We start from the raw sequence: 144,179 nt of genomic DNA on the forward strand, positions 1-144,179 counted from the left end.
ATTGTGACACACCTCTCTCCTCCACCCCCTCCTGTTCTTCTTCCTCCATGGCCTCTTCCTGTGCTTTGTCCTCAGAACCAGCAGTGCTCCATAGCCGTTCAAGGGGCTACGCAAGTACGCAGGCCAAAAGATGCCATGCGGTGCTTGAGCTGGTGTGCTTGGGGTGGGGGACAGGAGCCACACTGGGGCAGAGGTTCTGTCAGCTCTGCAGGGGCAGGTTCAGAGGTGGTTGATGCCACGCCAACTTAAAGCAGGAATTGGCGACAATGGCACCAACCTCCTCTCCGCCCTCCGACAGGGACAACTGACCCATGTGCCCTGTTTGGCTCACATCCTTAACTTGGTGGTGCAGCAGTTCTTGGGCAGGTACCCGGGCTTACAGGATGTCCTGAGGCAGGCCAGGAAAGTCTCTGTGCATTTCCGCCAGTCATGTAATGCCAGTACCCGGCTGGCAGACCTCCAAAAGGAATTTAACCTGCCCAAGAAACGCCTAATCTGTGGCATGCCCACCAGGTGGAACTCAACGTTGGCCATGCTGGAGCAGCTGCACACGCAGCAGAGGGCCATCAATGAGTACCTGTGTAACTATGGCACCAGGACGGGGTCAGGGGAGCTTGGTTTTTTTCCCCATGCCAGTGGGCCATGATCAGGGATGCATGCACTGTCCTGTCACCATTTGAGGAGGCCACGAGGATGGTGAGCAGTGACAGTGCATGCATCAGTGACACTGTCCCCCTTGTCCACCTGTTGGAGCACACGCTGCGTGGAATAATGGACAGGGCACTTGAGGCAGAACAGAGGTATGAAGAGGAGGACTTCCTTAGTTCTCAAGGCCCCCTTTATCCAGACAGTGTTCCTGCGTGCCCGCAGATCACACAGGAAGAGGAGGAGGAGGAGGATTGTGTCAGTATGGAGGTGGAGCCTGGCACTCAGCATCAGCAGCAGTCTTTAAGGGATCATTTAGAGTCCCAAGAAACACATGGACTTGTACGTGGCTGGGAGGAGGTGGCTGCGGATCATGTCATCCTTAGTGACCCAGAGGACTCCGGACCGAATGCCTCAGCAAACCTACGCTGCATGGCCTCCCTGATCCTGCAAAGCCTGCGGAAGGATCCACATATTCGTGGTATCAAGGAGAAGGACCAATACTGGCTGGCAACCTTCCTTGATCCACGTTACAAGGGTAAGGTTGTGGACCGTATCTTGCCGTCGCAGAGGGAGTAGAGGATGAAACATCTTCGGGAGGCCTTGCAAAAAGGTCTGTGCAACGCGTTCCCAGAGACTGGGAGGTTACAAACTCCTGTTTCTGGACGTGTTGCTGAGGCTTCGGTCAGTCAAAGAAGGAGCGGTGGAGAAGGTGGCCGTCTGACCGATGCGTTCAGACAATTTTTTAGTCCACAGCCCCAAGGTATGATCGGTTCTAGCAACCATCGCCAGCGTCTGTTTTACATGGTGCAGGAATACCTAGGGGCAAGATCTGACTTGGACACCTTTCCCACCGAAAATCCTCTGGGTTACTGGGTCTTAAGGATGGATCACTGGCCAGAGCTTGCCCAGTATGCAATTGAGCTACTGGCCTGTCCTGCATCCAGCGTTCTTTCGGAACGCACATTCAGTGCTGCTGGAGGCTTTGTAACCAATCACAGGGTGCATCTGTCCACCGACTCGGTCGATCGACTGACCTTCATAAAAATTAATCAGTCTTGGATCACCACCAAATACCAAGCACCTGATGCTGATGTAACCGAATAATTTTTTTTGGAAATGTCAGATCCCTTCAAAGACTGCCTATGCTGATGCTGAGTGACTATCCTGTTATGCTGAGTAATTATCCTCTTCCTCCTCAATGATCATGCTGATAGCTTGTAAGGACAATTTTGGTTCTGGGTGCTGCCACCAATGCCTAAGGCCCAATTTTTAAGCCCCTGTTTAACAGGGGCGTGTAATTACAATTTTTGATGCAATACTTTGCAGCAGGGCTCGTTCCTGCATTCCAACTAGAGTATCTGTGAGGGGTTGCAGTGTTGTGGCAACAGCACCAGTGCCTAAGGCCCAATTTTTCTGGCCCTGTTCAACAGGGGCATGTAATTACAATTCTTGATCTAATATTTCACAGCAGGGCCCGTTTCTGTGCCCACCAAGAGTAACTGTGAGGACTTACAGTGTTGTGCCACCAGCACCACCACCACCACCAAAGGCCCAATTTTTTTGGCCCTGTTCAACAGGGGCATGTAATTACAATTCTTGATCTAATATTTCACAGCAGGGCCCGTTTCTGCGCCCAAGTGTAACTGTGAAGATTTACAGTGTTGTGGCACCAGCACCACCATCACCAAAGGCCAAATTTTTCTGACCCTGTTCAACAGGGGCATGTAATTACAATTCTTGATCTAATATTTTCACAGCAGGGCCCTGTGAGGGCTTACAGTGTTGTGGCCACAACACCACCTAAGGCCCAAATTTCTGCTGAGTATATAGGGCAGGCCCCTACTTTCAAACACCCAACTTACAAACGACTCCTACTTGCAAACGGAAGGAGACAACAGGAAGTGAGATGAAATCTACCCCATAGGAAGGGAAATTCTCTCCTGTAAGATTTATTATGGGAAAAAATTTTCTCCTTTACACTGATGCTTTATCACCAATCCTTGTTTCACTAAAAACCCAAAATTTTCAATAAACATTTGTCATTGGGACAAAAAGTGAGGTGAAATCTTCTGAAGAGGAGCACAGACAGCAAATCAAATGTCACAGGGGTGATAACCCTTCCCTATGTTTTCCAAAAGCTTAAAAACAGATTTTTTGGCTTGAGCTACACTTTGAAAATGTACCAGTTCAAAATTACAAACAGATTCTACTTAACAACAAACCTACAGTCCCTGTCTTTTTTGCACTGCCTGTGTACTGCTGTTCAGAGTATATAGGGCCTGGGAGCCCCACACCTTTTCTTTTTTAATTTGGGTGCGGGGTTCCTCTTAATATCCATACAAGACCCAAAGGGCCTTCTAATGGACTTGGGGTACCCATGCCGTTTGTCTCACTGATTTTCATCCATATTGCCAGGACACGACATTACATTAAAGCCGCAAGCAGTTTTAAATGACTATTTTTCCTTTAAAAATGACATTTTGTGCAGGGACTGTTCTAAGCATGGGAAACACGTGCCAATTTACAGGCATACTATAGACACCCCCCATGTACGATATTTAAAGGAATATTTCACTTTTTTTTTTTTTTTTTTACTTTAAGCATCATTAAAATCACTGCTCCCGAAAAAACGTCAGTTTTTAAAACTTTTTTTTTGCATTTATACATGTCCCCTGGGGCAGCACCCGGGTCCCCAAACCCTTTTTAGGACAATACCATGAAAATTAGCCTTTAAAATGAGCACTTTTGATTTCGAACGTTCGAGTCCCATAGACGTCAATGGGGTTCTAACGTTCGTGCAAATTTTCGATTAGTTCGCAGGTTCTGGTGCGAACCGAACCGGGGGGTGTTCAGCTCATCCCTAATGGCGAGCAAGGTATAATATCATTGTTCCTAACAGCACAGAACCTTGTGTTACTTTAGAGCACATCATTTGTTTCAAAACTACAGAAGCTCCATAACTACTATAATGGGTATTTCTTACGACCCCCAACGAGAGAAGACTACAATAAATGTAATGATAATAGATAGCAAGTACAATATTATGAACAATCGATTCAACACCATTGCGATAATGTACCAATCTGATTCACCATCTTCTTTAGTCTCATGAGAGATCAGTTCCTGCTGGATAGTTTGAACTTCTAACAGCAACATCTCCAAAAGTTGGTTTTCAGTTACATTATTTATATCTACGATTACAGGTGAAGCATCTTCCCTCTTATGGGCAAATCTTGGATTAATAGCGCCTACAAAGTAATAACAGTGGCACATAAACAGGTTTTTAAAAAGGTATTAGAAAACCAAGAAATATGATAACGAGCAATACTCAATACGTGTTAGACATCAACATTTGGAAACATTTGGAAATTAATATTTGTAATTTTTTTTTTTCTGGTTGTCATTTCAGCATTTGAATCTTTACAATTGTTAAAGCTGAGCTCCAGGTAAACAGCAAAGTACACAGATGAAATACATACAGTACAAAGGAGCTGATTCACCTGCGATTCTCTCTGCTGCAGTTAAAGTTCTACTCCAGTCTTACCGTCAGCCTTGCACTGTTATGCCTCGTACACACGATCGGACTTTCCGACAACAAAACCGTGGATTTTTGTTTGAAGGTTGTTGGCTCCAACTTGTCTTGCATACACACGCTCACACAAATGTTGGCCAACAATTATGAACGTAGTGACGTACAAGACGTACCTGATGTCTCCATTACGAACGCCAGTTTTACAAGACGGAACGCTTCCGGCTCGTACTCGTGGACTTTTGTGCAACGGACTTGCGTACACACGGTCGGAAAGTCCGACAACAAAAATTTGTTGGCGGAAAATTTGAGAACCTGCTAGCCAACATTTGTTGGTGGAAAGTCCGACAACAAATGTTCGATGGAGCATACACACAGTCGGACTTTCTGCCAACAAGCTCACATCCAACATTTGTTGTTGGAAAATCCGATCGTGTGTACGGGGCATTACACAAGTTCCCATCCAGTACTGAAATTGTGCTTCTCACAATGTGCATTAGAAGCTGAAAAAAAAATCAGATATCTCCTGCCTCATTTCCTGGCTGGATGATCAGTGGTTCAGTGTCATATAGTCCTTTCACCCCAAGCCTTACTGTCCCTGGCTCACCACTTTCATTCATTACATTTAAGTTCTTTGAACCACTTCCTTACCACGCTATAGCTGAAAGACGCCTACAGTGTGGCTCTGTTGTTCCAGGAGGGCGTCCATGGCCATCCTCACGGAAACCCACCCCCTGGGGCGTGCATTCAGGTGGCTCAGTAAACACTGTGTCCTTTGGTCACACCCGATCACAGATTGTGATATAGAGCTAATCACAGCTATTCACAGTATAAACAGACTTGCTGGTTATCGGCAGTACTTTCCTCACACGCTGTTACAGTGTAAGTAGAGGAGAGCCGTTAACCGGCAATCCGGACAGGGGACATGTACACAGATAATCAGGGCACTGATCATAATTATTAGTGCAACCCTATCAATGCTGCCCATCACTGCCCATCAATGCTCATCAATGCTGCCCATCAGTGCCTCCTCATCAGTGCCACCTATCAGTGACCATCAGTTCTGCTTATTAGTGCCAGCTACCAGTGCCGCATATCAGTGCAGCCTTATCAGTGCCACCTATTTGTGCCCATCAGTGCAGCCTATCAGTGTCCATCAGTGTAGCCTCATCAGCGCACATCAGTGAAAGAGAAAAATTATTTGCAAAATTTTAAAACAGAAATTTTAAAAAAGGTTGTATTTTTTCAACATTTTCCCTCTTTCTTCGTTTGTTTAGCAAAAAATGTAAAAGTCCAGTGGTTAATAATTACCATCAAAATAAAGCTCTGTCTAAGCTTTATAAAAATTTGGGTACAGTTTTACATGACCGAGCAATTGTCATTCAAAGTGCGACAGAGCTGAAAGTTGAGAATTGGCCTGGGCAGGAAGAAGGTGAAAGGGCCCAGTAAGCAAGTGGTTAATTATTGAGGCTCAGCATCACATGTGCATAGCTCCTAACTGTCCCTGATTTGGAGCAATGTCCCTCATTTGTCCCTCATTTTGGTCTGATCTATATAGTTGTATATAAAATGCACTTTTTATCTTTCAAAAAGTGTTTCCCAGAGCTCCAAATTCTAAATTGCTGCATTTGTAAATTTAAAAAGCCAATATAAAGTAATAGCAGTGGTTAAAAAAAAAGCCCTTGTGAATTTAATTAACCTTTCTTTGGTTAATTCTCCTTTAAGGGGGTGTGGCAGGGGGCTTTTCCCTCTGACAGTCTAAGCTCTGCTGTACAGCAAGAGGCTGATACTAAGTTAAATTCAGGCACTTACACTGCTTGTATTTAACAATTACATTTATTTATGCAAAGAGCTGTATTCATTTATTTCTTATAATTCTACCTGGAGTTCAGCTTTAAGCACCTCAGCTCTGAAAGGTTTTACCCCCTTCATGACCAGACCATTTCTTGCTATTTAGCACTGCGCTGGTAATTGCGTGGTCATGCGGCGTTGTACCTAAATTAAATTTATATAATTATTTCACACAAATAGAGCTTTCTTTTGGTGGTATTTGATCACTCACCACTGGGTTTTTTATTTTATATTATACAGTACAAAAGTGAGTACACCCCTCACATTTTTGTAAATATTTTATTCTATCTTTTCATGTGACAACACTGAAGAAATTACTCTTTGCTACAATGTAAAGTAGTGAGTGTACAGCTTGTATAACAGTGTAAATTTGCTGTCCCCTCAAAATAACTCAACACACAGCCATTAATGTCTAAACCGCTGGCAACAAAAGTGAGTACACCCCTAAGTGAAAATGTCCACATTGGGCCCAATTAGCCATTTCCCCTCCCTGATGTCATGTGACTCGTTATTGTTACAAGGTCTCAGGTGTGAATAGGGAGCAGGTGTGTTTGATTTTATCGCTCTCTCTCTCATACTGGTCACTGGAAGTTCAACATGGCACCTCATGGCAAAGAACTCTCTGAGGATCTGAACAAAAAGAATTGTTGCTCTACATAAAGATGGCCTAGGCTATAAGAAGATTGCCAAGACCCTGAAACTGAGCTGCGGCATGATGGCCAAGACCATACAGCGGTTTAACAGGACAAATTCCACTCAGAACAGGCCTCGCCATGGTCGACCAAAGAAGTTGAGTGCACGTGCTCAGTGTCATATCCAGAGGTTGTCTTTGGAAAATAGACGTATGAGTGCTGCCAGCATTGCTGTAGAGGTTGAAGGGGTGGGGGGTCAGCCTGTCAGTGCTCAGACCATACACTGTAGACTGCATCAAATTGGTCTGCATGGCTGTCATCCCAGAAGGAAGCCTCTTCTAAAGATGATGCACAAGAAAGCCCACAAACAGTTTGCTGAAGACAAGCAGACTAAGGATATGGATTACTGGAACCATGTCCTGTGGTCTGATGATAATGATAACATGATAATGACCCCAAACACACTTCCAAGACAACCACTGCCTTGCTAAAGAAGCTGAGGGTAAAGGTGATGGACTGGCCAAGCATGTCTCCAGACCTAAACCCAATTGAGCATCTGTGGGGCATCCTCAAACAGAAGGTGGAGGAGCGCAAGGTCTCTAACATCCACCAGCTCCGTGATGTCGTCATGGAGGAGTGGAAGAGGACTCCAGTGGCAACCTGTGAAGCTCTGGTGAACTCCATGCCCAAGGGGGTTAAGGCAGTGCTGGAAAATAATGGTGGCCTCACAAAATATTGACACTTTGGGCCCAATTTGGACATTTTCACTTAGGGGTGTACTCACTTTTGTTGCCAGCCGTTTAGACATTAATGGCTGTGTGTTGAGTTATTTTGAGAGGACGGCAAATGTACACTGTTATACAAGCTGTACACTCACCACTTTACATTGTAGCAAAGTGTCATTTCTTCAGTGTTGTCACATGAAAATATATAATAAAATATTTACAAAAATGTGAGGGGTGTACTCACTTTTGTGAGATACTGTATATATATACACAGTATATATTTACATTGGTCTAAGCTGGAACAATGTAACTAAGTTTAAAGTAACCATACCAGGAATTAATTTTTAAACAAATATGTGATCAGTAGACATGAAGAGGCACAGTGGCAAGAAAATGGCATTACCTATTTTAGTATTTTATATTACAGCTATGGAGGGGGGCAGTGTGACCAGATAATCACTGCACAAATATTGTCAAACAGTAAGCAATAAAAATGATCTAATGGCAACACTGGTGGGAATAAAGGTAATTAAAATGGAAGTTCAGTCAAACACTAACTACAGTGTATACTTAAATTTACTCCCACCCCATTCTAAGCCTATTCTGTCTACCATGTAAAAGAAAGATCTGCATACTTACCAATGCTGATGCTACTCCGTTTCAGTCACAAGATTGGGTCCCAGCGCCAGCTTCAGTAAAGAGAAGAGATCACAGACAATGGCTGCAGAGCCTGGGCGATGACGTCGCCCATAGGCTTACTATGGAGCATGCATGTTTGGCTGTCCCTACTCCACACTGAAGCCGGCCTTGGGACTTGATCATGTGATCTGACCAGAATAGGTAAGTATATAGTTCTTTCCTTTAACAGGGTAGATAGAATAGGCTTAGAATGGAGGTGGGAGTAGATTTAAATATAGTTAGTGTTTGACTGAACTTCCACTGTAAACATGTAAATATTTCAGACAGAAAATATGAAAAGTAATCTGCAGCTTTATTGGGTCTTTCATTTCAACGCCACTGCACAAACTCACCGTTTTCTATAACATCATCAGACGTAGAGATTTGGTCTTGTGTAGAGCAATTTATGTTGAAAAAGAGAAATCGTGCCAAGTATGTTTTGATCCAGAATTTCATCCAAGGAGGGGCTTTGGTGGAAGTCTCAGACAGGTTTACCAAGTAAAAAGTTAAGATGCAACCCATAAGACTGACAACCATAAGGGCCATGCATGTAAAGCAGAATAAACCTTAAAAAAATAAAGTCAGTATGCTTGTTAGAGATCTCAAAATAAATCATTTGTTTATGGTGGAATACTTTGAAATAAATAGTGTATGAAGATGTGAAGAAATTAACAATGTAGAAATGTATGTGCTTTTCTTGTTTTGTTTTTTTTTTATTCTGCATCTGAACTGAACTGAGAATATTCTAATATACTTCACAAAAGGTATATTATCTGCTGCATCTAACCCTTCCCACATTCCTGACTACTGCATTGTGTTACTTCACCCCACATGCACTATTATTGCACTATTATTTAGTAGACCTAGTAGATCTCCTATCATATGGGTCTAAAGAAGAAGGCAGCTGATAGGAGATGACATCATTGCATGAATCTTCTCTATTTTTATATTTTCCCTTTTAGATTTTTGGCAGTTCTTAGCAGGTATAAGCATTGATACTTATAGGCTGAACCTTGTTCAGTTACTGTGACAAACAACTGTTTGCATTACTTGGAATATTTAAGAGAGTTGACTACTTAGGGTGTGTATACATGGGCTCAAATGCTGGTCAAACACGTCAAGTTACTTTTTTTGGGAAAGAGTTCGTATTTGAGGTCAGCTTGAGTAGCTTTTAAGCAGATTCTGGAATGATTCTGACCCTGACTTGCTTCCAGGATTTTTTTTGTTTGCATTGAAATTCACGTTAATGGGGGTGGGGAAGCAATTTAGATGCAACAGTGATGGTACCATAAGAGTCAATAATCTAAAGGAATGAACAAGCGAGTCCACTCACGATTTGTGTCCCTCATTTATTCTTTTTTGTATTATTCCTAAGCCTTGGGGTAGAAATACCGGGCTGATCTTCTCCGTAATACCATACGAACTGAGACAAGCTTTTTTTTTTGTATTTTCCCTTTTAGATTTTTGTCAGTTCTTAGCAGGTATAAGCATTGATACCTAAAGGCTGAACCTTGTTCAGTTACTGTGAAGCACAACTTTCTTCATTACTTGGAATACTTAGGAGATTTGACTACTTATGGTGTAAATGGGCTCAAAAGCTGGTCAAACACATCATGTTGCTTTATTCGCAAAAGGGTTTTTGTCTGAGGTCAGCTTGACTAACTTTTAAGCTAATTCTGGAATGATTCTGACCTTCTGACTAGCTTCCAGGATTGATTTATTTTTTTTGCATTTGAATGAACTTTGATGGGGAAAAAAGCAATTTAGATGCAACAATGATGGTACCAGAGAGAGAGACAATAATCTGAAGAAATGAACATGCTAGCTCCCTCACTAAGGATGAGCTCAGGCGTGTTCGCACACTCCACGTGCCGAGCCCGCCAGGAAGTCGGCACTGCGCTGCGCTAATCACAGGCAGTGAGACATTTCCCGATCTCTGCAGCCGCGCATCGGGACAATGTCTCACTGCCTGTGATTAGCGCAGCACAGTGCCGACTTCCTGGCGGGCTTTGCACGTGGGCTGTGCGAACACGCCGGAGCTCATCCTTATCCCCCTCTATTTAAGGTCAGCCTTCCAGCATCTATCTTGTCAGTTTGTATTGTAGCTGGTTGGGGAAAGATGAGAAATCTGTATAGAGAAAGATACAGTGTTTTATAGTGGACTGCAGTGTGGTAAGCTACAGTTAGCATGATGTTTATACAGACAACCATTATAATGTCGTAGTGTGGTAGTGTTATGTTTAATTCCTATATAATGTATTTATTTCTCTTGTGGAACTTCATGGTTATGATGTAAGTTATTATTCCTGTCTCAGGGGAGTTGATTTACTAAAGGTGCAAAGTGTAAAATTTGGTGCAGTGTGCATTTTAGCCAATCAGCTTTTAACCCTTTCGCCGTTTTTGCGTTTTTTGCAGACATGTTTAAAAAACTATTTTAGGCCTGAAGATTACACAAAACCCCAAACATTTTATATTTTCTGAAAGCAGACACCCTAGAAAATAAAATAGCGGTAGTTCCAATTTTTTATTTCCCATGATATTAACGCAAAGGTCTAGGAAACCCAAAAAAAAAGGACGTCAATTTTGTTTGGGTATAGCATCGCACGACCGCGCAATTGTCAGTTAAAGCGACACAGTGCCGTATCGCAAAAAATGGCCTGGTCATTGAGTAGCCAAATCTTCCGGGGCTGAAGTGGTTAAGCTTTGACAAAAAAAAAAAAACCTGGAAGCTGATTTGTTTCTATGCAGAGCCGCACCAAATTTTGCACTCTCTGGCTTTAGTAAATCAACCCCAGTGTGTTTCTGTCGTTTTCCAATAAAACAAGAAGAGCCAAGCCATGTGTCCAGCAACATCTGGCTGGTAAGAGACAAATCTGCAGCAATTTTCCAATAGCTGCATACCCTTACTACTTTTTTAGTAGCTGTGTCTCAGCTGTAAAGCTGTAACTTTTATTGCTTTGTGTCCCTGAAAATAAATATACTCAGACCTAAAGCATTTTGTCCTGTCCCTTTTATTTTAAGGCCATTTTAAATAAGAGTTTATTCTTTTAAAACAAAATTTAATTAATTAATTAATCATATACCAAAAACAGCAGTTACAGAGTGTTTTACCACTACTATTGTTAAAGAACTTATACAAATTCTTAATTCTTCTACACAAATTTAGATGACTGTAAACTTACAGTATAGTATTCCTGAGCGAGTGGTGTCCCTCATTTATTCTTTTTTGTATTATTCCTAAGTCTGGGGTAGAATTGCCGGGCTGATCTCTTCCGTAATACCATATGAACTAAGACAAGCTTGTTTTACAAATTTGTCTGCTGCTGTATATTAGCAGACCTCTGGAAATATACTCTTCCTAATAAAAATAGGCTACTAAGATATGATGGATTTGCATAAATGAAGTATTAATTTTATGATGTCTACTTATAAAAAAAATGTTTATGCAAATGCTGAGGCATTTGCACAGCTGTTGCGACAATTCCCCATAATGTGTCCAAAATGTGTTTTTCCTATAATTGTCATCTCCATAGGCCATAATGTGTTTTTTTTTAAATCCACAATCAGGGAAATGGCCATATGGGCAATAGATGGAGCTGACAATCATAGGAAATACATACAGTATTAAGATACATTATGGGGCATTGATGTAATGGCAATAGCAATTTTTTAATACATAGACCCCCAAGTGTAATGTAACAATGTGGGCATCATGAATTGCCATAATTTGAACACTTAAGTCAATAATCTGTATCACATCTTGTTACTTCTTTTTTTCCCTAAACTTAATTAAAAAAAATAAAAATCAGTGAACACTGCCCAAAATGAAACATAACATATGGAAAAAGGGCAAAGAAAAAAAAAAAAACAACTTGTATTTGTAGACATCCTATTTATAAAACAATATATTAAAAAAAAAAAAAAAAAAATATATATATATATATATATATATATATATATATATATATATATATATATATATATATATATATATATACACAAACAGATACACTGAGCAAAATTATAAATACAACTCTTTTGTGTTTGCCCCTATTTTTCATGAGCTGAACGCAAAGATCTATGACTTTTTCTATGTACACAAAAGGCCTATTTCTCTCAAATATTGTTCACAAATCTGTCTAAATCTGTGTTAGGCAGGCCATACATGGGTCGAATTTCGAAAGAATTTTCTTCCAAAAATCTTATCTAAGAATTTTCGTTCATATTTTACACCATTAGTGGGCTGCAGCAACAGCCGATTTTTCGTGCGGCCATCGAATTTGAGTAATCTGACATGTTGGAAATTTTTTGAAAAACAAACGATTTTCTAATCAATGATGGGAGAATCGTGCGAGAAATGTAATCGAAAAAAAAAATGTGCATGTGCAAGAAAAGAAAATTACCGGAAAGAAAAGAAGATTCCCAGCCACGAAAATTCTTTTCTGTAGCAACATGAGGTGAAATTGAAGGCTTGGTTGGCCGAATTTCAAAATCAATGGTGGCACCTTTGGATCACAAAACGCACAAATTTTCTGGTTTTCAAAAGAAAATTCTTTCGAAATTCGACCATGTATGGCCAGCCTTAGTGAGCACTTCTCCTTTGCCGAGATAATCCATCCACCTCACAGGTGTGCCTTAGGCTGGCCACAATAAAAGGCCACTCTAAAATGTGCAGTTTTATCACACAGCACAATGCCACAGATGTCGCAAGTTTTGAGGGAACATGCAATTGGCATGCTGACTGCAGGAATGTCCACCAGAGCTGCAAGTTGCCCTTGAATTGAATGTTCATTTCTCTACCATAAGCTGTCCAAAGGCGTTTCAGAGAATTTGGCAGTACATCCAACCAGCCTCACAACCGCAGACCATGTGTAACCACACCAGCCCAGGACCTCCACATCCAGCATCTTCACCACCAAGATTGTCTAAAACCAGCCACCCGGACAGCTGCTGAAACATTCGATTTGCATAACCAAAGAATTTCCTCACAAACTGTCAGAAACCGTCTCAGGGAAGCTCGTCGTCCTCATCAGGGTCTCGACTTGACTGCAGTTCGTCACCAAAACCAACTTGAGTGGGTAAATGCTCACATTCGATGGCACTTGGCACATTGGAGAGGTGTTCTCTTCACAGATAAATCCCGGTTTTCACTGTACAGGGCAGATGGCAGACAGCGTGTATGGCTTTGTGTGGGTGAGCGGTTTGCTGATGTCAACATTGTGGATCGAGTGGCCCATGGTGGCGGTGGGGTTATGGTATGGGCAGGCGCATGCTATGGACAACAAACACAGGTGCATTTTATTGATGGCATTTTGAATGCACAGAGATACCGTGATGAGATCCTGAGGCCCATTGTTGTGTCATTCATCCACGACCATCACCTCATGTTGCAGCATGATAATGCACATCCTCATGTTGCAAGGATCTGTAAACAATTCCTGGAAGCTGAAAACATCCCAGTTCTTGCATGACCAGCATACTCACCGGACATGTCACCCATTGAGCATGTTTGGGATGCTCTGGATCGGCATATACAACAGCGTGTTCCAGTTCCTGCCAATATCCATCAACTTTGCACAGCCATTGAAGAGGAATGAACCAACTTTCCACAGACCACAATCAACAACCTGATCAACTCTTTGCGAAGTTGATGTGCTGAACTGCGTGAGGCAAATGGTGGTGACACCTGATACTGACTGGTTTTCAGACCCCCGACCCCCCAATACAGTAAAACTGCACATTTTAGAGTGGCCTTTTATTGTGGCCAGCCTAGGGCACACCTGTGCAATAATCATGCTGTCTAATTAGCATCTTGATATGCCACATATATATATAATATATATATATATAAAGTTATATAGTTAGATATATAGTTATATGAAACTTACATAACAATGGAGGACTGTCAGTGGTGGGAAGAATTTGGTTCAGGACAACAATCAGCACAGAGAATCCCAAAACAACCACGATTTTAAACATAATCCTATCCCCTTCCATGAAATTGATAAACATGCCAGCTACATCCAAAATGACCAAAAAGCAAATTGGAATGATAAATGCAATGATCTGAACTGTGGGGCTCCTTTTCAAAGAAATCTAAAAAATAGAACAGATGTTGTTGTATACATAATACAGCAGTCTTGCCTCCTGTCACATACATCTTACATTACATTCATAAAGCTTGTACAGTATATGAGTGTTACAAATGACTGTTCACTTTGCAAGTGAAGTTGCACTTTGCATGGCAATTATCCCCAGAGCTTAGTAAATGAAGTGAAACTCTGCTGATTTTCATCATCCAATCATGTGCAAGCAAAATTCAGTTTTGTTTTGCATGTGATTGGGTAATCTTTGCAAAGTGAAATTTCACTACAGTCACTAAGCTCTGTCTTTAGTAAATAAATCTTATTATTTCAATAAAATCAGAAAGCCACCTTTGGCTCATTTGGATATAGATAGAAAATCTACATGGAAGGACTTTAATAAAAACAGTCAAACAGGAAGCTTTTGTAAAATGAACAGATGTGAGGCAATGAAATGTGACAAACCCAATATATACAGAGAGATATACAATAAAAAATAAACAAGTATAGGGGTGGAGCTACAATTTGTGCAGTCTGTACAAGGGGCCCTCTTAAGCCCTGTACACATGGGCTGAATGTTGGGCGGCATCGGCTGGTTTAATAGAAACTGTCTGACATTCAGCCTGTGTGTACTGCAGCCAGTCCGACAGAAGCCGGCCAGCTTCTGTTGAAGGGACATGACTGAAAACGATCTGCCCACTGGCTTCCGGTCAGCGCTCTCGACCAATGGCTGAGAGCATTGACGGGAGTGTTGTGGCGGGGGACCGTTCCCCAGTCAGAACACAATAGAACAGCAAGGGAGATTGCTGTACTAACATGGGATAGTTAGCACAGCAACTCCAACCTGAGCTGTCAGTTTTTTTTCGTTCAACCAAAAAAAACTAGCAGTGTGTACTAGGCTTTAGACCACATGGCCCATTTATACTAAATGTTGGTTGGGTTGGTGCTTGGGCATCTACTGTTTTCATATAGACCTGGACAGAGCTCACTTCTACAGCGGGTGTGAGAAGCAGAAGACATCTTAAATTTTGCCCTAACTGTGCTCCAAGTTTGTAATATCCAAGTAGGTTTCCAGCCTGATGGCAGAAACACGCAGCATGCTTCTATGATTTTCTTGATTTGGCCTAAAGGGAAAATATCATTTTATGGGGTCTGTTTATAGATGGGCTATTCTCATCTGCACTTAATTATCTATCTATCTATCTATCTATCTATCTATCTATCTATCTATCTATGATCCACAATAAAAAAAAGTATTTGTACTTCAGTAGTAGCATAGCTCCCAACTGTCCCTGATTTTGAGGGACTCTCCCTGATTTGGAGCAATGTCCCTCTGTCCCTCATTCCTCCTCATTTGTCCCTCATTTTGGTCTGATCTATATAGCTGTATATAAAATGCACTTTTTATCTATCAAAAAGTGTTCCAGCGCTAAACCTTTCATCTGATTTCTAAATGGCTGCATTTGAAAATTCCAAAAGCCAATATAAAGAAATAGAAGTGGCAAAAAAGCACTTGTGGGTTTAACCAATCTTGTTTTTTGTACAATTCTCCTTTAAGGGGGCGTGGCAAGGGGTGTGTCCTATGCCTGCATGCTTTTGCCGATAGGTGTCCCTCATTCCCATTTTAAAAAGTTGGGAGGTATGGTAGTAGTTGAATTGAGGAGCCCAAAAAATGCACAGGAACTCTTTCATGACTATGCGTGTCACTGTTCAAATGTATTGCACTTAATACCTATTTTTTCCTCCACCATGTTCCCAGACAGACTACAGTTATGTTTGAAGCGTTACAGTGCTTCATACCTCCTGAACGTTTTATCACATCCAGTGCTCAATTATATTACTATATGTGACACTACTGTCATTTGCATACCACCTGTATAATGTTGGCTTGTGTGACAAGGAATACATATATTTTGTGCGTAAAATACAGTAATAGAACTTTAAAGCCCAACTCCAGGATATTAGCAACCTTCTTCCCACCCCTCCCTTCCACCCCTCTCTAACTGCTAGTATGATAAAGAAAACCTATTCATATGTCCATTTTACTTACCTGAAGCCACAATCATGTGACAATACCTCTCTCTTCTTCTGTTTACTCCTGGGGTACTTCTTCAAATGTCTACATCGCTGCCTGTATGATGTGGACATCTCCTGTTGGTGGAGACAACACTTCCAGCGGCCAGGTCCTCTCTCATAGGCTCCAAAAGGCTGAAGACCTCATGGGGGCGGTGAAGGGACAGGTGTACAAGTAGAGAATGGACAGGGAAAAAAGTCTGGTCCCCAGGGCAGGAAAATAGCTTGCTCCATAGAGGAAACTGTGACTTTGATCCAATACACTGCAGAAGGACTTAGGAAGTGGTGTTTGCAATCAAGACTGAGGAGTAAGGTAACTGATTTACAATGCACTTTTAAAATTTTGTTTTTGCCTGGTGTTGGGCTTTAACTAAAATTTGAAATACCTTTTAGGGATGCTACTGCTTTGAAGTTTGATTTTATTTAGGCATAATGATACAGTCTTACAAAACTGGCACAATCTTACCACCAAACAAGGCCAGATTGTGGGGTCAGAAATAGTTATGTGCAATATAGATATTGCTATAGAAGATACAAAAAAAAACCAAAATGTATCATGTCCCCCTAAACCTCAGTGCAATATGAAAAAATGTTAAGCCTAACTTTGATTGCTATGGGTCCTATGGCTATTCTATTGAACTGAATAAGTAGAAGAACACTGGCACACACTGTATATATGTATTACAAATTTATCACTATAAAAAATATATATCTTTTATTAATTGATACGTCAATCCAACCCCACATGCCATACCCCATAACCACTTAAAAACCAGCAGGGGTCTGCATACTGTATAACTCAATTCAGCAATAATCTAGTTTTTTCCAAGTATCTTGCCAAACTTACATAAATATATACAATATAAGCTATAGAAACTATGTCCGATAATATAATAAACACTAAGTATATAACTAAATATAAGCACCGTTATCATAAATAAATACTCATAACTTTATAAAACCAGTTCCAAAAATACAAAATGGATAGTTCACTGAATTAGAAATATTTCCAACAAAAAGATCATTGGAAAAAAAAAATGGAAAAAAAAAAAGGATCAGCTAGCATATACAATTTGGGAAGATGAGCAATTCCTTAAAAATTCTGATCATCACAAATAAAATGCTTTGATTAAAAAAATCCATCATCCCTCCTTGCAGAAATTAGGCACAAGCTCATGACTATAGGATTCGTCAACTGCGGTCTTACATTTATCTTATAACTATAATAACCACACAACGCTGCGTGACATGGGTTTTAATGGCCACAACAGCCTTTTATTAACCAAAATAAATATAACCATAAACATAACAATTCTTAACACCAGGAGGGGGTCTTTGGGGTCCCATTTTGCTCAATAACCACTGTGACCTCAGCTGTGCCCCAGCCGGCTCGAGGACATTGCGACTTTCCAAATTTCTCTTTCCCTTGGGACCTAAGTCCTGGGAGAACCACCAACAACAAACCAAGGTGGGATCCCATACCCTGTATGGGTCCCCCAAAATTTAACCAACTGTTTCAATTCTTGACCCCCCAAAGACCCCCTGACCCGCCAGCTGCTGTGACAAATTGTTCAAGAAAACCATAATATATATTCATTTTTTTTTTTTTTTTTTTTTATATTTTATTTTTTTTTTTTTTTTAAAGAAAAAACTCATAACCAAATGTAGGGCGGGAGGGAGGGAACTTCTACCAACAGGGAAAATTCTGGAATGATTTCCCAACAGCCTGTGCAACATCCCAACCCTTTCCTGCTCCACCCACACACCTGACCTGCTCCTCCAATAAGGTAAGCTGCCCTTTTTCCCCCTAACTAACTCAGTAAAAAACTTAACCCTTGCCGACCTGTTCCTCCCATAGTCATGCCGACCCTCCGTCTAGATTTTCCTCCGGGTCGCACTTGACTATAGGATTCGTCAACTGCGGTCTTACATTTATCTTATAACTATAATAACCACACAACGCTGCGTGACATGGGTTTTAATGGCCACAACAGCCTTTTATTAACCAAAATAAATATAACCATAAACATAACAATTCTTAACACCAGGAGGGGGTCTTTGGGGTCCCATTTTGCTCAATAACCACTGTGACCTCAGCTGTGCCCCAGCCGGCTCGAGGACATTGCGACTTTCCAAATTTCTCTTTCCCTTGGGACCTAAGTCCTGGGAGAACCACCAACAACAAACCAAGGTGGGATCCCATACCCTGTATGGGTCCCCCAAAATTTAACCAACTGTTTCAATTCTTGACCCCCCTGACCCGCCATGCGAGCTTGAGTGACACCTCACTAAAGCGAGTCCCTCCACACCTGCAGAGCCCTCTGCACCCCTTCCTGCAATCCTAAAAACCAAAAATCGGTTCCAACCGCATTCAGATGTACACCGTCATCCCTCCAATACCTAATAGATAGGTCTTCTAGATCCCGATGGCGAACCACCACACCCCCAAGGCGAGACACAAAACGCCCAATTTCCCTGTTGGCCTTTATCCGTGCTTTATTCAAGCGTTCAACGGAACGCGCATGTCGCCAAGTGTGTCGTGCCACTATGTCGGACCACACTATGACGACCCCAGGGAAGTCCCGCATCAGTCGCAGAATGTCAAACTTTACATCCCGAACAATGTCCCTAGCTGCCCGGACCCCCATATCATTCCCTCCCACGGAGAGCACCAATACATCAGGGGGCCTGTCCACTCTAGAGTAATAGTGGAATTCTGGAAGAACCCGTCCCCACATCATGCCTCTAACCCCCAACCATTTGCATACTGCTTCACTCCGGGAAACTCCAAGCTGTCTCCCTTCGGGCCGCGCATCTGCTCTGATCGCCCCCCAGAAGACATAAGAGTCACCCAGAATCCACACCAGGCCTTGAGGAAAACCTGTAACAGACAACCAAAGAAAACATATAGCCCAAAACATAACTCCAACAGATCAATAACATCATGAAAAAAAAAAAAAAAAAAAAAAAACATTATAGCATGTGCGGACGTACATAAATTTTAAAACGATCAGATTCCCATCTCCCTATGCGCATAACCATCTGTGGACTCAAACCGCAACGAGCTGCCTCCGTAGCTGCCCCTACCCTAAAAGAATGAGTGTTAAATTGAGCGGCTGGCATTCCAACCGTCAACAAGCAGCGCTTAAAAATTGCCACGAACTGGAAACGCGACAAGGATGCACCATCCTCGTCCTGTAAAAAAGGCCCTTGCACGCCCTTCCGAACCTGAGCGAAGCGCTGAACAGAACGTACCGGACACACTGCCTCCGGAAGCACCTTAAATAATGTCACATAAACCCCCTTGCCCAATTGATCAGTTTTAGATCTACTGATAAGGAGCTGAACGCTATCCGTATTGATCTGTACCTCCGAAAACAACAAACCCCCCACACCACGTTTATTTTTGCTCACCAGCTCCCCAATCCTCAAGGCTCCAAAGAAAGCCAAAGAAAAAGCTGCCGTAAAAAGTTGAACCTCATAAGGCGAGGAACAAACCCTGGGCAAGATTCCCACCATATCCTGTAGCAGCCCAAAGGACACTGGGCGCCTGGTATCTCTTACCACGCGTCCGCGCCGGAAACCCTTCATGGCCTGACGCACCATAAACTCCTTGGTAATATCCCGCAGGCCTTGTAGCTTATAAAGAAAAGCCAACGCAGCCAATCTCCGGTTCATTTTCGACACCGACTCTCCCTTGGAAAACTGCATCCCAATCACGTACAATAACAGTGAGAGCCTGTCCTGATCCGAAACACAACCCCCTACAGAACTTACCAGTTCGTCCCATTCCCGCCAAACCGAAGAGTAAGCCGCCCATGTTCCCGCACTCACCGAACGCTGTACCAAGCCACCAGCTATTCCAATGCCAGTCTCCACAGATGCCTGGGACAAGGAACCGACCTCTGCTCCGCCGCCGGCGCCAGCTTCCGGAACCTGTCCCACTGAAAACGAGACAAGGCATCAGCAATGGAATTCTCCACACCCGGTACATGCACAGCTTTTATAAAACAATTCAAACTCAAACAACGAAGGACCAAAAAACGTAACAAACGCACTACGGGCGGAGACGAGGCAGACAGACTAGACACAACCGCCACCACCCCCATGTTATCACAGTGAAAACAAACTCGCCGATTTTGAAAGCGAGATCCCCAGATGTCCAATGCCACCACAATCGGGAAAAGCTCCAATAGCACCAGATTACTCAAGAAGCCCGCGACACGCCACTCCTCCGGCCATGCCTCCGCACACCATGCCCCTTGACAGTACGCCCCAAAACCCAAACTGCCCGCTGCATCCGTGTACAAATCGAAATCAAAGGCCGATACCACCGGGGCCATCCACAAGGACCTCCCGTTATAGGTGGCCAGAAACTCCTCCCATACCCGCAGATCTGCCTTGTGTTCGGCAGAAAGCCGAATAAAATGATGTGGCATTCGTACCCCCGAAGTAGCGGCACTCAGGCGACGGCAAAAAATGCGCCCCATCGGCATGATGCGGCAGGCGAAATTAAGCTTCCCCAGCAAAGACTGTAATTGTTTCAGCCTAACTTTCTTCGCCTGTAGGGCCGCCCTCACCAACAATCGCAAGTCCTCCAATTTTGCCGTCGGCAAGCGACACTCCATTGCCTGTGTATCAATAATGATACCCAAGAATTGCATCTCAGTCGACGGCCCTTCTGTCTTTTCCGGCGCGAGAGGAATCCCGAAACGCCGCGCCACGCTTTCCAATGTTCGTAACAAGACCGAACAAACCGTGGATTTCGGGGGGCCAATACAAAGAAAATCATCAAGGTAGTGCAGAACCGAGCGCACTTGTGACTCTTCCCGAACCACCCATTCGACAAAGGTACTAAATGTCTCAAAGTAAGAACAAGAAATAGAACAACCCATGGGAAGACAACGGTCAACAAAAAACTGTCCACCCCAAAAACAACCCAGCAACGGCTGGCTATCCGGATGAACCGGTAATAAACGAAAAGCGGACTCAATGTCCGTCTTAGCCAATAATGCCCCCTGCCCATATCTCTGAACCCAACTAACGGCCGTATCAAACGACGTATAGGACACCGACGTCAAATCAGGCTCAATCGCATCATTTACCGAAGATCCCTTAGGATACGACAAGTGATGAATCAGCCGAAATTTATGTGGTTCCTTCTTAGGTACTACCCCCAAAGGAGACACATGCAACCCAGGTATGGGCGGGCGATCGAACGGGCCAGCCATTCTACCCATCTCCACTTCCTTAGCTAACTTATCCGTCACCACCTGAGGAAACTGAGAAGTAGATTTCAGATTCCTGGGCATAGAATCCCCAGACAAGGGTAGCGAACAGGGAATGCGAAAACCATATGCAAAGCCCTCGGCAAGAAAAATCGCCGCCTCCGTCCTGGGATACCTACTTAGGTACGGCAGCATCTCGGACAGATTTACCGGCGTCCTCCCTTTTTGAAACGGACTCACTAGATTGCAGCTTCCCCTTCTTAAAGCATTTGGCAAAACCGTGAGAGCCTCCGCATCCGGAGCACTCGTGACGGAACCGACAGGACGCGCCAAAGCGGCACGCTCCCTCGTTGAACTGCCAACAGTAGTTTTTACGTTGTGAGGCCGGCTGCCCAGTGCCTGAATCGCCGGCCCCCCCTGGAAAGGGCTGTCCTGAAGCCCGAGCCTGCACCATGAGCTTCATCCAAAGCCCAATATCCTTATGGTCCCATCTTAGCTGAGGCCTGACAGCTTTCCGCTGACGAAACTGTTCGTCATAGCGAAGCCATGCCAGTCCTCCATATACCCTATAAGCCTCCCCAATAGCGTCTAAATAGCAAAAAAGCGGAGAACAATTCTCCGGCTCCTTTTCACCTATGACGCTGGCCAATATCGCAAAGGCTTGCAGCCAGTTAGAAAATGTCCTAGGGATAAGCCGCCAACGCCGCCTCTCCTCCTCCTCCTTTTTACTCTCATCTGCCTTTCCTTTATCTATGTTAAACTTCTCTAGCGGCAAAAGGGAGAATATCTCCACGTATTCCCCCCGCCAAATCCTCTCCCTAACTTCGGGCTTGAGATGTACCCCTAACGGACCCTCGAAGCATACATAAACCTCACCGTGTGCTCTATCACCCAAACGAACCCCATCGTCCCCCGACTCCTTAGCCTTACGCGACTCCGCACCACTGACCCTCGCCGTCTGAGACGCAGACTCAACTACCGCTGAGGATAATGGGATTTCCGTATCCGCTTGTCCTTCCCACTGGGACGCCGTGCTCACCGCCGGCGGCAGCGTAGAACTACACGCAACAGGGGCATCACAGCCCAATCCATCCGACGTGGTCACGGCAGGGACCCACGCCCCCGTCGGCCCTGCTACTGGTCCTGAAGGCCCAGGCGGGGCGCAACGGTCCAACAGTTCCCGAAAACCCGCAAAAAATTCCGCCAAACCCGCCACACCAGGTTCCCTCCCCATCTGACCCGCTTGCTCCCTGCCCCGTGACCCCCCCTTTCCACCCTCCGTGAACCCAACACCTTGCCCTACAAAAGTAGCAGAATTAAAATTGGACTCACCAGGCTGCCTGCGCACCGAATCCCGAGCAGCCGCACTTCCGGATCCCAGCTGACTCTGCACGGTAGGGCGCATGGCCGGTGATCGCCCATCGCCGTCATCGCTGGACACCTCGCCGGATTCTGCTGATGACTCACGCACCGACTGTGCCGCAGGCGTCCTTCCCCTCGATTCCTCTGCTTCAGCACGCCCCGGCGTACCCTCATCTTCCTCCGCCTCCATCTGACAGCTGCGGGGTCCGCGTGCACCCCCAACTGTGGAAGGGGGTCGCCGGCCCTTTAATTGAGCTTGGCCACTCCCCCGTGCAGCTGTCACTCTATCTCTGCTTGAAGATGGCTGCAATGTCTGTGTAGAAGCAGCAGAGGGCGCCAACTGCCTTCTGCTGCCTGTTTCTCCAGCCTTCCCACGCCGAGCCGACGCTTCAGCCACAGGAGAGGGAGCTGATCCTCCAGATGACGCTGCCGACGAGCGCAGGTACCGGACCTCCTGGCTCCCACAGTCCGCTCTGCCCACCGATCCAGAAGGGACAGGGCTCCCGCCCCTCCCTGCATCCGACTGTGTCCCTCGCCGAGCCGGCCTCCTGCTAGGCACATCAGCAGGAGAGCCGGCCGTGACATCCTGAATCACTGTAGAGGGGGAGGAGGGGGGAAGAGAGCGCAGCGGCCCCCCCTCCCGCAGGTCCCGCCGATGCTGGGGATTCCTCCCAGGCCCTCTGCTGTGGCCAGAAGCTGATGGCCTAGCAGGGGACACTGAAGGGTTCCGTGTGGAGCTCCCATGCGGCCGCCGGACCCGGGGGGTATGGGAAGGGCTCAAGCGCTCAGGAGGGCGAACCCTCCTAGCGCGCTTAGATGAAGGGGGAGATCCAGGAGGAGAGGGATCAACCCCCGACCCCCCTAACATGCCTAATAATTGTTGTTGGAGCCACTGAGGACCCCGTGTAGAGGCTGCAGCCTTAACCTGGTTCCACAAGGCCTCCAAATCGCTCATCCTGCCTGTATTTCTCTCCGCAGGGGCCGACAGAACTTCTACCAACAGGGAAAATTCTGGAATGATTTCCCAACAGCCTGTGCAACATCCCAACCCTTTCCTGCTCCACCCACACACCTGACCTGCTCCTCCAATAAGGTAAGCTGCCCTTTTTCCCCCTAACTAACTCAGTAAAAAACTTAACCCTTGCCGACCTGTTCCTCCCATAGTCATGCCGACCCTCCGTCTAGATTTTCCTCCGGGTCGCACTTTAGTTGCGTATCAGCACAAAGAGGCATGCATAAGCTGGAAAATATTAATTGTCTACCCTCAAGTTGTAAAGCGCTACGTAAACTGTTGGCACTGTATAAATCCTGTATAATAATAATAATAAATTGCAGCAAAAGAAAGCAGGTTTATATCACAGACATGGAATAATTCAGTTCTACCAAAAAAAATACTTGATTGCATTTAATCATAGTAAAGCATGCATAAGCTGAAGGATATTATTGCAGCAGAGGGAAGCAATTTGTCAGGACAAGCATATAAAAGCCAGTCCAGTCAATTAGGATCCAGATAGGGTGAAGATGTAGCCAAGCTTGTAATTACATATAGGCAAACATAGCAGTAGGTTAAAGTGATAGTAAACCCTGCTTTATTTATTTTTTATACCGGTCCCAGGTGGTTGATGGCATAATAAGCTAGTATGCACTGAATATTAGCACATTATAACAGGCTTACCTGGCAAATGAAGCCCTCCAGCACTGAGCTGTCACTGCTGCCAGTGCTTGCCACGATGACATAACACTTGCAGCATGGTGCTCTCTCCATTCAGGGCATAGGGAGTGTGCCCTGAATGCAGAAGTAACTGTGCATGTGCCATCATCAGCCAAGCTGACATTGCTATTTGCTAAGGGGTGCAGCTTAGGATTGATACAGACGTACCTACAGTTAAGACCTATCATAATTGCCATGAATTCTAGAAAGTATTATTTTACTGAAAGGGTAGTTGATGCTTGGAAAAAACGTCTAGCAGAGGTAGTGAAACAGTCAACAGGCAGACTCGAACTACTCAGTCTTTTTTTCTGCCGTCACTTTGCTATGTTTCTATGTAAAACAACCATTATCATTACCTCCATTTTTCAATTACATCAGCTGTGCAGGATTTCTAGCTATGATTGTGGAGTCCAATAGGCTCCAGGGATTGGCTAGTCATACATACAGTACATTTACGTTTACATAAGCCTGCGGGAGTAACTTATGCGTTCGCATTTGCGCGTAAGCATGGGGGGACAGGGGTGCTTTACATTTTTTTTATTATTATTATTAATGTTTGTTTTATATAAACCTTTTTTTTTTTTTTTTTTTACACTTTTTTTTTGGATTAACTTTATTGCTCTCACAAGGGATGAACAACATCCCTTGGAAAGCATGGGCCCCCAAATCTCTCCTCTGTCCTCTAATGCAGCTGATCAGATGCTAACTGTCCAGTAAACAAAGAGGTGGAACCGGAAGTGATGACATAGTCATCACCCCCAGTTTCCGGGGTCACAAAGAGAGAGAAACAACGTCAGTTGTTACGTGGTGGCTGGTGCTCAATATTTTGTGGGGGGGGGCGGCAAACCAAAGCCAACACCCCCCCGGCAGGAGATGGATAGGATGGCGGTTTTCCCCCGTCCCCCCCATGGGGGCAACAGAAGGGAAGGCGGCGATCAGAGGCCTCCTTACCTTAGGAGGCAGATAGATGACAAGGATCCGGAGTAGGGCTGCTGCTCCTCGCTCCAGGTACTCCTCACTCCGGGGCCATTGCTTCTCCTCCCGACCAAACAGGAAGTGGGTCCTGAGACCCGATTGGTGAGGAGTCCTAAGTATACCCGCCACAATCCAAGGATGTCTTTGGATGTCCTATGGGCGGGAAGTAGTTAACCATCTTTTGAAAATTTACTCAAGTTCAACTTTAAAGCTGAACGCCAGCTTTTCCTCCCCAGAACAACAGATGCATTGTGTATGTGAATGAATCACAACCCCGCTGTAAGTTTTTGTGTAACATCCCTCGTTTAGCTGTATAGAGCAGGTTTCGGTGTCTGTGATGTCACTCCTCTTCCTGGCTGAATTTCTAAGTGATCTGACTTCCTGTTTCCTTCCTGATACTATATGTCCCATGATCCTTTGAACCTCTGTAGTTACAGGGCGGGCTATGGGAGTCACTTGTAGCAGCTGTGGGAGTTGATGTGCCCTGGTCTTCAGGTTACTGTGGGTGTTTCTGGGCCTTCATGTGGGTGGTGAATGGGGGCCAATGGAATTTTGTTATACCTTCACACTCCGTTGTGCTGTACAGTAGATAGGGAACAAGTAGGAAGTATAACTGCTTTAAAGTATAACTTTAGGCAGAAAATTAAAATAATTCTAAAGGCGTTTAAAAAAATAAAAAATAAACATATTATACTTGCTCTGTGCAGTGGTTTTGTACAAAGCTGCTCCGACCCTTCTCTTCTTGAGTCCCCAGCCAGCGCTCCTGGTCCCCCGCCCAGTGTCCCCATAGCAAGTAGCTTGCATAGACACACAGAGCGTTGATTAGCACTTCCCCCTTGCTCCCTCCTCAATGGCTGTGATTGACAGCAGCAGGGGAGTTCCCCTTTATACTCATAGAGGACCCTAATTCTGTATGTGGGCCTGGTATGGATATTAAAAGGGAACACCACAATTTTAATTTTTTTTGGCAGAGTTATCCTTTATATTCATATCAGACATTATTCCTGAATGAGGGTTTAATATGATATTACAGGGGAACCCCACACAGTTTTTAATTTTTGATATGGAGTTCCCTTTTATATTATATATTATACATAGCAGACCCTAATCCAGAGCGAATCCACCAATTTTTTTGTAAGCTGCAAAGCTCCCCTTTATGTTCACATCAGACACTAATACTTGATGAGGCTCTGGTAGGAATAATAAAAGAGAACACAATTTTTGAGCAGTTACCCTTTGGAATCATAGAGGATATGATTCCTGCGATAGGTCAGCTATATTGCACAAAACCACGTGCCTGTACATCATTTCATGAAATAGACAGTGTTGTGCGTGCGCTGCTAGAGGCACGCGCACTCGCTGATTGGCCAGAGGGGGAGCCAATCAGCGATGTCCGTCGGGACCTGCCGATCGTTCCCCAGAGAGGCATATCACCATTCTGAGAGGGGAGAACAGAGTGATCTTGTGTTCCTGCTAAGCAGGAACACGGATCTCTGGGTTCCCCCAGTCAGTCCACCCCCCACACAGTTAGCAAGCACCCCCTAGGGACATACTTAACCCTTTGATCACTACTGGTGTTAACCCTTTCCCTGCCAGTGTCATTAGTACAGTAACAGTGCATATTTTTAGCACTGATCACTTTAATAATGTAACTGGTTCCCAAAAAAGTGTCAAGTCCCGCTAAAAATGACTGATCGCCATTGAAATGCCATAAAAATATCCCATAGTTTGTAGACGTGGTAACTTTTGCGCAAACCATTCAATATATACGCTTATCGGGATTTTTTTTTTACCAAAAATATGTAGCAGAGTACATATTGGCCTAAACTGATGAAGAAATTAGATTTTATTGGATATGTGGATATGTGCAGAGGTGATCATATACCACCAAAAGAAAGCTCTATTTGTGGGAAAAAAAGGACATCAATTTTATTTGGGTATATTGATCGCACGACTGAGCAATGGTCAGTTAAAGTAACGCAGTGCCGTATCGCAAAAAATGGCCTGGTCATTAAGGGGGTAAAACCTTCCGGGGTTGAAGTGGTTCAAGGGGTGTCCGACCAGCTTTTAATCTTTGACACTGAGTTCCCTTCTAAAACCATAGCAGACCCTAATCCTGTATGGGGATGTGGTGTGGATATTAAAAAGGAATACCACACTTGATATTTGCGGTTACCCTTTATATTCATATTAAACCCAAATTCTGGATGAGGGTCTGGTATAGATATTGGGGAAGAACCCCACACTTTACAATTTTTGCAACAAAGTCCCCATTTATATTTATAACTGACCCTAATCCTGTACAAGCATCGCGCTTGTGTTACCATTCCTTCGGCATCTGCGCATTTCCAAACACACTGCAACCCACAAGAAAATATGTTCTTTGCTGTGCATTTCAAAGAGAAGCGGCAATGCGCATGTTTCCAAACGCATAGCAACCCGCAAGAAAATGTACATTTTGCCCTGCATTTCAAAAAATGCACGGCATGTGTCTTGTGTTGCCATTCGTTCACATCTGCGCCTTTCCAAACACAGGGCAACCCGCAAGAAAACACACGCTTTGCCAAGCGTTTTAAAAACGAGTGGCAATGCTCGTAGTGCTTGCATTATCATTTGTTAGCAGCAGCACGTTTCTAAACACATGGCAACCTGCAAGAAGATGTACGCTTTGCCGTGCGTTTTGAAACCGCGTGACAATGTGCATCACGTTTGCGTTACCATTTAGGTTGCATTCACATTTGAGCGTTTCTGAACATGAATCAACCCGCACAGAAAACGCTTTGCTGGGAACGCGCATTGCGCTTGCCATTATGGTGACGCAAGTGCAATGCATGTTTGCAGCACATTTCTGAAATGTGTAGCAAAGCATGCGTTTTCTGTGTGAGTTACCGCGCATTCGGAAACATGCACAGGTAAATGCAGCATAATTGGTGATGACACCCCAATCACGATTAGCAGATGTGTGTTTTGCTGCGTGCCAAAATGTGCACTGAAAAACATGTTACACTCCATGACTGAAAACGTTCTAGTGCTATTTTGGAGCATTGGTCATGCATAGGGCAGCCCATTCAAGTGGATAGGCTGCCCTATGTGCCACGTATGTTTACGCTTGCAAAACGTGCAAAAAATCCTGAGTGGGAACCTGCATTTCCGCTACACTCAGGTGTGAATGTAATGTGCTTGGGAGGAAGTTTTTAGGCAGCAAAGATGACCTGGGAGGTGAGGTTTAACCACTTGCCCTCAGGAAGATTTACCCCCCTTCATGACCAGGCCATTTTTTGCGATACGGCACTGCATTACTTTAACTGACAATTGCGTGGTTGTGGGACACTGTACCCAAATAAATGTGCTTTTTTTCACCACAAATAGAGCTTTTCTTTGGTGGTATATGATCACCTCTGCAGTTTCTATTTTATGCACTATAAACAAAAAAAGACCACCAATTTTTGAAAAAAAAACAATATTTTTACTTTCTGTTAGAATACATATCAAACAAAAAATGTGAAAAAATCGAATTTCTTCATCAATTTAGGCCAATATGTATTCTGCTGCTTATTTTTGGTAAGAAAAATCCCAATAAGCGTATATTGATTGGTTTTCACAAAAGTTATAGCATCTACAAACTATGGGATAGATTTATGGACTTTTTAAAAATGTTTTTACTAGTAATGGCGGCAATCAGCGATTTTTAGTGGGACTGTGACATTGCAGCGGACAAATCTGACACTAAGTGACACTTTTTGGGGACCAGTGACACCATGGGGTGATAACCCCTGTATCTGCATGTGCCGACATCATCGGAACATGCACACTGAAGCAATGACACGTACGTGCCGTTACCGGTGGCTCCCGCGCGCGGGAGTGACATCATCGCAGCTCCGGCCAATCACAGTGCCGGAGCCGCAATATCTGGAAGTAACTCCGGGGAGAAATGTCGCCGACCAGTGCTGTGTACGGGCACTGTAGCGAGGGCTTCGATCTCAGGTGAGTATTACATAATGAGCTAGTATGCTATGCCTTTGTCTTGCAGGTGTTTTTTTATTTTTTTCAAAGTAAGTTTACAACGACTTTAAGGGCCTCCCTGCCGCAGTATATGTACGTGGTTAAAGAAAAAAAAACACAGATCCATCAAAATCGGAATCTTATCAGTAAAGTCGCTTTGAAATCACAACTGGTCTCAAGGAAGTCATACAGCAAAGTCGAGCTGGAAGTCGCAGAACTTTCATGTTGTGTTAGTGTGGACCAGGGCCAATTGTGATCCAATCCCTCCCAGCCTCAGCACAGCTATCTTTCCCAGCAGCCTGTGTATATTATGTGAAGGGGTTTCCTTCTTGAATAAAGTTGGGAACTGTGAGGTGGGACTTGGGAGGTTTGGACACTTCCTGAAGGTGTGACCGGGCCGGACTGAATGCTAATTAGGATGTATTCAATCCCACCCACCATCAGAGCTGTGAGGGCAATGACATCATTTACATAAAGGGGAGTGTACAGACTCTGAGCATTGCAGGAAGTGGCTGTGGAAGAGACAGAGTCTATCAGCAGGATATGCATAGTGTCACATGGTACAAAGCCACAATTAACCCCCCGCTGGCGGCCGAAAAAGGGTTAAATCCACTCGTATAGCGCGGCTATAGCCGCGGTATTGCCGCGGTATAGCCGCGCTGTCCCATTGATTTCAATGGGCAGGAGCGGTGAATACACCGCTCCTTCACCGCTCCAAAGATGCGGCTGACAGGAGATTTTTTCTTCTCCTGCCAGCGCACCGCTTCAGTGTGAAAGCCCTCGGGCTTTCACACTGAACAAACAGCAGAGGCTGTTTTGGGGCGGTTTGCAGGCAGTATTTTTAGCGCAATAACGCCTGCAAACCGCCCCAGTGTGAAAGGGGCCTTAAAATGTAGGTATGCTATCTTTTCTGATAACAGGACATTGCCCATGGTAGCCTGTAGCCTGGTACACACTAATGCCGCGTACACACGATCGCACATATTCCGACAACAAAATTCATGTTTTTTTTCGACGGATGTTGGCTCAAACTTATCTTGCATACACACGGTCACACAAATCTTGTCGGAAATTCCGAACGTCAACGCGGTGATATACAACACGTACGACGAGAAAAATGAAGTTCAATAGCCAGTGCGGCTCTTCTGCTCGATTCCGAGCATGCGTGGAACTTTGTGCGTCGGAATTGTGTACACACGATCGGAATTTACGACAATGGATTTTGTTGTCGGAAAATTTGAGATCCAGATCTCAAATTTCGTTTGTTGGAAATTCCGACTGAAAATGTCCGATGGAGCCTAAACACGGAATTTCCGACAACCAGCTCCCATCGAACATTTCCTGTCGATGGGAGTTACAGGTTTTTTTTCAAGCAACCCGCTGGTTGCACAAAAAAAAAAAACTGACAGCTATGGTCGGAGCTGCTGTACTACTAACTATGCGACATTAGTACGTTACGACATTAGACACCCCGACCCTCCCCCCACTCATTCACCCATTCAATCAAGGTTGCCCATGGTACTGTAGGTGCCATATAAGTTGGTGATCCTGACATGAGCTACTGATTCATGCAAAGTGTTGATTTTAGCCAATAATCCCTTTTAAAAGGCATAAATGCTTCAACCCTCTTACCGTATATGTGACTGTGTTGTTATTCTGCATCACTGAAATGTTTAGCAGGTCCCATTCCCCTATGCTAAAGAAAGATGATCTCGAAAGGTTATATACTGTTCCAGAATCATATTTATGTACTATTTTAACATTCTCACCTGCAAAAGAATGAAATACACCATGAAATGGCTGTAAGAAATTGTACTAAGGCTTTTTTTTCGATATTTTTATCTGTGCAGATCATAATTGTTCACAATTTATCCTTTCACATTTTTATCATTTGCACTTGCACTTTGATGTAGATATTTTCACAGCACTCATCAGATATCCCACAGTGCAGCACAATTATTACTTATCAATTTATCTATCTGCTATGGCCTTATGTTGTGGCCTAACTAAGCTGCTTACATACTGTCCAGTCACTGTACGTTAGTTTGGCAATTGTCTCTGAAATAATGCATTCCTTTTTCTATTTCATGATAATGATGATGATCACAGGTGCTGATGACTATAATCCTGCTCCATCCTCTGGACTTAATGGAGAGCGAGGCAGCTATATATCATTCTGCCAGTGCTACTAGCAGTGGCTGTTGGCAGCAGTGGAAATGTAAAAAAGTTCAATGGCTGCAGTGCTAGCTACTGCCTCTTGGGGCCCAAGGATATGCTATGGACTTTTATTTACTCCATGTGTGCAGGGTGTGTCAGGGCACAGTAGCCCCCTTCCTCGGGGCCCTTGTGCACACATAGATGATATGCCAGTGCTTTTAATGTAGCTATGAAAAACATTTTCATTCTTTTAGATTTACAGCTTTCATTAAAATAATACCTGGTGTTCCTGGAATAACGGTCCTTGTGCAAGTCAGGGGTGCAACTAGAATTGTGAAAGACCCTTGGGCACCCCAAGAAGAGCAATGATGCCACTGTGGCGAATTGTGGGTGTGGCAAAATTGCACTTAATAGTGGGAGGACTTAAAGGGGTATGGTTAAATAAAACCTAAGCCTACTTTGCTCTGGTCAAGAAAAAGTAAGGCATGGAGTGCAGGGGTCAGGAGTAAATAACAATTAGGTCACAGGAGTAAGGAACACACGGAGTGCAGAGTTCAGGAGTAAGTCATGCACAGAGTGCAGGGGTCTGTAGTAAGTAATGCACAGAAAGCAGAGCTCTAAAGTAGGTAACACAGCGAGTGCAGGAGTTAGGAGTATATAATACAGTCCAACAATGCACACATATGTTACAATTCTTATACTCCTATTGTATTTCAATTATAATCCTAATTACTCAGCTAGAAGTGACAGCATCACAGCCAGCCATAAATCTCAGTACAAAGGATCATTATGACGCACTTAACAACCGTGCTATAGCCGAATAACAGCTACAGCACGACTCAATAACTCTGGGAGGGCGTACTATGACGTCCTCCCAGAATCGTGCTACCGCGCGCCCCCTGGGGCGCGCACACGAGAGTGTCCATGACTCCCAGGTCCTGAGGACGGATCACAGTAAATGGCTGCTGACAGCGGCTGTTTACCACACGATCACTCTGTCAAATGATGGAGCGATCACTTCTTAACAAATGAGCGTCATGTCCGGTTCCTCTCTCCCCTCTCTGTAACGATCGCTAGCGGAGAGGGAAAGATTGGGTGCAGCAGCGCTGTGGGCTGGATCTGTAGTGCCCACAACGCTGCTCTGTGCCCATTGCAGGACTCATCCATCCATCCATGCTCAGCCCCATCCATACTCAGCCATGTCACCCATACTCAGCCATCCATGCTCAGCCATGCCATTCATACTCAGCCATCCATCCATCTCAGCCATACCTAGCCATACCCAGCCATACCCAGCCATACCCAGCCATACCCAGCCATACTCAACCATACTCAGCCATACCCAACAATACTCAGCCATACCCATTCATGCTCATCCATGCCACATTCATGCCACTACAGTGCCCAGCAGTGTCTCATAAAAGTGTAATAGATAGTCAAATTAGATTTGACATTTATGCCCCTAGAACACCTGAGGTGCTCCCTGCATGTTGGGCCTCTGTATGTGGCCAGGCTGTGGAAAAGTCTCCCACATGTAGTATCACCATACTCAGAAGGAGTAGGAGAATCTATTTTGGGGTGTACTTTTTAAATTTGGTATGTACATGCTATGTGTTAGAAATATGGACAACTTTGTGTAAAAAAAAAAATGCGTTTTCATTTTCTTTCCACATTTTCCAAAAACTTGTAGAAAAAAATGACACCTTCAAAAGACTCATTATGCCTCATAGAATATACATTGGGGTGTTTTCTTTCCAAAATGGGGCCATTTTTGGAGCGTTTCCATTGTCCTGGTGCTCCGGGTCCTTCAAAAGTGCAAGAGGTAGTCAAGAAAGGATATGTGTAATTTATGCTCCTAGAACGCCTGATGGTGCTCCCTGCATGTTGGGCCTCTCTATGTGGCCACGCTGTGTAAAAGTCTCACACATGTGGTATCACCATACTCGGGAGGAGTAGTAGAATGTGTTTTGGGGTGTAATTTGTGGTATGGCTGTGTGTGAGAAATAACCTGCTAAAATGACAATTTTGCAAAAAAAAAAAAAAATCTTGATTTTGCAAAGAATTGTGGGGAAAAAAACAACTTCAAAAATCTCATCATGCCTCTTACTAAATACCTTGGAATGTCCACTTTCCAAAAAGGGGTCATTTGGAGGGTATTTGTACTTTTCTGGCTTATTAGGGTCTCAAGAAATGAGCTAGGCCGTCAGTACTTCAGGTGTGATCAATTTTCAGAGATTGGCACCATAGCTTGTAGACTCTAACTTTCACACAGACCAAATAATATACACCGATTGGGTTATTTTTACCAAAGATATGTAGCAGTATAAATTTTGGAGAAGAAAAATTACTAATATTTTATTTTTTTTAAGTTTATAACAGAAACGAAAAAAAAAATGTATTTTTTGTTACAGAATTTTTGGTCTTTTTTCTTTTATAGCGAAAAAAATTTAAAAAGCAGTGATTAAATACCACAAAAAGAAAGCTCTATTTGTGTGAAAAAATATATCATAGAGTGACCCTTTAATGAGAGTCTGAGAGGGCTGCACACCCCAATTACAATTTTTGAAAAGAAAAAAGTGGAAAGTTTCCCGCGGGGCTTTTTAGCAGCAAATAGGAGTCAAAAATTTTGTAAAAAAATCACAGATTTTTTATTATTATTTCAAAGGATGGTTAGACACAAAACATATAAAAAGTAATTAAAATATGAGCTCTGGTATATACAAGGTGGATTATAAACACATATATACAGCACTGTCTATAAAAGAAATAAAAAAAAAAAAAAAAAAACTAAAGCAGCCAGCACAGCAGTGGATAAAGTTGAAAAAATGACAAATTGGGTGAAATGTGCAGCGCTTATGTGATCATATAAACCATAACAAATATTATGAGTAAAAAAAACGTGAATAATAAATGATATGCTCAAAAATACTCCAAGCAGTCCTCTATTATGATATGCAGGGGGAACTTGGTGGAACTCAGTTCCACCACCTCTGGCTCAGACCCTTTGGTGCCTGCTCACTACAATCACTTGTAAACACAGAAGTCTGGTTTCTGTGTTTACAAGTGATAGCTCTGCACTCTGTATGTAATGCAATTCTGGTATTTATTGCCCCTGTTAGACCCTCCTACTGTTTTTGTGAAATTTGACTGAACACACCCACTATTTGATGTGATTTGGAGGGTGTGTGTAGGGGGAGGGGTTTTGTGGGGCCGTGGTTAAGTTTCAGCACCTATTGTTTGAGAAAAAAAGCCCTGATGACATGTGATGTCTATAAACAGAGGAACTTGAACGTGTGATGTCCAAAAAAAGAAAAAAGTCAGTGACAAGCTTCAATCATGTGTGATGATAATCCTCAACCACATGTGGATATAATATAGTGACAGTCATTGACTTCAAATATGTATGATGTAATAACAGTTGATAGTAGATCCACCACCAAAGACACCAGAAGCTGCTTACCAGAGGGACTGAACTCAAATAGGTGTACATCTAGTGAGTCAATCAAGCTTTGTGGTATAATATACCAAGGGGATAAAAAGCTTATTGGGTAAACCTGCGTTTATATCTCCACATACCTTAAAACTGAACATTGCATGACTGCAAAAAGCTTATTGGGTAAACCTGCGTTTATATCTCCACATACCTTAAAACTGAACATTGCATGACTGCAAAAAGCTTATTGGGTAAACCTGCGCTTATATCTCCACATACCTTAAAACTGAACATTGCATGACTGCAAAAAGCTTATTGGGTAAACCTGCGTTTATATCTCCACATACCTTAAAACTGAACATTGCATGACTGCAAAAAAGCTTATTGGGTAAATCTGTTTGTCACCACTGTTTCAACTCCATCTGTAGCCATGCTCACATTATTTCAATGTTTATTTAGCCATTAAGTCTTACCTAAATTATGGGTTGCCTTATCTTTACAATTTTGGCCTTTTAGTCCCCTTGCAGTTTGATTGTGGTGTGAAAGTTATGCCCTGCTAGCTGTGTTGCTAATATGCCCTCCTAATTGATTAATTGCCAGATTCAACCCACACCCAACACACAGTATAAAAACAAGGCCTTCCTTACGGGGGAACACATACAGGGGGCTGCACATACAGGGGGTTCTTCCAAAGAAGTGGCGTTCTTAAAATAAGTGGCACTTCTGCTCTTGCACTTCAGCGATTTGCACAAAGCAAACTATAAAAGACTGCAGGTGACCCCATTTCCTAATTTTATCATCTTCCTCTCTGAAACATGCACTCTTTACCTCTCCTCCTTTTCACAATTGCTGCCTCTCTCCTCAAACTCTCTTTTCTACATCCCTCTGCTCCACCCCACAACCTGTACATATCACCCTCACTTCTCCCCTCCCCCTATTACTGCACTCATCACCTCTTTCTAACTCTAAGCCCACTTGCTAACATACCCCCCAGGATACTGAAGCATGTCCCCTCATACAAATCATATTCTCATATTACCTCCCTCACTCTTCTGCTTCTCCTAATCGCTGGAGATATTTCCCCAAACCCTGGGCCCACTTTATTTAACTGTGCCCAACACACCCATCACCATCACCCTACACCCTCTGGCAGTAGTCGCAATCTACACAATCTAGTCTCCATTCCTCTTCTTGCCAACACCAGCCTCACTCTCTCCTGCGCCCTCTGGAACGCCCGCTCTGTCTGCAACAAACTCACTGCTGTTCATGACCTCTTTGTCACTAATTCCTTTAATCTACTTGCTCTCACAGAAACCTGGCTCCACGAATATGACACCCCTTCTCCTGCTTCCCTCTCCCAGGGTGGCCTTCACTGGACTCACTCCCCCAGGCCTAATGGACGCAAGGGAGGTGGAGTGGGATTCCTCCTATCCCCCCAGAGCACCTTCCAGGTTATTCACCCTCCTCCCTCTTTTTCACTCTCATCATTCGAAGCCCACTGTATACGTCTATTCTCTCCCACTTCCCTAAGAATTGCTGTGATCTACCGGCCCCCTGGACCATTATCGACTTTCCTTGATGAGTTTTCTGCCTGGCTACCCTACTTTCTCTCTTCGGAAATTCCCACAATCCTTCTCGGTGATTTCAACATCCCTGCTAATACAAACATTCCTGCTACTTCTAAACTTCTTAGTCTAACCTCTTCATTTGACCTGAAGCAATGGGTACAGGCTTCTACTCACTCTGATGGCAACACCCTTGACCTTGTATTCTCTTACCTATGCACTCCATGCAACTTCTCAAACAATCCTTTTCCTCTGTCCGACCACCACCTTATTAGTTTCTCTCTCCCCCTGTCTTCCACCACCTTTCCCTCCAATCGCCTAACCGTCACCCGTAGAAACTTTCGCAACTTCAACTCCTCTCTCCTCTACTCTGCTACCGACCACCTCTATGACAAAATCTCCCCCCTGTCCTGCCCCAACCAAGCCATATCCATCTACAATAAATCTCTGTCCTCCACCCTGGACAAGCTCGCTCCCCTCACTACACGCAGAATCAGGCCTCGACCCCTACAACCCTGGCAAACAGATGACACTAAAATTCTCAAAAAACGTAGTCGTGCTCTTGAGCGTCTGTGGCACAAGACTAAGTCTCTCAAAGACTTCAACCAATACAAATCTGCCCTCCAAAAATACTATTCTTTCCTCCACACTGCCAAGCAAACCTATTTTACAACTCTTATTAATACCTTCTCATCCAATTCCCGTAAACTCTTCTCTACCTTCAACTCTCTACTTTGTCCTCCACTGCCTCCCCCCACTGATTTACTCACTGCCCAGGAAATAGCTAATCACTTCAAAAACAAGATTGATACAATCCGTGATGAAATCTCCACTCTACAGGTATCTCCCCCAGCTAAGACCCCATGTCAACAGATACAACTGACACTACCTCTATTCAAATCTACTACTCCAGACGAAGTTGCTAAACTCCTTTCTATCGCCCACCTAACTACCTGTCCCCTGGACCCTGTTCCCTCTCAAATGCTACGGTCACCCTCTGACCCCATCCTACACTCTCTAACCCACATCTTCAATCTCTCCCTCACCTCTGGCGTCTTCCCCGATGCTCTAAAACATGCACTGGTCACTCCCATACTCAAAAAACCATCCTTGGACCCTACCAATCTTAATAACCTACGCCCTATCTCCTTGCTCCCCTTTTCCTCTAAACTCCTTGAACGCCTGGTTTACAACCAACTGAGTGACCACCTCATTAAAAACAACCTTCTTGATCCCCTTCAATCTGGATTTCGCCCTCAACACTCCACAGAAACTGCTCTTTTAAAACTCACAAATGACCTACTAACTGCAAAAACCAACGGACACTATTCTGTACTCCTACTTCTGGATCTTTCAGCTGCCTTTGACACGGTTGACCACCCCCTCCTCCTCAAAAAACTTCACTCCATCGGTCTCCGTGACTGTGCTCTTCAGTGGTTCTCATCCTACCTATCCCAACGCACCTTCAGTGTCACTTACAATTCTACTTCCTCCACTCCTCTTCCCTTCTCTGTCGGGGTCCCCCAAGGTTCTGTTCTTGGACCTCTTTTATTTTCAATCTACACCTCTTCCCTGGGTCAGCTGATAGCCTCTCATGGCTTTCAATATCATTTCTATGCTGATGACACACAAATCTATCTCTCCACCCCTCAACTCACTCCATCAGTCTCCTCACGCATCACTAACTTACTAACCGACATATCTGTATGGATGTCACACCACTTCCTCAAACTCAACTTGTCCAAAACCGAGCTTATAATATTTCCTCCCCCACGTGCCTCTTCCCCTGACTTCTCTGTGAAGAGCAATGGCAAAACCATCCACCCGTCCCCACATGTCAGGGTGCTAGGTGTTATCCTAGATTCTGAACTCTCCTTTCAGCCCCACATCCAATCACTTTCCAAAGCTTGCCGCCTCAACCTCCGCAACATCTCTAAACTACGTCCCTTTCTAACCAGTGAAACTACAAAGCTCCTGATTCACTCCCTGGTTATCTCTCGCCTTGACTACTGCAACTCACTCCTCATTGGCTTACCTTTAAATAGACTATCCCCCCTTCAGTCCATCATGAATGCTGCTGCCAGACTCATCCACCTTACAAACCGATCAGTGTCTGCTACCCCTCTCTGCCAATCCCTCCATTGGCTACCACTCGCCCAACGAATTAAATTCAAAATACTAACAATAAGTTACAAAGCCATCCACAACTCTGCCCCCAGCTACATCACTAACCTAGTCTCAAAATACCAACCTAAACGCCATCTCCGTTCCTCCCAAGATCTCCTGCTCTCTAGCTCCCTCATCACCTCCTCCCATATCCGCCTCCAGGACTTCTCCCGAGCCTCACCCATCCTCTGGAATTCCCTACCCCAATCTGTCAGACTGTCTCCAAATTTATCCACTTTTAGGCGATCCCTGAAGACTTTCCTCTTCAGAGAAGCCTATCCTGCCTCCATCTAACAACTGCATTATTTTCTCCATTAGCTCATCCCCCACAGCTATTACCCTTTTGTATAACTTGACCCTCCCTCCTAGATTGTAAGCTCTAACGAGCAGGGCCCTCTGATTCCTCCTGTATTGAATTGTATTGTACGTGTACTGTCTGCCCTAATGTTGTTGTAAAGCGCTGCGTAAACTGTCGGCGCTATATAAATCCTGTATAATAATAATAATAATAATAGAGGACTGCTTGGAATATTTTTGAGCACATCATTTATTATTCACGTTTTTTTTACTCATATTATTTGTTATGGTTTATATGATCACATAAGCGCTGCACATTTCACCCAATATATACAAGGTGAGACAAATTAGGCTAGGAAAGGTTATACATCAAGGGTGATACATTGTTACACTTGAAATTGCACTATCCGATGTATGGAAATGCCCCAATACATTTCAACCTCAAAGGTTATGGTCTTCTTCAGGGGGTCCTTACATTTCTATAAATACATCAAGAGGACAGACTTCAATATTCTAATTATCATGTAATTTAATATCCAATACAGTATCATTTATTATGTCTACATTGTTTCGTTTTGATTTATGTAATCACAGTGTATTTACCCTTTCCGCAAGGAAGGCTCGCTTAACCAGAGACTTCTTTAAAAACCAGATAATCCTCTCAAGTACGATCCCGGACCCACTAAGAGCCTGTCCATGCCCTCAACCCAAGGGGGCGACCCCGATCTGTGAGGCTTACAAGTGGTCACATGTTTAACGGCCCCCCAACGGGGAATCAAATGGGCAGGAGCATCTGAAAATTGTAATTATACATAATTAGCATACCAAAGAGGTAAGGGTAGTTTTTTAGGACATTGTGAAAGGGGGAGAATCTTAATGAAAGGAGTCCCCCTCTGTGCGCTGCTGGGGTTGTTTCAATGTTAACTTGGTATTTAATCTAGGTTTTTTCTCCATAGAGGGGTTGAGAAGTTTATATCCAATCCCTATATAGGAGAAACCATGTCACGCCGTACATGGTATATCATTTTCTATTTGGTTGCGATGGTGAATTATGTGTTGTTCCCACAGTCATCTTAGTATTAGGCATACAACAGATGATCTGGGTATGTTATAAACAGTAAGGCATGACACAATGATATTGTGTCAGCAAGATAGAGGAAATAGGTGCATGTGTGTGTGTGTGTGTGATTACCGCTTATGGCGGCCATATGAGTGTAATCCATTAGAAAAGATGCATGTCATAAAAAAGGGTGCAGTATCGGAAATACGTGTATTTCATTAAGATTCATCCCCTCTCACAATGTCCTAAAAAAACTACCCTTACCTCTTCGGTATGCTAATTATGTATAATTACAATTTTCAGATGCTCCTGCTCATTTGATTCCCTGTTGGGGGGCCGTTAAATATGTGACCACTTGTAAGCCTCACAGATCGGGGTCGCCCCCTTGGGTTGAGGGCATGGACAGGCTCTCAGTGGGTCTGGGATCGTACTTGAGAGGATTATCTGGTTTTTAAAGAAGTCTCTGGTTAAGCGAGCTTTTCTTGCGGAAAGGGTAAATACACTGTGATTACATTAATCAAACACGAAACAATGTAGACGTAATAAATGATACTGTATTGGCTATTAAATTACATGATAATTAGAATACTGAAATCTGTCCCCTTGATGTATTTATAGAAATGTAAGGACCCCCTGAAGAAGACCATAACCTTTGAGGTCGAAATGCATTGGGGCATTTCCATACATCAGATAGTGCAATTTCAAGTGTAACAATGTATCACCCTTAATAACCTTTCCTAGCCTAATTTGTCTCGCTTTGTATATACCAGAGCTCATATTTTAATTATTTTTTATATGTTTTGTGTCTAACCATCCTTTGAAATAATAATAAAAAACCTGTGATTTTTTACAAAAAAAAATTTTGACTCCTATCTGCTGCTAAAAAGCCCCGTGGGGAACTTTCCACTTTTTTCTTTTCAATTATTTGTGTAAAAAAAAGGACAAAAACGCCATATGGGTACAGTGTTACATGACTGAGTAATTGTCATTTAAAATGTAAAAGCACCGAAAGCTGAAAATTGGGCTGGTTAGGAAAGTGGTTTAAGTGCCCAGTGGGCAAGTGGTTAGAAAAAAATACTATTTTATTACATAAGGTTTTCTGCACACAAAAAGCCATCACTTTTCCTGAGTCTAAGAACAACTTCTTTAACAGCAGCTGTTGAGACAATGAACACTTTAGCCACGACCAAGTAGAGGGAGTGAGAGAGAGGTAGGAGAGAGGAAGAAGATGGTAAGGGGGATTGTCAGGGCTGGGCTCAGCCCTTCCTTCTCTGAGCTGGCCACTCAGCTGTTGGCTAATTGCTAGCTCCCATCTCTCTCCACAGCTACTCAGCTGTTGATGATCCTGCTCATCAGTCCTGCCTACTTAAGCTGTCCAGTCCAGGGGAGCTCTATCTTTGCCTTGGTCACATCACAAGAAACTATCTCCTGCGTTCCTGTTTCAAGACTGGCTTTGCTGACATCTCTTCTGGCTCCAGATCCTGCTTGCTGTTCCACTACTTTGATCCCTTGATCCCTGACTTTTGGCTTGGCTGACTATCCGTTCCGATTACTGAACTTTGGCTATGTTTTGACTATGTTTGTTCTTATTACTTTTATTATTAAACAAGTGTGATTTAACTGTACTTCTGTCTTGGTCTGATTTCATGGTTTCTGACGGATGGAGAATCAAAGAGGGCGGAGAGAGAGAGGGGTGGGAAAAGGAGGGTAAATGGGTAAATGGGGGGGGGAGATGGGAGGAAGAGTATTCAGGTAATACAGGATCACCAATTATGGGTTCTCCCAGGGCACAGGATCAGTCACCAAGGTCAGGTAGCATACAGGCAGGCAGCATCTAAGCTGACTTGATAACAGAGAGTCAGATTTGGTGTAGAGGCACAAAAAAATTGATGCACATCACTCTATCAATCAAAATGGTGGTGTATATCTACTTAATTTAAAGTTGAGTTTTTTATGTTATATAGTTGAAATTTATAAAGGTATAATCAGGAATACTATTGACTGTTTTATTTATATCAACATGGGGAACGTTACAGACTTAATACATTCTCTAATTGAATCAACCTTATTAGCAACCTATGAGGTTTAGAAACTTACTATTCTCAATAAACGTTGAGAAGGACAGAGTACACTGCTGGATGTCAAAAGGGTACATAAAAAGATTAAGATTGCAGGTGCTCACAATCCGCAATGGTTTGCTATCTTTGATGGTTCCAGTATAACTAATACTGTGGTACAGAATAACTGTATTCTTGTTATCTGCCTCAGTCCTGCATAATAAAACACATGTAATCAAACAAAAGTTAGTTTTAAGTCAAGTTTCAATTTATCTTATCAATAAACTTCATCCTGTCCTTGAGCAATAGAAGTGCTTTATCTTAATAATCTAGATTGTATCATGATTTAAAATATAACTATGTACAAGATAGCAGCAGAGTGTTGTACCATGTTAGCCATCAGAGAAAATTACCTGAAGAAGAGATCCGCAGGCTTCAAAAGCTGGCATATATAAGCTTATTTTACTCACTAACATATATATTAGATAAACAAATAAAAATGTAATATAATGATTTAGCTTATTCTACTCACTAACATATATTAGAGTAAATATGTAATCTTTTGTATTGTTTGAAAGTAATACACTGTAATCTGGATCTTCTCGTTAAGACGGTATGTACATTTTAGACTTACATTTCATAAATATAGATGTCTGGTTGCCAGATGTCAAATGACCCAAAAAAGCTTTCAATCCCACAATACTTTTCTGGAATCCAGGATATAAATTCATTTTTCCATTCCTGCATTATGAAATATAAGAGCTGATATCATTCTGGTGGAATAAGATACATTTGTATTTTAAGCAGTTTTTAGTCATTAAACTTGTATAATGCTTTGAACCCAGGGCTTATCACCTAAGATGAATTTCAACCGTGGTCAGTTTATTATTATTGTTCGGTGCAGGTTTGGATATTCCCACAAATGCATTTTAATGTGCTTTAGATCTCAGTGCTCCTCTTTATTTCCAGTCTGACACCTGTAAGTATTGATTTACACTTGGTTGTATCTGTGTGTGCTATATGCAAAACAAAATGTGTATTACATAATCAGGATTTCCATAAGGAACTGCTCACTGGTAGCCAAGGTTTGTTTTTGTCTTTAATCCAGCAATATAGCATGGGCCTTCTGTACAATCTGCTGTATGTAGAACTTCTCCTTCCCGACTTAACCGCTTCAGCCCTAGAAGATTTTACCCCCTTCCTGACCAGAGCACTTTTTGCGATTTGGCACTGCATCGCTTTAACTGACAATTGCGCGGTCAAGGGACGTTGTACCCAAACAAAATTGATGTCCTTTTTTTCCCCACAAATAGAGCTTTCTTTTTGTGGTATTTGATCACCTCTGCGGTTTTTATTTTTTGCGCTATAAACAAAAAAAAGAGCGACAATTTTGAAAAAAAAAACGCATTATTTTTTACTTTTTGCTATAATAAATATCCCCCAAAAATATATAAAAAAACGATTTTTTTCCTCAGTTTAGGCCGATATGTATTCTTCTACATATTTTTGGTAAAAAAAATCGCAATAAGCGTATATTGATTGGTTTGCGCAAAATTTATAGCGCCTACAAAATAGGAGATAGATTTATAGCATTTTTATAATTTTTTTTTTTTTACTAATAATGGCGACGATCTGCGATTTTTATCGTGACTGCGACATTATGGCGGACACATCGGACAATTTTGACACATTTTTGGGACCATTGGAATTAATACAGCGATCAGTGCTATAAAAATGCATTGATTACTGTAAAAATGTCACTGGCAGTGAAGGGGTTAACACTAGGGGGTGATCAAGGGGTTAATTGTGTTCCCTAGTGTGTGTTCTAACTGAAGGGGGGAGGGGACTGACTAGGGGAGATGACAGATCACTGTTCATAATTTGTATGAACAGACAATCTGTCACTTCTCCCTTTCAGAAAACCGGGATCTGTGCGTTTACACACACAGATCCCGGTTCTCACCGTGTTACGAGCAATCGCGGGAGCCCGGCGGTCATTGAGACCACCGGGCATTCGCATCAGCTCTAGGGGCAAGCTGCGGGCGCATGCGCCCTAGTGGCCACCAGAGGGAACGACATAACATAACGGCGATTCGCGCAGCCAAGCCATGTTGCCGCAGTACAACTGCGGTGACTGGTCGGCAAGTGGTTAAAGAGATGCTGTCACCTTGTCCATTCAGGGCTAAGCGACAGTCTCTGCAAAGGCAGCTCTGGCCCAGCAATACTTACCTTGCCAGCTTTCCCACATCCCACCTTCTTCCACAGCCAGTGCAATATCCAGCACTTCAGGGTATAGTGGAGGCATATGACTAGGGTTGCCAGCTTTGTTCTGGTAAAAAAGGTAGGGTAGGGCTAGAATGGGACTAATCATGGCACAACTCGTGCACCATGCCGAATGACTGGTGAGGCCAAATTGCAGCACCAGTGGGAGGGGATGAAAGTGGTATGGTTAAATAAAACCTGAGCCTACTTTCCTCTGGGTAAAGAGTGTGTAACGCTCAGGTCAGGGGTGTGCAATGCAGAGGTCAGGAGTGCAAAACGTATGGAGTGCAGAGGTCAGGAGAAAGTTATGCACATAGTAAAGAGGTCAGGAGTAAGTATCACACAGGTTGCTGTGGTCAGGAGTAGGTTACATACAGAGTGCAGGGATCAGGAGTACGTAATTGATTGAGTTCAGAGGTCAAGAGTAAGTAATTGGATGCAGTAATAAAAATATTATCAACATTAATGGATGCAGAAACTGGGATCTGTGTGTGAATATAAGGGAAAAACATTTAGCCCAAAACCCAAGCTTGCCTTTCTGAGAAATAAGTGTGGGTGTTTTCATAGTTACATATTTACATAGAGGGCAAGGTTGTATAAAGACACAGGTCTTTTTCAGTGTGTGTGTCGTTATGGATTTCCATACCCCTGTATATTGTGTTTGCTGAAAAACGTAATCAAAAGTTTTTTTAAAGTAAACTATGCTCTCAAAATAAACCACGTACTGTGGAAGGAAGTTCTGCAATCTTACTGCTCTAACAGTAAAAACCCTTTACGCAATTTAAGATTAAATCACTTCTAGCATTTCATGTTTCTAGCAATACATGTTATGTCTTCTTCAGAGATCCTATAATAGACAGTTTTTTCCTGACACTGTAGTCACCATTGATAAATATGTATATCGTGGTCATATTCCCTCTTAAATAACTTTTCTCCAGGGAAAATAAGAATAGTTTTTGCAGTTGTTCCTCATAATTTAGATCCTCCATCCCCTTATTGATTTAATGGCCCTTCTATAAACTCTCTCTAAAGAGGATTGGTGAGCAAAACTGAAGAGTATGCTTAAGGTGAGGCTAAACTGGTGTTTTCTAAAGTAGTAGAACTATAGTTATATCTTGAATAAATACCTTTTTAAAACATGATAGTAGTCTGCTGGCTTTTCTAACTGCAGCTTGGCATTCAATGCTATTGCTGTGCCTGTGGTCTATTAGATCCTTTTCCATCCTTAAATTCCCCAGAGTTCAAGATGTGTGCTATTACACATAGCACACATCTTGAACTCTGCACTTTGTATATAGCACACTCCTGATTTCTGCAATCTGTAAGTAGCACACTCCTAAACTCTGCACATAGCACACTCCTGAACCCTGCACTCTGTACATAGCACACACCCGAACCCTGCACTCTGTACATAGTGCACTGCTGAACTCTGCACTCTGTGCATAGTGCACTGCTGAAATCTGGACCCTGTGCGTAGCAGACTCTATAACTCTGCACGTAGCACACTCCTGAACTTTGCACTCTGTACATAACACACTCCTGAACTCTGCAGTCTGTACATAGCACACCTCTGAACCCTGCACTCTGTACAAAGCCACTCCTGCATTCTGCACTCTGTACGTAGCACACTCCTGAACTGTGGACTCTGTACATAACACACTTCTCTCTGCACTCCTTACATAGAGCACTTCTGAATCCAAAACTCTGCAAATAGCATACTACTGAACACTACACTCTGTACATAGTACACTCCTGAACTCTGCACTATGTACACAGTGCGCACCTGATATTTATTGCCCCTTTAAGACCCTACCACTGTTTGGCTACATTCACCATTTGATGCTGTTCAGTGGGGGGGGGGTTCTGGTAGTTGAAGAAGGGGTTAGGGGGCATGGTGGAGTCCTTGCACCTATTCTCTGAGAAAAAATTCCCTGTGTAAAAGGGATGGGTAATTTTCTGAATATAAAGTGTCCAAAGATGGGGTCAAGTGAATCCCTAAATAAAGAATAGACTTGGTTGCTCTTTGGAATTCAAATTTGCTATGGAGCAGATTATCAGATTGACTATGTTTTGTGGTAAGCCAATGTTCAAAGCTACAATTTTATTTTGATCTAATGACAAGCCCAACGGTTTCAAAAACCTATGAAGTAATTGTAGTAGGTTGGGTATCGTTTGTGGAGAAGAAATGTACATAAGGACATCATCTGCAAAAAGGGCACATTTATGCTCTTATTGACCACAGAGAATTCCCCGTATGTTTGGATTACAGCATATAGCAATGTCAACAGGCTCCATATCTATAGGAAAGACTAATGCCCTGTACACACGATAGGATTTTCCGATGGAAAATGTGTGATAGGACCTTGTTGTCGGAAATTCCGAACGTGTGTAGGCTCCATCACACATTTTCCATAGGAATTTCCGACACACAAAGTTTGAGAGCTTGCTATAAAATTTTCCGACAACAAAATCCGTTGTCGGAAATTCCGATCGTGTGTACACAAATCCGACGCACAAAGTGCCATGCATGCTCAGAATAAATTAAGAGATGAAAGCTATTGGCTACTGCCCCAGTTATAGCCCCGACATACGTTTTTCACGTCACCGTGTTCAGAACAATCGGATTTTCCGACAACTTTGTGTGACCGTGTGTATGCATGACAAGTTTGAGCCAATATCGGTTGGAAAAAACCCATGGATTTTGTTGACGGAATGTCTGATCAATGTCCGACCGTGTGTACAGGACATAAAGGTGATAAGGGGCAGCCTTGTCGAGTGCCCCTTTGAATGGTAATCAATAGTCTTTCATAGATACTTGTGCTTTGGTGTGATGTAAAGCATGTAACATGTGCAGAAAGGAGGCATCAAAACCTACAGTCTCCAGGACACAGAAAATATAAGCCATCAATTTTTTTGTTGCGATCTAGCAACAGAAACATAACTTCACTGTGAATTGGGACGTCACACCAAGAGTGGACAAGTGATATTAAGGCTAGGGTCCTGCTTATTTCATCTAACATCTAGCAATATCAGATGAAGCCCAAATGATCGTTGTGTATATAATGCTTCACAGTGAGTTAAACCGCAATGCAAAAATTTTAGTGAATATTTTTAGATCACAGTTGATCCGAGATATTGGTCTATAGATAGTGATATCTGTAGTATCTTTATTGGGTATATTTACTTGTTTTAACCACTTAGCCACCAAAAGGTTTTCATGACCAGACAATGTTTTGCTATTCAGTACTGTGCTATTTTAACTGGTAATTGCTCAACCATGCAATGCTGTATGCAAATTACATTTTTATCAGTCTTTTCACACAAATAGAGCTGCCTTTTGGTAGTATTTATTCACCACTGTTTTTTTTTTTTTTTGCTATATAAACTAAAAGAATACTGAAAATTTTGAAAAAAAATAAGTGTTTCTGTTATAAAATTTTGCAAACAAATAATATTTCTTCATAAATTTAGGCCAAAATGTTTGCTATATTTCTTTGGTAAAAATAACCCATATCAGTGTACAGTATGTTATTTAGTCTGCGTGAAAGTTAGTTATAGAGTCACTATGGTATATACAGTATATTTGAAAATTGATCAATGCTAATGTACTGACATTTAGGCAGCTCAGCTGCATCATGTCTCTAGGATGTCTCTCTGATCTTGTGAAAGTGGGAGTGAGTGGATCTGATTCTGATTCAGCAGGCTATTTTGAATCCTGCATTCCAGCTGGCAATTTACATGCCTATACAGATCTAATTTGTTCCTTTTTTGCACAGATTATACCCTCCCTTTCACTGAGGTCCCAGGTGGTCGGTTCGGTCCTGCTTTGCTGCCTCCAGTGACGTTGTAGACTCGATGCGGTGGCCTTGACCCTTAACTTTCTGGGGAGACCGAAGCAACAACACATGCATTTGTTTTTACTCTTTTTGGGCTTACCTACATATGGAGCAGCCTGGCTGGCCTGAATACCTATATACATAATTGGTCCCCATTGGTCTAGGGTAAGTCTAAAAAAATTAAGGACAAAACATCAGGACCTCAATAAAGAGGATGGAAAAAGAAGAACTAATAGCGAATATGGCACCTCGGGGACATGTCCATGTACCACAGGGCTAGAAAAAAAAAAAAAAAAGAGGACCATCTAGTATCAGCTTACAAGCTCCAATGTTGCAGTAACAGAGAATTAAGTAGATAGAAGCAAGGGAATAAAAAAGGGAAGAAGAGAGGGGAGAAAGAGGAGAGGAATAGGAAGCCTCTGGGAGGGGAGGGAACCATAGCGTGCCACAGTAAAATTCCAGGGGGGTAATTTCTCAAAAAAATAAAGCATTAGTCATGAACGGAGTGGTGAACTTGCTTTAAGTATTAAAAAGAACTACATAGCATTTTGAGTTTATAGTGCTTGGTTATAGTTTGGTTCCACTTTAAATACATTCTGTTAAATTCATATAGGCCCAAAGGTGTTTTGAAAGTTACCTTGAGGAGCTTGTCACTTTTTACAAATGACAAGATAATTTTCTTATGTAATGTTAAGTATCACAAAACATATTTGTAGCATACAGTATTTAGGCAGAGAAAAAAAATGTATCAACGGTTCTCTTACCAATGTAAACCATAAAAATGTTGTCAGAATCTGTGTGCTTGTATCCTAAAAAGATATAGAAAAACTGTTCAGTTTGGAACACCGCATATAAACATTTGCTATTTCTACATATGACTTCTCTCAGTTGCCCACATATAGGTGTCAATAAGGGTGCTTGATTAATGCCCCTATGGCAGAGAGCAGGAAAAGTGTAGTTCTGATACTTTCAAACAGGTGACAAAGCATATCATGCTGCACTGCACTACTTGAAGATATCCACATCTGCAGTAAACAATCCCAGTGCTATGCTAAAAGAAATGAAACAGAATGACCCTCTAAAAGAAGAGATTTACTACCCATATTTTTGGCAACTCAAAACTTGAAAAGCTACTGGTAATGGTTTTGGTTGTGTTAGAGATCTGGTCCTCCTGTTGGGCACTGTGGTTCCCCCACCAGGTGTTACAATACTACAGGACACAGTAGTAAATGTAACAGCTGGAAGGAGGAACTACAGAACCAACAGGGGCCAGGAACCTAAAACCAAGAAGTGTTGAATGTCAGCAGCTCTTCAAGAAAGTGAAGATTTGATTCCCCTGCCAGAAAGCAAACCAATCTCTTCTTTTACAGGGTCACTCAGTTTATTTTTTTTTTTTACCATAGTGACAAGGTCACTTTAATGATGCAGTTCAGGTTCTGAAAAAAAAAGAGGAAAGTGCACCAAAAAAAGCCTCGTCCATAAATCATTGAGGATACATAATAAGGTAGTACTGAGTATTACCAGGGAGGCGGACTTTTTAGGCTAAGAAACAGTGGAGAAGCTATAGCAGTATAAAAAATATAAATTTATTGAAAAATACAATATCTAAAAAACAATGACAAATGTAACATATAGCATCTATGATTATTGTGCAGTGAGCCCTTGTATGTCTACACGTTTCACCGTTAGGCTTCCTCAGGACACGGCCAAGGTTCACAGATGAGACAGAGAAGGGAATATGTCTCTCTATCTTAAATTGGAATGCAAAATCATGCAAGTCACGGTAGCATGAGAAAGTTCAATCAGCAATAAGAAAGTATATTAGATATAGCTAAATATCTCAGCAGGGGCAAGTAAACAATATTCCTAATTAAGGGAGCAGCCATTAGAGGGAGGAGGGCCAACACCACTTAGATCCTGGATTTAGTATCAGCAATGCTGAAGGCTCAATACAATCCCATCGCTGCATATTCAGGATACAAATAATCCAGCGTGCCCCTGGGAGACAGCAATACACTGCACAGTTCAGGTTCTATTACTCTCCCAGTGAAGCGATCATAATGCTGAAGTATCCAATCAATTTTCTTCCTCTCACAAGGGTAATATGAAGGTGTCACTGTCTTCAGGTAGACTTGTATATTCTAAACTATGAATACATAGGTAGCATGAAAGGATCAATTAGTTTTGCAAAAGCTGCAGACATTGGACAGAAATTGAAATGTTTAAAGTGTTACAGTAAAATCAGTTTGTATATACAGTAAAGCATGCTTGCTATACTCACTGTGGAACCTAAGAGGTTAATCCTGCACATTATGTAAAAGGCTGTTTGATCCTGTCTTCTCTGATCCTTCCCCGCTTCCACTGTCCCCATTCTATCTCCTGATAGAACAGAGCCTTTGGAGTCACTCTGCACACACTCAGTTTGGTGAGTATTGCTAGAGAGTTTTTGTTTTTCTTGGGAGGGAGCATGTGATCAGCACAGGGCCAATCCGCACTGTCCAAACAGAGGGTCAGGGGTCTTGCAGCCTCAAAGGACAGAGCAAAATGAAAACTCCTCCTACAAGCTTTAACCAGACACTGATAGAAGTCACAAGACTGCTATATAAATGTAGGTAGCCTCCTCACATACAGTTAACTGTGACAGGACAGTCTTTCTGGCTGAGAGAAGTTGGGCTACAATTGTATGATACTTACTTTCTCATGCAGAAATGTCATATTATATTCAGAATGTGTGTTTTTCTGCCGTTTTATGAAATCCTGTTGAGGCTCTAACTGTTCTCTAACTCGTCTCCAGCAGCCATCTTGGAGAAGCCTCATGTTCTGATTGGTACCAAGATCTCTCAGATTTTGTCGACCATTTTCTGTTAGCTTCCATATAAAAGAGAGCCCAGCCATCATTTTGAGAAATGTGTGGAATGAGTGAGGGAAAGGTATACTGCCTGTGAGGGAAAGCTAGGCCTTACTCAGGGAGAGTGTTCCAGCCTACAGGGACAGAACAGGGTTCCTCAGGAGTACTGCCTATGAACACTGCTGCATCTGTGGAAACCTGCTTATGGACAGCAGCCTATGGCAAGTAATCAAAATGTGCCTTGTATACCACTGATGTGCCTGAAGAGAGGAATAATAACTACAGTGCCAGTTTACTGAGCTGCATTCTTTATCTTTGGTGAATGGACTGTAAATCTGTGCCTTATATGCTAACAAGAGAACTGTTTACTCCACTTTTGTAAATATCATTTTCCACTGTTGCTTATCTGGCAATTAAAGTTACTTCATTTACAATACCACCCAGTGTGTTTCCCTCTATAATACAGCCACGCTAATTCCCCCACTTATATACTTCTGATGAGAAAAGGTATTTAGCAGTTTATATTTATGAAAATAACTGCATTTCCATGTTCTGTGTACTCTGGGAGACCAGATATAGTGAATGCAGGGTCCTGGGTTTAGTAACACTTTAACCACTTAAAGACCGCCCACCGCATATATACTACGGCAGGGCGGCTCTATTGCATGAAACAACGTACCTGTATGTCATTTCATGCAGTAGATACTGTGGGTGCATGCGCGCTGCCAGAGGCTGCACAGAGGGGAAGCCAATCAGCGGGTCGGCGAACCCGATGTTTGCCGGCCACCCGAAAACGTTCTACAGAGAGGCAGAACAGGGATCTGCCTATGTAAACAAGGCAGATCCCCATTTTGACAGGGAAGTACACAGAGATCTTCTGTTCCTTGTATACAGGAACATCGATCTCTGTGTTCTTCCTGTCAGTCCATCCCCCCACACAGTTAGAAAACACTCATAGGGAACACACTTAATCCTTTGATTGCCCCTGATGTTAACCCCTTCCCTGCCAGTGTCATTTTTACAGCTTCAGTGCATTTTTTTAGCACTGATCACTTTATTGGTGTCAGATTTGTCCACCGCAATGTTGCAGTTGTGAACCTACATCATGCGTTCAAAGGAGCTGTCCATGCAAGTGAAAAAGGCCATTGTAAGGCTTCAAAAATGAAACAAATCCATCAGAGAGATAGCAGCAACATTAGGAGTGGCCAAATATATAGTTTGGTACATTCTGAGGAAAGAAGAATGCACCGGTGAGCTCCACAGAAGACAACAGTGGCGGATGATCGCAGGATCCTCTCTATGGTAAAGAAAAACCCATTTACAACATCACAGACAAGTGAAGGACACTCTCCAGGAGGTGGCCGTATCATTCTCAAAGTCTACAGTCAAGAGAAAACTTCACTAGAGCAAATACAGAGGGTTCACCACAAGGTGCAAACCATTCACATGCCTGAAGAATAGAAAAAATAGATTAGACTTTGCCAAAAAACATCTAAAAGCCAGACTAGTTCTGGAAAAGCATTCTTTGGACGGATGAAACTAAAATGAATCTGTACCAGAATGACGGGAAGAAAAAAGTGTGGAGAAGGCTTGAAACAGCTCATGATCCAAAGCACACAATGTCATCTGTAAAACATGGTGGAGGCAGTGTGATGGCATGGGCATGCATGGCTTCCGGTGGCACTGGGTCATTGGTGTATATTGTTGATGTGACAGAAGACAGAAGCAGCCGGGTGAATTCTGCCATGTTAAGAGATATACTGTCAGCCCAGATTCAGCCAAATGCAGCAAAATTGATTAGACGGTGCCTCACAATACAGATGGACAATGATCCAAAACACACTGCAAAAGCAACCCAGGAGCTTTGAAGGAAAATAAGTGGAATATTCTGCAATGGCTGAGCCAATCACCTAATCTCAACTCAATTGAGCATACATTTCACTTGCTGAAGGCAAAACTTAAGGCAGAAAGGCCCACAAACAAAGAACAACTGAAGTTAGCTGCAGTTAGAGGCTGGCAAAGCATCAGAAAGGAGGAAACCCAGTCTTTGGTAATGTCTATGGGTTCCAGACTTCAGGCAGTCATTACCAGTAAAGGATTATCGACAAAATATTAAAAATGAAAATGTTATTTATGATTATATTCATTTGTTCAATTACATTTGAGCCTGTGTACATAAATGGTTGCAGTTCCTAAAATTTGTACTTGATATTTATGTTCAACCCCTTGAATTAAAGCTGAAAGTCTGCACTTCAAATGCATTTGGTTTTTTGTGTTTTAATTTTAATCTGGTGGCATACAGAGCCAAAAGTATGAAAATTGTGCCTGTGTCAAAATATATATGGACCCAACTGTATATGGTGAAAATGTAAAATCATATATTCATTTCCACATCATATAAACTATTGCTTCGAACCAACTACTATTACTTTTAATTATAGTCGCTGTGCTTCACCAGCGTTCCAGCCCTCCGTCTGGTTCCTCCACAGTGAACAAGCTGGCTCATGGACCCAGCCGAGTGGCCGTGATTATATCCAGCACGAGTGCTGCCTCATCCGACATGGACTTTTATGTGCCTGTACTGTTTTGGATTTTAAACCTTTTATCTAATAAATCTTTTTACAGTGTGCATTTAGATGCTCCCTTGTACACCTTCTCTTTTTAAATTTTAGGTATAAGTTTTAAAATTTACTTTGTGAAGCTCCCCACACATTTACTTCCTTGAAGCCAATACACATATTCACTATGCCCTCTTGAAAGGCTGCTGAATAACACATTTAACAGAGCCTGCCTTCTGAACTACAGAGGTGCTGAGAAGTGGAGTCAATACAGGAATCCCTGCTTGAAGGCAGCAAGGTACCATGGGATATGTAGTCCTTAGAAAGTAAACAGCATAGGAGAAGCTGCAAAGCATGCAGGGAATCCAGGAAGTTACAGAAAGAGGTGGCCAGCAGAGAAGCAGCACTTACAATAGTTGTGGGTGCCACTGTCAGAATACATATCCCAGCAGGGAGTATAACTCCTTCAGCCTCATTTTTGTGAATGGAGTTATCAGTTGGCTGAATAAACACAAAATGAACGGGCAAGGCCAACTTGACACATATAGAGTTTGGACTGTGTACTCTATAGAGCCAGGCTGCAAACTTGAGTTATGTAGAAAGCACTCTAAATGTTCCACAGGATCTCACCAGCTTTACAACGGTGTACAGAATTATGTTAACTTGCACAATCGTCGGGTCTTCCCAGTTTTTTACTGGACGCACAGTCAGATTAGCAGAAGACATGTTCAAAGCTTCTGATAGTTCCAGGTAATTGCAGGCAGAACATGGGCAAAAACCTAAGAAGAAACAAAAGGAAATGTAACAAATTTTAATTTGTGATGTATGCTAACTGATCAACAAAAACATTTTCTTCCTATAGAATGATAACAATTTACATATACATATGCAAATAATAGTGTGCTTCTTATGGTATACTCAACATAATTATCTATCTGTTCTATGTGTATATACATTAAGCAAAACAATCATTACACGTTCAGAAATGTGATGGGTTAAAAGGTGGTCAGTCTATATTGTAACAGAACAACTGTGATAAAACGTTTTTGTGAATAAATTGAGGTAGATCTTCTCACAGAGATTCCACCAAAAAATGAACCACGTGAAGAGACTAGGAAGTGCACCTTACATGTGTTTCCACCACCACCATAAAGCCTCTTACCAGATGGATGTGATCCCCAATTACAGAGATCAACAGGGCATAGGGAGCCTCAAATCCTCAGCCAGTCTCCAAATCAGGTAAGTATGGTCAGCGGTCTCAGTAGAAAAGCATCACTTAGTAATTGTCACAACTCCAAAGTGAACTCGGATAGCTATCATACAACCTTGCTCTGGTTACCCCTGATGACGCACAGTGACACGAAACATGTTGGGCGGGGCCACAAACACGTGACATCATCACATCCGCTGATGCCGGTTGTCGGCGAGGCCATCCACTATCTGATTGTCTTGTATCTGCCTGAGCAATGTGAGGACCTTTTGTGCTTTTAATAATATACATGTACTAGCTGTATTGACGCTAGGTGATGCCTGTATTCCTTTTCCCTGTATGAGGGCTATCTGAGTTCCCTTTGGAGTGCTGATGATTACTAAGTAATGTTTTATACTGAGACCCTGCTAACCAAACTTACTTGATTTGGAGACTCCGGCTGAGGATTTGAGGCCCCCTACTGTATGCCCTGTTGATCTCTGTAATTGGGGATCACATCCATTTGGTAGGAGGCTTTATGGTGGTGGTGGGCACGCATGTAAGGTGCACTTCCAAGTCTCTTCATGTGGTTCATTTTTTGGTGGAATCTCTGTGAGAATCTGATGGGCATTGATAGGCAGCACTGATAGGCAGCACTGATAGGCGGCATTGATCAGCACAGCATTGATAGTTGCCACTGATGGGCACTGATAGGCAGCACTGATGGACACTGATAGGCAGCACTGATAGGCAAAACTTATGGGCACTGATAGGTGACACTGATGGGCACTTATAGGCGACACTGTTGGGGCTGCACTTATAATCAGGGCACTGATGATCAGTGCCCTGATTATCAGTGTAAACAATGTACTGACACAGCATGGGAGGAAAGGACTGCCAATAACCAGTAAGTCTGTTTACATGTGCTCAGCTGATCACATGGTAAAGGGCCGCTGTGATTGGCCCTTTACCTTGATCAGCTGTGTCCAAAGAACAAAGTATTCACAGTGCACGCTGGATGTGTGACCAAGGGGGCACACGGGAGGCAGGGTTCTGGGGAGATGTCCATGGATGCCCTCCCAGAACTGGAAGCCCAGGACTCTAATGGAAGGGGGAGAGTCAGGGGTTCAGTTTCTTACGCCAGAACCCTGGAGGTTCTAGTTACACTTCTGACTAGGAGCTCTTAGTCTCCTTTAGAAAATAGCACAGTATGTTCTAAACTGCATATAGGATTGTACAGCGGAACACTCTGTGAGGAGCTGGCACACCTCGGACTGGACATGTCTGATCATGTTTCCCCCATATAAATACCTCTCTTGGTATGGGCCCTGATAGGGGCATCATGCCTCACCTGGGTGGCTTCCTCCAGCCGGAGAGGCCTCCAGGGTCAGGCATGCAGTTGATTTTAGACCAAAGGAGGCCCTTTGTTACTCCGCTTAGGTCTATCTTTCTGTTGACATTGTTATCTTTTTATGTTCTGACCTGTTTATTTTTTCTGCATCTTTTTTTTACATGTCTTTTTTCTACATGTCTTTAGGAAATCGATCCGCTGTTCGTCACACCTGGTTCGACTCTTCAGGAGGTTACGTTTTGGATACCCTGCACCTGATTTGCCATGGCTACGGTTAAGGTAGTGTCATACAATGTTCGTGGTCTCTGTTCTCCAAATAAGCGTAATAGGCTGTGGCTCGAACTGAGGCAACTGAGGGTACAGGTGCTATTTCGGCAGGAGACACACTTTGCAGATGGCTCGTCTCCCAAATTACCCTCCCACCTTTTTCAACAGTGGTACCTTAGCAATTACCCAAAACCAAAATCTACAGCTATCACTATCCATTTGTTAGTTGTCCATTTCAACCCATAGACCACTATACAGACTCCCAAGGGCGTTATGTATTCTCAAAAGGCACCATCATGGGACAGGTATACACATTTGTGACACTATATGCCCCAAACTCACAACAGCTGACGTTTGTAGACTCAGTTTTTTTTTTTTTTTTTATTAAACACTGTACAAGTGAAACATAACATTGCAAGGTACATGGCAATAATAATAGCAAGGAAATTTAGCAAAGACAATGGATACATACATTAATACCTATGGGATTGGTGCAGGTATAGTCTAAATACTTCATACAAGTATTATTGAGTGGAGGAAGGGCACCGGGATGAGAACATTCACAAATCTCTAGTTAAGAGCAGGCACCAGATATACTATAAATTGTAATCTTTAGAGTCGGTCCGTGCATGTGGTAGAGGACTTAAGCCACCTGTCCCAGGTTTTATTATACTTATCTGGACAGCCTCTATTAAGATACATAAATCTTTTGTACAGTAGGGTAGTATTTACGTCTGCTTTCCACTCAGAAAAGCTTGGGGGAGTAGACCTCATCCACTGTCGGGCAATAACCTTAATAGCTGAAAAAAGTGTTTCATGAAGGAACAGTTTGGTATACTTGTCAAGGTCCGAGTCAGAAAAAATGCCTAATAGGCATTGTTTAGGGTCTAGGGACAGGGGAGAGCCCATATCGTCATGTAGGAAATCTACGATCTGTTTCCATAGACTCTGAAGTATAGGACACTGTCAGAGTAGATGGAAAAATGTACCAGTCGCTTGTGTACACATTGAGCAGGCTGTAGTGGTTTCAGGTCTAAAACGAGCGACCCTAAGAGGGGTAAGATATGCTCGATGTAGGATATATATTTGCGATAGCCTATCAGACAGTTTAGGGGAAACACGTTTGCAGGCATCCAGCGCCTCATTCCATTCCTCATCTTCCATCGGACCCACATCTCTCTCCCATCTTGGTTTGAGGTTGTATGCCAATACAGTAGCCGATGGAGTGAGGAGCATAATATAAAAATCAGAGATTAATCTGCGCGGGTCTGACCCCTTGATCACCACCACCAAAACATTAGAGGCAGGCTGTGGGGGGGTCGGGGAAAATTGGGAGCGTGCTGTATGGCTCAATTGGAGAAATCTATAATGCATAGATCTAGGAAGCATGTAGTGATTTTGGAGGTCCTCAAAGGTTTTAATAGTCCCCTCAGACATTATGTGATGTAAATAATATACCCCTCTCTTGCTCCACATCTCCATGTCTGGGATCCGTCGAAATTCAGGTAGTGATTTATTGTGCTAGAGAGGGGTATAATCATTAAATGTGGGAATCTTGATTAACTTAGTGGTGATGTCCCATATGCATCTAAAGTGATATAGGAGTGACTTGCGTTTATCCTCAGATTCATTGCCGCCCCTTACTACTGTGATTGCCGTTAGGGGATCCGTGGTATGCTGGGCCCATTGTGGGCAGAGGAGCGTAAGAAACCGGATTCTGACGGTTTTGTCGATATGGTATAATTGGGACAATTGGGATGCAAGATAATATAAATTGAAATCTGGGAGTGCTGTTCCACCCAAGTCAGTGGTGTTTTTGAGTACTTTCCAAGCCAATTTATGCCTATTACTACCCCATACAAATGTCTTAAGCAAGGCCTCCATTAATTTAAAGTGCTTTAAGGGTATGTATATAGAGCATGTATAGTATCTTGGGTAACAAAATTATTTTTATGACGTTGATGCGTCCCCACACCCCTAATGGCAGCCGAGTCCACACCTGGCTCTTGGATTTAATTCAAGCAAAAAGAGGCTCTATGTTCAGGGAGATGTAATCGGCTGGTGACCTGGAAACAGACACCCCCAGATACTTAATAGAGCTGACCCATTGCAATGGCAGGTGTTCTTGCAGTTTAGGGGAAGCTATCTATGGGCAATATTTGAGATTTGTCCCAATTAATTTTAAGACCAGAAAAAGATCCGAAATATTCAATAGTTTGTAATGCTGTTTGTAGGGAGACATCAGAGTCAGCTAAAAAAAGTAATGTATCATCCGCGTAGAGGCTAATTTTCTCCTCTAGCTAACCCAGGTGGAGACCATGAATCATAGGGTTGTCTCTAATAGAAATTGCTAGGGGTTCAGCTGCCAGGGCATATAGCAAGGGAGACAACGGGCCCCTGTCTAGTGCCTCTGGTCAGATCGAAGGACTGGGAGGTCCAACCATTGGCGACAACCCTACCCTTTGGGGCCTGGTATAATAGCTGAATCCATTTAATGTAGTTTGGGCCAAAGCCAAACCCCCTAAGACAGCCCCAGAGATACTGCCACTTTACAGAGTCAAATGCCTTGGCTGTGTCCAAGGCTACAATGACTCAGGAGCCGACATCGGCATGCATCGCTTGCAGGTTGATATAGAGTCTCCTGAGGTTGAACGAGGTGTTACGCCCCGGCATAAAACCAGCTTGATCAGCATGGATTAGGCTCAGTATCACCTGATTCAAACGGAGTGCCAAAATTTTAGCAAGGATCTTTATATCCACCTGCAAGAGTGATATAGGTCTATACGATTCTGGGAGGCCTAGGTCCTTTCCCCGGTTTTGATATACGAACAATGGTTGCTTCTCTCATAGAAGGGGGCAAGGTAGAAGTTTTAAAGAGATGATTATAAAGGGTTCACAATGTAGTGGTGAGTATTTCACTATATTGTGCATAAAATTCTATGGGTAGTCCATCAGATCCTGGAGCCTTAGATCTGTGAAAACTGGCGATTGCCATAGCCACTTCGTCGGATGTGAGGGGTGCCTCTAGAGTAGCAACTTGGGTGTCTGTCAATTTCAGAAAGTTAATTCCTGCCAGTAAATCTGAGAGTTGGTCGGCTGATCTAATCTCCTGGGAAGTGTACAATTGTGAGAAGAAGTCCCTAAACCGGTTGGTAACCACCCGTGATCTTATTTCCATCAGGGCCTGTGAGTGCAATAACAGTCGGTGGTTTGTCTTCATTATGAACTAGGTAGGCTAGTAGTTTGCCTGCTTTTTCTCCATGCTCAAATAGTTTCTGTTTGGCAAAGAATAATTTGCGTCTGGCTGCCTCATATTGGAGCTGATCTACCACTCTGGGCTGTAAGCGAAGCTGGCCAGCTCTCGCAGTAGACGGGTCAGCCACATACAGCCGCTCAGTGGTTGATAGGTCACTTAGAGCTCTATCTAGGGCAGCAACAGAGTCAGTTTTGAACCTATTGATTCGGGAGGTTAATATCATACGGGCATGTAGTTTAAAGGATTCCCATACCATGTCAGGGGAAGTAGATCTAGCAAAAAAAAGTTAGTCCAAGAGCGCATGAGCTCTTCATCTTCTGATAATAAGGAGAGCCAAAAAGGGTTCAGCCGCCACAGGGGAGGAGGTTTGTCATTGGAATGGAGAAGGTAACCCAGTAGGGGCTGTGGTCTGACAGTAATCTGGGGGAGAACTCTGCCGTTATCAGTCTTGGAGCAAGAGCAGCTGTTATAAGTATAAGGTCGATACGGGACATAGTATTATGAGATGTCGAGAAGCAAGAGTAGGCTCTGGTAAGGGGGAATTTGTGGCGCCAAGTATCAATAAGGTTAAAAGTGGAGATAAGTCTGGAGAACCTGGAGTGTGTCGGAACTGTACTGCGTGACGGCACTGGCTGGGGTCTGTCAAGGCTGGGGTTCAAAGTAGTGTTAAAATCCCCCAACCAGATCGCTTGTGTTGAGGGGTAGCGAGTCATGAACATTAGCCCTTCAGAGATAATAGCAGAGCTAAATGGGGGGCACATAAAATGCCAATATCAGAAAAGGCTCCCCATATCTTTGCCGAAAGGAATACATACAGTCCCTGCGAATCAGAGAGTATATCACAAAGTTCAAAGTGCACTGATTTGGCAATCAGGATCGAGACCCCGCGAGCCTGGGATGAATGGGTCAAATGATACGCCCATCCTATCCACGGTCGCTTAAGAGCCATCTGGAGCCGGCCACCTACGTGTCTCGATCAGCACCACCACATCTGCTCTCTGTTTTTTTAGGAATGTAAACACCGCAGATCTCTTCACTCTATCACCCAGACCACAGACATTCCAGGTAAGTAGTTTTAACGTGGCCATCTAACAGAGGGGAGTATAGGTGATATATCAGGGTTAGCCCACCCTACCCATCTACAGTATAAACTGTCTGATACACCATGTCTGTCACAAGCTAGTCACAGGAGTAAAGAAACACATTGCAAATATATGATATTATTATCCTGTCTCACTAATAGCAAATTTACCATGAAACCATTTGTATTGCCATTTAACATAAGAACATTAACCAACCCTTCCCCCCACCCCACCCTGCATCGATCCCAACTGATGCAGGCATAACCCATAACAAAACATAAGATAGCAACCAAAAAAGGGGTCATATCATGTCCTTGGGTAATAAAGCTACATGAATAGGTAAATCCCAGGGACCCGGAAGGTTAATGGACCAAAAACATAAGGTCAACCACCGCCGCACTGTAAACCGCAGATGCAGAGTGGGATATATGCAGGTAAAGTTATCTCTGGGTCCGGCAGAGATAATACTCTTCTTGGTTGCTAAGGGGGGGCATTAAGTAGGTAAGATGTAGGACTGAGCGTGCTCCATATTCATGTCCCAAATAGTTCACGGTGTGAGGAACATAGCATCTGTAGAGCTGGTAGGTATCAACGCGGGCTCTAGTTCACCATCGGAGAGTATATAAGATGGGGGTTATTCAAGAAATGACAGTGTCTCTCCAGGGGTCAGGAACAAGGTAGAAAAGTCTAACAAGGAGAGGGAGAATAGAAAGAGAAACATGAACATACCAAGTCTCCAATCCCCCGAAGGACGAATGTCACAGCAGGAAGGCACATGAGTTGTGGAGAGTGTCATCTAACCGTCACAGGGTATTCTACGGCTATTCAGCTGCTCTTCTGGGGGAGTCAGGGCGTTCCAGCCAGGTTAGAACTTCCTTCGGATCTTCAAAGAAAAATACCCGAACATCTCTCTCTACTCTGAAGCGAGCCGGGAAAAGCATAGAATATTTAAGGTGCTTGATCCTGAGTCTTCTCTTTGCTTCTGTAAAGTTTTGGCGGCGACGCTGCACATCAGCGGAGAAGTCCGGAAAGATTGCAACTCTGGAATTTCCAAGCTCAATATTACCTCTCTCCCTGGCCAGCCTCAAAGTCGCATCTCAATCTTTAAAGTTCAAAAACTTAGCGATAAACATGCGGGGTGGAGCCCCCTGTGGAGGAGCTCTGGCGGGCATATGATGGGCTCTCTCCACCGCAAAGGTTGGGGAGAAGGCTTCGCGGCCATAAGTGGTAATGAGGAGCTGTTCCAGAAAAGTAGTTGGATCTTTTCCCTCCGCTCCTTCAGGCAAGCCGATAAATCGGAGATTACATCTCCTAAGTCTATTTTCCATATCATCTTGTTTATGGATAAGCTGGGAAATTTGCAATTGCATGCGATCGGTACCCGCTCGGAATGGGGGGGGTGGCGTCCTCCACATCACTAATTCGGGTTTCAGCTGACGTGACTCTCTCTCTAAGTTTCTGTAAATCTTGCCGCATGAGAGAGATGTCAACTTTAACCTCCTTGATTTGTGCCGTTAATGAGGTGCGGCAGAAAGTAATTGCCTCCAGGAGCTTTTCTGTATCTCTGCCCGATGCAGCCTGTTCAGTACTCATTGGCGCCGCCATCTTCCCCAGCACCGTCCTGTTCCAGCTGGCGGTATTGATCTAGTTTAGTGATGGCAGCGCTCTGGGACTTTGGTGGAGACATGCCAAGGTTTGTGCCCGATCTTATCCTCACTGAGTAGGGTCTGTCAGGATGTCTTGGGGAGATAGGATTAGTGGGTAGAAGGATTAATGGACGGAGCTCTTCTCTTGTGTGTCCTACTCCATTCCCCGGCAGGCCACACCCCCCCCTTGTAGACTCAGTTTTAGATAGATTAGCTGACTTTAGGGAGGGTAAACTGGTCCTGGGAGGGGATTTTAATGTCAGTCCAGACCCTACCTTGGACATCTCGGCAAACCGCTCAACGCATTCTTATGCTTTCCTGAGGCACTTTCGCAGGTCCCTTCAGCGCCACGCATTGGTCGATTTCCGAGGCATGAAGTGCCCTCCAGCAAGGGACTATAGTTACTATTCCAAGGTTCACGGGGTATACACACAAATCTGCAAAACTGATGGTTCACAAGTACACTGCCCTCACACCCGTGTTACCACCACTAAGCTTCTGGATAAGTGAAAAAATTATAAATGTGTATAAAAGAAAACCTCCAGCTGCCACTTAAATAAAACAAATGTGTAAACAATATTTAAACCTTAAAGAGGGAGTCCCACGAAAAATGTTTTTTTAAAAGTCAGCAGCTACAAATACTGCAGCTGCTGACTTTTAAAATATGGACACTTACCTGTCACAGGGTCCAGCGATGTCGGCACCCGAGGCCGAACCGTCCCTCGGTCCTCGGATGCTGCCGCCGCCATCTTCGTTATGGGAATCAGGAAATGAAGCCTTGCGGCTTCACTTCCCGGTTCCCTACTGCGCATGCGCGAGTCATGCAGCACAATCTTAATGGTCCGTGCTGTCTCTGGGACCCGTATGTGTCCCAGCAGACAGTGCGGCGGGACAGGAAGAGGCATAGACTCCCGTGGGAGTCTATGCCCGGAAGTGGGTGAATATACCTGTCATAGACAGGTATCTGCACCCCCCTCCCCCCTGAAAGGTGCCAAATGTGACACCGGAGGGGGGGAGGGTTCGGAAAAGCGGAGGTTCAATTTTTGTGTGAACCTCCGCTTTAAAAATAGTGGAATAAATAATGGCGCTCTAATGGAACAACAAATGCACCAGAAAACATTATGAAGATAAATACACAATAATTCAAATATAAATATGCTAGTGATATCAACAAATATTAGTGACACCTGAATAATCAGTGAAAGATTATAGATGAATAATATAAACATATATTACATGCCATGTTACAAAAAAGAACACCCTGTGACAAATGTGAAACATTTAAGTATCTATTGCTCAAGTGCTGATAAATAGTCCATGAAATTGTGAATAATGCGATGAATGGTGTAGAAACAAATAATCTCTATGTTGTTCTTGTGATCATCCACCACACCTCTGTGCTTGTGCTTCCACTCCCACTTAAAGACTTGCAATCACCAGCTGCATTTGCCTCCCACTCTCGTGTTTGGCATAACTCACCTCAATCCACACTATTAGGGGTTAAACTAGATCTCCAAACTCCAAGCGTGTATGTCACAATTCCTTTTTCCTCAAGAAATGATTGTTCCACATGCAAATGAAAAGACGCTCCAATAGTGTGATATAGCACAAACCAATTTATTAAAAGCTAAAACAATCTCACACTGTTGCACTCACATGTGTCAAATCCAAAACAAGCCAAAGGTTATCACATCACAAAACTCCATGGAATCCCATGAATAAGTCGTTTCTGACGTAACATGTCGGGCGTGGCTATACGGCAAGCATCTGAAGCGTGACGGAGAATGTTGTGACGTGACACGCTGCTCCAGTGACCCTCATGCTTTCATTGCCTCACCAATCGGCCAGGGCCTGGCATTGGAAGCTTAATGAGAACCTGCTGGATGATATCAGGGTAGTGACAGGGATAGAGGAGAGTTTAACCAACTACTTTATTGAAAAACCTAATGGGGAGGTCACCGACGGGATATTGTGGGAGGGCCACAAGGCGGAAGTGCGAAGCTCCTTCAATGCTTGGGGCTCCAAGCTGAAGAGGGAGAGGCAAGCTGATTTTCAGCAGGTCCTCAGGGCCCTGCAACAAGCCGAACTGGGTCATAAGCGTACAGTGGATCCAGAGGAGCTCTGACGCTTGACAGAATTACGCACACTCTTCTAAACTCTTAGATTACCGAATTAGACGGCGGTTGCGATATGTGGCACACAAGTACTACGAGTACGGTAACAAATGTGGGAGGATGTTGGCTCGGGCGCTTAGGAAAAACATCACATGTCATCACATGTTCAGAAACTACACTCCTCAGGTGAACTGGTCCAGCACACCTCAAGAATTGCATCAATGTTTCGTGACTATTATGCGGCCCTGTATGACTTAGACTTGAATGCCTCCCCAACAGACACAGCACAGAAGCAAGCACGCATCGAGGCCTATCTTTCCTCCTCAGGCTTCCCTAGCTTGTCCTCTGAGCAGCAGACGGATTTGGAACTTCCTATAAGGCACACCGAGCTGCTGGCTACGGTGCACTCTCTCCCTAACAGAAAGAGTCCTGGTCCTGACGGATACATGAAGCCCTACTACTTAATGTTTTTCACACAACTTCAGGCCCCCATGTGTACGTCTTTTAACTCTCTTGCTACTACTGAGCACTTCCCGCTGGGGGCTTCGCTAGCTTACGTCTCAGTCCTACCGAAGAAGGGGAAGGATCATAGCCTCTCACAGAATTACTAGCCGATTTCTTTATTGAAAACGGACCTGAGGCTATTTGCTAAGATCCTGGCCAATCGTCTTAAACACCTCCTCCTTATGATAGTCCACCCTGACCAGACAGGGTTTATAGTAGGGCAGGAGGCAAGAGACAACTCCATCAGAGCTCTCCAGCTCATTCATTGGGCCCGTACACACGATCATCTGCCTGCCTATTTAATTCTTTCAACTGACGCGGAGAGGGCGCTTGACCGTGTGGACTGGGATTTCCTTAGGACTGTGCTAGGGAGGCTAGGCCTAGGCCCGCATATGTTGTGATGGATGACAGCACTTTACACGTCCCCCCCCGTTCACAGGTAAAGGTGAATGGTGGTCTATCCTCAGTGTTCCCTAATCGGAATGGCACGAGGCAGGGGTGTCCACTCTCACCCCTAGTATTTGCCCTGGTCCTGGAGCACTTGCTGCGGAGAATAAGATCAAATCCAAACATCAGAGGGGCCCTGTAGGCCCCACAGAACATAAGCTCTCTGCTTACGCGGATGATGCTTAAAGCGCTTTGTGCAGGGACACACTTTAGTTCCGCTTACTATCCTTAGGGAGCGCTATGGCAGTTACCCCTTTGATTTTTGGAGACACCGCCAGCTTGCTAACTTTGTCACGTTGCAGCATCATGAGTCATAGATTAGAGCTAGGCTTACAGATTTTGAAAGCCTTTGGGCTGATCAAGAAACTCTGGTACACATGATCTCTGCCCTTTACAAATTATTTGAAGCAACCAAGCCTAGCCCTAAACCAATTTACATTAGAGAGTGGGAAAGAGACCTCCAGTGTGAGTTTAATAATGAACAATTGAACCACCTATATTACCTAACACACTCAAGCTCAGTGTAGTCAAAGACTCAAGAGAATAATTATAAAATACTTTCACGGTGGTATCAGGTACCGGTGACCCTGTTCAGGATCTATCCATCGACTTCCGATTTGTGCTGGTAGGGTTGTGGGCAGAGAGGAACGCTTCTCCACATATGGGGGATTGTCCCATACTGAAACCCTTTTTGGCTGTGGTCAGTAAGCATTAGATATGAGCCAAACACCCCCTCCCGGTTCGGTTCGCATCCAGAACATGCGAACGGACCAAAAGTTTGTGCAAACATTCGAACACCGTTAAAGTCTATGGGACTGGAACATGAGAAATTTTAAAGGTTAATATGCAAGTTATTGTCCTAAAAAGGGTTTGGGGATCTGGGTCCTGCCCCAGGGGACATGTATCAATGCAAAAGAAAGTTTTAAAAACTGCCATTTTTCCGGGAGCAGTGATTTTAATGATGCTTAAAGTAAAAAAATAAAAGTGAAATATTACTTTAAATATCGTACCTAGGGGGTGTCTATAGTATGCCTGTAAAGTGGCGCGTATTTCTCGTGTTTAGAATAGTCCCTGCACAAAATGACATTTCTAAAGGAATAAAAGTAATTTAAAGCTGGCAATATGGATGAAAATTATTGAGAAAAACGGCATGGGTAACCCCCCAGCCCATTACCAGGCCCTTTGGGTCTTGTATGGATATTAAGGGGAACCCAGCACCCAAATAAAAAAAAGAAAAGGCGTGGGGCCCCCAGGTCCTATATATTTTGAACAGCAGTATACAGGCGGTCCCCGGGTTACAAACAAGATAGGGACTGTAGGTTTGTTCTTAAGTTGAATCTGTTTTTCATTTGGAACAGGTACATTTTTAAGTGTAGCTCCAGCCAAAAAATCTATTTTTAAGCTTTTTGGATAACATAGGGAAGGGTTATCATCACCCCTGTAACATTTTTTTTGCTGTCTGTGCCCCTGTTCAGAAGATTTCACCTCACTTTCTGTCCCAATGACAATTGGATTTTGAAAATTTGGGGTTTTTAGGGAAACAAGGATTGGTGATAAAGCATCAGTGGAGACACCTTTTTCTCATATTAACTCTTACAGGATAGAATTTCCCTTCCTAGGGGTAGATTTACTCTCACTTCCTGTTGTCTCCCTCCGTTTGTAAGTAGGAGTCGTTTGTAAGTCAGATGTTTGAAAGTAGGGTACCGCCTGTATATACTATACGGCCTGCCCTATATACTCTGCAGAAATTTGGGCCTTAGGTGTTTGTGGTACCAGAACAGTGTAAGCTCTCACAGTTACTCTTGGTGGGCGCTGGAATGGGCCCTGCTGTGAAATATTATATAAAGAATTTCAATTACATGCCCCTGTTGAACAGGGTCAGAAAAATTGGGCCTTTGGTGGTGGTGTGGTTGTGTTGCCACCACACTGTAAGCCCTCACATTTATACCGCGTACACACGATCTGGATTTTGGTCGGAAAAAGATATGATGGCTTTTCCGACGGGATTCCACTCAAGCTTGCCTTGCATACACACAGTCACACAAAAGTTCGCTGAAACTTTCGACCGTTAAGAACGCAGTGACGTACAACACTAGGATGAGCCGAGAAAATGAAGTTCAATGCTTCCGAGCATGCGTCGAATTGTTTCCGAGCATGCGTAGGAATTTTGGTCGTCGGAATTGCTACAGACGATCACATTTTCGGATAGGAACTTTTTCCGAACGAAAAATTGAGAACATGCTCTCAATCTTTTGCTGGCTAAAATTCGGCCAGCAAAAGTCCGATGGAGCATACACACGTTTGCATTTTCCGACCAAAAGCTCTCATCGGTCTTTTGCTGGACGAATTTCCGATCGTGTGTACGCGGCATTACTCTTGGTGGGCGCAGGAACGGGCCCTGCTGTGAAATATTAGATCAAAAATTGTAATTACACGCCCCTGTTAAACAGGAGCGGAAAAATTGGGTCTTAGGCAGTGGTGGTGGTGCCACAACACTGTAACCCCTCACAGATTCTGTTGTTGAGCGTAGGAACGAGCCTATTATATCAAAAATTGTAATTACGTGCCCCTGTTAAACAGGGGCAGAACAATTGGGCCTTAGGCGGCGGTGGTGGTGGTGACACAACACTGTAAAGCCTCACAGATACTCTTGTTGAGCGCAGGAACGGGCCCTGCTGTGAAATATTACAGCAAAAATTGTAATTACACGCCCATGTTGAACAGGGGCATAAAAATTGGGCCTTAGGCACTGGTGCTGGTGCCACAACCCTTCACAGATACTCTAGTTGAGTGCAGGAACGATCTCTGCTGCAAAATATTACAGCAAAAAATGTAATTACACGCCCCTGTTAAAGAGGGGCAGAAAAATTGGGCCTTAGGCGGCGGTAATGATGGTGGTGCCACAACACTGCAACCCCTCACAGATACTCTATTTGAGTGCAGGAATGTGCCCTGCTGTGAAATATTACAGCAAAAATTGTAATTACACGCCCCTGTTAAACAGGGGCAGAAAAATTGGGCTTTAGGAACTGGTGCTGGTGCCCAGAACCAAAAATTTTCTTAGAAGCTATCAACATGAACATTGAGGAGGAATAGGATAGTCACTCAGCATCAGCATAAGCAGTCTTCAATGGATCTCACATTCATAAAAAAATGAATCGGTTACATCAGCATCAGGTGCTTGGTAGCTGGTGATCCAAGATTGATTAATTTTTATGAAGATGAGCCGATCAACCGAGTCTGTGGACAGGCGCACTCTGTGATCGGTTACAAAGCCTCAAGCAGCACTAAATGTGCATTCAGATAGAACGCTGGATGCAGGACAGGCCAGTAGCTCAATTGCATACTGTGCAAGCTCTGGCCAGTGATCCATCCTCAAGACCCAGTAACCCAGTGGATTTTCGGTTGGAAAGGCCTCCAAGTCTGATCTTGCCCCAAGGTATTCCTGCACCATGTAAATCAGACGCTGGCAATGGTTGCTGGAACCGATCAAACCTTGGGGCTGCGGACTAAAAAATTGTCTGAATGCATCGGTCAGACGGCCACCTTCTCCACCGCTCCTTCTGTGACTGACTGAAGCCTCAGCAACACGTTGTCCAGGAGGACCAGGAAATTGTAACCTCCCAGGCTCTGGAAACGCATTGCACAAACCTTTCTGCAAGGCCTCCGGAAGATGTTTCATCCTCTGCTCACTTTGCGAAGGCTGGATAAGTTCCGCAACCTTACCCTTGTAATGTGGAACAAGAAGGTTTGCCAGCCAGTACTGATCCGTCTCCTTGATACCACAAATCTGAGGGTCCTTTCGCAGGCTTTGCAGGATCAGGGAGGCCATGCAGCGTAGGTTTGCTGAGGCATTCGGTCCGGAGTCCTCTGGGTCACTAAGGACGACATGATCCGCAGCCACCTCCTCCCAGCCACTTACAAGTCCATGGGTTTCTGGGGACGGAAAACGATCCCTTGAAGACTGCTGCTGATGCTGAGTGCCAGGCTCCCCCTCCATGCTGACACAATCTTCCTCCTCCTCTTCCTGTGTGATAGGCGGACCTGCAGGAATACTGTCTGGATAAAGGGGGCCTTGAGAGGTAAGGAAGTCCTCCTCTTCCTCCCTCTGTTCTGCCTCAAGTGCCCTGTCCATTATTCCACACAGCATGTGCTCCAACAGGAAGACAAGAGGAGCAGTATCACTGATGCATGCACTGTCACTGCTCATCATCCTCGTGGCCTCCTCAAATGGTGACAGGACAGTGCATGCATCCTTGATCAGTAGCCACTGGTGTGGAGAAAAAAAGCCAAGCTCCCCTGACCCTGTCCTGGTGCCATACTCGCACAGGTACTCATTGATGGCCCTCTGCTGTGTGTGCAGCCGCTGCAGCATTGCCAACATTGAGTTCCACCTGGTGGGCATGTCACAGATGAGGCGGTTCTTGGGTAGGTTGCATTCCTTTTGAAGGTCAGCCAGCCGAGCGCTGGCATTATATGACCGGCGGAAAGGCCCACAGACTTTCCTGGCCTGCCTCAGGAGATCCTGTAAGCCCGGGTACCTGCACAAGAACTGCTGCACCACCAAATTAAGGATGTGAGCTAAACAGGGAACATGGGTCAAGTGTCCCTGTCGGAGGGCGGAGAGGAGGTTGGTGCCATTGTCGCAAACCACCACTCCTGGCTGAAGCTGGCATGGCGTCAACCACCTCTGAGCCTGCCCCGGCAGAGCTGCCAGAATCTCTGCCCCAGTCTGGCTCCTGTCCCCTAAGCAGACCAACTCAAGCACCGCATGGCATCTTTTTGCCTGAGTAGCCCCTAGAACGCCTACGGAGCACCGCTGGTTCCGAGGACAAATTTGCACAGGAATAGGCCATAGAAGAAGATGAAGAGGAGGGAGTGGAGGAGAGAGGTGTGGCAGAATCACCACTACCAGCATTTTGGAGGCGTGGTAATGGAATAAGCTCCAACATTACTGCACCCTGTCCTGCATCCTTCCCAGCTGCCAGCAGGGTTACCCAGTGCGCCGTGAAAGAAAGGTAAAGTCCCTGTCCATGCCTGCTGGACCATGACTCAGCGGTAATATGCACCTTACCACTGACCGCCCTGTCCAACGAGGCCAAGACATTGCCTTCCCCATGCCGGTAGAGAGCCAGAATGGCCTTCTGAGAAAAAAAATGGCGTTTGGGAACCTGCCACTGAGGTACTGCACATTCCACAATTTCTCGAAAGGGGGCTACCAGATGAGACTACCAGATGAAAAGGAAGCAGTTGGAGTGCTAGCAATTTAGCCAAACTAGCATTCAGCCACTGAGCATGTGGATGGCTGGGACCAAATTTCTTTCACCAGTTCAGCAACTGGGGTAGAGAAATTTGCCTGCTACAATCGGATTTAGGTGTACCGCTAGCAGATTGACCGGAAGTGCTTGGGACACCTAATTCTACACCTTCATTCCTCTCAGTGCAGGTCTCTGAGAGGACTGAAGGTATAGTGGGGTTGGAGATCCCAGCTGATGAGAAGCAAGGAGAGGTCCGCCGTGTTCTTTGGTGTGGGTCTTTTAAGTACTGTTGCCAATTGACTGCATGGGAGCTCGACATATGTCTGGTCAAGCACGTGGTGCCCAAGCGGCTGCTGTTTTGGCCATGCTTGATACCCTTCAGACTTATGTTGCAAACAGCAGACAGAACTTTTGAAAAAACGCGCAGAGTCAGCAGCGCCCTGCACATGCGGAGCTCTGTGGTGTGATGCAGTCGGTTGGCTGTCCTTAAGCTGGCCCCTGGAAGGCATCCTGCCTCGTTAGAGATGTGCCTCCTCCTCCTCCTCTCTTCTATCAGGCACCCATGTAGAGTCAGTGACCTCATCATCCCCTCCCTCCTCACCACTGGAGCAAACCTGGCAGTATGCTGCAGCTGGGGAACATGACTGCCAGTTTCTTGTCCTTCTTGGGCACCCCCTCTCTCTGGGCTCACATTACTGCCTTCATCCTCAACCTGGCTACCATCATCAGAGCCCTCAAAACGCTGCGCATCCTCATGCAGCATGTACCCGACACTGTGGTCGAACAGTTCGGGGGACTCCTCAGGACATGATGGCGGGGCTAGGGAAGGAGTGACTGATGCCATTGAGCCATTGGAATAGGCTGCTTTGGCAGCTGCATTGGCAGCCAAACTTCTCTTGGGTGACAGAGGACGAGGAGGATGAGGACGGCTTTGTAATCCACTCTACCAACTCTTCTGCATGTTGTGGCTCAACGCGGCCAGCTGCCCGAAAAAAAGGACAAGCGTGCCCCACGACCATGTGCTGAGGATGCACCGTGTCCACGACCAGCACTGTTGGCTGTAGACACAGAGCCTGCTTGCCCTCTTTTAGTGGCCTGTGAGCATCTGCCTTTCCTTGGTGGCCTTCCAGACATGCTGTAAAATTGGATTAGCAAAACATTGCCTAAAGTTTACTAGAAAAATTACACCAGGAATGGCCTGCAGTCAGGTATAGGCTTGGCTAGACTAGAATGCAGTGGATATATATGTAGGAGACTGTATATATATATATATATATATATATATATATATCTTTATGCACTGCAGATCACTGAATCACCTGCCTGGCCTGCCTGCCTAAAAGTGTCGTTGAAAACGTACACCAGGAATGGCCTGTAGTCAGGTATAGGCTTGGCTAGACTAGAATGCAGTGGATATACTGTATATGTAGGAGACAGTATATATATTTTATGCACTGCAGATCACTGAATCACCTGCCTGCCTGCCTGAAAGTGTATTTTAAAACGTACACCAGGAACGGCCTGTAATCAGGTATAGGCTTGGCTAGACTAGAATGCAGTGGATATATATGTAGGAGACAGTATATATATTTTATGCACTGCAGATCACTGAATCATCTGCCTGCCTGCCTGAAAGTGTATTTGAAACCGTACACCGGGAACTACCTGCAGTCAGATATAGGCTTGGCTAGACTAGAAAACAGTGGATATATATATGGAGGAGACTGTATATATATTTTATGCACTGAAGATCACTGAATCACCTGCCTGCCTGCCTGAAAGTGTAATTTTAAAACGTACACCAGGAACGGCCTGTAGTCAGGTATAGGCTTGGCTAGACTAGAATGCAGTGGATATATATGTAGGAGACAGTATATATATTTTATGCACTGCAGATAACTGAATCACCTGCCTGCCTGCCTGAAAGTGTATTTGAAAACGCACACCGGGAACTACCTGCAGTCAGATATAGGCTTGGCTAGACTAGAATGCAGTGAATATATATGTAGGAGACAGTATATATATTTTATGCACTGCAGATCACTGAATCATCTGCCTGCCTGAAAGTGTATTTGAAAAGGTACACCAGGAATGGCCTGTAGTCAGGTATAGGCTTGGCTAGACTAGAATGCAGTGGATATATATATATATATATATATATATATATGTAGGCGACTGTATATATATTTTATGCACTGCAGATCACTGAATTGCCTGCCTGAAAGTGTATTTGAAAACGTACACCGGGAACTACCTGCAGTCAGATATAGGCTTGGCTAGACTAGAATGCAGTGGATATATAAATATAGGACACTGTATATATATTTTATGCACTGCAGATCACTGAATCGCCTGCCTGGCCTGCCTGCCTGCCTGAAAGTGTATTTGAATACATACACCGGGATTGGCCTGCAGTGAGATCTAGCTACACAGGAAACAAAAAAATATATATTTTTGTTGTCAATTTCTTTTTATAAAATTTTTTAAAAAGTATTAACAATTGAACATCATACAACATTCATTAAAACATACATGGTTTTCTTCATTTAAAAATCAATAAAGGATCATGATTATTACTCATTACTTTCCTTATTTCCTTCCTTCATATCTAAATATTCCTACGTTAATTTCCTATTACTCTTACATCATTCAAATCTTTCACCAACCTTTCACCCCACTTTACTCATAAAATTGAGGGAAAAAAAAAAGGACATCTTTGTAATGCCCCTCTCTCATCACCTATCTCGCGACCCCCCTCCTCCCTACCCCCTATGCCCCCTCATGGGCCACCTGTTGTCTTCAACTTAAAGATACTCTACCATTCCTGTTGAGGACCGAAATTCATCCCATTTTTGCCATATTTCTGGCATTTGGTTTTTTATATAACATTCTTATTTGTTTTTCCTTATATTGAATTTCGTTCATTTCACATATCCATTCCGTCACTGTTGGACTATTTGTTTCCCTCCATTTTCGTGCTATTAATGTTCTAGCTGCCGTTGTCATATGGTGGAGAATATCTGTTTTAATCGCTTGTGTTGAGTCTGACGTAAGAGAGAATATCGAGATGTTTAAGCTTGGACTCATTTCCATTCCTGACACTTTATGATAGATCTCATATTTCTTATTCCAGAAGTTCCTCACCATGTGACACCCATACCAAATATGATCCATAGTCCCTCTTCCTACCTTACATCTCCAACAAATCTCTGTATTTCCTTTATTAATTATATTCAAGGCTACTGGACTCCAATACCATCTCATTGCTAATTTGTAATTTCTCTCTTGATATTTGATTGCTGTAGGTGACTTATGTATTATTTAAAAAAAAAAATCCCATTCTTCCTCTAATATAGGGTTTCCAATTTCCTCTTCCCATTTTTTCATTCCTGTTAACTCTCTGAGAGAACCAGAAGGGAGTAATAGATCATATATCTTTTTTTAGTCGGTTTTTGTTCCTCCGTTAATATTTTTTCAAATTTGGATTTTGGTCTTTTTATCGAGGGTATTTTTACCTCAATGAATGTCTTTAATTGGTGGTATTGTAACCATTTATTTTTATATTCAGGTCCCAAATCTTGCTGTTTAGGTAATTTACCATCCTCCAAGATCTGTACCACCCTTGCGCTCTCCAATATATTCCATTTTAAGTAATTTGTGGTTTCTAAAGCTGCCTGGAAATTCTGGATTGGAAAACAATGGGGTCATAGGACCGATCATGGTGGAGAGTTTCCCCTTTTTTATTACAGTATACCATATTTTTAGTGCAGCTCTTACGAAAATTGTTAATTTTTTTTTTTGGTTTTAAATGGGGTTTTATCCAGGGCTAAAATCTAAGTTGTGGTCCTATTATTTCTTCTTCTAGCTTAACCCATTGTTTAGTTACCTTGTTATGATACAAATCAATAATACTAGTTAATGATGCTGCTTGTAAATATTTTGAAAAATCTGGTAGTGCTAGACCTCCATTTTTTTTTTGTTCTAATTAAAATTTCTCTTTTTATTCGGGGGGTTTTTTGAGCCCAGATAAAACTTACTACTGCTTTTCCTAATTCCAACATCAATTTTCTAGGAGGGACTAGGGGTACTGTTTGAAAAATATATAATAATTTAAGTAATATATCTATTTATATTATATGTATTCTTCCTATCCATGAATAAGTTATTTTATCATATTTTTGTAATAATTTAATTACTTCTCGGATTGTCGCACTGTAATTCAAGTCCTGCAATTGATTCAAATTATTCGGGATATATATTCCCAGGTACTTAATCGCTTCTTGTTTCCATTTAAATGGAAAATCTTTTTGCAAAAGTAAGTATGTTCTTTCTGTTAACGATACATTCAACAACTCTGATTTCTCATAATTAACTTTAAAGTTACTTATTTCCCCAAATCGTTTAAATTCGTCTGCATATACAGCTGTCTTATATTCTTTATCTTTAACCTTTATCCTTTTAATATCTTTATTTTTTCTTATTGCCGTAATGAGATGTTCCATTACCAATATATATATATAACAAAGGAGATAGGGGGCATCCCTGACGAGTTCCATTTGATATTTTTATATAATTTGATAATATTCCATTTGTTCTTACCTTAGCTCTTGAGTTGGAGTACAATGTGACAATCCTACCAAGCATTTTAGGGCCCATTCCTATCTGGACTAATGTTTCCTCTAAGAACCGCCATCCCACTCTGTCAAATGCTTTCTCTGCATTGACAGCTAGAAGACAAGTTGGGATGGCGGCTCTCTGAAGATATTCCACCAATGTGCAAGTTTTTATAAAATTATCCCTAGTTTCTCGTCCTTTTGTAAAGCCCGTCTGATCTAACTTTATATGTCCAGGTAAGATAGGTGTTAATCTGTTAGAGATAATTTTTGAATATAGTGTTATATCTATGTTAGTCAGAGAAATTGGACGATAGTTGTTACATAATGTGTGATCTTTCTCTGGTTTTGGAATTAATATAATATGAGCTTCTGTACTTTGTGGTACAAAAGTTTGTGTGCTGGATATGGAATTATATGTTTTTTTAAGAATAGGTATCATTATATCCTGGAATGTCTTGTAGAATCTGGAAGTAAATCTGTCCGGTCCTGGGCTTTTCCCCAGGACCAGTTCGGAAATAACTTGTTGAATCTCTCCTGATGAGATTTCTTTTTCCAGATGCTCAAATGGTTCTCTAGGGAACATAGGTAAAGCTGTTTCCTTTATATATTTTCTAATCTTTTCCCCCTTCTCTTCCTTTTCTTTATTCCCTTGTTGTATGTTTATATTATACAATTTAGAATAATAGGTATGAAAAGTTTTAGATATTTCTGTAGGATCATACGTCAAATCCCCATTTGTTTTTTAAATTTTTGTTATGGAGGTCGTAGACTGTTGATTTTTTAATCTTTTAACTAATATTTTCCCTGTTTTGTTTCCATATTGATACCACTGTGTTTTATTTTTTCTCTTAATTGAAGGGACTCCTCATCAAGTATAGTTTGTAACTCCATTCGTTTATTTTTTAGACTTATTTTGTCAAATGAATTAAGGCTCTGTTTATGTTTTTTTTTTTCTGAATTCTCAATTTCTTTCGTCAGATGAGATTTCTTATGTTCTTTTTATTTTTTCAACCTTGAACCGTGCTTGATGAATAGCCCCCATAGCACACATTTTAATGTTTCCCATTGCATGGGAATTGAAGTTTCATCTTTTTCGTGAATTAATGAAAATTCCCTTATTGCTTGACGAATATCTCTTTCGCATTCTTTATCGTTAATTAAGTTGTCATTCAACCTCCATGTCCCCTTCGTTTTTTTGTGTTCGTTTATCTTAAGCTCCAGATATATCAGAGCATGATCTGACCATAAGAATCCCCCTATATCTGTCGAAGGAGTCATCATCATACCAGATTGATTAATAAAAAAGTAGTCTATTCTATGATATGAATCGTGAATATTTGAATAGTATGAGTAATTCTTTTCCAATTGATGTTGAGCCCTCCAAACATCAATCAATTGATGATTTCTCAGCAGGTTTTTAAATTCCTTTAATTGACTATTATTCCTATAAATATGGGTGCTAGTAGTATCCATTTTTGCATCCATTATAAAATGAAGGTCTCCACCCAAGATTATTGTTCCTTCCTGCTTTCTCCATTGCATCTGACAGAGCTTTCACTCCACTTTTAATTTGTTCATAATTTGGTAAATAAAGATTAATAATTGTAAAAATTTTGCCGTATATCATAACTCTTACAACTAAGGATCTGCCATCTTTACCTTTATGATATTGCAATATTTGGTGGTGTATATACCTGTGGAACGCAATAGATACACCTCTTGATTTGGAAAATGAAAATGTATTGTGAATCCAAGTAATATAATTCCTATTATTTATTTTCGGAATGTGATTTGAACAAAAGTGTGTTTCTTGAAACAAAATGATGTCTATCTTTTGCTTATGTAATGAATAATATTTTCTATATTTTTGGATGCATAGAATGTACTTTTTGGTTAAGTTCTATTGGCAGATAGCATGTCTAATTTTATTTCTTTTCTTTTTTTAATGCACAATAAAAAAATTGTGGAGAATAATACTTGGCTATGTGTTTTACTTCAAATGACAGTTTGGAAGTAGGAAGGTGAATTTAAAAAAATACAATGTAAAATGACAGGGGATCCCAACATAGTTGCATTTTTGATCTTAAAAAACTACGGGATAATGGTGTTGTGGTAACTTGCCCAAATAAAAAAAAAACATAAAAATATTATTCTTGATATTACTAGAAAATAAAAGCCTTTTAAAATACATTTGCCATAACTCCATCAGTATCACCAGCAAAGCAACTTCATTATTATCCCAATAAAGAAGAAGAGATTGTGTGCTGCATTTTGAGATTTAATAATTTGCCATGTCACAAATGCTTTTTCCATTATGAACGCTAGTTTACAAGACCGATCGCTTTCAGCTCGTCCCTGCTTCTGAGCATGCGTGTTTGTACTTTGAACTTTTGTCTGACTGACTTGTGTACACACGTTTGGAAAATTCGACAACAGACATTTGTCTGAATTTTAAAACCTGCTATACAACATTTGTCCGTGGAAAATCCGACAACAATTGTCCGATTGAGCATACGAACGGTCGGATTTTCCGCCAACAGCCTGTCATCACACATTTCTGGTCGGAAAATCTGATCGTGTGTATGAGGCTTAAGATAGGATCGATACTGCTCACTGGTTAACTATATAGTCTTTTATAAAATGCGAAAGAGGATGACTAATTTAGTTATTTCTCTATGTTTAATTTCTTCTTTCTTGTTTATTTATGACCCTTTTTTTTCTGTATAACACCTTAAATAAAGATTATATATATATAAAAATAAAGGAATAGAAACTGAACATAGTGTTTTACCGCTTTAAATTGCCAATGGTGATTTATTAAAAACAGACTAAAATGAACTCACAAAATAAGTGCACTAATAGCCAGTAAGGCATTTTTGGTTGTACGTTTAATACAGCTTTAATATAAAGATTGTTATACGCAGGGTTATGACAGTACAATAAATTGTTAGTGGGACATTGTTTTTTAAGCAGCTTAATTTTTTTACATAGTTGTACTTTTATAAGTAATATAGGTTGGACAATCTATTGGTAGATTATATTGCTGCATTTGAGATATAGAGAAACCTAAAAGGTAATTTTAAGGCAGTACAAATCAGTAAAGGTGAATTGGTGTTGTATGTAATTTTTGTAGCCTCTATAATTTCTCAATGACCAATTAAAATATTCTCACAAGTGCATATGTTTCCATTTTTAAGATATAATTACATTGGAGTGGTGACTTGTACTAAGGTTATATGTGCACAAAAAAATAATTTATTTCATTAGGAGAAGAAGAGGTGCTGTTCTAACCTTTTATTTTGTTTTTCTAAAAAAAAAAAAAAAAAAACACACAATGGTGATACATTTTCAGTCATATTTCCATAATTACAAATGAAAAAAAAGAGATAACTAAATAATAAGCAAAATACAATTTTCAACATTTACAGAAATCTATTTTTTTAGTGCGTTTTTTAAGTAGTTAGTACTTTGTGTTTAGAATCAACAAAAAGATACTTCAGAAGAACCTCAGGATTGGCTTCACACTTATACATTGAAGTAATACATGTACAAATTGCAACAAGTTACCACAGCACGCTGCTTTCTGTGTCATTCATTTAGAATAGTACCCCAATGTACAAATACAGTAGGTGCCAAGGGACCTGCACTGCAGTGCGCAACACATATACCATGCATTGTGGTACAATGCATTAAAGAAACGTAGGTCTAGTTTTTGTTCTGTAGGTGTGCATTGGCAGCCCATTCTTAATGACTGGGCTGTCTGAATGCAATGTATTTTAATGTATAAAAAAAAACGCATGTAATATGTGTGCATTAACATAACAGTACAGCCAGATGTAAAAGGTATAAAAGAGAAGCAGTCACAAATGGGCATTTGTCATATGTTGAAGCATAGGTGTACATAGTCTATTGCAGTCTATATCATTAGGGTGTGCACCAAAAAGCTCAAACACATTTGCTTTAGTGTGCATGTGTATATATACTGACTGTGACAGCAGAGAAATGGACGGTGTCAGTAGGGCAGTGAACATTGTCAGTAGTTTTTATTTTTATTATTTTATTTTTTTATTTTTTTTTATTATATTTACAATTTTTTTAGGAGCCCCATTAGGTGGCTTTGGTGAAATATCAGGGGTCTACACAGGGGAAATCTGCGCCACACTGGGTGATTAGGGTTTGCCCGGGCACACCTGGTACACCCTGTGCGCATGTGTTGAATAGGGATGAGCTTCGTGTTCGAGTCGAACCCATGTTCGACTCGAACATCGGCTGTTCGATCGTTCGCTGAATTGCGAACGATATGGGCCGTTCGCGCCAAATTCGTGTGGCGCGTCACGGCCCATAATTCACTGCGGCATTGCAGTGCATTGCTTGCTGATGATTGGCCAAGCATGCACTATGACCCGCATGCTTGGCCAATCACAGCGCCGCCTTAACAGAGAGCCATAATTGGCCAAAGCCAAGGAGGCTTTGGCCAATTATGGCTCAGGGGATTTAGTACACGCCCCACACTATATAAGGCCGCCTGCACGGCGGCCCTGTGCAGTGTGTTCCGGTGTGCTTAGAGAGAGAGAGAGACAGTGTCATTTCATTTGAGTTAGCTAGATTAGGCAGGACAGTCAGTCAGTTAGCTGCACTTAAAGTGTATTGTGTATATATATGCATCCCAGGTGTTGCATATATATATATATATATATATATATATATATATACACACTGTATTCAGTTTAGCTAGATCCGTTCCTGTTATCTTCTAGACTATTTACATTTAGTGCAGTGCGTCCTGCTCACAGTGTTCAGCTAGATCCGTTCCTGTTATATTCCTACTGACAGGCAGGCTTGTCTTGTTACAGTATTTTGAAGAAAATTACTGGTGTTCTTTTGATCCTATTAGTACCACAGTCAGGCAGCTAGACTATTTACATTTAGTGCAGTGCGTCCTGCTCACAGTGTTCAGCTAGATCCGTTCCTGTTATCTTCTTACTGACAGGCAGGCTTGTCTTGTTACAGTATTTTAAAGAAAATTACTGGTGTTCTTTTGATCCTATTAGTACCACAGACAGGCAGCTAGACTATTTACAGTTAGTGCAGTGCGTCCTGCCCACAGTGTTCTGCTAAACCTACAAGTAAGTGGGGTGCGTCCTGCTCACAGTGTTCAGCTAAACCTACAAGTTAGTGGGGTGCGTCCACCTCACAGTGTTCAGCTAAACCTACAAGCTAGTGGGGTGCGTCCTGCTCACAGTGTTCAGCTAGATCCGTTTCTGTTATCTTCTTACTAACAGGCAGGCTTGTCTTGTTACAGTAAATACAGCTACCTGAAGAAAATTGCTGGTGTTCTTTTGATCCTATTAGTACCACAGTCAGGCAGCTAGACTATTTACAGTTAGTGCAGTGCGTCCTGCTCACAGTGTTCTGCTAAACCTACAAGTTAGTGGGGTGCGTCCTGCTCACAGTGTTCAGCTAAACCTACAAGTTAGTGGGGTGCGTCCACCTCACAGTGTTCAGCTAAACCTACAAGCTAGTGGGGTGCGTCCTGCTCACAGTGTTCAGCTAGATCCGTTTCTGTTATCTTCTTACTGACAGGCAGGCTTGTCTTGTTACAGTAAATACAGCTACCTGAAGAAAATTGCTGGTGTTCTTTTGATCCTATTAGTACCACAGTCAGGCAGCTAGACTATTTACAGTTAGTGCAGTGCGTCCTGCTCACAGTGTTCTGCTAAACCTACAAGTTAGTGGGGTGCGTCCTGCTCACAGTGTTCAGCTAAACCTACAAGTTAGTGGGGTGCGTCCACCTCAAAGTGTTCAGCTAAACCTACAAGCTAGTGGGGTGCGTCCTGCTCACAGTGTTCAGCTAGATCCGTTTCTGTTTCTTCTTACTGACAGGCAGGCTTGTCTTGTTACAGTAAATACAGCTGCCTGAAGAAAATTGCTGGTGTTCTTTTGATCCTATTAGTACCACAGTCAGGCAGCTAGACTATTTACAGTTAGTGCAGTGCGTCCTGCTCACAGTGTTCTGCTAAACCTACAAGTTAGTGGGGTGCGTCCTGCTCACAGTGTTCAGCTAAACCTACAAGTTAGTGGGGTGCGTCTACCTCACAGTGTTCAGCTAAACCTACAAGCTAGTGGGGTGCGTCCTGCTCACAGTGTTCAGCTAGATCCGTTCCTGTTATCTTCTTACTGACAGGCAGGCTTGTCTTGTTACAGTAAATACAGCTACCTGAAGAAAATTGCTGGTGTTCTTTTGATCCTATTAGTACCACAGTCAGGCAGCTAGACTATTTACAGTTAGTGCAGTGCGTCCTGCTCACAGTGTTCTGCTAAACCTACAAGTTAGTGGGGTGCGTCCTGCTCACAGTGTTCAGCTAAACCTACAAGTTAGTGGGGTGCGTCCACCTCACAGTGTTCAGCTAAACCTACAAGCTAGTGGGGTGCGTCCTGCTCACAGTGTTCAGCTAGATCCGTTCCTGTTATCTTCTTACTGACAGGCAGGCTTGTCTTGTTACAGTAAATACAGCTACCTGAAGAAAATTGCTGGTGTTCTTTTGATCCTATTAGTACCACAGTCAGGCAGCTAGACTATTTACAGTTAGTGCAGTGCGTCCTGCTCACAGTGTTCTGCTAAACCTACAAGTTAGTGGGGTGCGTCCTGCTCACAGTGTTCAGCTAAACCTACAAGTTAGTGGGGTGCGTCCACCTCACAGTGTTCAGCTAAACCTACAAGCTAGTGGGGTGCGTCCTGCTCACAGTGTTCAGCTAGATCCGTTCCTGTTATCTTCTTACTGACAGGCAGGCTTGTCTTGTTACAGTATTTTAAAGAAAATTGCTGGTGTTCTTTTGATCCTATTAGTACCACAGTCAGGCAGCTAGACTATTTACAGTTAGTGCAGTGCGTCCTGCTCACAGTGTTCTGCTAAACCTACAAGTTAGTGGGGTGCGCCCTGCTCACAGTGTTCAGCTAAACCTACAAGTTAGTGGGGTGCGTCCACCTCACAGTGTTCAGCTAAAGCTACCTGTAGAAGGTTGGTGGTGTTCTCATACTACAGGCAGGCAGTTGATTTTGCTAGCTGCAGTATCAGTACATATATATATATATATATATATATATATATATATATATATATATCCCAGCTTAGTGCAGCTACAGGCCATTAGTATGTCTGGAAGGCCAAGAAGGAGAGGCAGACAGTCACAAGCCAATAAGAGAGGGCAAGCAGGCTCTGTGTCTAGTGCTGGTCGTGGAGACGGTGCATCCTCATCAGCACGTGGCCATGGGACACGCTTGGCCTTTTTTTCGGCAGCTGGCCATGTTGAGCCGCAACATGCGGAAGACTTGGTCGAGTGGATGACCAAGCCGTCCTCATCCTCCTCATCCTCTCTCACCCATGCCCAGGGTACTTTGTCTGGCAAAGCAGCGGCCTCTTCCCTTGGCTCAATGTCATCAGTGACTCCTTCCCTAGCCCCACCATGTCCTCCTGAGGAGTCCCTCGAACTGTTTGACCACAGTGTTGGGTACATGCTCCAGGAGGATGCCCAGCGTTTGGAAGGCTCTGATGATGATACTGAGCTCGATGAAGGCAGTAACACGAGCACGGACAGAGGGGGTGCCCAAGAAGGACAGCAATCTGGCAGTCATGCTCCCCCTGCTGCAGCATACTGCCAGGTTTGCTCCAGTGATGAGGAGGGAGGGGATGATGAGGTCACTGACTCAACGTGGGTGCCTGATAGGAGAGAGGAGGAGGAGGAGGAGGAGGAGGCGGCACATCACCAACGAGGCAGGATGCCCTCCAGGGGCCAGCCTAAGGGCAGCACATTGACTGCATCACACCCCAAAGCTCCACATGTGCAGGGCGCTGCAGTCTCTGCGCGTTATTCAAAAAGTTCTTTGGTGTGGGCCTTTTTTGAGACGAGTGCATCAGATCGCACCGCTGCTATTTGCAACATATGTCTCAAGCGTATCTCGCGTGGCCAAAACATCTCCCGCTTGGGTACCACATGCTTGACCAGACATATGTTGACCTGCCATGCAGTTCGTTGGCAAGCATATCTAAAAGACCCACACCAAAGAACAAAGAGGACCTCTGCTTGCTCCTCATCAGCTGAGATTTCCAACCCCACTAGACCTTCAGTCCACTCTGAGACCTGCACTGAGAGGAATGAAGGTGTAGAATTAGGTGTGTCACAGCCACGTACTTGTGGGCAATCTGATTTTGGTACACCGACGTCAGATTGTACCAGGCAAATTTCCCTGCCCCAGCTGCTGCACCGCCGAAAGAAGTTTGCTCCCAGCCATCCACATGCCCAACGGTTGAATGCTAGCTTGGCAAAATTGCTAGCACTTCAACTGCTGCCTTTTCAGTTGGTAGACTCTGCCCCCTTCCGTGAGTTTGTGGAATGTGCGGTTCCTCAGTGGCAGGTACCCAAACGCCACTTTTTCTCACGGAAGGCAATTCCGGCTCTCTACCAGCATGTGGAAGGCAATGTCCATGCCTCGCTGGACAGGGCGGTCAGCGGTAAGGTGCATATTACCGCTGACTCATGGTCCAGCAGGCATGGACAGGGATGTTACCTAAGTTTCACGGCGCATTGGGTGACTCTGCTGGCAGCTGGGAAGGATGCAGGACAAGGTGCAGTAGTGTTGGAGGTTGTTCCGCCACCACGCCTCCAAAATGCTAATGATTGTGACACACCTCTCTCCTCCACCCCCTCCTCTTCTTCTTCCTCCATGGCCTCTTCCTCGGAACCAGCGGTGCTCCGTAGTCGTTCAAGGGGCTACGCAAGTACGCAGGCCAAAAGATGCCATGCGGTGCTTGAGCTGGTGTGCTTGGGGGACAGGAGCCACACTGGGGCAGAGGTTCTGTCAGCTCTGCAGGGGCAGGTTCAGAGGTGGTTGACGCCACGCCAACTTAAGGCAGGAATGGTGGTTTGCGACAATGGCACCAACCTCCTCTCTGCCCTCCGACAGGGACAAATGACCCATGTGCCCTGTTTGGCTCACGTCCTTAACTTGGTGGTGCAGCGGTTCTTGGGCAGGTACCCGGGCTTACAGGATGTCCTGAGGCAGGCCAGGAAAGTCTGTGTGCATTTCCGCCGGTCATATAATGCCAGTGCTCGGCTGACGGACCTCCAAAAGGAGTTTAACCTGCCCAAGAACCGCCTAATCTGTGACATGCCCACCAGGTGGAACTCAACGTTGGCCATGCTGCAGCGGCTGCACACGCAGCAGAGGGACATCAATGAGTACCTGTGCGACTATGGCACCAGGACAGGGTCAGGGGAGCTTGTTTTTTTTTCCCCACGCCAGTGGGCCATGATCAGGGATGCATGCACTGTCCTGTCACCATTTGAGGAGGCCACGAGGATGGTGAGCAGTGACAGTGCATGCATCAGTGACACTGTCCCCCTTGTCCACCTGTTGGAGCACACGCTGCGTGGAATAATGGACAGGGCACTTGAGGCAGAACAGAGGCAGGAAGAGGAGGACTTCCTTAGCTCTCAAGGCCCCCTTTATCCAGACAGTGTTCCTGCGTGCCCGCCGATCACACAGGAAGAGGACGAGGAGGAAGAGGAGGAGGAGGAGGAGGAAGATTGTGTCAGTATGGAGGTGGAGCCTGGCACTCAGCATCAGCAGCAGTCTTTAAGGGATCAGTCCCAAGAAACACATGGACTTGTACGTGGCTGGGAGGAGGTGGCTGCGGACCATGTCGTCCTTAGTGACCCAGAGGACTCCGGACCGAATGCCTCAGCAAACCTACGCTGCATGGCCTCCCTGATCCTGCAAAGCCTGCGTAAGGATCCTCGTATTCGTGGTATCAAGGAGAAGGACCAATACTGGCTGGCAACCCTCCTTGATCCACGTTACAAGGGTAAGGTTGCGGACCTTATCTTGCCATCGCAGAGGGAGCAGAGGATGAAACATCTTCGGGAGGCCTTGCAGAAAGGTCTGTGCAACGCGTTCCCAGAGACTGGGAGGTTACAAACTCCTGTTTCTGGACAACGTGTTGCTGAGGCTTCGGTCAGTCAAAGAAGGAGCGGTGGAGAAGGTGGCCGTCTGACCGATGCGTTCAGACAATTTTTTGGTCCGCAGCCCCAAGGTATGATCGGTTCCAGCAACCATCGCCAGCGTCTGTTTTACATGGTGCAGGAATACCTAGGGGCAAGATCAGACTTGGACACCTTTCCCACCGAAAATCCTCTGGGTTACTGGGTCTTGAGGATGGATCACTGGCCAGAGCTTGCACAGTATGCAATTGAGCTACTGGCCTGTCCTGCATCCAGCGTTCTTTCGGAACGCACATTCAGTGCTGCTGGAGGCGTGGTAACCGATCACAGGGTGCGTCTGTCCACTGACTCGGTCGATCGACTGACCTTCATAAAAATGAATGAGTCTTGGATCACCACCAGCTACCAAGCACCTGATGCTGATGTAACCAAATAATTTTTTTTGAAATCTCAGATCCCTTCAAAGACTGCCTATGCTGATGCTGAGTGACTATCCCTGAGTAATTATCCTCTTCCTCCTCAATCATCACGCTGATAGCTTGTAAGAACATTTTTGGTTCTGGGTGCCACCACCAGTGCCTAAGGCACAATTTTTCAGCCCCTGTTTAACAGGGGCGTGTAATTACGATTTTTGATGTAATACTTTGCAGCAGGGCTCGTTCCTGCATTCCAACTAGAGTGTCTGTGAGGGGTTGCAGTGTTGTGGCACCAGCACCAGTGCCTAAGGCCCAATTTTTCAGCCCTTGTTTAACAGGGGCGTGTAATTACAATTTTTGATGCAATACTTTGCAGCAAGGCTCGTTCCTGCATTCCAACTAGAGTGTCTGTGAGGGGTTGCAGTGTTGTGGCACCAGCACCAGTGCCTAAGGCCTAATTTTTCAGCTCCTGTTCAACAGGGGCATGTAATTACAATTCTTGATCTAATATTTCACAGCAGAGCCCTGTGAGGGCTTACAGTGTTGTGGCCACAGCAACACCTAAGGCCCAAATTTCTGCTGAGTATATAGGGCAGGACCCTACTTTCAAACAACTAACTTACAAACGACTCCTACTTGCAAACGGAAGGAGACAACAGGAAGTGAGAATAAATCTACCCCTAGGAAGGGAAATTCTCTCCTGTAAGAGTTAATATGGGAAAAACATTTCTCCTTTCCACTGATGCTTTCCAATCCATTGGGACAAAAAGTGAGGTGAAATCTTCCGAAGAGGAGGAAAGACAGCAAAACAAATGTCACAGGGGTGATAACCCTTCCCTATGTTTTCCAAAAAGCTTAAAAAAGATTTTTTGGCTGGAGCTAAACACGTTAAAAATGTACCCGTTCAAAATTACAAAGAGATTCTACTTAACAACAAACCTACAGCCTGTATACTGCTGTTCAGAGTATATAGGGCCTGGTGGCCCCACATCTTTCCTTATTTTAATTTGGGTGCGGGGTTCCCCTTAATATACATACAAGACCCAAAGGGCCTGGTAATGGACTGGGGGGTACCCATGCCGTTTGTCTCACTGATTTTCATCCATATTGCCAGGACCCAACATTACATTAAACCCGCAAGCAGTTTTAAATGAGATTTTTTCCTTTAAAAATGACATTTGGTGCAGGGACTGTTCTAAACACGGGAAACACGCGTCACTTTACAGGCATACTATAGACACCCCTCAGGTACGATATTTAAAGGAATATTTCACTTTTTTTTTTACTTTAAGCATCATTAAAATCACTGCTCCCGAAAAAACGGCCGTTTTTAAAAGTTTTTTTTGCATTGATACATGTCCCCTGGGGTAGGACCCGGGTCCCCAAACCCTTTTTAGGACAATACCATGCAAATTAGCCTTTAAAATGAGCACTTTTGATTTCGAACGTTCGAGTCCCATAGACGTCAATGGGGTTCTAACGTTCGTGCGAACTTTCGGTCCGTTCGCAGGTTCTGGTGCGAACCGAACCGGGGGGTGTTCGGCTCATCCCTAGTGTTGAATGTTATTCCAGAAAATGCTAGATAATAAGATTCATCTAGTGGCTAAAGTAAAATGTTTTCCACAATTCCAATTAAGAAATGAATTATATTAATTTGTGGCGCTTTCAAGAATTGTATCTCCATTTATAATTCTTAAGCCAATAACTGAGAGCAATGCCAAATATCCACTATACTCAGAACTGCTTGACATGGTAAATCAAGCATACTGCAACAACATTGAGCTATTCCATGTGTTATTCCTCCTAAAATGTTGCTAACCTCAGGCTGATGTTAACAGTAGCTTTCTACTAGGTGTCTATTGGAGAGAGTACGAAGAGGAGGCATAAAATAAGAATGTATAAGATAAAATACAGAGGACTCATTAGAAATGTAGCATTTATATGTGGAAAAATAAAGATTCATTACCACTGCAATATTTATTTCTGTGAATATTCGAATGCAAAAACTTTTGTGAGTTAAAAAAAAGATTAAATGCATATTAAATAACTCATAGCTTCTGTGAGCTGATGCAAATGTTTCTTTTTTCAGTAAAGCTTGAAAAGTTAAAAAAACATTAATGGGGTTTTAACTCTTCCCCAAATTATTAAAAAAAAAAGTTTTCGGCTTTAGATACAATTCAAGAAAATAGGAAAACAGTGATATTAAAAATTGTAAAAATGTATGTTAATATTATTTATGGTCAAGTCTAGTACTACACTTTCCTTTCCTCAACAGGTATCTGTTCAACTGTAGAGTTCAATTGTATTAGAAAGTGTACTAATATACTTTTTTCTTCAGTTATTCAACACCTTTGAATAACAGAATCAGCATAAATGTAATGTTTTTTTTTATTATATACAGTTAAAATCAATTTTTCCTCATCTATCAATATGGTGTCCCAATATCCTTGGCAGTTAAAATATGACAAATTTTAAATTAAGTATTTAAATACCATATTTATAACTTAACATGATAGACTATCATTAATATCAATTTAAAGCATAATTAGCACTTTAATCCATGAGTATCTCAAAATGAAGGCGCAGTGCTTGAGATGCTGTTTATAAATGTCATCCATGGCAGTTTTAAAATGACCAGTGTCACTGCGAATGTTAATAGTAAGCAATTATTTCCCCAAAAAAGCATTATGTGCCAAGTGGAATTACTTACCTACTAAAGAAGCCATAAGTAGCACAAACACTCCGTTCAGAGACATTGTAACATGAAATGGGGCTGACAGTAGAGTGGATGAACTTGTTTAAAAAAAAAAAATGAAACCTGAAGCTAGTTGACCTATATCGTATATGCAAATGTGGTTTACGTTTCAGTCACTCTTGATATGATCAGTTCTCTTTATTTCATTTAGTCTTGAAAATGATTACGCTAAAAATAAATATACTAAATCTAACTCTGACAATGATAATGGGTTTTCTGTCTTTCTTTTAAAATCGGTTTCTGGGAGTTCATTGAGAGACAATTGCTGTCAGAGACAGAGAATGTTGGGATGTCCAGAAGCAGTCCACCTAAGGAGTGGGCAACAACAACTAAACATTAAAGAAATATTGCAACACTGTTGGTGTCAGTGGAAAGGATAAGTGCCCCAGCGCTGGCATCAGTGGTAGAACCAGTGCCCTATCATGGGTGTCAGTGGGAGGAATTATGCCCCACTGTTGGTGTAAGTGGAATGAATGGAACCTCATTGTTGGTGTCAGTTTGGGGAATAGTGCCCAAGAGTCAGATAAAGGCAAGCAAAAGGGCCACAGTTTGGAGACAACTGCACTGGAGGATCCCTGAACCTTGAGACAGACCTGTCCAGCTTGCATTTAGGAGCCGGAAAGTCCACATCTGGCATCCTTCACCTGCCCACTGGTCCTGGAACAACTCAGGCTGTAGGGACCATTCCCTGGGTTCAGACACTGCTGGCCGAGGAAGTCTGCCTACCAATTGTCCTGCACATGGAATGCACACAGCTGACAAGGCTGAACCACGAAGTTCTGCTCAAGGTATGATTTCTTCTACTTCTGTTGTGGTGTCAAGACTTCTGGTTCCTGCAGGAACAGCCAAATTGGTCAAAGTTTCAAAATGTTGATCAGGAGATAAGATTCCATCTTTCTTTGGTCGGGCACCTAGGACACTTCCACAACCTGAATGGCTGGCATATGTTGGGAGGATTTTCCAGAGGAATTGAAGGAAGAAATTCCCCAGCTCCAGGGCAGGATTCCTGGTCCTCAGTACCAAACTTATGGGTCTGTACAAGAACTCAACTAACTTGTCCTACAATAAAATGTTGTTTTGTAGGGGTCGGGAGTGGAACTAAGCAAATACACTGCCTTAAATGAGGCCATCATGAGTTCCAGGACTCTCCTGCAGAATTGAAGAGTCTGGCGACTCTTGGACTGAAAAGTCCAGGGAACAGAGCTGTGTCTTGAAGAAGATATTCCAATGAGTTGGTTCCAGTGCTGACTATTGAGGGATCAGGACTCTGTAAACCTCTGCATGGTCTGGACACATATACCAACACCTTTGCCGTCTGCTCCATCAGCAGGAGGGTGTCTAAATATCTCACAATAGAGATGCCCTTGGAGTGTAGCGAAACTAGCGCAGGGGCCAGCACTTTGATGAATACCCAAAGTGCAAAAGACAGGCCGAATGTGGGGTCTACAAACTGAAAGTGAAAAAGGATCCACTACAAAGTGAAGAAATCAATGGTATGTTGGAAAGATGGGGACATGTAGTTATGTGCCCTATCCTTGCTTATTATGAGACTATGACTCAAATAGACTGTGCACTTTGCAAGTGCAGTTGCACTCTTTTTTTTTTAGTAAATGTAAATGTGGTAAAGCTTCAGTTTGTAAAGAATACCCAATCAGTTAGAAGAACAAATAAATATTTTTGCTTGCTCATGATTGGGTAATGTAAACCAGCAGAACTTTACCACATTTACTAAGTAAATGTGGACAATCTATTTGCCATTAGTAAATCAACAGCAATAAATAGCAGGAAAGAGAGAACAGAGCATGCATCAGTGCTTAATCCCTCAGCGTTAACTCCATCGGCTGGAAACCACTTGAAAGCGAGAATTATAAATGGTGCCTAACAGACCTAGTAACGAAGTAGCTCCTGGTGCTCAATCCAAAAAGCCTTCTCACGAAGTGAGTCTTCAGAGACAAGGTCACACCTGGGCTTGTGCCAAGGCTTTGGAGAGAGATCTCCTGCTAACACTGTACACTGGTCTCAAACACTAGAATACAGAGCCCAGCGCCTGAAAATCATATTTCATTCTAGCTTTGCATGTTCAGCCCAGCAGGGTCTGGGTACAACACTTCAAAGTCAGGCTTAGGAAAGCACAATCCGGATAGCTGGACCAGCTCAGCAGTGATGTAGCAGGAATCTTGATTGAAGGAGAAGGTAGCTTGCAAAAAAATGTATTTTCTCTACAGAACAACGGTGTCCATTCTATTAGAAGTCTAGCAAAAACTGAGGCACACTGGAAGTCGGAAGAACAATACTCGGCTGACTACGTTTTTTTTTTTTTTGCAAGTTTGCGATTCTCCTGCGGGCGGCAATATAACTCAAAGGTCTCTGAATCCCTGTGTTACTCAATGAAAGGTAAAGAAAAAATTATTAAAATTGGTCTAATCCCCCCCCATCCAGATTGGTATTGTCACCACCCTTCTTGGCAACGACATCACATACAATTCATCCCATCCTGTAGATGTGGTGGATAGTCCTGCATTGCACACGATGACGTAGGATCGCTAGAGAGTGGGCCACCAGCTGTAACAGGACTGCAATGCAGTAAACAATATATTCTTGATCAGCAGTGGGGGGGGGGGAGTTATGGCATTTTATTGCTGCCTGGAGTTGGGTTACAGTTTTCACTGTTGGGAAAAGTTGGCCTCTCATAGCCATGATTGTATTAAAGAATATGCCAAGTACCATGTACTTTTATGGAAAAGTATCCTGTTCTCTTTGTTGCTTCCTTTGTGTGAAATGCTGCCAGTCCCTCTGCTTTTCTATCAAAAAGTGACCACACTAAGCAGGAGAACACACCATGGTACTAAAAACTCAGCCTGCTCTCCTCCAATAATCAGACTTGTCTCGCCCCCCACACAACCATACACTGAAAAGACCAGTGTAATGTTTTCTCCTCCCCCAGCTCTCTGATGCAGCTGAGAACAGTGGGCATGTAATCACATATAGAAAAGGGAAAACTAGTATTTATAATTTATTTTATATATTCCATACACAAATGTTTTGCTTTCATTGCTATTTTAAACTGAATGGGTGGTTTTACAAGGTGAGAGTTTATATATATACTTTAAGGTTCATATACATAGACATCACATAAAGTTATTGTAAAGTTTTTTTTTTTTAAATAACAAACATGTTATACTTACTTGCCTTGTGCAGTGGATTTGCACAGGGCAGCCTGGATCCTCCTCTTCTCGGGTCCCTATTCGCTGCTCCTGGCCCCTCCCTCCTGTCGAGTGCCCCCACAGCAAGAAGCTTGCTATGGGGGCACCTGAGCTGAGCTGCAGCTCCATGTGTTCATTCAGGCATGAAGCTGTGGTTCAGCCCCACCCCCCTGTCTCTCCTGATTGGATAACTGACTTTGATTGACAGCAGCGGGAGCCAATAGTGCTGCTGTTATTTCCCAGCAACACAAAACGAAGGATGTCAGCGCTCAATGGGTTAAATGAAGATAAATCCCTCAATGGCAGTGATAAAGAACATGACAAGTTTATTCAATGAAGATCATAAAGGAACTCGATCCACAAGCCAGTGCTGGAATAATGTATAAAAAGAATTAGAACCTATGGTAACACTGGAGATCCCCGATGCAGTGAGGAGCTGACGGCATCCATCGATGGAACTGTGCAGCATGGGAGGTGCCAATGTCCCTACTGCACAGTGGCGTAGCGTAGGGGGTGCAGGGGGTGCCGTGGCCCCGGGCGCGATATTTAGGGGGGCGCCAGTATGTGTCACTGGCTGCCTCCTCCTAATTTCTAATTTTGTGTCCCTGGGCTCCGGCCGCCATGTTAAGTGTCCGGCGCCCTGTGATTGGGTGTATGGGGGTCATGTGAGGCGCCCCGCCTCCGCACATGACTCCCATACACCCAATCACAGGGCGCTGGATACTGAACATGGCAGCAAGCAGAGTGCAGGGGAGAGAAGAAAGTGAGCCGCCGCTGTGTTCTCCTCCTCATCCGGATCGATGCAGCCAGGATAAGAAGGTAAGTGAGAGTCTTGTTACTGGGAGGGGAAGGGAGGGAGGGGGGCGAGAGAGAGAGACTGTAGGCAGGACAATGTAGTGTAGTATAGTATGGAGGTCAGTGTAGTGTCACTATGGGGGGCAGTGTAGTGGACAGTATAGTGTAGTATAGTGGTCAGTATAGTGGTTAGTGTAGTATAGTATAGTGGTTAGCATAGTGGTCAGTATAGTGTAGTTTAGTATGGAGGTCAGTGTAGTGTAGTGGACAGTGTAGTATGGTGGTCAGTATAGTGTAGTATAGTGGACAGTGTAGTATAGTGGACAGTGTAGTATGGTGGTCAGTATAGTGTAGTATAGTGGACAGTATAGTGTAGTGGACAGTGTAGTATGGTGGTCAGTGTAGTATGGTGGACAGTGTAGTATGGTGGTCAGTGTAGTGTAGTATAGTGGTTAGTGTAGTGGTTAGTGTAGTGGTCAGTGTAGTATGGTGGTCAGTATAGTGTAGTATAGTGGACAGTGTAGTATGGTGGTCAGTATAGTGGACAGTGTAGTGGTTAGTGTAGTGGACAGTGTAGTATGGTGGTCAGTGTAGTATAGTGGTCAGCGTAGTATAGTGGTCAGTGTAGTGTGGTATAGTGGACAGTGTAGTATGGTGGTCAGTGTAGTATAGTGAACAGTGTAGTATAGTGGTCAGTGTAGTATAGTGGACAGTGTAGTATGGTGGTCAGTGTAGTATAGTGGTCAGTGTAGTATAGTGGTCAGTGTAGTGGTTAGTGTAGTGGACAGTGTAGTATAGTGGACAGTGTAGTATAGTGGACAGTGTAGTATGGTGGTCAGTGTAGTATGGTGGTCAGTGTAGTATAGTGGTCAGTGTAGTATGGTGGACAGTGTAGTATGGTGGACAGTGTAGTATGTTGGACAGTGTAGTATGGTGGACAGTGTAGTATGGTGGACAGTATAGTGTAGTATAGTGGACAGTATAGTGTAGTGGACAGTGTAGTATGGTGGTCAGTGTAGTATGGTGGTCAGTGTAGTATAGTGGGCAGTGTAGTATGGTGATCAGTGTAGTGTAGTATAGTGGTTAGTGTAGTGGTTAGTGTAGTGGTCAGTGTAGTGGTTAGTGTAGTGGTCAGTGTAGTATGGTGGTCAGTATAGTGTAGTATAGTGGACAGTGTAGTATGGTGGTCAGTATAGTGTAGTATAGTGGACAGTGTAGTGGTTAGTGTAGTGGACAGTGTAGTATGGTGGTCAGTGTAGTATAGTGGTCAGTGTAGTATAGTGGTCAGTGTAGTGTAGTATGGTGGTCAGTGTAGTATGGTGGTCAGTGTAGTATAGTGGACAGTGTAGTATGGTGGTCAGTGTAGTATGGTGGTCAGTGTAGTATAGTGGACAGTGTAGTATGGTGGTCAGTGTAGTATAGTGGTTAGTGTAGTGGACAGTGTAGTATAGTGGACAGTGTAGTATGGTGGTCAGTGTAGTATAGTGGACAGTGTAGTATGGTGGACAGTGTAGTATGGTGGTCAGTGTAGTATGGTGGTCAGTGTAGTATGGTGGTCAGTGTAGTTTGGTGGACAGTGTAGTATGGTGGACAGTGTAGTATGGTGGTCAGTGTAGTATAGTGGACAGTGTAGTATGGTGGTCAGTATAGTGTAGTATAGTGGACAGTGTAGTATAGTGGTCAGTGTAGTATTGTGGTCAGTGTAGTATGGTGGTCAGTGTAGTATGGTGGTCAGTGTAGTATGGTGGTCAGTATAGTGTAGTATAGTGGACAGTGTAGTATAGTGGTCAGTGTAGTGTAGTGGTCAGTGTAGTGTAGTGGTCAGTGTAGTATGGTGGACAGTGTAGTATGGAGGACAGTGTAGTATAGTGGTCAGTGTAGTATGGTGGTCAGTATAGTGTAGTATGGTGGACAGTGTAGTATGGTGGACAGTGTAGTATGGTGGTCAGTGTAGTATAGTGGTCAGTGTAGTATGGTGGTCAGTATAGTGTAGTATAGTGGTCAGTGTAGTATAGTGATCAGTATAGTATAGTGGTCAGTGTAGTGTAGTGGTCAGTGTAGTGGCCAGTGTAGTATGGAGGACAGTGTAGTATAGTGGTCAGTGTAGTATGGTGGTCAGTATAGTGTAGTATGGTGGACAGTGTAGTATGGTGGTCAGTGTAGTATAGTGGTCAGTGTAGTATGGTGGTCAGTATAGTGTAGTATAGTGGTCAGTGTAGTATGGTGGTCAGTGTAGTATAGTGGTCAGTGTAGTATGGTGGTCAGTGTAGTATGGTGGTCAGTGTAGTATGGTGGTCAGTGTAGTATAGTGGTCAGTGTAGTATGGTGGTCAGTGTAGTATGGTGGTCAGTGTAGTATGGTGGTCAGTGTAGTATAGTGGTCAGTGTAGTATGGTGGTCAGTATAATGTAGTATAGTGGACAGTGTAGTATAGTGGTCAGTGTAGTATGGTGGTCAGTATAGTGGACAGTGTAGTATGGTGGTCAGTATAGTGTAGTATAGTGGACAGTGTAGTATGGTGGTCAGTATAGTGTAGTATAGTGGACAGTGTAGTATGGTGGTCAAGTGTAGTGTAGTATAGTGGACAGTGTAATGTAGTATAGTGGACAGTGTAGTATAGTGGACAGTGTAGTGTAGTATAGTGGTCAGTATAGTGGACAGTGTAGTATGGTGGTCAGTGTAGTATAGTGGTCAGTGTAGTATGGTGGTCAGTGTAGTATGGTGGTCAGTGTAGTATAGTGGTCAGTGTAGTATAGTGGTCAGTGTAGTATGGTGGTCAGTGTAGTATGGTGGTCAGTGTAGTATAGTGGTCAGTGTAGTATGGTGGTCAGTGTAGTATAGTGGTCAGTGTAGTATGGTGGTCAGTGTAGTATGGTGGTCAGTGTAGTATAGTGGTCAGTGTAGTATGGTGGTCAGTGTAGTATGGTGGTCAGTGTAGTATAGTGGTCAGTGTAGTATGGTGGTTAGTGTAGTATGGTGGTCAGTATAATGTAGTATAGTGGACAGTGTAGTATAGTGGTCAGTGTAGTATGGTGGTCAGTATAGTGGACAGTGTAGTATGGTGGTCAAGTGTAGTGTAGTATAGTGGACAGTGTAGTGTAGTATAGTGGTCAGTATAGTGGACAGTGTAGTATGGTGGTCAGTGTAGTGGTCAGTGTAATATAGTGGTCAGTATAGTATAGTGGTCAGTATAGTATAGTGGTCAGTGTAGTGGACAATGTAGTGTAGTGGACAGTGTAGTTCTCAGTGTAGTGGTCAGTATAGGAATCAGGTAGGTCAGTACTATTGTATTTGAAGGGACTCAGGGATAGCTAAAAGTCCGCAGGTTGGGGGGGGGGGGCGCAAATTACTTGCCTTGCCCCGGGTGCTGACAACCCACGCTACGCCACTGCTACTGCACCAAGAGATCCTGATCCAAATCCGGACTGCAGACCCACTCACGGGCGTGGTCTGGGCTGGTTGACGTGCAGGTGAAGGAGGAGGGGTGCTGCGGCTCGCTGGAGGGTAAAAAGCAGTTCTCCACAGATCGGTTTGCTGGATCGGCCAGTGTGTTGGCAAAGGAAGAGGCGAAAGCGAGCAGATGGAAGGCCACTATCTCTGGAAAAACTGCCAGCAGTGTGGCTTCATACATTCTCTTGGTTTCAATTGCCAAATGTCCACCCCTATTTGCTTTTGCTGATGGTCTTCTCTCAGGGGTAGTTCATTACTGGGCTTATTAAATATATAGGATCACAGGATGCATTGACTGTACATTCTCATAAACTTCTGGCGTCACATCATTTCTCTCCCATTCACCATCACTTTCATCACTGTCCCCAGATATCACTTCGATCTTCGGTTGATGTGTCAGCTACAAAGATGAAAAGGTAAAATAAAAAAGTTAAATAAAAAAATCCAGAAAACATGACTCAAGTAAAAGGTGATTTACATGCTAATGGTGTAACTGATTAAGCGCCCCCCCCCCGAAAAAAAAAAAAAATTCACATGTTATTAAATGTTCAGCCACCTTTAAAAGGAGAATTAAAAATCTATTGTACAATAAAAACTGTGTCTAAGCCATTTCCATGTAATCACCAATAATCTATAATCAAAACATCATCACTGCCAGCAGAGTGGCTTTTGTGAACCCCTTCCTGTCCACCATCTGTGTATAAATGGTCCCCAGCATAATGTCTCATGCAGATGATGCATTCATTATTTCTTTCCCTCTAAGAGCCAGCAGCAGTCAACACTTGGTACAACTGATGGCTCTCAATCCTGGCTGCAACTGACAGCTTGGTTCCCCACTGATAATCTAGAATCAATCAGAGTATGCCAGCTAAGCCATAGTAGTCACATTTAGGCTGGAAGACTTCATTTTAAAAGCAATTAAAGCCTTCAGTATTCAGATGAATACTGCCACCTTCAGGCTTCAGGAATTATCTGATATGTCATCGGTGTAATGCTGTAATTATCAAAATTAGAGCATTAAAAAGATAATAATCTAATATTATGCATTTTCAGTTTAATAAAATAACAGGGCAGGGTTGTTATTAAGACCAAAATTGTCTGGACAGAGTGGACACCATACTCATTACACTAATGCTGGCTGACTTACAGTGGATGTAAAGATAAAAGGTTTTTTTTTTTGTTACCTTAATGCATTCTCTGCAGCCCTCCCCTAAAAACTTACCTGAGCCCCATCTCGACCCAGCGTTGTGCACATCTTCAGCCGCTCTACTCCCCTATCTTACAGGCGTGGCTGTCACTCAAAACTTGTGAGTAGAGAAAGGGGGGGTGTTTAGGAAGAGCCAGGCTGTGTGTAGACGTAAACAGCCCAGCTTGGGATTGAGTACACACAAGTGCCCCCATAGGAAGCTAATTCCTATGGAGCATTTAAGAGGTGGGGGGAGATGGGAGCCAGAAGCGCTGGCAGGAGACCCCAGAAGAGGAGGATCTGGGCTGTTCTGTGCAAAACCACTGCACAGAACAGGTAACTATGACATGTTTATTATTTTAATAAAAAAAAAAAAAAAAACACTAAAGCTGTACTTTAAACATATTAGGGCCCTCAATACTTCCAGCAGCATTGGTGTCAGTGACCAAAATAATAATTAAAATAGTGGCTTGAGTGCACAGATAAAGGCATAACTCAGTCCCTGAAGCAATAGATTTCTAAGCATAAAGCAGATGCCCATGGGACTTTTGTAGAGTTGCACCAAAAGAGATTAAACCAGGAGGCGCATGTGTGGTAGCACCTGAGATGGACGCATAGTCGGGGAGCTCTCCCGCACCCACACTACACGGCACATCTAACCCCCATCGGGTGGAGGAAACCCCGCTGCTACCCCTGATGTCCGCTGGATCTGTCCGCCGTGACTTGCGGGGACAATTCAGAGAAGGAACTCCACAGACACCAAGATGGAGACCGCTCTGCAGATGCAGGTACATGCTCCTCTAATCCTCTCTCCTGCCTTCTCCTGCGCCCTCCTATACTCAAGGCTCGCATGCGAGTACTCTCTATATGGGACCTCCCTCACCCACCTCCACTGAATCTCTTTTGGGGTACACTTTGGAGGAGATGGGCCTATCCCCCATGGAAGCAGGCCCTCCTCAACAGACATTACAGCCTGAACCCTGACCACCCGGCTGCTATGGCTGCACTATTCTCCAAGTTTGCTGATCTACTCAATCGTGGCCTACATAACACAGCCACCAAAATCACTAGTGATAAAGTGGATATCCAGTCTTTAGGCTCCGGCATAGAAGCTATGGAGACAAAATTGGTATCTACTATTGCCAGGACAAACTAAAACACAGACCGCATCCAAGATTTGCAGGATCATATAGTTACATAGTAGGTGAGGTTGAAAAAAGACACAAGTCCATCAAGTCCAACCTATATGTGAGATGTGAGACAGCCTTATCTAAAATAGATGATCTCGAGAACAGAAACAGGAGATATAATTTTAGGATCCGGGGGCATGTATGGCTTCCAATGGAACTGGTTCTCTTGTATTTATTGATGATGTGACTGCTGACAAAAGCAGCAGGATGAATTCTGAAGTGTTTCGAGCAATATTATCTGCTCACATTCAGCAAAATGCTTCAGAACTCATTGAACGGTGCTTCACAGTGCAGATAGACAATGACCCGAAGCATACTGCGAAAGCAACCAAAGACTTTTTTAAGGGAAAGAAGTGGAATGTTATGCAATGGCCAAGTCAATTACCTGACCTGAATCCGATTTGAGTATGCATTTCACTTGCTGAAGACAAAACTAAAGGGAAAATGCCCCAAGAACAAGCAGGAACTGAAGACAGTTGCAGTAGAAGTCTGGCAGAGCATCACCAGGGATGAAACCCAGCGTCTGGTGATGTCTATGCGTTCCAGACTTCAGGCTGTAATTGACTGCAAAGGATTTGCAACCAAGTATTAAAAAGTGAAAGTTTGATGGTTGATTGTTAATCTGTCCCATTACTTTTGGTCCCTTAAAAAGTGGGAGGCACATATACAAACTGTTGTAATAGCTACACCGCAATATTTGCAATATTTTCACGAGCATGCAATGGATGTAGTTCTACAGGAGACTCACTTTCCTAAGAAATATAGCCCTTCATTCATCCACGCCAAATTTCCTTTATTTTTATGGCCAATGCTGAAGACAAAACTAAGGGGGTGGCTATTCTTTTTTACTAAAGATGTAAATTCTCACTCCTTCTGGAACGTAAAGATCCTGTCCAAATCTACTCTTTCGTATCCTATTGTGCTCCAAACAAGGGACAATACTCCTTGGTGGGGATTCTAATGTGGCGTTTGACCAGGGCCTTGACAAATCACATCCATATGGGGATCCTTCTCACCCACCCTTCTAAACAAAGCCTCTGTATTGCCAAGGTCATCTTCCAATGGAGATTGGTGGATGTTTGGAGAGAAACCAACCCAATGATGCGTGACTACATTCATTACTCGAGCTCCCATAACTCATTTGCCAGGATATTTTTGTTTCTACTGCCCTGATATCTAACTCATATAATAGGTACTCTGCTTGGTCAGATCACTTTATGATATTTTAGCTTTCAATGTCCCCTGGGCCAGAGAGGTGGCAGACACTGGAGGCTTAAGAAGTCGATTCTCAGTGACACCATCAGGGCTATAGAGATCGAGGACGCTATTTCCTTATGGATAAAACTCCAGGTACTTCCCTAGAAACTCTTTGGGCAGCACAAAAGGCTACAATAAGAGGCAAACTCATTCAAATAGCTTTCCAGCTCCATAAAGCTAAATGTGCGGACATTGCCAGATTGGAAAAGGAGTTCATCACCTTATCTAAAAAGCATAAAGCCAACCCGCAGTCGGTCCCCATAGACAAACTAGATTCTGCTCGCACAGCTCTAAATTTGGCCCTTACCTCCAAGGTGGAGAAGAGCCTACATTGGAGCGGGGCTAACTTCTATTACCAAAGAGATAAATTGGGCTCCACGTTAGCAAGAAGATTGCCTCCAAAATCTTGGTCTTTCGCAATACCTAAAATTAGGATAGTGGGGGGAACGTTATCTCAGAACCCACAGTGCATAATGGGAGCATTTCAGGAATTCTATCAAAAACTTTATAGCGTGGGGCCTAACCCCATCAGTCTAAATGTGAGCCCTTTCTTGACACGATTAAGATCCCTAGACTAGAACATAGACATTGCCAAAAACTGAAAGCCCCAAGCTCAGTTGAAGAGGTAGTGCTAGTCATTAAACACTTGAAGAGCCACTCAACCACGGGACCCAACGGATTTTCTGTTCCCTACTACAAAACTTTTGCCACAACCCTATCACCCTACTTAGCCCGTTTCTTGAATGCTATCTGACAGGGAACCCCTTTGGAATGCTCTCTTAATACTGCGTTTATTTCCGTTATCCCTAAAGCAGGCAAGGATACTAGCTCAGTTAGCAATTTCAGACCAATCTCGCTTATTAACAATGACTTGAAAATCCTGACTAAAATCCTTGCTGATCGTACCTCCTCATTTATTTGCTTTTACATCCACAAAGATGGGGTGGGTTTTATCAGGGACCTGACCAAATTCGCAGGGCAATTGACATTATCTCCTGCCTAAATTCGAGGTGGGGCGGAGGAAAGGCTCAAGGAAGGTTTTCTGCTTTCGCTGGACCTTCAGAAAGCTATTGACTTGGTCCACTGGCCTTATCTCTTTTCCATCCTAAAGCGATGGGGATTCGGCAATACTTTTCTGAACGTCATGGGCCTTGTACTCCGCCCCAGTAGCCCAGATATGCATGCAGGGTTTCCACTCTCCCCTCTTATATTTGGGACCGCAATAGAAACCTTAACAATTGCAATTAGAAACCACCCCGATATACATGGCATACAGTGTGGTCTCCACTCTCATAAATGCACTCTGTTCGCAGATGATATTCTATTGTTTATCTCCTCCCCATTGGTTTCTCTCCCAAACATCTGCCGCCTTTTGGAGGACTTTGGTAAAATCTCAGGTCTGCACATCAATTATGCTAAGTCACAAGCTTTAAACATAACGATACCGAGCCCGACAGTTTTGCGGCTCAAGGAAAACTTTGAGTTCACCTGGAGTGATTCTAAAATCCCTTATCTAGGAGTAAACCTGGCCCCCAAGATCGACCTTCTCTTCGCTGCAAACTATCCCCCACTCTTTAAAAAACTAGAATCCGACCTTACCAAGTGGGCCCATCATGGCCTTTCTTGGCTGGGTCGAATCAATGCAATTAAAATGACCTTACTCCCTCGTATATTATACTTCTTTAGGTCTCTTTCTATCCAGATAATTAAAGCTTGCTTACAATTACAGTCTAAGATTATTACATTTATTTGGGGAAATAAGGGTCATCGCCTCTCAAAATCGGTTTTATTCCTAGCACGGAACCAGGGGGGCTTTGGTCTTCCTAATCTCTTTTGGTACTACTAGTCAGCTCAACTAGCTCAGATCTCAATAGTGTACCTGCGTTCGGAGATTTCCGACTGGGTTCATATTGAAAGGCAGGCGGTACCTCTACATACTCTAGATTTCCTCCTGTGCTCCCACAAGAAATTGAGACCCCCAATATTGGCTCCTGCTCATTCCCATTCTTTTTCCCTTTGGGATAACCTAAGTTCACACCCCCCGCTAGTTTCTTCTCTCAAACCTCTAGCCCATTTATTTAGGGATCCCTTGTTTCCACCAGGGTTGGAAATCAAAGCTTTTAGATGGTGGTTGAAAAAGGGGCTATACAGAATCAGTAATTTTCTTCGCCCCTTAGGCCCACTCACTAAGGCGTACTGCATTAGTAAATTGGACATGCTGCCTTCTGAACTCTTCTGCTTTACTCAAATTTTCAATTACTTAAACAAACTCTGGTCTTCAACTTCCGAAGGGCATAATATCACAGCTTATGAAAAATGGTGTGGTCAGGCCATGGAGCAGACGGGGGGCATCTCAGTAATCTACAGAGTGCTATCCTTAACACATTCAAAGACTCATTATATGCTAGCATGGGAAGCTGATCTCGCACAGAAATGGGATCTTGAGGTGCGGCATAGGGCATCTTTAGGGCCTACAAGAGGGTACTAAACATCGCCCTCATAGAAGCTAATTTGAAAGTTATGACGAGGTGGTACCTGGTCCCGCTCAGACTTGCAAAACTATATCCCACTGCATCTCCCCCAAGTTTCAGAGGCTGTGAACACCTTGGCGATATGCTTCACATGTGGTGGAAATGCCCTAAAATTAGAAGCTTCTGGAATAAAATGTTCTTTGATCCGAAAGATTACGGGTCTCCCCGTAGCAAAGTCACCACATGTGGCCCTCCTAAATTTCCCAGTGGAATCTGCTTCTAAAAGCCTCATTCTTCATCCTGCTTGAGGCTAAATTGACTATCGCAGGGTCCTGGAAGTGTTCCCATGTATCTGTCCTACAAGCAAAAAGAAAAGTTTCCTGGATAATGTCTCAGGAAAAGATGGTCAGCATGCTTTTGGACTCACCGCAGAAATTTGAAACCATTTTGGAACCCTGGGCGAACCACATGCGTATTTCTTTGATGCCATGATCCATGCACCACTTAGGTAGCACAATCAGCTTCCTTCCTGTCGGTCACCTATTGTCCAAATTTCCTAGTTTAGTCTCTTCCCTTTTCTTCTTCTTTCTGCTCTTACATCTACTTGATATCCCCCCTATCGGGTATATGATGTCCCCTTTCTTTCATATTGGACCAGGTTATCCTAATTTTTCCTGAGTTTTTTTACCATAAGTAGTCGTTAGTATTTAGGTTTATCAGGTCGCCTATGACCATTAAGTCAGATCACTAGGGACCATGTATTATATGTCCTTCTTATGGTTGTAAGCTCAGCATAACTTTGGTATACTCTGATGCACATGGACTAACTACATTTAGTTCCCTGCCTTGTTGGAGTTATTATTTTATTACTGTAACGCTCTCTTCAAAAATTTTGATTTATAGCTGATATATGTTCTTGCCGTATTATTCTCTGAAATAATAGAATTACTCTATTTGTCTCTCCAAGAAAACATATTAATTACTTTATTCTCGATATGTCTAACCTGGTTTGATTATGTTTTCATATGTATTTAACCTGTTATTCTCAATAAAAACCTATTGAAAGTAAAAAAGATTAAACCAGAATATATAAAAACTTTCACATCTTTATTATGCACAATCCATATAATCTTTTAAAAAGGCAAGACCTAGACCAGATTGGTTTTCATCTCCCCCTTTTCATTGGGATTGGTCTTATCACTCTGTTGGGCATGTGGAGATTACAAAACGCTGCATTTTCTTACTTCAGTGATTTATACAAAGGCCACAATCCATTGCCTTTACACCTTTGGCCTTGCTGTCCCTCTATCAGGCTTTTTTCTCCATCCACAGCTCCCAGGCAAGACTGTTCCATTGGTGCCCTTCCATAGCGCCAACCATTTTGTGAGAAATGATCCCCATTTCACTTTGATTTTGTGACTGGTGTTGTGTAAGTATAATTATATTTATTGGGAAGCAAGCTTTGTACTTTTGAGCTGAGTACAGTATTGTGCTCCCCGTTTGGGTACCTCCTTCCTACAACATGATATATTTTAATGGCATAGTCTCTCCACAGATATTGCTTATTAATATGGATTCTGTTATCTCCTGAAGAAGTGAACTTTGCTTCAAGAAACGTGTCGAGAGAATATATTTAGAGAATATATTCAGTGCTGGTGTACTTTGATACAGTACACCATAAATGCATAAATTCAGGGACATGCAGTCAGGGGAGGCAGAGCGAGGAAGATCAACTTCGAGGGTTGTAGCTCGGCAACCTGGGGTCACAGAGACCCCAAATTTGGGGGGTAGGTAGCTGAAGTCTTACCCCACCACTGGTCAATTTGGGGCTCCTATCAACTATGCTACCATGCACTGAACCCCCATGCGGCGGTGGAGGGATGAATGTGAATTGGCCGCTTCCGAAACGCACAACATGCCCTGATCTAAGGAAACACAACTAGAGAAATGAGAACAGACAACCAACCCACAAAACAACAACACCCCTACGTACCTGACAAGCATGAGGATGTAGGTGCAGAAATGACAAGACCAACAGCGCGTGAATGTGAACCTAATGCTGACACAACCCTAGTGTATGTAGTGAGTGAGCCGAGCAACCTGCAGCGCCAAGACAGGTAATTAAAAACAAACACTCAGGGCTGAGGTACCCACAGACCGTGTTGGGTAGTAGTAAAGGTGTAAAGGTGAACGTGCAAGTATGACGTATGGTATACGGGCGAGAAGATTGAGGGACGACAAACAATTAAAGACGAAACCTCAGCCCGTATGGGTCCATAGACGTGACAGACCCTGGATGTGAGCCCTAGCTAACAGACATGCTACGAACAAAATGCTATGACAGAACAACAGAGACAGATAACAAACAAACCCTCAGGGCTAGTGTACCCACAGACCGTGGTGGGTAGACACGCAAGTGTAATGAAATGAGCGTGCATTGTATGACGTATGTTATACGGGTGAGAAGATTGTGGGACAAAAATCAATGAAAACGAAATCTCAGCCCATATGGGTCTGAAGGCGTGGCAGACCCTGGATGTGAGCCCTGGCTAACAGAAATGCTACGAACGAAATGCTACGACAGGAATGCTATGAACAAAATGCAACGACAGAAATCAGACAGGTAGCAAACAAACCCTCAGGGCTAGTGTACCCACAGACCGTGGTGGGTAGATGTACAAGTGTAATGAAATGAGCCTGCATCGTATGACGTATGTTATAGGGGTGAGAAGATTGTGGGACGACAATCAAATAAAACAAAACCTCAGCCCATATGGATCAGTGGACGTGACAGATCCTAAATGTGAGCACTAGCTAACAGAAATGCTTCGACCGGAAAAGCCACGAATGAAATACTACGAATGAAATGCTACGAATAAAAATTGCTATGACAGGAAACTTACGACAGAATACTACGAAAGAAAAGCTACGATGACAGGAAAACGTTGCGACAGGAAAATGCTGCAACCGGAAAATGCTGCGACAGGGAAATGCTGCGACTGGAAAATGCTACGAATGAAATGCTACAACAGGAAAATGCTACCAATGAAATGCTACGAAAATAAAATGCTGCGACAGGGAAATGCTGCAACAGGGAAATGCTGCGACAGGGAAAACGCTACAAACGGAAAACACTACAAATGAAATGCCACGATGGGAAAATGCTACGACAGGAAAATGCTACGAATGAAATGCTACGACAGGGAAATGCTACAACAGGGAAATGCTACAACAGGGAAATGCTGCGTCAGGAAAAAACGCTACAACCGGAAAACGCTACAAATGAAATGCTACGAAAGGAAAATGCTACGAATGAAATGCTACGACAGGAAAATGCTATGAATGAAATGCTACGAATGAAATGCTACGACATGGAAATGCGAAAGCTATGATAGAACATGCTACCGACAGACCCGTTATGGCAGAACACGCTGCTTGACCGAGCTGTTGCCAGAACACGCTAACGACAGAACTGCTATGACAGAAACACGCTGACGACAGAAACCGCTATGGCAGAAACTGCTATGCTAGAAACTACTATGACTAAAACCGCTATGACAGAACACGCTGCTGACTGAGCTGTGTAGCAGAATGTGCTAATGACGGAACTGCTATGACAGAACATGCTGCTTGAGCGAGCTGTTGTGACAGAACACGCCAATGACAGAAACTATGACAAACACGCTAATGACAGAAACCGCTACTGACGGAACATGAAATGAGAGAAACACTAATGACAGAGCTGCTACCATAGAACACGCTACTGACAGAAACATGCTGTGACAAAACATGCTGCTGACAGAACCACTACAACAGAAACAAAACATGTCATGTGAACATAGACAAGGAGTGGGTTATACCACACAAAGACCTGGTATTCCTGTTTACTTGTACTAATTACATTGTGGAATCTAGGTAAGCACTGCCCCTACCCTACTGTGCTGCAAGTAGCCCCCTCCCATCCATACCAGGCAAAACAGCTACCCCCCCCCCCACCATGGGGAGAAGTGAGCGGGCGGTACACCCTCTGATGATAATTAAATGAACGGTGCTACAAGGGGCAGGGAGGGGCAGGTCACACACAGACTAGCTGACAGGCAAGGAGGGAGGAGGACACAGGAGAGCAAAGAGCAGGGCTGCGGATGAGGAAGGTATGTAAACTGACCACAGTGTCAGGGCTCAGCAGCCATGATTAACCATGGTTAGTTTACAGGGGGAAGGCAGAAACTGGCAGGATCAACCAGGTATTTCAGGTGATACAGAGGTCCAAATTACACTGCACAGGCACTGTGCTGCATAATATGCTTCAAGGGAACAGGATCCTTTTTTTTTTTTTAGAGTAACAAACACTTTAACTTGCGATCTGTCCAACTTCTTCTGCTCATCAGCTATCCTTATAGTTAGTGTATTTTATGTGTGGCCCAAGACAATTCTTCTTTTTCCAATGTGGCCCAGGAAGGTCACAAGTTTTAACACCCCTGGTGTATGCTATGGAACAACTTTTCTCAATGGAGGTTTTGCGGGTTTGAGTTTGCAGCCACCAGGTCATCTTTGCATGTCTAAGGGTGCGTGACCATGGACTTTGGGCTTGTGTCAATTACATCAGTTTGCAACTCTTCTGAATTCACTGGCACGTGCATTTGACCTGCAATTTACCTTCTTTTTACCTGCTTCATGTGGGGGTTTGCATTCCCAATGACTTGTATGCTAATGCAAAACTTGTCTGATGTGAGCAAAAGACCACAGGCCTTTATGTGGATCTATATTAAGGCATCAAGTACATAAGTTGAAGCAATTGTGAGCTTGCATAAGTTGACTGGTCAACACCTTAATTAATCCCTTCATGCATAGAAGTCATTGATGTCTAGATATCCAAGCCAACGTTAGCAGAGTTAAGTCATTAATAACTCCGACAAATTTGCACACCTAAATAATTTTTAATTTCTGGTAATTAAAAAAGATAATTATTACTAAAATAGCTGCAGTATTTACCTTGTTCTGTCCATTGTTAATTTGTAGCTCTCCAGAGGGTTCATCAACTTCCACATCCTCCAAATCAGGCAAATCCTAAATTATAATTAGAGTTAGCGGTTATTCTTAGCTGCTATTTTCAAAGCTGTCAACATTCGGTATTATCCAGCATTTTAGAGAAATTTAGCCAATCCAATTACTACTGTTAAGAATACATCATATGAGCTCTCCAAAATCTTTGAATCAAAGTGTCAGCTTAGAAGTGAACAATTGTTAGAAGCCATCTCAGTACACAAAAATATTGTCTTGCAATTTTTGCAACAGGGCTTCATTTGATTTCATTTATTCAAAATACAGAGACAGTCTGGATGTGATGTACCAGCATCTAAAACTGGCACTTTATAGGTTAGAGTTATAGTGTGTTTAGCCAAAAATGTTGTTAGTTTTGTATAGAGTGTGGGAAGGGTTAAACCCCTTTTAGGTTATTTTTTTTGCGGTCTGTGTCCCATTGGGGAGTTTTCCTTTAATTTCATGTCCTGGAGATGCAAAATGAAATAATAGGTTAGGCCCCATTCACACTAGCGCGTTTTTTGATGCATTTTGCAGAAATGCACGGGAATTTTTTAACATGGGTTCCTATGGAACATGTTCACATCAATGCTTTTTTGTATCTCAGCGTTTTTGGAAAGGGTCGGGGACTTTTTTTCATGCAAAAAGCAGCGTTTTGCATGTAATGGTTTTCAATGGACAAGCATCAAAAACGCAAGTGCTGCGTTTTTGCAGCGTTTTTGATGCGTTTTTGATGCGTTTTTGGTGCGTTTTTGCCGTTTTTTTTTTTTTTTTTTTTTTTTTTTTTTTTTTTTTTTTTTGTAATTTTTTTTTAAGACTGTAAAAAAAAAAGAAAAAAAAAAAAAAAAAACGCAAAACGCAAATCGCGGCAAAAACGCCGCAAAAACGCCGCAAAAACGCCGCAAAAACGCGGCTCAAAAACGTGGCAAGCATGAAAAAAAAACCTCCAAAAACGCTCAAAAGCAACATGCATAGGTGTGAATCGAGCCTTAGAGCCAGTTCACACCAGATACAGTTCAGTGCGCTTTTGTTCTGTACTAAAAATGCATGCACAGTGTTTTCTATGTATTCCAATAGCTCTAGTTCACACCAATGCAGTCAGTTTCTGCACTGGAAACTGACCGGAACTGACTGCACTGGTGTGAACTAGAGCCATGGGAATACATGGAAAATACTGTGCATGCATTTTTAGGGCCAGTTCACACCACAAAAATTAACTCATATGTTCTGGTCAGTTTTTGCTTACAGTTCACACCACACGCAGTTTCAGTGCAGTTCTAGTGTGTTTTTTGCTACAATTTGCTATGTTCCAGTACAGTTCTGTGCAGAAAAAATGCAGCACGCGCTACTTTTTTTTTTCTGCACCGGAAACTAACCAGAAACTGACTGCATTGGTGTGAACTAGAGCCATTGGAATATATGGAAAAATAGGATTTTTATAACAGCTTACCAGTAAAATCCCTTTCTTGGAGTACATCATGGGACACAGAGCCTTAAGTAATAACTTAATGGGTTATAGGCCATGTTCAGGACACTGGTATACCCAATCCAGAAAGTTCACACCCTATATAACCCCTCCTCCTTCCAGGAGCACATCAGTTTTTGTAGCAAAGAAATATACTTAAACCCCAAAAAGAGGGGAGGGACCTCTGTGTCCCATGATGTACTCCAAGAAAAGGATTTTACAGGTAAGCTGTTATAAAAATCCTATTTTCTTTATCGTACATCATGGGACACAGAGCCTTAAGTAATAACTTAATGGGACGTCCCATGGCAATGCTACTTTAGGGGAGGGAGACACAACCCGGAGGGTACCCCCAGACTTGAGGACCTATGCTGCTGCCTGCAGCATACTGCGCCCAAAGGCGATATCCTCATACCTCCTTATAGCCATTTGATAAAATTTGGTGAATGTATGTACTAAAGACCAAGTTGCAGCCTTACAGATCTGAGCCATGGAGGCCTGGTGACGCACTGCCCAAGAAGCACTAACCGCCCTGGTAGAGTGTGCCTTAACTTGAAAAGGGGGAATCTTACCCCTTAAATTATAAGTTTGAATTATAACTTGCCGAAACCACTTAGCAACAGTGGATTTGGACGCTGCCTGTCCTTTCTTAGGACCCTCTGGCAGAATAAATAAAGACATCAGTCTTACGAATCTGAGCAGTTGTCCCCCCCCCCCCCCCCCCTACAAGTGACCAGTTATCCTAATGCAGAATTATCAATATTTCTCCTGTATGTCAGTCATATACATCCTCCTTTGTGGCCTCATACACCAATATCAATAGCTATAGGTTATCTGTAATTAGTCTGACACCGTATCCACCGATGCCATCCAACCCTCCCCACACCTTGTCAAATTTGGTCAGTGCCCCCCTGCTCAAATAAGTGGCTTTATAAAATGGTACTGCCTTATTAACCAATGCCTTCCAGGACTCTAGGGCTGAGGAACTCTTCCAGGAGAGAATAATCCTCTTTTTGGCATAAAACAACAATAGGGTAAGAAGAGTTCTAATAGCCCTGGTAGTAGCTAGGGGCTCTACCAGATGCAGTAGGCATATCTCAACTGTCATGGGAATCGAAATAGTGGTGACCGACCTTATGCAGCCTGCTACATCCTGCCAGTATGCTTTGACCTGTAGGCATTCCCAAAAGATATGCATAAAATTCGCTAGTGGCGAGGAGCACCTCCAGCAAGAGGAATGCTGATTCCCAAACATCCTAGCAAGTCTAGCTGGGGTCAGATAAATCCTGTGCAGGAATTTAAAGTGAATTAGTCTGTCCCTAGTGGAGACCAGGGTCTGAATTGCACTTCCCCATACACCATCCCAGTCATCTCTATCCAACCCCGAGGTTGCAGCCTCCCACACTTGTCTGCGGGGTTCTAACAGTTTCGTTGTTTCCTGAAAGAGATCTCTGTATAGGCTGGAAACTGGTTTAGGTAACGAGTCACTGCGAGTCACTGGGCTCAAGGTCAAGAGGTTCTCTTCCAAATTGGGATTGAAAGGCAGTTGTCTTTAAATAGATTTTCACTGCTCTCACCACATCAAGACAATGTAGTGACTTTTCTTCCCTGGAACATGGTTTTGGAAAAAACGATGGCATGACAATATCTTGGTTCAGGTGAAAACCTGAAACCACTTTTGGCAAAAAGTCTGGACGAGGGCGTAACACCACTTTGTCCTCATGAATAATCAAATATGGCTCTTTACAAGAAAGAGCAGCAAATTCCAAAACCCTCCTTGCTGAGGAAACCAAAAATACCAACTTCCTTGTCAGAAGGACTAAGGGAATATGTTGTATTGATTCAAATGGCTGTTTTTGTAACACAGACAAAACTAAGTTCAAGTCCCAAGGGTTCAAAGGAGGTTTAACTGGAGGATTAAGCCTCATCACCCCTTGCATAAAACCCCGGACTAAAGAATGTGAAGCAAGCGGTCTTTGAAATAAGACCGATAAAGCTGAGACTTGTCCTTTAATAGTACTGAAGGCCAATTTCATCTCCACCCCTAATTGTAGAAAGGCAAGAATTCTGCCTATGATATATCTCCGAGGGTGCCAACCCTTGGATTCACACTAGGAAACATAAGCCCTCCAGACCCTATAATATATAGTTCTAGAAGCTGGCTTCCTTGCATTAATCGGGGTAGAGATAACTGACCCGGAAAGCCCACGTTTCTTCAGAATGTGGGTTTCAATGGCCAAGCCATTAAATTTAGAGACTGTAAGGTAGGATGGAATATTGGTCCCTGTGAGAGCAGATCTGGCCGTAGTGGGAGGGACCATGGACCCTCCACTGCCATCTTTACGATTTCTGCATACCATGAGCTTCTGGGTCATGCTGGTGCTACCAGAATTACTGGCTTTCTTTCGAGCTTGATCCTGCAAAGAAGTCGTGGCAGCAACTGAATAGGGGAGAATGCATAGATCAGTGAGAACTGATCCCACGGGGTCACCAACGCATCTGTTCTGCATGCGAGTGGATCCCTAGTTCTGGCCACAAAGTTGACTAACTTCACGTTGAACCTTCACGCTAGAAGATCTACGTCCGGAGTCCCCATCTTTGGCAAATAGTCCAAAAAATGTCAGGGTGAAAACACCATTCCCCCTGGAATAACTGCTGGTGACTCAAGTAGTCCGCCTGCCAATTCTCTATTCCTGGAATGAAGACTGTCGATAGGTAGGGAACATTCCTTTCTGCCCAAGTTAGAATATGGTTCACCTCTCTCTGCGCTGAGAAATTCTTGGTGCCCCTTTGGTGATTGATATAGGCCACAGCTGTGGCATTGTCGGATAGGATCCTGACAGGACAATCCCGTAACCTGAAAGTCCAGGCATTCAGAGCCAGATGCACCGCCCGAATCTCTAGGATATTGATAGGAAAGGTTCTTTCACCTCTTGACCACTGTCCCTGGACAGTTGTCTTTTCTAGTACTGCTCCCCAGCCTAAAAGGCTGGCATCTGTCGTTACCACTTTCTAGATAACTGGTCTGAAGGATTCTCCTAGGTTAGTAACCACCAACTGAGGCTTTGGGACACTCTTGGGGACAGCCGCATTGGCAAGTCTAAAGCTGGAATCGTTGTGTTCCAAGTAGACAGGATACAGTTTTGCAACAGTCTTGAATGGAACTGGGCATAGGGAACCGCTTCGAATGAAGCCACCATGTTTCCTAGAAACCTCATGAAAAGGCGAATGGAGGGATCGCCTTTTGACCTGACCATCTGCACCAGCTCTCTTATGGAGTTGATCTTAGCCTGAGGCAAGAACACCTTTTCCTGGGCTGTGTCTATGATCAGACCCAAGTACTCCAGCCTTTTTAGCGGTATTAAAGTGGTGTCCCGGCCAAAATTATACTTTTTAAATAAAAGTACCCCTATAATACACAAGCTTAATGTATTCTAGTAAAGTTAGTCTCTAAACTAAGGTCTGTTTTGTTAGTTTATAGCAGTAGTTTGTTATTTTATAAACTTACAGCAGGCCGTGGCCATCTTAAGTGTGGGCATCTGAAGCCAGACTGTATTTCTTCCTGGATCTCATCCCTGCAGATCTTGCACATGCTCAGTGCAGCACAAGCAGCGTAATAGGTTTCAGGTCAGGTTTCCATAGCAACGGCAGTGCCAGAGGAAGTTGCCGCCCCTTCCCAGAAGGCATTGCAAACAGGAAATGATGCAATAGGCCACGGCTAGGGAGGAGGAAGTGAAAAATGAATACAGCAGATATACAGCAGGTGCTGAGAAAAAAATAAAAAAATATCCAATTCATTTACAGTGCACAGTTTAGTGAGGGATGCTGAAGAGTTGTAAAAGTGGGTGGAACTCCACTTTAAGGAAGATTTCTCTAGGTTGAGAATCCAACCCAAACTTTCCAGGTAACTAATTGTAATGCGTACACTTTACTCCAAACGAGTCACCGACTGGTCTATTAGCAATAGATAGTCTAGGTACGCCAAGACTGTTATGCCCTTTGCCCTTAACCTGGCTAGAGGTGGGGCCAGCACTTTTGTAAACACCTTGGGTTCTGTAGCTAGCCCGAAGGTCAGGGCTACAAACTGGAAATGCTGCTGTTCTAACTCAAACCTTTGGTGAGCGGGAAATATAGGAACATGCAGATATGCATCCCTGATATCTATAGATGTCAGAAGTTCTCCTCCTAGAAGGATAGAAACTACTGACCTGTTCATCTCCATGCGAAAGGAGCTGATCTTCAGGAACTGATTTAGATTTTTTAGATCTAGAATGGGTCTGACATCTCCATTTGGTTTTGGTACCATAAAAAGATTTGAATAAAACCCCAAACCTTGCTCTTTTGTGGGGATCTGTATGATCACCCCTTGAGATATTAATCAGTCTAGTGTCTGAAACAGAGATTGTCTTTTCTCTGGATCTTTGGGAACGCTTGACCTCAGGAAACAAGATGGTGGAAAGTTCCAAAATGCCAGCTTGTACCCCAGCGTTACCGCGGAGATGACCCATCTGTCCTGAATTTCCTCTTGCCAGACTTCTGAAAACTGCAGAAGTCTTCCCCCCACCTTGGTGAGGGGGGATTGCCTCTTCATGATGAGGCTTTAGGATTCCAGCCCTAGGACTTCTTTTGAGCCTGGGTCTAACCGTGAGGTTTTCCTCTAGAGTCTGACGGCGGAGGCCATCACCACTGCCTAGAGGCGGAAGCCCCTGGCACGGGGGAAAGAGCCCATTTAAATAAAAGGCGTTTATACTTTCTTTTGACTGGCAAAAGAGTACTTTTCCCACTAGAAATTGTTTGGATATATTTGTCCAAATCTGCCCCAAATAGCCGCTCCCCATGAAAAGGGAACCCAGTTAGGAGGTTTTTACATGGTGCTTCGGCTGACCAATTTTTTAACCACAGGATTCCACACATATGTACTAGCATAAGCGTAAGGTGAGATGCCTGGTGAATAGACTCTTTAATGGCATCTATGGCAAAGCATAATGCTTTTGGTAGTTCAACCAATTCCTGGGCTTGTTGTGCAGGAACCTCTTTAAGGGCCTGTCTAAATTGGTCCTTTAGGGATTGACAGACGCCAGATTGCAGCGACTGCAGGCTGAGTAACGCACCTGCCAAGGAAAAAGCAGATTTTAACAGGAATTCCAACCTTTTATCTGTTGGATCCTTAAGCATTTGTGCATTGTCTACCTGATTATCGAAAGAAAAGAGGGGTTCAATAAGGAGCCCCCGGTCAGACTTTAAGGCACAGGAAACCAGAGGGATCGTATTCAGTATAACAATATAATAAATGTTATTAAATAAATACATGAATACATATACATTGTGAAAAGGACATTGACAAAAGTATATAAAAATCATCTATAAAAAAATATACATGATGTGAGCCCCAATGCTTCTACGCGTTTCGTTCTAAAAACTTCTTCAGGACACATTCAGGTTTCAATTAATGCAGATAAAGGGAGAAAGGTCTCACTATCTTGCAGGAATACTCTGCATGAGCGTCTTTGTTTCCACCCAGGGGATCTGTACTAGATCCAATTAAAAGCTCCATTTGTGTACTTACACACTTCAATCTGGGCCATCAAGCGGAAATTGCATATGGGCTTCTTTTAGCCCTCCGATGGTTGGTGGAGCTCTTTGGCGTGGATATTTATCCCTTTGGCTTGTTGGCAACCTTTGTGTTTTCCTCGCTACAGCGGAAATATGAATTATACATTTTTATAATCAGCTACTAGGGCTTATGAGAGCCTTTCTGCAAGATAGTGAGACCTTTCTCTGCAATAATTGAAACCTGAATGTGTCTTGAAGAAGCTTTGAGAACGAAACGTGTAGACGCATTGGGGCTCACATCATGTATATTTTTATATAGATGATTTTTATATACAGTCAGGTCCATAAATATTGGGACATCGACACAATTCTAATCTTTTTGGCTCTATATACCACCACAATGGATTTGAAATGAAACAAACAAGATGTGCTTTAACTGCAGACTTTCAGCTTTAATTTGAGGGTATTTACATCCAAGTCAGGTGAACGGTTTAGGAATTACAATAGTTTGTGTATGTGCCTCCCACTTTTTAAGGGACCAAAAGTAATGGGACAGATTAACAATCATCCATCAAACTTTCACTTTTTAATACTTGGTTGCAAATCCTTTGCAGTCAATTACAGCCTGAAGTCTGGAACGCATAGACATCACCAGACACTGGGTTTCATCCCTGGGGATGCTCTGCCAGGCCTCTACTGCAACTGTCTTCAGTTCCTGCTTGTTCTTGGGGCATTTTCCCTTCAGTTTTGTCTTCAGCAAGTGAAATGCATGCTCAGTCGGATTCAGGTCAGGTGATTGACTTGGCCATTGCATAACATTCCACTTCTTGACCTGAAAAAAGTCTTTGGTTGCTTTTGCAGTATGCTTCGGGTCATTGTCCATCTGCACTGTAAAGCGCTGTCCAATGAGTTCTGCAGCATTTTGCTGAATATGAGCAGATAATATTGCCTGAAACACTTCAGAATTCATCCTGCTGCTTTTGTCAGCAGTCACATCATCAATATATACAAGAGAACCAGTTCCATTGGCAGCCATACATGCCCACGCCATGACACTACCACCACCATGCTTCACTGATGAGGTAAGATGCTTTGGATCATGAGCAGTTCCTTTCCTTCTCCATACTCTTCTCTTACCATCACTCTGGTACAAGTTGATCTTGGTCTCATCTGTCCATAGGATGTTGTTCCAGAACTTTGAAGGCTTTTTTAGATGTTGTTTGGGAAACTCTAATCTGTTTTTGAGGCTCACCAATGGTTTACATCTTGTGGTGAACCCTCTGTATTCACTCTGGTGAAGTCTTCTCTTGATTGTTGACTTTGACAAACATACACCTACCTCCTGGAGAGTGTTCTTGATCTGGCCAACTGTTGTGAAGGGTGTTTTCTTCACCAGGGAAAGAATTCTTTGGTCATCCACCACAGTTGTTTTCCGTGGTCTTCCGGGTCTTTTGGTGTTGCTCAGCTCACCGCTGCATTCTTTCTTTTTAAGGATGTTCCAAACAGTTGATTTGGCCACACCTAATGTTTTTGCTATCTCTCTGATGGGTTTGTTTTGTTTTTTCAGCCTAAAGATGGCTTGCTTCACTGATAGTGACAGCTCTTTGGATCTCATATTGAGAGTTGACAGCAACAAATTGCAAATGCAAATAGCACACTTGAAATTAACACTGGACCTTTTATCTGCTCCTTGTAAATGGGATAATGAGGGAATAACACACACCTGGCCATGGAACAGCTGAGCAGCCAATTGCCCCATTACTTTTGGTCCCTTAAAAAGTGGGAGGCACATATACAAACTCTGCAGTTAAAGCACATCTTGTTTGTTTCATTTCAAATCTATTGTGGTGGTGTATAGAGCCAAAATGGTTAGAATTGTGTCGATGTCCCAATATTAATGGACCTGACTGTACTTTTGTCAATGTCCTTTTCACAATGTATATGTATTTATGTATTTAATAAAATGTATTATATTGTTATACTGAATACAATCCCTCTGGCTTGCTGTGCCTTAACGTCCGACCGGGGGCTCCTTATTGAACCCCTCTCTTTTCTTTCGATAATCTAACCATACGGATGTGGCATAGGAGTGTTTCTTTTTATGTTTTGTTTCATTGTCTACTGGAGAAATTAGGCTTTTATGCACACTGGAAATTGCAGCGTCAACTGCTGGTACTTTCCATTTTTTGGTGAATTTCTCCTCCATGGGATAGAGAACTGAAAATCTCTTTGGAGGGAGAAAATGCTTATCCGGTGATCCCATTTCAGCAAAAATAAGCTGTTCTAGTAATGCATGGACAGGAAAGGCATGCAAAGGCTGTGAAGGTTTTGCCGGCAGTTCGGCAGCGGTGCCCATTCATTTCAATGGGCAGGAGCGGTGTATACACCGCTCCAAAGATGCTGCTTGCAGGAGTTTTTTTTTAATGTCCTGCCAGTGCATTGCCCCTTCAGCTTTCACACTGAGACTGCAGGGGAGCCGTTTTCAGGAGCTTTACAGGCGCTATTTTTACCCGAGAAGTGCCTGAAAAACGCCTCAGTGTGAAAGGGGTCGTAGAGATTGCTGTAAATCAGATGTCCTCAACTCTCCTGTTCCCCAACTGTTCTTTTCAGCTCCAAATCATGAATTATTCTAAATTAGGTGCACATATGAATGTTTTAAACCAAGGGATTAAACACCTTAGTTCACTTAAATTAACCGCTTCTTGCCCAGCCATAGTACACAAACGGTTAGATGAAAGCAGCTCTGATGTGTTTGGACTTACCCACACATCCTCCTGCATCCCCGCTTGCAAGCGCTCTAAAACGTGCAGTGGGGAGATCAGTGACCCGCTGTGTCCACTGTGACCAATGACAGTGAGCATATGAACAGTAGTAAAGAATTATGTCATTGTTTACTACTGTGCAAGCTCTGTGATTGGTCATAGCGATCACATGGTACCAGGGTCAATCACAGTGGCCCTGTACCAGGTGCTAGCTGTAACCAGTCACAGCATCACAGTAGTACACAAGAATGAATGAAACCTTTAGGCAGTCTTTTACAGGAGTGCTCATTACTGTAATCATCACTGTAACAAGCAATCACGGTGCAAAAAAAAAAAAAAATAATCCTGATCATCTCCCCAGAGTAATACAATGTCACTATGGTAATATGGCACTGCTCTGGTAACTGCCACACCAGCTACAGTGTCTACTCTACTGGTGGACTTAATCGCTATTTAACCACACAGTAACAACTGGATTGATCTATCATAATAATTACTTCAGTAACTTAATATGGTCAAGTTATTAAAAAGCATATAGGCTATTTACTTTGCAAAGGAATTTGCGTGGGAATAAACCTTTTGCTTAAAGTGGAACTTCATTCTCCCAATCAACATTGATTATTTTTAATCCTCATGCTGCTAGCATTAGCAAATAGATAGCAAAGTATATCATATTACTTGTTTTTTTTTCTGTTACCTCCTGGTTTCTTACCTAGGAAACTGATGTCATACATCCCAGGAGTCTTCTGGGGGTCTTTACTACTCAGCTAAGCACACTCTCCTGCATGCATGCTTGAGATAAGGGCAGATGGATTCAAGGAAGTAAATGCTACATTTGCCCTCACTCAAGATGGCTATGGCCAGAAATGCTAGGGGATGTTTTGCAAAGGGATTTATCAACAAAATAAAGCATAGAGTCATGGATGGAAGGGGGAGTTTGCTTTGAATATTAAAAGTGAATTAAATAGTATGTTTTTTGGGGGGTTTTTTTCTCTTTTTTTGTATGATTTTTTTTCCTCTTTTATTGGTAGAACTTGACGGACTTGTGTCTTTTTTTTCAGCCTGACTAACTATGCAACTATATAGTGTATCTGGTTTGTGGTGCTCAGAGGAATCAAAGATCCACTTTAATGTGGTGAAGTATTTACTTTGCAAAGAATACCCAATTATGTGCAAGGGGGGAAAAACTATTTCTGTTTGCATATGATTGGATGGAAGTCAGCAGAGCTTCACCTCCTTCACTACACACAGAGAAAATCCCTTTGCAAAGAGAACAGCCTATATGCTTCTAGTAAATCAGCCCCAGTGTCTCTGTGTTAAACATATTGCTCACAGTTTGTAGATCTGCCTATGTTTGTGTATTTCTAGCAACTGATGTATTATGCCATGTTTTTTCTTAATCTGATTAGACAAGAAAAGTCAACTGTGTGATAAGTAAAGTGTGACCTGCTGAAAATAATAAAAGCATTAAAACAAACTACGGAACCGTCCTTTATATATTGCAGACAAAAACAATCAGGGCTGCTGAGAGAAATCATGGGGCCCCGTACAGCCTAACTGTCGGGGTCCCCTTCAGCTCCACTGCTGGTTCCTCCTTCAGCCCCACCCCTGGCCCCTCCCCAGACCCCGCCTTGAAACAAAGTGCAGGTTTGTCTACAAGTGATATTTATTTTTCTCACAGTAACACAGGAAGGCCACTTGCCCTCTGGAAGATTTACCCCCCTTCATGACCAGACCATTTTTTTTGCAATACAGCACTGTGTTTTTTTAATTGACAATTGCTTGATCGTGCGACTCTGTACTCAAAAAAAAAAGGCATGCAATTTTTTTCCCCCACAAATAGAGCTTTCTTTTGGTGGTATTTGGTCACCTCTGCGTTTTTTACTTTTTGCGTTTCTAAACAAAAAAATAAAAACAATTTTGAAAAAAAAACGATATTTTTACTTTCTGCAATAAAACTTATCCAATAAAAAAATGTAACAAATCAAATTTCCTTAACCGCTTCAGCCCCGGAAGAATTTACCCCCTTCCTGACCAGAGCACTTTTTGCGATTCGGCACTGCGTCGCTTTAACTGACAATTGCGCGGTCATGCGACGTGGCTCTGAAACAAAATTGACGTCCTTTTTTTCCCACAAATAGAGCTTTCTTTTGGTAGTATTTTATCACCTCTGCGATTTTTATTTTTTGCACTATAAACAAAATAAGAGCGGCAATTTTGAAAAAAACGCATTATATTTTACTTTTTGCTATAATAAATATCCCCCAAAAATATATAAAAAAAATTTTTTTTTTCCTCAGTTTAGGCCGATATGTATTCTTCTACATATTTTTGGTAAAAAAAAATCGCAATAAACAATTATTGATTGGTTTGCGCAAAAGTTATAGCGTTTACAAAATAGGGGATAGTTTTATGGCATTTTTATTAATAATTTTTTTTTTACTAGTAATGGCGGCGATCAGTGATTTTTATTGTGACTGCGACGTTATGGTGGACATGTCGGACATTTTTGACACATTTTTGGGACCATTGTCATTTATACAGCGATCAGTGCTATAAAAATGCACTGTGTAAATGACACTGGCAGTGAAGGGGTTAACCACTAGGGGGCGGGGAGGGGTTAAGTATGTCCTAGGGGAGTGATTCTAACTGTAGGGGGGATGGGCTGTGTATGTGACGTCACTATTCTCTGCTCCGATGACAGGGAGCAGAGATCCAGTGACACTGTCACTAGGCAGAACGGGGAGATGCTGTTTACAACGGCATCTCCTCGTTCGTCCTCTCCGTGAGGCGATTGCGGGTATGCCCGCGGCGATCGAGTCCGCGGGACACGCGACCCGACTCACGGAGATCGCGGCGCGCGTGCGCGCACACGGCGGCAAATTCAAAGTAACGTATGGGTACGTTACTTTGCGCAGCCATGCCGTTCTGCCGATGTATATCTACAGGAGCCGGTTGGGAACCGGTTAATAATTTAGGCCAGTATGTATTCTGCAACATATTAAAAAAAAAATAAAAAATCCCAAAAAGCGTTTATTGATTGGTTTACGCAAAAATTATAGCATCTACAAACTACTTGATGTGTTTATGTATTTTTTATTTATTTTTACTAGTAATGGTGGCGATCAATGACTTGACAGCAGGACATGCCAATGCCATAATGTATTGCAGAGACAGTGCTACCCATGCCATGCCGCCAATGCCATATTGTGCTGCAGACAGTGCCACCCATGCCGCCAATGCCATATTGTGCTGCAGACACTGCCACTCATGCCGCCAATGGTATAATGCCATTGGCAACATGGGTGGCACGGTCTCTGCAGGCAGCACATGCGTTATGGCATTAGCGTCATGGGTGGCACTGTCTGCAGCACATTATGGCATTGGCGGCACTGTCTGCAGCACATTACGGCATTGGTGGCATGGGTGGCACTGTCTCTGCAGGCAGCACATGCGTTATGGACCATAACACATGTGCTACCTGCAGACAGTGCCACCCATGCTGCCAATGCCATAATGTATAGATGCTGCTGCAGTAGTAGTAGATCTTGAAGCCCCCCCCCTCCAACCAAGCACACACCTGTGTAATTGTTAGCTGGGCCCCTGGAGTCACTTCCTCCGTGATCCCGCTGCTGCCTGGACTTGAGGGTCCACAAACTAGTTAGATAGGATGCCTCTGCCGATGTCCTCTGCTGACTGCCACCGCTGCTCGCCTGTCGCCTCACTGCCAGTGCTGCTGCTGCTAATTCAAACGCAGAGAGAGGAATCACTCTGTGGCACGACCAGGGGGAAGGCACGCACTGCAACCACAGAGGACGTGCTGGCCGGGATGAGGAGCGGGCGCAGAAGAGGCATTCTTCCACGCCCGAAATACAAGAAATAGTCCCCCCCCCACCGCCACCTAATCATAAACATATATATCAGCAAAAAATTTTAAAATGTAATGGGGGGTTGGTGATGGAGGATGACGTCAAGGGACTCTGATCGCTGGAAGATTTTTTTTTTTACATTCATTTGCTTATCTGTTCAGGTTGCCCAGGCCCCCCTGCTGGTCGGGCCCGGTACAACAGGGCCAGTTGTACTGGCCTATCAGCAGCCCTGCAAACAATAGCATATAATTAATTCACACTTACATCAAGGTAGAGCTTTTCTGTAATTTTCAGAGGGACAGTTTCAATATCTTCAGCGTCAACAAGACTAGTAGTCAGGGAGCCTTCCATGTTCATGTCTTTGTATAGAGCTATGAACAAAATGTGATACAATTAAATTATTTGAAGCTTATGAGAGTGGAAAATACTAAAGTTGACAGTTGTGCAATGTTAAAATGCATTTGTTTCCTTCGGGGGCACATATACACTGACCTGTGGCCTGTCTTGTGAGCCTAAATTTATTACTCAAATCATGACATATTTGTGTAGTTTAAAGAGAAGTCCACCAAAATATACACTTTATGGCCAAATGTTTGAGCTTTAGGAACATCCCTTTCCAAAGCTATGGGGATTTTTGAGACACAGTCTTTGTAGCCATGCCAAAATCCACCCCTCTTGAACAGCTTTTCATAAAATTGTGCCGTGTGTCCATAGGAATGTGTGCCTAGTTAGCAAAAAGTAGCATTTGTGAAATGAGCTACTGCTGCTGGACGTGATGAACTCATTCGCAATTGGTATTTCAATTTATACCAAAGATGTTTGGTAGGGTTTAGTGGCTCTATGCTGGCATGTCCACATAGCATATTACGTGAAATAGGTTCATGGTATGGTAAAGGTAGGCATTCAATTACAACATTTGACATATTAATTATCCTGCAGGGTTATTATATGTATAATACTATAAATATGTATAGTAAATATATTTAAACTTTTAAGCCTAAAGGAACCAGTGCATTTTTTGTCTCAAAAAGAAGCAATTATAAAAAAGAAATGGTAAACCATATGGTATGCGTCATGTGTATCAATTTCATCATTGACTATTAAGTTACCCTGATTTGCTGTTTCATTGTTCTTTGTTAAATGTTTCTTCTGAGACAACAATTTGTCTTTATTGTTAGGGATGTCAGATGCAGAAATAGTTGGGAATGCTGGATTCCTCTGGCCCGGGACCTCATACTGTGTCTTCTTGTCTGCGTCCATGAACTGTACAAGTTGATTCTTGGGAAGATGGGTTTCCTTGTTGTCTTTCTCAGGATACAACTCATCACATGCCTCCATAGTATCTTCAACAAACTTCTGGATCTTCTCTCGAGACTCTTCATTTCTGCTGTGGTTTACCTGCTCCTCACAAGGTACAGTGATGTCTTCGAGAATGTGACCTAAACAGTAAGTCATAACAAATTTAAAGTTGTGACAGGTATTGCAGCCAAAATTTAGACAAAAATAAAAGCATAGAAAATCAACACACTTAGTATAATGTGTCCTTTGTGTTGATTCTTCTCCTTTCAGTAGAAAGCTTCCCTCTGTCTTACTCCCAACCAACTCAATCTTCCGATGTATGGCGGGGGGTTAATAAAGGTATGGGGATCCCAGGAGCTCTCAACAAGAGAGCTTGATTATGCCAGCCCCTTCCTGCCAGATCCGCCATTCATAGAATGTCTACAAGCATGCTACAGCTTCTATGAAGGACTCAGGATCTCTAAAGGGAGGGGAGATCATCCACCCGTCCCCGCATGTCATCCCTCCTCCTAATATTTAGTAGTGTGTGTACTCTGAGCTTTAGCAATTTGGTTCTGCAGACAACACAACAACGCAGGAAAGTGAGCCACATAAAACTGTAAAAGAGGGTACACAATACTACATTTAAAATCTTTATATGCAATACTTCATATTTAGTTGTCTAAAATAAAATGTAAAAATTCCATAATTTTTAACAATTAAAGTGGTTCTAAAAGGTACATTTTTTTTAATCTATGCATTAAAAAAGGTAAAAAAAAAATCTTCATCTGTCCCTCTTTATATTCACCTGAGCCCAATCTCGATCCAGCAATATGCACGAGAGCAGCAACTCTCCCAACTCTCTCCTCATTGGACAGAGGGCGCAGCAGGAGCTGAGAAGAGGAAGATCGTGGCTGTTCTGTGCAAATTTTTTGCACAGAGCAGGCAAGTATAACATGTTTATTTATTTTTAATTGCCTTTAGAATCAATTTAAAATTAAACATAAATAAATTGTGTATAAAATACTATTGGGTTGATTTACTAAAAGCAAATAATCTTTTCACTTTTGAAAGAAGAATGAGATGAGGCTCTGCTAACTTTCATCATCCAATCCTGTGCAAGTAAAAACTCAGAATTTTTTTTTTCTTTCTTGCAGATGATTGGGTGTTCTTTGCAAAGTATTAGCAGCGCTTCACACACATAATTTGAATAGTCCCAAAAAATGATCATAATACACTAAGTGATTCCTTAGGTATACAGGTATACTTCATAGGTCCCGTCACCACACCTCATGGAATACTGCTCCCTGTGGATGTTGAACTCACCAGATCTCAAAGTAAAATATGCCTTAAACAGGTTGTAACCCTTCCTTTATACGTTGTACCTATAGGTAAGCCTAGAATAAGGCTTACTGGGTCACGTGTGTTGGTGACGTCACACGTAGGGATGGGATAGACGCTCTTCTCTGACGGGTCAGTCAATGAGTGTGCAGCTCAACTTTAGAATCACCACGATTAGCCATACGACATACGAGCTCGCCGCTCGTCGGATTCAATGCCGGTTTTTATTGTTATATATGTGAGTACCCTGAAGTTGTTTTTTTTGGAATAAAGTTTACTAGTGTTCAAACAATATTACACTATTGGGTATCCTCCTTTGTCTTACCTCCCCCACACCCGCTGAGGGACCATACCCTGTAGGGATCACACTGTGGCTCAGGACTTCAACGAGAGGTAGCCCCTACTGACATACATCAAATGCCATTACCTCATTACTGTAATGTAAGAGGTCACTGCTCACTATTGTGTGATTGGTGCACGAAGAGGAGTCACTATTCTGTTTCAGTTTGAGCACTGCACAGTGGAACTTTTCTATTTTGTTTAAAGGAATATTGCCATTTTGACTCTATAAGCACTTCTTTTACGATCTTGCACATATGAACTGTTTTGCATTGTTTGATTTGTAGTTATATTTTTTTTATCCAGCTCCCATCTACATTAGAATTTTTGCACATTGCTATTTGCACATATGAACTTTGTCGCATCTTTATTGTATTTAGCCACATTTATTGATTTATATACTGTCACACTTTTGGCACTTTAATTTTCAGTTTTTTGCAGAGATTTTTATATATTTTACACATAGTGTTTGGAGTGTTTATTATGTCACATAGTTTTGGTGATAACCTTCTAGATGTTTGCATGCTGCACTTTAAATATGATGTCACATTGATTTTTATTTATTGTGTCAGTGCCCATTTTTTCCCTTACTTATAGTATGGGAATTTCCATATATATTTTCTATGACATTATTCAGGTGTTTTTAGGCCGTTCATTCTCACTAATTACTATATAGTGACCCTGTGAGCGACTGCCCATTCTTGCACCTTACATTTCATTTTTTCCAGCTTCAGTACGTATGGTCCTTTATAGTGGTTTTTAACCTTATTTATACATATCTTTATTGATTTTCGCTTTATGTGATGGATTAGTGCAGCACCTCCCTCTATCTTTACATTATTGTCCATCCAGGTTTGGTCGACCCCGATTCGTTGCGTGCAGCTTTTCCATTTGCTTTCCTTTTTCCTATGTGGTAGCGCAGGAATAAATATCTTTTCACCCTGTTAGGATAGATGCCACCTGCAGCCAGTTGTTTTTTAGTTTTTGATGCTTTCTGGTCCATCATTCAGATTGCTGGTCCTTTTGTTTTATTTATTTTTATTTTTGAAATCCAAAGCAGAATGTGTGGATTGTGAAATGATGTGCCACTTTTCCTTGTAAGTGCAGTGGTATAAGCAGAAGAATATTTAGGATTTATGGGCATCTCTCCATGACCGCAGGGTATTGTTATCATTTATTATAATATTGCCAGGAAAAAGTTGTCGTTTGAAACATGAAACTGGAGTTCTTACACAAACAGCGTGATGGAAAACAAGCCATTGTAATATATTTATGCAAGCTGGACCCAGTAATGAAGGGTTCACCCCGATATATCAGAGCTGCAGCTTTTATGCAAAGGTGCTATTAGACAAAGTTAGATATTGTTTTGGTCAAACATTTAATTTTTAATGGTCAGACATTCTGCGCAGCAAATATACAGCTAACTAAATGTTTGTCTAATGAAAGGTTTAAAATATGAGTTTGTTTATGTACAAATCTAACAATTTTAAACGCGTACATTTATTCAAAAGAAAGGAAAAACCACATGTGTTATATTGATGGTGTAGGAATCAGCTGCTGTGAGCCCAGTGCAGGACACACTCCCTGAAGACGCAGATATTACATTTTTTGTAGATTTGAGTATGCAGTTTATCACCCAGAAGGATACTCTGTATTCAAAGTCATTGGATCCCAGCTCAAGAAGCAGAGCTCCATGTTTTAGCAAAGCCTGTGAGCTATAAAAAAAAGTGTATATTTATATAGATAGTCGAGATATAGAGAGCTTTTGGTTCCATTTAAAGGGCCAGAAGTTTGTTTTCACTTCGGCAGGTAAACCAATCAAGCATGCCAAGTTAATTTGATTGGCTGTTTTCAGCCTTCCAGGTTCTTGCTGAGGTAGCCATATTAACTTTAAAACTCACACATGGAAGCAGACCAGGCGACTCTAAGGATACTGCATTTACAGTCCCAGACACTTGATGGGTTTGTGCAACTCTCAGATTCCACCCTAGTTCTGGCCCAGTATAGCTGGGATTAATAATTCAACTTTAAGGACCCCAGAACGAGAAGAACAAGTGGTCCACAGGGGGCAACTTCTTATGAAACAAGGCTTTGGAAAAGGTGATCATTTATGTCTGCCAGCCACTATTTTCCCTCCAGCTTGACACATGGACCGTGTCATCAGTCACAAGCAGTTATGGCTGCCTTAGTAAATGAGCGTGGGATAAAGCCAGGGTTCTCCACAGTTGTTTTTATAACATACCACTTCTTGTTTTACCTGTTACCAAAGGTGTTACCAAAAGCTGAACATCCCTTCCAGAGATTACAAAAACATATATCCAGATGCCCAAGTCTGGATCTTACGAGTATGCATTTTGTCTGTATAGACATGTTTTCTGGATGTACAGTGGCAAATGCTACTGCAAAGGTCACAGTAAAAAGTGTTATCAGAAGTAGTTTGTAAGTACAGAGTGCCAGAAAGTACAGAGAGTAATAGAGGAAATCATTTTTATAGGAGAGTCCTTATTAGAAGTTTTGAGGTTTTATTTTTACACCCCCTACTGTCTGCAATGTAGCGGACAAAGTAGAGTAAGAAACTAGAAAACTTTTGCCTGAATGTTTTCTTATATTTGATCAAGCCTCTAAGGGGGATGTTGGACTCTCTCCCTATGGGATTTGGTTTGGGAGTGTGTTTCTCACTTGCTAATATTTTGTCTCAGCAGCTGAAGTCCTCCATTCGGATCTCACAGAGAATGTTGCTGATCTTTTAAGGTTTTTGACAAACTCATTTATGTGTTTTCTCCCCAATTCCAGATCCTAAAAGTTTGGAAGGATCTAAAACTAAAGCCAGGTGACTTGTGGATTGTTAAGAGACATTTATATATAAGGAAATGTTTGGAGACTCAATACAGCATCTATTTCATGTACAGTTTTTGCAAAACTTGAAGGAAAAGTCACCTGGATCCACACCAGACACTGCAAAAATGACTAAATTAAAGAAATCTCTGTGTTTGATTTGTTTCCCTCTTGTGATCACAGTCTAGGGTAGTTTTTGATTCAATTACTTTAATTGTAAGGAATATATATATTTGAAAAGTAGTTCAGCCATGTTGAAGACATATTTGTTTTTTGTACGTCTTCCATTTTATGTAGAATTGTCTGTGTTTATATATGCTGATAAGTCAGCATGCCAACAATTCAGCTAGAAGGCCATTCTGGCCACAGGAGTGTACAGCCAGTACTCTGTAAATATGTCTTATCAATCATTTGTTTTTCACAATGAAAAGTCATTTGGTAATGAAAAAAGTTGCTCAGCTATTATTTTCTCCACAATGGAGTTTTTTTGCCTCTTTGGCCAGGACTACCTCCACCTAAGCGTGTGAAGGTTCCAGGTTAAAGGTTATAGCAGGTATGGTTAATGATCAAAATATTGATCAAAAGAGGGGAGACTGTAATGGAAATTTGTGCGTTCTGTATATAATTGTATTGTATTGTATTGTATATGTATTGCACACTGCCCTCACTGGGCACACGGCACTAATAATGTTTTCAGTAAATGTTTACATTCTTTCGAGTCCTGATTAGAATTAGTTTGCCTATGTAACGCCCCTTGTTACCATAAACGTACAATTGTAATATTAATGTGATACCTACGTAATCATGTGCATAAAAACCTTCAATTGCGTCATAATAAAGCAGAACAGTAATTTGGAAAGATGCTGAGCATATCTTTTGTGTCTGTTCCCTACTGCAGTAGTTATTATTAATTTGGAACCACTAATCAATATGAGGATAGGAGTTGCCTATCATCAATTTAACCAAGTCACTTCCATGCATCGCATACTAGCCCATTATGTGCCACTTACCTGCAACAGAATCCAGCGATGTCCCCTGTGTAGGCAGCGTCCATCTTCTGGCCCCTCTTCCTTCTGGGCCGCGGACTCCGGCTCTGTGATTCGCCAGAGCCACGTGACGTCACTTCCGCAAATGCGCACGGGAGCTGCGATTAATGGCACAGGCTAGGGAAGAAACGGCACTTAGTTTCTTCCCCGCGCATGCGCCGTTGGAATTTTGGGCGGACTACAAGTGAAATATCTCCTAAACGGCGCACGTTTAGGAGATATTTCCACTACCTATAGGTAAGCCTTATTCTAGGCTTTCCTATAGGTAGAAGTCCAAGAAGTGGGTTTACAACCACTTTAAAGTCACTTTAAATCAACTAACCAGATAGACAAATGTATTGATACATTCCTCTTGTTTCAGAACACAGAAGATCATCAAGCATGAACTGTTTGTAGTGAAAACCTAAGTACGGTGTAATTCAGGAATAAGGGGTGAAGAAATGTTACTGTATATAATAGTAATAACTAGCGATAAGTATGTGTGTAATAGAAATTATAAATGGAGCTACTATGAACCTGTGAGAAGTGCTTTAGCTATTGGTAATAATTGAAAGAAGTAATACTGTATATATGGTCTGTCAATGTGACTACTTACTGTACTCCTTACTTCAGCAACTGTGTTTTTAAATAAAAGTAAATTCAAAAAGTATTAATATATTGGTAGCAATGTATTGCTGTATTTACTCTCATAACATTAGTGGTAACTCACTAATTATGTAACAGTCACATTGGTGATTCACTATATTCACCTGCACGTTCACTACTTCAAGCAACATTCACTAACATCTATTCCTCTTGAAACACGGCGGAGGTTACCAGGTCACACATGCTGCTTGTTGAGGCTACTTTCACACTGGGGCGGGGGGGGGTTAGCGGTAAAGCAATGCTAGTTTTAGCGGCGCTTTACCGGTTATATCGGCGCTTTTAACCCCCACTAGCAGCTGAAAGGGTTAAAAGCGCCCGAAAAGCGTCGCTGCCGAAGCGTTTTGCAGGCACTTCAGCAGCGCTCCCCATTGATTTCAATGGCATGGGCGGTGCAGGAGCTCCTGCATCGCCCCAAAGATGCTGCTTGCAGGACTTTTTTACCTTCCTGCAAGCACAACCCCTGAGTGTGAAAGCACTCGGGCTTTCACACTCGGGAGGCATGAGAGGTGCTTTTCAGACGCTTAATGCTGTGTATGCACATGTCCAAGCTGCCGGACGGGGCAGTGATGTAAATTATTATGTACAGTTATCCCTACAAATATGAAAGATGAAGTTTAATCTGCTTATTTTTCTTCCTCCTCATTAACACGCTCATTATATTTTAAATTACTAAACTAAACTCAATTCCTTTTTTATTGTTTGGATTTAAATATCTGTCAGGCTTTTATTGCTCTCTGTGGCCCACGTTATGCAGATTCACCCTCCCTATTTGTCTTCTTTACCGTTAGCAAGTGAAAGTAAATCACAAATTTTGGGTTGTGATCAGAACAGGAAAAGAGTGGAAATCTTTCAATGAGGATGTGAGTTCTGGTGACAGCCAGAGATTTCCCTTCAGAGGATTTTCCTCCTACTTCCTGTTGTGGCTATGGGATAGGATGTGTCCCATAACCACAACAGATGACACATGACCACAAACCAAAATAGAAAAAATATTGGGGGCATTGGGGCATTCATGGAGTGCATTTTGGAGTATACTGTAGGAGAGTGTATGAGGCATGCATGGTGTGGTATGGAGTATAGGAGAGTGTATGGTGCATGCATGGAGTGTGCTATGGAGTACAGGAGAGTGTATGAGAGATGCATTGAGCGGGTATAGAAGAGGTGATTGAGATATAGGAGAGTGTATGAGGGACACATGGAGTGTGCTATGGAGTATAAGAAAGTGTATGGGGCTTGCATGGAGTGTGCTATGGGGTATAGGAGAGGGCATGAGGGATGCATGGAGCGCAATGTGGGGAATAGGAGAGTGTATGAGGGATTCATGGAGTGTGCTATGGGGTATAGGCGCGTGCATGGGTCATGCATGCAGTGCGCTATGGAGTATAGAAGAGTGTATGGGAACACATGGAGTGTGCTATGGAGTATAATAGAGTGTATGAGGCATGCATGGAGTGTGCTATGGAATATAGGAGAGTGTATGGGGATACATGGAGTGTGCTATGGAATATAGGAGAGTGTGTGCTATTGAGTATAGGAGAGTGTATGGGGCATACATGGAGTGCACTATGGTGTATAGGAGAGAGTATGAGAACACATGAAGTGTGCTATGGAGTATAGGAGAGTGTATGAGGGATGCATGGAGTGTGCTTTTGGGGTATAGGTGAGTATATGGGAGACACATGGAGTGTGCTATGGGGTACAGGAGAGTGTATGGGGCATGCACAGAGTTAATTATGGGGTATAGGAGAGTGTATGGGGACACATAGAGTGTGCTACGTGTCCCATAACCACAACAGGTGACACATGACCACAGACCAAAATAGAAAATTATATTTTTTCACCTCACATGGACTACTGTATGGGGCATGCATGGAGCGTATTTTGGAGTATACTGTAGGAGAGTGTATGGGGCATGCATGGTGTGCGCTTTGGGGTATAGGAGAGTGCATGGGGCATGCACGGAGTGCACTGTGGGGGCTGACACATGATTCAAAACCCAGACTGTCCAGGTGAATCCTGGATAGGTGGCAACCAAAGGTATAGGAGAGGGTATCGGGCATGCATGGAGTGTGCTAGGGGATATAGAAGAGTATATTAGGAGACACATGGAGTGTGCTATGGGGGTATAGGAGAGTGTATGAGGGATGCATGGAGTGTGCTTTGGGGAATAGGAGAGTGTGTGGGGGATTTGTGGAGTGTGCTATGGAGCATAGGAAAGTATACGGGAGATGCATGGAGTGTGCTTTTGGGGTATAGGAGAGTGTATGGGGCAGGCATGGAGTGTGCTATGGAATATAGGAGAGTGTATGGGGACACATTGAGTGTGCTATGGAGTATAGGAGAATGTATGGGGCATGCATGGAGTGTGCTATGGGGTATAGAAAAGTGTATGTTGCATGCATGGAGTGCGCTGTGGGGTATAGGAGAGTGTATGAGGAATGCAAGGAGTGTGCTATGAAGTATAGGAGAGTTTATGGGGACACATGGAGTATGCATGGGGAATGCATGGAGTGCGCTATGGAATATAGGAGAGTATGTGGACACATGGCGTGTGCTATGGAGTATAGGAAAGTATATGGGAGACGCATAGACTGTGCTATAGGAGGGTGTATGGGGCATGCATGGAGTGTGCTATGGTGTATAGGAGAGTGTATGAGGAATGCATGGAGTGTGCTATGGGTTATAGGAGAGTGTATGAGGCATGCATGGAGTGTGCTATGGGATATAAGAGAATATATAGGAGACACATGGAGTGCGCTATGGGGTATAGGAGAGTGCATGGGGCATGCATGGAGTGTGCTATGGGGTATAAGAGAGTGTATGAGGCATGCATGGAGTGTGCTATGAAGTATAGGAGAGTGTATGAGGGATGCATGGAGTGTGCTATGGAGTATAGGAAAGTATACGGGAGATGCATGGAGTGTGCTTTTGGGGTATAGAAGAGTGTATGGGGCATGCATGGAGTGTGCTATGGAATATAGGAGAGTGTATGGGGAGTGGGACACATGGAGTGTGCTATGGAGTATAGGAGAATGTATGGGGTATGCATGGAGTGTGCTATGGGGAATAGGAGAGTGCATGGGGCCTGCATGGAGTGGAAGCTGCTGTGGTGCCGAGGAGGAGGAGAAAGCCGCCACCAGAAGGATGCACTGCCCGCGACCTAGATGGGGTAAGTGTTTACGGGGCTGGTGACCGACCGACGGGGGGGGGGCTGTGGGTGGGGTGCATTGTTTGCTGCCCCCCCAAAAAAAATATACCAGCAGCGGGCACTGCCTAAATAATAGTAAAGAATAGTAATGCAGCACACATAGTGCTCCCTTATTCACCTGTCATGTCCTGTTCCGAACCACATTCCTGTCTGAATAATGTGTCCAGGTTTCAAGTGGACTGAAACCCAGACACGGATTGTCCAGGTGAATCCTGGACAGGTGACAACCACAGGTATAGGAGAGGGTATGAGGCATGCATAGAGTGTGCTATGGGGTAAAGAAGAGTATATGGGAGACACATGGAGTGTGCTATGGGGTATAGGAGAGTGCATGGGGCCCGCATGGAGTGTGCTATGGGGTATAGGGGAGTGTATGGGGCATGCATGGATTGCACTATGGGGTATAGGAGAATGCATGGGGCATGCACGGAGTGAGCTTTGGGATATAGAAGTATGTATGTGGGACACATGGAGTGTGCTGTGGTATATAGAAGAGTGTATGTGGCATGCATGGAGTGTGCTATGGGGTATATGGGAGTGTATGGGGCATGCATAGAGTGTGCTATGGTATATAGAAGAGTATATGGGAGACACATGAAGTGTGCTATTGGGTATAGGAGAGTGTATGGGGCATGTGTGGAGTGTAGAGGAGAGTGTATGAGGGGTGCATGTAGTGCATTATGGGGTATGGGAGTGTGTATGAGGGATGCATGGAGCGTGCTATGGAGTGTAGGAGAGTGTATGGGGCATGCATGGAGTGTGCTATGGTGTATAGAAGAGTATATGGGAGACACATGAAGTGTGCTATGGGGCATGCATGGAGTGCACTATGGGGTATAGGAGAGTGTATGAGTGATGCATGGAGTGTGCTGTGGGGTATAGAAGATTATATGGGGCATGCATGGAGTGTGCTATGGGGCATGTATGGAGTGTGTTATGGTGTATAGAAGACTATATGGGAGACACATGGAGTGTTCTATGGGGTATAGGAGAGTGTATATGGCATGCATGGAGTGCACTATGGGGTATAGGAGAGTGCATGGGGCCCGCATGGAGTGTGCTATGGGGTATAACAACATATGAGAATTAAGTGAGTGCTAAGCCCAACACAGTGTTAACCCCCAACCTGATAGCTCTCAGTGAGGAACTAGTACACAAGATGGTAAAGTATGAAAAACATTGGTTATAATAAAGTCCATATAGTTCGTAGGAAAATAGCAACTTTAGAAGGCAGCCCCGTTGGAGAATAAGAAGCAATCTTCTGGAAACTCTGGAGATAGAACAAAGGCACCACTCTAAGTGCAGTAAATCACATAATCTTTAATAAAAGCTGAAAGAGTGGTACTCACAAAGGTGCAATGATAACAGGCATTATGCCAAAAAACTGCCGGATATCCTAGAAATGTGTCAGATCCGGGTGCTGGATGATGGTGGTCTCCGGAGAACAGGCTGCGCCGATGGATGCCGTCACTTCCTGACGTTGGAACGCACACTGACAACCAGGGGGATGAGGTCACTTCTGGAATCTGGAGCGAATAGGCGACGCGTTCGCGGAGCTATGCTCCTTCCTCAGGCCTAGCGTGGGCTGTGATAGGACAGGGCTTATACAGCCAGTGGGCAGCGCTGATAGGTTCTAATGGCGTTCACTACATTGGATGATGCTGAGATTGCTTATAACATAGCATTACAATTAAAAACAATGACTGATTAGATGTATCAAATAGCAAATTGTAAATTACAAATTACATAATATGTTAAAATATTAAAATTACATTAAAAACAATTGGGATTAAAGAGAATATATATGTATGTATAGATAGATAAAACCAATGGGAAACCGATTAAAGGGCATATTGGAAGCACTTTTGATACTGTGTGGACCAATGAACTGGACAAAAAACTGAAAAATGCACATTTAACTGGTGATGAAGGATAGTGGGAAATCAAAAATCATTTAAAAAATAATATGTAATTTGAATAAAATAAATAAATTAAAAAAAAAAAATTAAATTAATAAGAATAAGAAATGAAAATGGGGATCCACACCACCTTATGTGACAAATACTCGGGGTGACAAGTAGGCCTGATGATTAGGCACTAATCAGATGCAAATATAATAATGAAAAGAGGAGGGCAAGGAGGGGAAAAAAAGGTGAATAAAGAGTTGTATGGATGTTACATGGATGTACTGCACACGTATACCTGCAAATAGCATTGCTTGCTTGTGCCAACAGAAAAATAATAATATATAGAATATATGGATTTAGACTTGGGGAAATACCTTGAATGAAAAGAAGGGGGGGGGTTGTAAAACGTAGGCATTATTGGAGCAGTTGACATGAGATGATAAAGAGGAGAGAAGTCAAATTAGGCTACTCACCTCTATTTCCTCGTTCAAGCCTCCAGGGGCAAGGGAGTCCAAAGTGTAAATCCAATATGTTTCCCTCTGACAGAGGCGTTTGAAACGCTCTGCCAGTGGGAATGCACCGGAAATGGACTGGATAATCCAGACCCTGAGACCAGAGGAGGAATGAGCATGTTTTTTGAGGAAGTGTAGGGGAACACTGTGCGTGTCGTCTCCTGCCTCTACGAGACGGCGGTGCTCCCCAAACCTCTTTCTCAAAGTACGTATGGTTCTGCCCACGTAGTGGAGCCCACATGGACAGATCAAACAATAGACTACAAACTCTGTAGAACAGTTGAAGTAGTTGCTGATCTGATATGTTTTGCCTTTGTTTGTAAACTCTTTTTGACCATGAGTGACATGGTTACATGTCAAGCATAGTTTTTTACGGCACTGATACATCCCAACCAAGGGAATGAGACATGGAAATGCGATTTTAGAACCCTGTTGGGATTTGTATTTGCTGGGTGCTACCAGCTTTTTGACGTTTCTTGTTTTCCGATATGTAAACTTGGGTTTAGATGTGATGATAGATTTTAGCTGTGGATCCTGGAGTAAAATTGACCAGTGTCTATTCAAAATACGTTCCATGGCTTTGTGTTGGGTATGAAACTGGGTCACAAACCTGACGGGTTGTACCATAGGCTGATCGGTATCTCTGGTTGATGTAGGGTGCTCTGTCAGATAAAAATCAAACGCTTCATCAATAAGTTTGGGTGGAAATGCCTTTTCAATTAATTTCTGTTTCAAAAGGGACCCTTCCGCAATATAATCCGATTCTCTAGTACAATTCCTACGCAACCGGCAAAATTGGCTTTTTGGGATATTGGAAATCCACCTCGGGTGGTAGCAGCTCTGATGATGTAAAAATAAGTTGTTGGCTGTGGGTTTTGTGTAATTTTTAGCCAAAATTTTGCCATCTTGATGGAACAATGTTAGATCTAAAAAGGCAAGTTGTGAGGGATCATGTTCCGAGGTGAATGTAAGGCCCGAGGAAGCAGCGTAGCTCCGCAAACACATCGCCTATGTGCTCCAGATTCTGGAAGTGACCTCATTCCCCTGGTTGTCAGCGTGCGTTCCAACGACAGGAAGTCTCGGCATCCATCGGCGCAGCCTGTTCTCCGGAGACCACCGTCATCCAGCACCCGGATTTGACACATTTCTAGGATATCCGGCAGTTTTTTGCCATAATGCCTGTTATCATTGCACCTTTGTGAGTACCACTCTTTCAGCTTTTATTAAAGATTATGTGATTTACTGCACTTAGAGTGGCGCCTTTGTTCTATCCCCACTGCTATGGAGTATAGGAGAGTGCATGGGGCATGCACGGAGTGTGTAAGGGGGATGAGAGGTATAGGAGAATGCATGGGAGAGTTATGAAGTGTGCTGTGGGGTATAGGAGAGTATATGGGAGACGCATGGAGTGTGCTATGGGGGTATAGTAGCGTGCATGGGGCATGCATGGAGTGAGCTACGGGATATAGGAGAGTGTATGTGGGACACATGGAGTATGCTATGGTGTATAGAAGAGTATATGGGAGACACGTGGCATGTGCTATGGGGTATAGGAGAGTGTATGAGGGGTGCATGGAGTGCGCTATGGGGTATAGGAGAGTGTATGAGGGATGCATGGAGTGTCCTATAGGGTATAGAAGAGTATATGGGAGACACATGGAGTGTGCTATGGGGTATAGGAGAGTGTATGGGGCATGAATGAAGTGTACTATGGGGTATAGGAGAATGCATGGGGCCCACATGGAGTGTGTATAAGGGATGCATGGAGTGTGCTATAGGGTACAGGAGAGTACATGGGAGACGCGTGGAGTGTGCTATGGGGTAAAGGAGAGTGCATGAGGCATGCAGGAGTGAGCTATGGGATATAGGAGAGTGTATGAGGGACACATGGAGTGTGCTATGGTGTACAGAAGAGTGTATGGGGCATGCATGGAGTGTGCTATGGGGTATAGAAGAGTATATGGGAGACACGTGGAGTGTGCTATGGGGTATAGGAGAGTGTATGAGGGGTCCATGGAATGCATTATGGGTAATGCGAGAGTGTATAGGGGACACATGGAGTGTGCTATGGCTTAAAGCTGAGTTTGTGGGGCATAAATGGAGTGCACTATGAGGTACAGCATAGCTCCCAACTGTCCCTGATTTCACGGGACTGTCCCTGATTTGGAAGAAAGTCCCTCTGTCCCCCTCATTTTGGTCTGATCTATATACAGTAGTTGTATATAAAATTCACTTTTTATCCTTAACCACTTCCATACCGGGCCATAGTAAAATGATGGCCGCAGGAACCCTTCCTCCCTCCGGGAGGAAGTCATATGACGTCCTCTGCTTTCCGGCATTGTGGAGAGCGCTCGCTTGCCGCATCACTGGAGACCCGATGCGAGTGCCCGGCGGCCGCGATGTCTGCCGGGCACCAGCAATTGCTCATCACAGAGCAGGGACGTGGATCTGTGTGTGTAAACGTCCTGTCAAGGGAGAGATGAACTGATCGTATGTTCCTTGTATATAGGAACACCGATCGGTCTCCTCCCCTCATCAGTCCACCCCCCCCACAGTTAGAATCGCTCCCTAGGACACACATTTAACCCCTTCAGCACCCCCTAGTGTTAACCCCTTCCCTGCCAGTGACATTTATACAGTAAATCAATGTTTAGAGCACTGATCATTTTATAAATGTCAATGGTCCCAACATAGTGTCCGATGTGTCCGCCGCAATGTCACAGTCACGATTAAAATAAATAAATAAATCGCAGATCGCCGCCATTAGTAGTAGAAAAAAAAAAAAAAAAAATTACATAAATCTATCCCCTATTTTGTAAACGCTATAACTTTTGCGCAAACCAATCAATATACGCTTATTGCGATTTTTTTTGTACCAAAAATATGTAGAAGAATATATATATTGGCCTAAACTGAGGGAAAAAATGTTTTTTTAAAAAAAAAACTGGGATATTTATTATAGCAAAAAGTAATAAATATTGTGTTTTTTTCAAAATTGTCAGTCTTTTTTTGTTTATAGAGCAAAAAATAAAAAATGCAGAGGTGATCAAATACCACCAAAAGAAAGCTCTATTGGTGGTGAAAAAAATGATCAAAATTGAATTTGGGTACAACGTCGCATGAGCGTGCAATTTTCATTCAAAGAGTGACAGCGCTGAAAGCTGAAAATTGACCTGGGCAGGAAGGGGTGAAAATGCCCTGTATTGAAGTGGTTAAAAAAGTGTTTCCCAGTGCTAAGCCTTTCATCCAATTTCTAAACTACTGCATGTGTACATTTCAAAAAACAGAATAAAGGAATATCAGTGGTAAAAAAAATAGCATGTATGTGTTTAACCAATCATTATTTTGTATAGTTCTCCTTTAACCACTTCAATACCAGGTACTTACTTCCTGCCCAAGCCAATTTTCAGCTTTCGGCGCTGTCACTTTTTAAATGACAATTGTGCGGTCATGCTACACTGTACCCAAACTAGATTTTTATCATTTTGTTCCCACAAATAGAGCTTTCTTTTGGTGGTATTTGATCACCTCTGCAGTTTTTATTTTTTGCTACACAAATAAAAAAAAGACCGAAAATTTGTTTCTGTTATAAAATTTTGTAAACAAGTAAGTTTCCTCCTTCACTGATGGGCACTGATAAGGCGGCACCAATGAGGTGGCACTGGTGGGTGACACTGATATGCAGTACTGATGGGCATTGATAGGCGGCACTGATGGGCACTCATAGGCGACACTGATGGGTACTTATGGGTGGCCCTGATATGCATCACTGGCAGGCATTTTTAATTGCCACTGATTGGCAGCTGCCTGGGCACTGATTGGCATATCCCTGGTGGTCTAGGGTGTCATCCCTGGTGGTCCTGGCGGCATCCTGGTGGTCCTTTGGCGGAGATCCGAGGGGGGGAGCTGCGCTGTTAAACAATCAGCACAGACCCCCCCTGTCAGGAGAGCAGCCGATCGGCTCGCCTCTACTCACATCTGTCAGACGCTAGTGAGGAGAAGACGATCAGCAGCTTTTCCTGTTTACATCGTGATCAACCGTGATTGGACATGGCTGATCACGATGTAAAGAGCCTCCGCCGGAGGCTCTTTACCGAGAACGATTTAGCGGTGTGTCAGACTGACACACCGCACCACGATGCGCACCCCCATGGGCGCGTGGCGGCTGTTATCCTGCTGGATGTCATATGACGCCCAGTCAGGATAACTGAACCACCGCCCGGCTGTCATCCTGCTATAGGCCGGGGGGAAGTGGTTAAGGGGGCGTGGCATGGAGTGTCCTATACCTACATACTTTTGCTAATAGGTGTCCCTCGTTCCCATCTCAAAAAGTTGGGAGGTATGGTATTGGAGCGTGTATGAGGATGCATGGAGGGTGCTATGGGGTATAGGAGAGTGTATGAGGATGCATGGAGTGTGCTATGGGGTATATGAGAGTGTATGAGGATGCATGGAGTGTGCGATGGGGTATATGAGGATGCATGGAGTGTGCTATGGTGTATAGGAGAGTGTATGGGGATGCATGGAGTGTGCTATGGGGTATAGAAGATGCATGGTGTGTGCTGTAGAATAGTGTATGGGGAATAGGAGAATCTATAGGAAACATATGGAGTGTGCCATGGTGTATAGGAGAGTATATAAGGAGCACACAGGGGGTGCAGTAGAGGAGATTGGATGGGTTCTGGGCTTCCTACCACTCCCCATACTATAGATATAGATGAGGGGTCAGTGTGGTGGGTGGTGTGATGGGGGAGGGGAATGGATGGAATAGATTCCAGGATTAGTATTGAGTGTGGTGTACATGGGGACAAATACAGATATGGATATGGGGGAGGCAGGGCCTAATTGGGTACATTTTGGAGTGTAAAAGGGTATGGGGGGGTTGTGGTGGGTATTAAGCCACTTGCAGGGGGAGGGAGAGGAGAAGTTAGTGAATTTTTATTCTATTATGTCGTTCCCCCCCCCCCCCCCATGATGATTGTAGACTTGTCTTTGTACCTGGAAGTGATGACAGTGACCCCCTCCTACATTGTCATGTCTTTCTCCTCTAGGAATAGAGATCAGAATGGGCTCCGGATTGGAAGAAAAGCTGCTGACAAACTTCATCCTCTGTAAAGTGGAAGAGAAGTCGGGGAGTGAAGGTTCTCCATCTTCTAGATTTGAACTGTACCTCAGTGATCTCTTCTTTGTCCTGAATTCCTCCTATAAAATAAAAGGTTCTCTTCTCTGTGATTAGGGATTGCTGTGCCCCCAGCCTCATATCTGAAGTGGGAGATTTGAGGTTCGGCCGCCTCACCAGATGCAAATCGGTATGAAACCCAAATGAAAACATTTATATTGCAGCCTACCAATCCCTAGATGTGATCATTGTATTCGTTTTCTATTTTTTAGACTTTCTTTCCTTTATTTCAAGCTGGCGATCCTGCGAGCAAGTCTGTTGTTTCTCAATAGAACAAGCTCTCCAGCAGAATGTATCCCTTACAGTGATGAAAAAACCATTTATCACTGACGGTGCTTACCACGATCAGCTATTATTTATTTACATAAAACCTTTATCCCAAAAGAAAAAAAAAAACTTTGCTATAGCTCATTACAAAGTGTGACGTAGAGTTTGACTTTAATGTGTTAATGTATTTAAATCTGCTAGTATATTTAACACCCCCTCCTACCCCAGACTGAAAATGCTAATGTCTGCTGTGCCTCCTCTGCTCATTCCTCTGGAATTGGGTCTCACTAATGCGAAGGTGCGTTACCGGCCAGATCACTAGGAAAAAAAGGCTAAAAAAAAGAAAACTAATGCAGCCACCACATCTAATAATATAATACATTTTTGGTGAGATTTGGTGATGTCACATCTGTAGTGGTGATGGTTTTTGGTGCTGGACAGGAAGCTGTGCCTGAGGAGCTAGAGTGGAAGAATCTCCTGCATTGTCTCCTCGGCTTCCTTCATCATTGGGCTCCATGCACACTGGAGCTCATAAACTGCAGTTTATTGGAGTTTGGGCATTTTTTTTAAAGTGGAGGTCCACCCTAAAAAAGGAAATGGCATTAAAAAAAATTTAAAAAACATTTGAAAAAAAAAAATTTTTTTTAATCTACCTGAACCCCCTGCTGCTAGGCAGTCTTCCTAATCTGCCTCTTCCTCCTCCTAAGGTGAGCGGCCCCGTTGCCCTCTGGGACATGTGTGTGTCCCAGGAAACAACGGGGCCATTCACAGAGCACCGCGCCGCTCGCGCTTGCGCAGTAGGAAACTGGAAGTGAAGCCGCAAGGCTCCACTGCCTGTTTCCCTTAGTTAGGATGGAGGCGCCGCCGGCCGATCCGATGGACAGATTGGCCTCAGGGGGGGGGGCCAAGATCGCGGGCTCGCTGGACAGGCAAGTGTCCTTATTAAAAGTCAGCAGCTACAGTGTCTGACTTTCAAAAAAAAAAAAAAAAAAACAGCCGGAACCCCGCTTTAAAAGCCCATAAACTCCACTCTGTTAGCCTATGTGTCCATGCACACATGGATGTTGTTTAGCTTTAATGAGCAGTGGAGTTGATGGGCTTTTTTCTGAATGCCAGAAATTTGCGTTCAAAGTACCGTTTTTCACCGCCAAAAAAAGCCAAACGCCGATAAAAGCTCATAAACGCGCGTTAATTGGCATTCGCGTTTTATTTTTTCAATGCATTGTGGGATTTTGAGTGTCCTCTGTGTATTTTTATTAAAAACGTCCATAAACGCTAAAAAACGCTCATAAACGCTAGTAAAAAACGCTGTTAGAAGCACGTTTTTCAACCAGAGTTTTCTGCCAGCAATCTGGCGTCCAGAAAAAGCTTTTTTGAGCTTCAGTGTGCATGGAGCCTTAGCAGTCATGAGGAGAGGATGTCTGACATGAGGAAGAAAGCCTGGCTCCTCTACCAAGAGAGTCTTCTCCACCCAGAAACACAGTACAGAGCCAGGCACAGTACCTCAGCTATTCATGTGACGCTTTGTATACAATGAATAAGGGCTTCCTCTGATTGGTTGAGACAAAGAAGCAGGTGGATGTCATCTGCATCTTAGCCAGAGGAAGCCTTGTATCAGTCATAATAAACAAAAGCTTACTGTGACTGGCTGAGCAGTGTTCAGCCTGACTCCATTTTTGTCCCGGGAGTGGGAAGTCCCCATCCTGCTGCTGGAACACAGCACTGTATACTGTGTGTAGCTCTTACCGCATACAGCACTGACAACTGGGGCACCTGGACCAAATTAAATATTATAAAGGTAACAGGAAGCTGGAATTAGGCTTTAACCACTTGCCAACTGCAATACGTATATATACACTGGGGTTGTGGCTGAAGCTAGCAGCCGTAACTCCGGTATTGTGTTTTCTTCAGCCGGCGGCTGGCTTTTTCTTGAAAGCGTTCTGAGCGGCTCATGAGCCACTGGAACGCTTTCAGAAGTGTCCCCTCCCACCGGTGTCTGTCAGGTTTGCCATTTCCGCTGGATCACCCTGGAAACTATCCAATGGTACGGCCAGCTGGTCACAGAGGATATAAAAGACTAGATAGTCTGTGATTGCCTCTATGGCCTTGGAGGACCGGTCCAGGGTGGAAGTAAACTATCTTTTTTAAAGCACAAGATCCATTTTTTTCTAAATCTTTTGCTTTTAAAAAGGTAAAGAAGAGGTTTGGGGTCTTTTACCTTCCTTGTAATAGAAATAAAAGTGATTGAAAAAAAATTAAAAAGGGACAGTGTAAAAATAAAAAAAATAATAATAGAAAAAAAAATTGTAAAGCGCAGACTTCGTTTGAAAGTAAGTGCCACATAATGGGCTTGTATGGGATGCATACTAGCCTATTATGCTTTTACTCTGCAGGCGGGTGGCTCTTGTTCTGGGTGGACGTCATATGGCGGCACCCAGAATGGCCGCGCCTTTTTCCTAGGACACTAGACAAACAAAAATTTGGGGGGCACACCCTAAAAAAATGCATGAAAGAGGATGCAGCTATAAGACCATACAGACAGAAAAAAAAAAAAAAAAAAAGAAGGATTACAGCGCACACATACAAAAATGACATTTATCCTGCAAGGCTAGTTAAAAAAAACTGAACATATTCAAAAAATACGGGGGTTTGGTCACACTATATGGTCATATAGTGCTAAGCCCACTAACTGCGACAAAGTACCCCGAATTAGTGGGTCCTACGCTATCCATAGAATGGGAGATCCTGCTTCTCTGAACCATGGGAGCATATACTCCTCTAAATGGGAGAATTAAAAGGGACTCCTCCTATAACACAGGTGGACAGTAATAAGAGGCAATGATGGGGGGTGGGGTGCTCCAGCCCAAAAGGGATTTGGTCAGATTCCATACACTAGACAAAGATTTGGGGGGCACACCCTAAAAAAAAAATGCATGAAAGATGGTGCAGCCATAAGACCATACAGACAGAAAAAAAAGATTACAGCGCACACATACAAAAATGACATTTATCCTGCAAGGCTAGTTAAAAACACCTGAACATATTCAATTGAATATGTTCAGGTGTTTTTAACTAGTCCTGCAGACTGTCACAGAACCCTGTCGAATGAATGACGTGGCTGTGCCCCTTTTAAAAAAGCGATAGCTGGTATCAGGAACTTCTGCCTGTACTGAGTGTCTGCAGGAGCGACATGTTCCCGAAGGTGAACTTCTCCTTTAAGGCTAGGCTCACATCTCAGCTTGTGCTTGCAAGGGAAACATGCAACGATGTATGTAACAGGGTTCTATGAATGAATAAACTAGAAGTACCGACAACCTTTGCGGCTGTCAGCTTGTAGTTCTCAATGAACTACCACAGTGCTGCTGAGCATTCTGGTAGTTCATGAAGTCTTCTTGTCAGTTTGTATCTGGCAGACAGCTAACACTGACAGTTTAAAGGAGCCCTGCATTGCTCCCATGATCTGCTGCTTGCTAGTGCAATGCTTGCCAGGCTACTACAAAAAAAAAAAAATGCACATTTTGTTTACCTGCAATAAAATATGCATTTATTTTATTGTTTTTAAAAGGTGAAATTATCCTTAAGCAAGCAGTATTCTGATGCGAGTGTTCAGAGTGTGGATAGGTAAGTACTCTTTGGCAGGTATTCCTTTTATAGACTTTTTTTGTCAGAGTTTCTCAATTATAACTATGGCAAATACAGTCCATATAATACAATCTATTCATGTAAATATATATATATATATATATATATATATATATATATATATATATATATATATATAGCGTATTTATCGGCGTATAACACGCACCCCAAGTTTAGGAGGGAATTTTAGGGGAAAAAACTTTTAGGAGGGAAGTTTAAGGAAAAAAAACTTACATTTAAATGCCCAACAATGCAGCCTTATCAGTGTCCATTTGCAGCCTTGTCACTGCAGCCTTTTCATTGCAGTCTTCCAGTTTAAAAATGGCGCCGCCGTGTATCTCGGCGGCTCTCGGGTCCTCTCACAATCCCGAGCGGAGCCGAGAGTAGCCGAGTGTACTCGGCTCTGCTCACAGTCACGCCCAGTCCCTGTGTTATGTCCATAGGGCGGGACTGTGAGCCGAGCCCACTCGGATATGTATCTCGGTGGCCCGATCGGCGTATAACACGCACTCGCGATTTTCCCGATTTTAAGGGGAAAAAAGTGCGTGTTATACGCCAATAAATACGGTATATATATATATATATATATATATATATATATATATATATATACACACACACACTTTTTTTCATATTTCAGCAAAGCATATCCACACGTGGGTGTGGATTCTCATCTTTCTAAATACTTATCATCATTCGGGCAGCCACATTATTACCACCTACACCTTCTTGTTTGTAGGGTGGTTCCTTTCTTTTACAGTGTGCTTACAGCTAATTGTGGGACAGTGCTTAACCACTGGGCACTTAAACCCCCTTCCTAACCAGACCAATTTTCAGCTTTCGGTGCTCTCACATTTTGAATGACAATTACTCAGTCATGCAACACTGTACCCATATGAAATTTTTGTCCTTTTTTCACACAAATAGAGCTTTCTTTTGGTGGTATTTAATCACCGTTGGGTTTTTTATTTTTTGCGCTATAAAAGAAGAAAGACTGAAAATTTGGTAAAAAAATGAATTTTTCTTTGTTTCTGTTATAAAATTTAGCAAATTAGTAATTTTTCTTAGTAAATTTTGGCCAAAATTTAAACTGCTACATATCTT

At 43.2% G+C, this 144,179-nt stretch overlaps 1 protein-coding gene and 1 pseudogene across 1 annotated transcript; both read right to left on the minus strand.

Annotated features, from left to right (window-relative positions):
* Positions 1–2,901: 2,901 nt before the first annotated feature.
* LOC141111742 (5-hydroxytryptamine receptor 3A-like) lies at positions 2,902–62,486 on the minus strand. Its single transcript, XM_073603882.1, has 10 exons — positions 62,300–62,486; positions 54,367–54,515; positions 51,025–51,198; positions 49,095–49,139; positions 42,867–42,973; positions 42,273–42,445; positions 31,130–31,266; positions 13,952–14,159; positions 8,417–8,629; positions 2,902–3,896 (listed from the first exon to the last, which is right to left on the minus strand). The coding sequence occupies exons 1-10, from the start codon at positions 62,484–62,486 to the stop codon at positions 3,628–3,630; spliced, it is 1,662 nt and encodes a 553-aa protein (XP_073459983.1). The 3' UTR covers positions 2,902–3,627.
* Positions 62,487–96,224: 33,738 nt separating this feature from the next.
* On the minus strand, positions 96,225–122,331 carry LOC141111743 (dynein axonemal assembly factor 1-like; annotated as a pseudogene).
* Positions 122,332–144,179: the final 21,848 nt, after the last annotated feature.

Source organism: Aquarana catesbeiana, linkage group LG11, assembly GCF_042186555.1.
Source record: "Aquarana catesbeiana isolate 2022-GZ linkage group LG11, ASM4218655v1, whole genome shotgun sequence".
Classification (NCBI taxonomy): Eukaryota; Metazoa; Chordata; class Amphibia; order Anura; family Ranidae; genus Aquarana; species Aquarana catesbeiana.

Coding starts and splice junctions, on each gene's coding strand:
- LOC141111742 (XM_073603882.1), bottom strand. CDS start 62,486: ATGGCGGCGCCAATGAGTACTGAACAGGCTGCATCGGGCAGAGATACA. Junction 49,140..51,024: donor TGACATTTCTGCATGAGAAA/GTAAGTATCATA, acceptor ATATCTTTTTAG/GATACAAGCACACAGATTCT. Junction 3,897..8,416: donor TGATGATGTTATAGAAAACG/GTGAGTTTGTGC, acceptor ATTACTTTGTAG/GCGCTATTAATCCAAGATTT.